The sequence below is a fragment of the Rosa chinensis genome, chromosome 4 (genome assembly GCF_002994745.2).
Source record: "Rosa chinensis cultivar Old Blush chromosome 4, RchiOBHm-V2, whole genome shotgun sequence".
NCBI classification, from domain to species: Eukaryota; Viridiplantae; Streptophyta; class Magnoliopsida; order Rosales; family Rosaceae; genus Rosa; species Rosa chinensis.
In genome coordinates this window covers 9816359-9957716 of record NC_037091.1, presented here as the reverse complement: position 1 = coordinate 9957716, position 141358 = coordinate 9816359, and the positions used below count along the sequence as shown (strand labels likewise).

General features: G+C 38.8%; 14 protein-coding genes, 1 non-coding gene and 1 pseudogene across 19 annotated transcripts; 8 read left to right on the top strand and 8 right to left on the bottom strand.

Annotated features, from left to right (window-relative positions):
* Window positions 1-9043: 9043 nt before the first annotated feature.
* On the top strand, window positions 9044-10777 carry LOC121052775. The gene is made up of 3 exons (XM_040518639.1): window positions 9044-9167; window positions 9777-10016; window positions 10185-10777. The coding sequence occupies exons 1-3, from the start codon at window positions 9044-9046 to the stop codon at window positions 10775-10777; spliced, it is 957 nt and encodes a 318-aa protein (XP_040374573.1).
* A 16091-nt stretch (window positions 10778-26868) lies between these two features.
* LOC112201126 (phosphate transporter PHO1) lies at window positions 26869-35008 on the top strand. The gene is made up of 15 exons (XM_024342141.2): window positions 26869-27172; window positions 28417-28500; window positions 28872-29109; window positions 29705-30053; window positions 30841-30889; window positions 31318-31389; window positions 31617-31746; window positions 32122-32242; window positions 32828-33077; window positions 33230-33334; window positions 33453-33497; window positions 33620-33772; window positions 33931-34209; window positions 34307-34446; window positions 34546-35008. The coding sequence occupies exons 1-15, from the start codon at window positions 26939-26941 to the stop codon at window positions 34634-34636; spliced, it is 2340 nt and encodes a 779-aa protein (XP_024197909.1). The 5' UTR covers window positions 26869-26938; the 3' UTR covers window positions 34637-35008.
* A 1164-nt stretch (window positions 35009-36172) lies between these two features.
* LOC121053034 lies at window positions 36173-50396 on the bottom strand. Of its 2 annotated transcripts, none has more exons than XM_040519347.1 (2): window positions 49067-50396; window positions 36173-36277 (listed from the first exon to the last, which is right to left on the bottom strand). In XM_040519347.1, exon 1 carries the CDS (start codon window positions 50391-50393, stop codon window positions 49218-49220), a length of 1176 nt encoding a protein of 391 aa, XP_040375281.1. In that variant the 5' UTR covers window positions 50394-50396; the 3' UTR covers window positions 36173-36277; window positions 49067-49217. The 2 variants fall into 2 exon arrangements, with proteins under 2 accessions (XP_040375281.1, XP_040375280.1); XM_040519346.1 differs by lacking the exon at window positions 36173-36277 and adding an exon at window positions 48696-48747.
* Window positions 50397-63866: 13470 nt separating this feature from the next.
* Window positions 63867-67145, top strand: LOC112198174 (annotated as a pseudogene).
* A 150-nt stretch (window positions 67146-67295) lies between these two features.
* On the bottom strand, window positions 67296-74429 carry LOC112198173 (long-chain-alcohol oxidase FAO1). The gene is made up of 3 exons (XM_024339243.2): window positions 74011-74429; window positions 71074-71346; window positions 67296-69303 (listed from the first exon to the last, which is right to left on the bottom strand). Exons 1-3 carry the CDS (start codon window positions 74257-74259, stop codon window positions 67546-67548), a joined length of 2280 nt encoding a protein of 759 aa, XP_024195011.1. The 5' UTR covers window positions 74260-74429; the 3' UTR covers window positions 67296-67545.
* LOC112201264 lies at window positions 70157-70273 on the bottom strand. The gene has a single exon (XR_002936707.1). It is a non-coding gene; the product is annotated as a U5 spliceosomal RNA (small nuclear RNA).
* Window positions 74430-77234: 2805 nt separating the features above from the next.
* LOC121052774 lies at window positions 77235-79509 on the bottom strand. The gene is made up of 6 exons (XM_040518638.1): window positions 79365-79509; window positions 79138-79259; window positions 78553-78934; window positions 77665-78461; window positions 77501-77578; window positions 77235-77414 (listed from the first exon to the last, which is right to left on the bottom strand). Exons 1-6 carry the CDS (start codon window positions 79507-79509, stop codon window positions 77235-77237), a joined length of 1704 nt encoding a protein of 567 aa, XP_040374572.1.
* Window positions 79510-83133: 3624 nt separating this feature from the next.
* Window positions 83134-87558, bottom strand: LOC112195943 (KIN14B-interacting protein At4g14310). Its single transcript, XM_024336182.2, has 3 exons — window positions 85833-87558; window positions 84831-85444; window positions 83134-84514 (listed from the first exon to the last, which is right to left on the bottom strand). The coding sequence occupies exons 1-3, from the start codon at window positions 87468-87470 to the stop codon at window positions 83983-83985; spliced, it is 2784 nt and encodes a 927-aa protein (XP_024191950.1). The 5' UTR covers window positions 87471-87558; the 3' UTR covers window positions 83134-83982.
* An 8009-nt stretch (window positions 87559-95567) lies between these two features.
* On the top strand, window positions 95568-99466 carry LOC112197656 (plastid-lipid-associated protein 6, chloroplastic). The gene is made up of 4 exons (XM_024338415.2): window positions 95568-95965; window positions 97522-97758; window positions 98751-98877; window positions 98985-99466. Exons 1-4 carry the CDS (start codon window positions 95696-95698, stop codon window positions 99197-99199), a joined length of 849 nt encoding a protein of 282 aa, XP_024194183.1. The 5' UTR covers window positions 95568-95695; the 3' UTR covers window positions 99200-99466.
* Window positions 99467-100357: 891 nt separating this feature from the next.
* On the bottom strand, window positions 100358-101411 carry LOC112198768 (threonine dehydratase biosynthetic, chloroplastic). Its single transcript, XM_024339879.1, has 2 exons — window positions 100832-101411; window positions 100358-100737 (listed from the first exon to the last, which is right to left on the bottom strand). Exons 1-2 carry the CDS (start codon window positions 101409-101411, stop codon window positions 100358-100360), a joined length of 960 nt encoding a protein of 319 aa, XP_024195647.1.
* Window positions 101412-117570: 16159 nt separating this feature from the next.
* On the top strand, window positions 117571-122510 carry LOC112196003 (kinesin-like protein KIN-10A). The gene is made up of 6 exons (XM_024336254.2): window positions 117571-118574; window positions 119516-119671; window positions 119763-119870; window positions 119969-120079; window positions 120168-121667; window positions 122102-122510. Exons 1-6 carry the CDS (start codon window positions 117945-117947, stop codon window positions 122378-122380), a joined length of 2784 nt encoding a protein of 927 aa, XP_024192022.1. The 5' UTR covers window positions 117571-117944; the 3' UTR covers window positions 122381-122510.
* Window positions 122511-123699: 1189 nt separating this feature from the next.
* LOC112196322 (polyubiquitin 11) lies at window positions 123700-125664 on the top strand. Its single transcript, XM_024336641.2, has 2 exons — window positions 123700-123812; window positions 124656-125664. Exons 1-2 carry the CDS (start codon window positions 123741-123743, stop codon window positions 125520-125522), a joined length of 939 nt encoding a protein of 312 aa, XP_024192409.1. The 5' UTR covers window positions 123700-123740; the 3' UTR covers window positions 125523-125664.
* A 338-nt stretch (window positions 125665-126002) lies between these two features.
* LOC112198767 (polyubiquitin) lies at window positions 126003-126836 on the top strand. The gene has a single exon (XM_024339878.1). It carries the CDS (start codon window positions 126003-126005, stop codon window positions 126834-126836), a length of 834 nt encoding a protein of 277 aa, XP_024195646.1.
* A 2073-nt stretch (window positions 126837-128909) lies between these two features.
* LOC112200035 (polyubiquitin) lies at window positions 128910-130390 on the top strand. 2 transcript variants are annotated; one of them, XM_024341031.2, is made up of 2 exons: window positions 128910-129148; window positions 129313-130390. In XM_024341031.2, the coding sequence occupies exon 2, from the start codon at window positions 129358-129360 to the stop codon at window positions 130240-130242; it is 885 nt and encodes a 294-aa protein (XP_024196799.1). In that variant the 5' UTR covers window positions 128910-129148; window positions 129313-129357; the 3' UTR covers window positions 130243-130390. The 2 variants fall into 2 exon arrangements, with proteins under 2 accessions (XP_024196799.1, XP_024196798.1); XM_024341030.2 differs by having other exon boundaries at window positions 128912-129148; window positions 129337-130390.
* Window positions 130391-130512: 122 nt separating this feature from the next.
* On the bottom strand, window positions 130513-132848 carry LOC112200036 (CRIB domain-containing protein RIC6). 2 transcript variants are annotated; one of them, XM_024341034.2, is made up of 5 exons: window positions 132393-132848; window positions 132020-132172; window positions 131596-131696; window positions 131410-131476; window positions 130513-131183 (listed from the first exon to the last, which is right to left on the bottom strand). In XM_024341034.2, the coding sequence occupies exons 2-5, from the start codon at window positions 132075-132077 to the stop codon at window positions 130744-130746; spliced, it is 666 nt and encodes a 221-aa protein (XP_024196802.1). In that variant the 5' UTR covers window positions 132078-132172; window positions 132393-132848; the 3' UTR covers window positions 130513-130743. The 2 variants fall into 2 exon arrangements, with proteins under 2 accessions (XP_024196802.1, XP_024196801.1); XM_024341033.2 differs by having other exon boundaries at window positions 132020-132167; window positions 132393-132840.
* Window positions 132849-133466: 618 nt separating this feature from the next.
* On the bottom strand, window positions 133467-135993 carry LOC112200038 (glycolipid transfer protein 1). 2 transcript variants are annotated; one of them, XM_024341036.2, is made up of 7 exons: window positions 135724-135993; window positions 135515-135645; window positions 135284-135339; window positions 135060-135190; window positions 134815-134950; window positions 134213-134344; window positions 133467-133766 (listed from the first exon to the last, which is right to left on the bottom strand). In XM_024341036.2, exons 2-7 carry the CDS (start codon window positions 135630-135632, stop codon window positions 133731-133733), a joined length of 609 nt encoding a protein of 202 aa, XP_024196804.1. In that variant the 5' UTR covers window positions 135633-135645; window positions 135724-135993; the 3' UTR covers window positions 133467-133730. The 2 variants fall into 2 exon arrangements, with proteins under 2 accessions (XP_024196804.1, XP_024196803.1); XM_024341035.2 differs by having other exon boundaries at window positions 135728-135992.
* Window positions 135994-141358: the final 5365 nt, after the last annotated feature.

The window sequence follows — 141358 nt, the reverse complement described above, 5'->3', positions numbered from 1 at the left end:
ATACGAAGGGCAAAACTGTCATTAAATGTTAAATTGGGTAAATGGGAGTAAAAAACTCTTAGTGGAGTAAGTGGACAATTTTTAGGCTCAAATTGTGTAAATGGTCATTATCCCTAACAAATTTTGACTGTAATGCCACAAATAGAGTCAAAACTAGCTTTCATCGATATTAGGTTGGTTAATCTATCTAACAAACTTGCTTTTGGTAATTCGTTAATACAATATAATTATATAAATACACAATATATGAATCATATGATCAGTGTTTGGATCAAGAATCGCCGTCCTATTTATTGATAGCATGTAGATCCTTAAGTAACCCGTGACTTGTTAATCATTGCTTAAGAATAATTATAACTAGATGGCCCCACACACTATGTGTGAAAATTGAATTTTTTTTTTTTTAATAGAGAGGGGAAGTTATTTACAAGAGTGGGTAGTTTGATTATCTTTTTCTCATTTTCACCTTTTTTTATATTTTCTGTTTATTTTGTAATTTGACTATATAACCCCTATCTATTTTATGAGATGTATAGTTTTTTAATATTTTAGGGTCATTTTGGAACATTTTTTCTGATTTGGCTAACAAAATCTCTTCTCTTAATAAGAGTATAAATATAGTAATTTTCACCTATACTCATTAAAACACTAAAATTTTCACCTATATTCCTCTCAAGTTACATGGTTTTTTTTTTTTTGAATAAAAAAAAGTTGCATTTTTTTTGTCTTTATTATCATTTTAAACATTTTTGTGAGCTGTGACGGCTCTTCTCTAGGGTGAAGTTTGCAAAAATATTTGGGTAATATTGCAATATGCCTATTAAATATATTCCATGTCACCACTAATTCTTCACCACTAATGGAAGTATGCAATTAGTGTGGTGGTTGTTTGGTGAACTTATAATATAGCAAGACCATTAGTTCAAGCCATGGTATTGCTGTTTTTGCTAATGGATTGGATAATTTTGGCCAAACTTGCACTTATGATTAGTTTGGGATTACTGTGACTTTAAAAAAAAAAACTGCTGCTGCTGTATTGTGAAAATAATCAGCTGTGAATTAAAACAGTTTCATGTTTGACAAATAATATTTTTAAAAGTGCTTTCAGTACATAAAACAACTGCAGAGTGTGTTTTTATCCACAGTAGCTTCTAAAAGCAACTTCTAAACTACTTCTAAAATCTGCTACCAGTGACCTATAACTTTCAATTAAAACTGCTTTTTATTTATTTACCAAACACAATAAAATCTAAAATTTTAAACAAAAACTACTTTTTTTAAAAAGCGAATCAATCCCAAACGGGGCCTTAGCTCTGCCAGTGTGTTTGCTTCTATACCGTTTAAAAAGAGATTAAGAAAAGCGTCAAAATTATTGAATGTACATGTTCTTTTTTTTTTTCTTTTCTTTGGTTGTGGTGGTTGTGTTTGTCATGCTCCACTAATTAGCTTGACAGGTTGTATTTAGGTTGAGCGATTCTTACCACCATACAAATCCAACACGAGACAAACCCGCAGATCTACATGTATGTGATTTAATCTATATTAAAATTATCAAAAATTAAGTGAAATCCATTCAAATTTAGAATCTAGATCTTTGTTTTAATTACAACTTGTCGAAAAGGTCAGAGATCCTTATTCCGTCCCCAAGACTAGGGACTCCTGACTTCATAAAGACTTGCCTTAATCCAGATACTTGTCAAGTACAGTCATGTAAGATTCTCATTTCACTTTATCATACCCTAAAAGTACCTCGACACTATGATATTGAACCCCATAAACCTGTTGACCTCATGTGTCGTCCCATTCCAGCCCAGCCCTAGAATCCACATACATACTGCCCCCCCCCCCCCAAGCACTATCGATTCCCATTGCATTATTGGTATGCATGCCCCCTGGTTATGGGCAACCTTTGGCTTAAGGCTAACCTAACTTTTCAGCAAAGATCTCAAGTGGGGAAACACTCAAAGGATAAAAATGTATATTCTAACGTCATCCAATCACCCAAAGAAAATAATAACAAGTAGCTAGTGTTGGGGCAAAATGGATCTAGCTAGTTGCTTATACCCCCATTAATCAGCAAATTCCACTCAAACCAGTGTCTCTGTCCAATTGTCCCTTCCACTGTAGAAAACAACTCCTCAATAGTCTCAGATCCTGATCCATTTAGAGCTTGCCCCTCAGCACTTCTCTACTTCCTAGTTGGCAAAAGAATCTGTATGCATATACATTGTACACATGCTTGAATGCACCTAAAGAGCCACCACAGCACACTAGACGCTAGTTCCCAACCGCTCTGGTCATCTGCTATATCAGATGCTGATTTGGAGTTTATAATTATTGGTTCACCCTTGTTAGTAATGCTTAATCAGTTGTCAAGATCCCTTATATGATCTTGTTGACGTCAATAGGCAAAGTTTTACTTGATGCAAGTAGAATATGTCATCCCACTTGTTAGAATAGGATGGCCAAACTACATTAATTAACCCATTTTATCCAAAAAAAAAACATTAACCCATAACCAACTTGATCTAGGGTGATTTTTATATATTTAGTGCAAGAATTTATATTATAACTATAATGTTTCCTTTTCATATATTTATTATGTTACATTATCATACCATTAATTTACAAAAAATATTTGGATGTTGACAAGATAAACTAATGACATCTTTAGAGTGAGCAAACCCAACCTAGGGTTTGAGCAGAGCGGCGGCAGACCCTTTTGTTTGGACCCAAAATGAGCATTTTGGCTGACAAGGCACGTCTTGGAGAAATTGAGCCAATGTCAGTGGCTCAAGCTATATATTATCGACAAGTTCGAAATATATATTTAGAGGCTAAATAAAGCCTACTGTGGAAGCATGGAAATTGAAAGTCAACTTTAGCACATTTTCCTACTTCGGCTAGGAGAAACCGAGCTAAACAGAAGGAGCGGCCGTCTGACCAAATGAACTCGAAATGGGCTGAAACTCTGCAGATCCATTATAGACATCCTAAGAAACATTTCTTATGAAGAGTGCAAGATCCAGATAGAAGTGGAAGGCCTTCAAAAGATCAGTCCAATGTTCTGCAGAAGTAAAATTGGAAAACTGGACCTGTAAGGGGTCCAACAGCATTTCCGGCCCAACCACTATACTAAAAGCTCTGAAATTTTACCACCATGATCTACACTCATAGTGGAACATTTTTTATGAAGACGTCACAGCCAAAATATGAATTCCTGATGGAGATATACATGAAGGAATAAAGGAGCCGAAAGTGCTTCCTTATCTCCAAAATTCATCATTTCTATCTCCATTAATGCTCCATCTCCACCTTCCTTATCTCCAAGTAGTGCTCCACTTTCATTTGTTTAATGCCAAAGTAGTTGGCATGGTAGCCTATAAATAGAGGTTACAAATTCATCACAAAACAGACATTCACAACAACAACATCTCTAAGATGATCTAAGTTCTCTCTAGAGCAACTCCTCTCATTCTCTTTCTCTTACCGGTGATCACACTCCTAGTCCTAGTCTTCCCAGAAGCCGACTTTCAGTGCCACCAAACCCTCTGTCAACGTACTTCGGTCCTAGTCTCCTCGGGAGCCCACGGTAGTGCCGCGACCATAACTGTTACAGAACCAGCCATGCAAGGGTAACGCCCTAGCAACCCAGCCAAGCTAAAGTCACGCTTTAGCAAGTTCTCCTCATTTCCCAGTGGTTCTCGCTCTGCTCGATCTACAACATCGAGTATCGATTGTGATTTTCAAGAAGCTCAGCAAAAGTCCTCGCCACGAGGCACAAAGAATCCCATGACGAGGTTGGTGCTCTCCTCGTCCACAATCTCTTGAAAGAAGTCAGGTCAAGGGACACCCCCGACGACCGCACCTGAACGGTGCTGGCACGCCCGAGCAAGAAAAGAGACTGTTGACCAGCTGCAACAAAATTGGAGCCAAACATTTTGGCACGCCCAGTGGGACATACTGTGAGCTATAAATCACACCACTATGAAGAAGTTGAGGTTAGTAAGGGGTTGTGAATCATAACGGAATAGGTGAAGTCTCTTTTGTTAATATTGACCTAAACTCCTTATTGGTGCCTAGTTCAGGTCCCTTAAGGTTAAGGGCGGTTTTTATTAACACTTGTTGAACTGTCTTCACACTTATGATCTTTCTCATCTTAGTAAGTATAGCCTATGTGAAATGGTGTCTAGAAAGGGGACAACGTTCATAACAGGTTATTGAATCCAGAAGTGCGTACAAATGGGCCTAAACCACTATGTGGAAGTAGTTCATGCCAAAATGGATTCTGCCTCTTTTGTTCGCCCTCCCCCATCTGGCCATTTCAGTAAGGTTGCCCAAAGGATTTGAAAGAAAGTTTGTGTCTAGGCGACTATACTTGGGCCGCAAGTCTAAATCTTGATTCACAGTGTCTTATTGAATTCAGCTACTTTCAATTCAGACTTCCAGAAGCCATTGGGAAGTCAAGCGCAAACCCTTATCAAAAGGTTTACGTTAACTGCCCGAAACATAAGACCTCCAGTTACAGACTGCACTCGCGTGCAGATTGTCGTGGTCTTTCCGAAGAACAAGTAACCCAAAGATTTTCTCCCCACCCTCCATCGATAGAGATGTCAACTGAACAAGGAGGAAATCAACAGGGCGAGAAAGTTCCCGCCGCCCAGCCTAATCAGGCTGGCAATACGTCTAGCATCACCCAGGTAGCCGCGAGCGCAGTTACAACTATTGACTTTGTGCCTATTCTCGTCCCAGAAAATGCGACCATAGAAGAGCGGCTTAATATCCTTCAACAGAATTCTGCTGCATACCATGAGAAGATGGAAAAAGCCCTTGCAGAGGACCGTCGACGGCTTGATGAGTTCACGATCTCGGTCAAGAGGCTTGAGCTAGGGGCACAACAAACACAAGGTCAATTGGATGGCATGAACCAAAAAATGCAGAAGAACCACGAAGAGCTGTTGGTCACAAGCAAACACATCGCTTCAGAAGTCGCGACGATTCGCAAAGAAGGATCCAACATCGTGACCCAGGTGGCCATGCAGAAGGCTGACCTTGATCAGGCCAGAGAGGTTCTACATAAAACACTGGGAGATCCTAGTGCCATTCTAGGCTCTCTAGGTCAGTCCCCCATATCTGGCAAGTACATACCACCAAATGCTCGAGAAAAAGCAAGCGGCGGCAGTACAGCCACATCCGTTCCTGCTGTATCAGTCAAAGGTAAAGAGACTACTGTGGCAACAGGTGGGAAGAACAACGCCGCGTCATCAGTCACGCAAGGGACCAGGACTTTGAAAATCAATGAAGGGGCCTCTGTTGGTCATAGCCTGTTTCCCCAATATGACAGCGATGGAGTTGAATACGTGCACCACGATCCAGCAAGTCATTATGTTATCGACCGGGTTGAAAGTCCAGCGAAGGTCACCGCAGCCACAAAGGGTCAGCCAGCAGTGGATTTTATGTCGCAGACGTCAACCCGACACAAAATGACCCATGGAGGCGGCATATCTTTGGTTAATCAGGCTTCACAGGTGCCACCGCTGATCTGGCCAGTTGATGATACAGTGGTTCACCCACCTCCTCCTGATCCGAGATATATAAGGAGAGAGGAGGTAGAAGCAATGATCAGGGCCGCGAACCAGAGGCCTAACCTGGAGGAGGCTTACCAAGGGCCCTTCCCACCGCATATTACACAGACACCTTATCCTAGGGGATATAAGAACATTACGTTCTCTACTTTCTCGGGAGAGGAAGTCGAAAATGCCGCGGCCCATTTGGTTAGGTTTCGAGTACAGTGTGGCCAGTACCAGAACGACGACAATCTAAAGTGTAACATCTTTGCTACTTCTTTATCGGGGTCTGCCTTCACCTGGTTCACGAAGCTGCAACCGGGATCAGTTGCGAGTTGGCCCGCGATGGAGAAGCTGTTCAAGGAAACCTTCGGGACTATCGAGCCGGAAGTAGATTTGGCTTCACTCACCCAGATGGCTCAGCAGCCAACTGAATCCGCTGTCATGTACCTTCAGCGCTTTCAGATCCAGAAAGGAAAGTTGAACGTAATTCTGCCGGAGAAAGAACTGGTGAAATTGGCAATCAAAGGCTTAGAGCCACGCCAACGCAAAAAACAGAATGGAAGCATGTTCAATTCCATGGGGGAAATGATCACAGAAGTAGGAAGTTTCGAGCACTTGCTCAGGGAGATGGACGCTATGAAAAACGCCTCGAAGGGGACATACATCCCAGGGAAACGCCGAATAGTGGCTGCACTCAGCCATCAATCCAGTTCCTTTGATCCTTACTACAAGAGTGAGGAATCTAGTACAGCAGAGGCTGATGAGTCTGAAGAAGATGAGACAGCTGCCCTGGAACTCACCGGGAAAAAGGCTGCAACGCTAAAGCAACTGAAACTGTGCAAAGAGCCGGTGAAGCTCAAGTCGGTGGTTTTCACCAAACCAGAGTTCGCAAGTTATACTTACGACGCGAACAAAGCGCATGAAATCTTGGATGAAATGATCGCCGCGAAGATGGTGAAAACCGACTTCGGCCCATTTCCCAAACCAGAGCAGCTAAGGGGGAAGAAATACTGCAAACTCCATAATATGTGGAATCATAATACAGCCGATTGTGTTAAGCTGAAGGATCAGATCCAAATCTGGTTAAATAACGGTAGTTTGCAAGTAGAGGCACCAAAAACAGCAGCAGCGTTGGTGGACCTAGATCCCTTCCCAGACACCGGCATCAACATGGTGGACGTGGCATGGGGTGAAAAAGATCAGCAGAATCAAAGTCCAGACCACGCGGCTAAGGATTTGAAAAGGGTTGGAGACAAAGTCATGAAGCGGGAATCCAAGACTCGTTTACCCATCGTCCTATGCTCGCGGTGCAAGGAAGAATGTGACACTCAAGCCCTAGATGAGGAAACATACCAGACTGTCCGCTTTGGATCTCTACCGCCAATACGGTTAGTATCATCCTCTAGAAACTTCCAACCATGCAGCCCAAGAGTATACAGTGGTTCAGAAACTCTTTCTCCAAGGGACTCAAACTTATTCAAAAAGTTGAAAACCGCGAGGGAAGAAGAGCAAGTAGATAAGCGGCAAGGGGTTTTAACTAGACCTTACATTCCGCCAGTGTCAACATCCTCCATCAAAGAAGGGAGATGGTATACACAGAAGAAGGGCAAGGCGGTGGAGATGAGCTCTTCAAGGAAGAGAAAACTCCAGCGGAGGTTTGGAGAAGCAAAGCGAACCTTGGAAGCACTAGATCAAGGATTGATCAAACCATCGCAATTACTGAAACCTCCAGAAGAGTATCAGAGACAATTGGAGGCACTGGCCTCCAAGAGATTCGTTTCCCCACAACTTCAGAAACAGCAGCCCAAAGTATGGCACAAAGAGCAAAAGCCACGTGCCCCCAAGAGCAGCGCTCAGGAGAAGTCCTTAGTTCCCGCGAGGCAAGAACCGCCACCAGCTCGTAAAGTCAATGTTTGGCGGAGAGTAACTCGCGAAGGAAGAAATAGCAAGCCTTCCATCTTTGACAGGCTGAGGGGCAAAGACAATCGGTCCGCAATTGTGCCGAAAGTTCAAAGCTTGGTGGTCGCTCTCCCAGAGGAAGTGCCAGCGGCAAAACAAATTTTTGAATCACTGAACCAGGTTTCCATGGTACAGGAGCACGAACAAGCCAAGGTGGTGATCCCCACAGAAGAATCATTGGTTGCTTTCATGGTTAACCGGCTCAACGCCGATATCCCAGCAGACGAACCCAAGCTCAATCTTGATGATGACATGGACGAAACAGAAATGGTGGATACCTCTTGCAATATGGTTTATGTGCTCCCTGCTAAGTATGCCTTACCAGTCGCTGCGCAGGAATGTGTAGAAGCTGACGCGATTGGAGAACAGCAGTTGCAGATCACTTCAGCCGCAACAACACAGATGAAAGAAGCAGTGTTCCTTGAGACTGAAGATGCTAACAACAAGGGTTTCTTCATGAGCTTCACAAGACCTACACCCGCCATGGTGCAACACATGCGACCTTTGTATATCACAGCAGAAATGAATGGGACTAAGGTCAGCAAGATAATGGTTGATACCGGCGAGGCTGTGAATGTCATTACTACCAGAACCATGCATCTACTAGGGATCAAGAAAGAGAAGATCCAATCCACTTCCCTTACGCTAAAGAACTTCGCGGGGACTGTGACCAAAACATTGGGTTTGATTTTCCTACGAGTCAAGGTGGGTCCAGCAGAAGGGGTTTACGCTTTCTTTGTTACAGATTGCTATGCGGCATATAGCGCAATTATGGGCTGCGACTGGATCCACAGGAGTTATTGTGTCCCATCCACCCTTCATCAGGAGCTGATCATATGGGACAGAGTTGCGGACAAGGCAGAAATTGTTAAAGCAGACCCGCGACCTTTTTCGGTGTCCGCCAACTACTTGGACGCAAGGTATTACCTAGAACCAATCTCTCCTTTACAAGTCGTTGGTATTGATGATAAGGGCCGCCCCACAGGGGTGATGGCCTCTGAATTGGCACAATGGGGGCTCGCGGTCGCAAAAAACGACCTCGAAAGGCCCGGATATGCGGTGCCATCTCCAAGTGCTAATTAATGGATCACGAACTCATGGAGGAAGAGGTAGAGGCCTTCCATTCTTTGTATGAGAGGCTATCCTCATACTTGGTGGAAACAGAGGCCTATGATCGAGTCGCGACCTTAGAAATTGTTAATGAAGAGTTCACGGATCAAGAAGAGGAGGAAGAAGAGATTCAGCTTGCTCCAGCGGCATTGGATGACACACCTCCGAAGGTTAGGGACCCTACTGAAAAGGTCAATCTGGGAACAACTGATGAGCCTATAGAAGTGGCTATCAGCACTTACTTAGAGCCTAGCGAGAAACAGAGGCTCGTTGAATTATTGCTGGAATTCAAGGATTGCTTTGCGGAAAAATACGAGGACATGCCAGGCCTATCACCAGACTTGGTATGCCACCAACTACCAACACTACCTGATAAGAGGCCTGTGAAGCAAGAGCCGTGAAGAATGAACTCGGAGACCCAAGTTCTGGTCAAAGAGGAAGTCGAAAAGATGTACAAGTTGGGCATTATCAGGGTAGCCAAGTACAATAAGTGGCTGTCCAATATAGTGCCTGTTCGCAAGAAGAATGGCAAGATGAGGATCTGCGTAGATTACAGAGACCTTAATTTGGCTACACCTAAAGACGTCTACCCCATGCCTGTTGCGGACATGTTGGTAGACGCAGTTGCAGGGCACGAACTGTTGTCTTTCATGGACGGTACAGCGGGATATCACCAGATTCCTGTCACGGAAGAAGATAGACACAAGACTGCATTCCGCTGCCCTGGGTTTGCAGGAGTTTTTGAATATGTGGTCATGCCTTTTGGACTGAAGAATGCGGGAGCAACATATCAGAGAGCCATGAACCTGATCTTCCACGACATACTTGGGAAGATCTTAGAGGTTTACATTGATGACGTCGTCGTGAAGTCTAAGAAGAGTAGAGATCACTTCACGGATCTCAGAAAAGTTTTCGAGCGCATGCAGCTACATAAGCTCAAGATGAATCCCGCCAAGTGCGTTTTTGGAGTTCAGGCAGGAGATTTCCTGGGATTCATTGTCCATGAAAGAGGCATTGAGGTTCCTGAAGATAAAGCAAACGCGGTCATCAATGCATCTCCCCCGCGAACGAAGAAAGAGTTACAGCGACTACTGGGTAGGATCAACTTTTTGCGACGATTCATTTCTAACTCTTCAGGCAAAATCCATCCGTTTTCCCCACTGTTGAAGTTGCAAGGACAGAATGAGTTTGTTTGGGAACCTAAACATCAAGAGGCTTTCGACAAAATCAAGGCCTATCTGGCGAGCCCGCCAGTGCTTGTTCCTCCTAAAGCGGGATTTCCATTAAAGTTGTATGTTTCAGCAGCTGAGGCTTCCATTGGCAGCCTCCTCGCTCAGGATGATGCAAATGGTGTTGAACATGCCATCTTTTACCTCAGTAGGACACTCACAGATTGTGAAACAAGGTACACTCCAATGGAAAAGCTGTGTCTTACATTATACTTCTCAGCATGCAAGTTGCGGCATTACATGTTGTCCTTTACTACTTGCATCATTGCTCAAACCGATCTAGTCAAATATATGCTGTCGCGACCTATCTTGAGAGGCCGTATTGGCAAGTGGGTGCTCGCCTTATCAGAATTCTCGCTACAGTATGTGCCACAGAAAGCAGTAAAGGGGCAAGCTATAGCAGACTTTCTAGCACATCACCCTATGCTGGATGTCCCTGCGGTTAGAGATTTAGAGGTCGCTGCCACAACTTTAGATCGCCCGGATTTAGCGTGCTTGCCAGAGTACGCCGCGCTTTATCAAGCCACAGTCTCACTCCAGCCTTGGGTGCTATATTTTGACGGGTCAAGAACAGATACGCTAGCAGGAGCAGGGGTTGTCTTAGAAAACCCAACCGGCGATCGATTTTCCTACTCTTTCCAGTTGGAGTTCCAGTGTACCAATAACCAAGCAGAGTATGAGGCCCTCATTATAGGCCTAGAAGTACTACTGGAAATGGGAATCGGAGATGTACAAATACTTGGCGATTCTCTCTTGGTTATCAATCAGTTGTGCAACGAGTTCAGATGCAATAGCTTCACGCTAGTTCCTTATTGGAACAGGGCATTAGACCTGTTGGACCAGTTTGATAACATACATCTTGAGCACATTCCTCGCGAGCGAAATTTTGCAGCAAACGAGTTGGCCTAGCTGGCAACAGGGGTAACATTGAGATATGGCGTGCGGGAGAGAATCCTTAAAGTCGAGCGTCGCACGCTTCCTTCATGGATGGCGAGAAGAGATCCTCCAGATGATACCTCAGTCGCGACCCTGGAACCCATTGACGTAGATTGGCGCATCCCTTTGATCGCTTATCTCAAGCAGCCAAATCCCACTGCCGACAGGAAGATTCGTTTTCTTGCACTAAATTACTTTCTTAGAGGTGACGAGCTGCGACGACGTGGCGAAGATGGCATAGACTTCAGATGTATTTATGGCTGCGAAGCGAAACAACTCATGTGCGAAGTTCATTCCGGCATTTGCGGTGCTCACCAAGCAGGTCCAAAGATGCGATGGTTGCTCAGACGACATGGATATTTATGGCCCAGTATCTTGAAGGATTGCATCGCATTCGCTAAAGGTTGTTTGGACTGCCAAGCTCATGGGCCGGTCCAGCATGTCCCTAATGTTCCAATGCAACCCATTATTAAGCCTTGGCCCGCAAGAGGATGAGCGCTAGATTTAATTGGGATGATTCACCCACATTCATCACTTCAGCACAAGTTCATCATCGTCGCGACCGATTTCTTTACAAAATGGGTCGAAGCAGAACCTTTGAAAGAAGCATCTGGTGGTACGTTGCGACAATTCCTATTTAGGAACATCATATGCAGATTTGGTATCCCAGAAGTTTTTGTTTCGGACCGGGGGGCAGCTTTCATGGGTGGTGAAGTTGATAAACTGGCAAAGGAATGGGGAATACAGTTTGTCCATTCCAGTCCTTATTATGCTCAGTCTAACGGTCAAGCGGAGGCCAGCAACAAAATCATCATCACTTTGCTGAAGAAAATGTTGGAAGCTAATCCGCGACAATGGCATGAGACCCTTTATGAGACTCTTTGAGCCTACCGCACATCGAAGCGAAATCCCACCGCGACTACACCTTATGCTTTGATGTTTGGCCATGACGCAGTCCTGCCTTTGGAAGTCAACGTCCAATCATTACGAGTCCAAGAGCAACATCATCTCATTGGAGAAGACTACGTTCAGGCTATGTGGCAGGAACATGAAGACCTTAGCGAAAAGCGCTTGGAGGCTTTAGATAATTTGGTCATGGAAAAGCAACGAGTCGCTCGAGCCTATGACAAGCGAACAAGGGGAAACACCAAATATACAAGTTTGGGATCGTTCTTAACCAAATTACCTCAGCAGGATCTTTATCATGCGAAGACTTTCCCTCAGAAATCTCCTCTGCTATTGCCTTTTGTTTCCCGGCCTGAATAGAGGCTGTCCTGCTCCGGGTAGTTTGCTGCAAAACACACTCAGGAATAAGAGCGGGAAAATCAACACAAGGAAATGGAATGGTGAAGAAAGACAAAAACTTACTATTGCCCTAAGCTCGTGGATTTGTATCCCTGGACGCAATGAGCGAGAAGGTAGAATAGGCTGCGGGGGTTGTTCTGCAGGTTTGGAGAAGCACTCAAGAATCTCGCGGTCCTCCGGACCAGGGCTACTCATGCCACGAAAGATCAGGACGAAGAGTTCGTCATGTGGCAGGTCCCAACAGTTCACTGACACTTCTTTCCACCAATCAACATAGTCGTCATCGACATCATTGAGGGGGTATAGCGCTCTGACCCAAGGGGGAATCACTATCAAAGTAAACTGACTCTGAAAGGGGGCAGACCCAGGCGGGGCTAATCTCCGCCAAGAGGTGTAGTAATTGGCAGAATCAACCAGAGGCCAGGGTACCAACTGGGCCAACCCAAATTGGCGGGCAAAGTGGTTAGGGGCGTAGAGCTCGTAACTTACGCGATCAGTGGTAAGACGAATATCCAAGCAGGAGATGGCGCGACGAAAGGCCAGGAGGGCTCTTTCACTATGATCCCGTCCACTGGGTAGAAATCCATCATCAAGGGGAGGAGGGAATCGCCTAGAAAGGACTATTTTTGGGTCCGGCATCTCTCCCAGCAAGTACAAGTAAATAAAACACTCGGAGTAGGGTGGAGCTCGATACCTTACATTGCGGCAAAGCCAGTTCCCCAAAAGGGAATCAACTGGAGGTTCCTTTGGAATATCATCGCGACGAAAGCGAGGGAAATAAATTTGCAGCCAAAAGGCAAGAATCCAAAAAGGGCCACTAATGTCGGTATCGAAGGGGCGCATTACGGCCCTATAAAGGGAACGATATAACACACCTAATACAGGTTGCCCAAGGCCAACGCAAGTACCATTGTAGAGAGCAGTGGCCAGAGAATTCCAAGGCCTAGTAGGTTTGTTGGAAGAAGTGCAAAAGATAAATTTGCAAAGCCAGAATTCCAGGAATGCGATACCTCCTGTATGGTCACGCTGGGTGCAGTAATAGTTGTGCCAGAATGGGTAGGATTTGCTGTGATACCCTCGACCAGCCATATCCATTCTCAAAGAAAATTGAATGCCATCAAACTGACCATGCACATAGGGGTCAAAGTCAATGGGCAACCCCGTGATGGTAAGAACATCCAGCAGAGTTATGCTCATCTGCCCAAACCGGAAATCGAATGTATTGCTGGAGGTGTTCCAGAAGCAAAGAGCGGCGGCTAACGGTGCAGGGCTAGTATTATGAGGAAGACAGAAGCATAGATCGATGGTTTGGGTGATACCCACCGCATCCCATCGGGCCAAATCTCTCGCTCGGACCTCCTGATACCAAACCTTTTCCTCGGGAGTGACGGTAGGGCCAGAAGCCCACTTTCCTCCTTGGTCCCCAACTGCTAAAATCACCAGGCACCTGCCGAAGAGCCGCTATGGGACGGCGGATGGGAAGCCCATAATAGGCCATAGCATCATCTGGCAAACGATCGCGAGGTGTGGGACCCAGACTCGCTTGACTATCACCGCCACCAAAGCCCATCAGTCAGCTTCTCTCCTCTCCGGTCTGACGTCTACATCGAATACTCATGTTAGTCCGCCAGTTGAATGCGGCTTTCTCAGTGATTTCATCTGCCTGATCGATAACGAATGGTTTCTTGGATGCCATTTCTAGGTCGCAAGGATTACTTCTCCATTACGCCTCGATTTATAGCTCAGATATTTTGGAGAGTAATTTATTAGTTGGGCCAGTGAGTGGCCCTGGTTGATAATTAATGAATCATTATTCCATCTTGAGGATCGCATCTAAGGCGACAGTGAAGATATTCCACCTTTTCTTACCACCGCAGAGCCAGCATAGTGGCCTGATGTTTTTTAATTAAAACATGATTAAAACCGATGCGGTTTTAGATGCTAAAGTTGCAGCAAGTATGGTGGTTTCACTTGGTCACACGTCATGATGTCGATAGCCATGATCCAATCATCCTCTTCGGCATAAGACTCGCGAAGGATTAAATGACAGCAAACAGTTTGCTATTTTGCATCTTATGTCGCCAAGTACTATAGGCCTTGATCAAGTCAGGAAAGCGGCTCCAACCCCTACATTTGAGAAAATCAACAGAGAGCCAGCGAACAAGGCAGAAACTTGTTGCTATACACATGGCGAAGCAACCACCAAGGAAGAGAAGGATCCTCATTCGCGATCAAAAGCAGTCTCCTTCGCATGAGGGGCACGCTAAAATTTCTGATCTCCTACAACCTGTCCAACTTTCATCAATTCACTGCATACCAGACATCAGATCCATGGGGGGGGGGGGGCAATAAAGTTGGCAAAGGAAGCGTCAGTTCATGACAAAGGCAATTCAGTAGTGGCATTCAAGCTTTATGGCCTATTTAGAGGCCTATATGGAAACAGTCAAGCCAGTACAAGTGGCCTTGGAGCAACAACATTATAAGAGTAGTGCTGATTCAAGACCTCTTCAGTCAAGACGAAGACCTTTGACTTCGAGGTCTGGGGGGCAATGTTTGGACCCAAAATGAGCATTTTGGCTGACAAGGCACGTCTTGGAGAAATTGAGCCAATGTCAGTGGCTCAAGCTATATATTATCGACAAGTTCGAAATATATATTTAGAGGCTAAATAAAGCCTACTGTGGAAGCATGGAAATGGAAAGTCAACTTTAGCACATTTTCCTACTTCGGCTAGGAGAAACCGAGCTAAACAGAAGGAGCGGCCGTCTAACCAAATGAACTCTAAATGGGCTGAAACTCTGCAGATCAATTCTAGACATCCTAAGAAACATTTCTTATGAAGAGTGCAAGATCCAGATAGAAGTGGAAGGCCTTCAAAAGATCAGTCCAATGTTCTGCAGAAGTAAAATTGGAAAACTGGACCTGTAAGGGGTCCAACAGCATTTCCGGCCCAACCACTATACTAAAAGCTCTGAAATTTTACTAGCATGATCTACACTCATAGTGGAACATTTTTTATGAAGACGTCACGGCCAAAATATGAATTCCTAATGGAGGTATACATGAAGGAATAAAGGAGCCGAAAGTGCTTCCTTATCTCCAAAATTCATCATTTCTATCTCCATTAATGCTCCATCTCCACCTTCCTTATCTCCAAGTAGTGCTCCACTTTCATTTGTTTAATGCCAAAGTAGTTGGCATGGTAGCCTATAAATAGAGGTTACAAATTCATCACAAAACAGACATTCACAACAACAACATCTCTAAGATGATCTAAGTTCTCTCTAGAGCAACTCCTCTCATTCTCTTTCTCTTACCGGTGATCACACTCCTAGTCCTAGTCTTCCCAGAAGCCGACTTTCAGTGCCACCAAACCCTCTGTCAACGTACTTCGGTCCTAGTCTCCTCGGGAGCCCACGGTAGTGCCGCGACCATAACTGTTACAGAACCAGCCATGCAAGGGTAACGCCCTAGCAACCCAGCCAAGCTAAAGTCACGCTTTAGCAAGTTCTCCTCATTTCCCAGTGGTTCTCGCTCTGCTCGATCTACAACATCGAGTATCGATTGTGATTTTCAAGAAGCTCAGCAAAAGTCCTCGCCACGAGGCACAAAGAATCCCATGACGAGGTTGGTGCTCTCCTCGTCCACAATCTCTTGAAAGAAGTCAGGTCAAGGGACACCCCCGACGACCGCACCTGAACGGTGCTGGCACGCCCGCGCAAGAAAAGAGACTGTTGACCAGCTGCAACAAAATTGGAGCCAAACACCTTTTCGGTGGCCGGTTGAGATCTAACGCCGACGAGACTTCTCGTCAGGGCGAGGCATAGGGCGGCACACATCTTTCGAAGACAGATCGGCGTTGGAGATGGGAGAGTTGAGAATCGCGTCGACTGGTTTGGGTCGACGGTTCCGGCTTTCTTTCTCAGCATCTTAACGAGAGAGAGAGAGAGAGAGAGAGATCGATTTCTGGGCTAGAGGTTTGGCGTCGGTGACATCTCTAGATTGAAGATCGTCGCTCCTCCTCCGGTTTGATCACTTGTTGAAGCAGTTTGCAGGGGTGCTCCAGGTTGAGTTTTGGCCGGTTTTGGTGCTTCAGCCAGCGGTGCCGGTTGGACATGATCTGTGGACAGGGACGACGGTGGTGTAGATGGTAGAGGTGACTCCTCTGTTGGCTTGGGTTTGGGCCTGGGCTCATCTTTGGGCTGATGGGGCAAGGGAGTCTTCCTGCTAGGCAAGTGGTGATTTGGGCTTGGGCCTACAGGATTGGGCTCAGCTCAAGGCAATTTGGGCCCTAATGTATTAGGGTATTGAGCCTGTGTGAGGTTGGATTAACTTTTATGGGTCTTCCATGATGTTTCTAGTGTCTTACATATACCACAATTGCGTGATTGGCAAATGGGGGCTAGTTGGATAATTTCTTTAGGTAGGTTACTCCGGATTTTCTTGCCTGATTTCTTATGTAAGTTTTGGTAGACTTCAGCCTTTTTACTATTGATCTAATGAATTCAACTTCTATTTCAAAAAAAAATCATACCACTAATTTGAATTGACGCATTCCGATAAAAATTCACTAAATCAATAATTGTTGGAATTTGAAGAAAATATCAAACTGTTTAATACAAAAATAAATAATCTCTTGTGACATCATATATAATTCTACTAATTGATTTATCAATCTAACTTTAATAATATTGAAAATGTAAAGTCTTTCAATGATTAAGATGAAATAATTAGTCACTAAGACATGCTTAATTGTGAAATACTTGTCCACTAACATGTAGCATATGTAATGAAAGTAGATCTCAAGATGTTCCAAGGAAGGCCACAGTGTGCATGTATCTTGTGAATCTTGTGATGACTTGCATGAACTTCTAACAAGCAAACCCGTAAATGGACTAGATTTTGATCAGTATCCGTTCTGAAATCTGTGGCTATAAAAATGGGTTTGGATTCAAAATTTGTTTCGTTGTCCGTTAATTGGTTTATTTAACGGATCAAACACGGATTTAGATTGATCAGATCCGTTAATGATCTGGTCCGTTTTAATAATAATTAAATATTATTTTTGTTTCAATAAAATATTATTTTCTAAAAATATTAAATATAGAATATTAAGAATACTTATTATTTTAGATATAATATAATAAATATACATATATTATAACAAAAAAAATTTCAGAATCCTAAGGACGTAGTATTTTTAATTAAGCATCCAATATTGGGAATACGGAATAATTAAGGTACTGTCAATATTGGAAATATGAGAATATGAAGTAAAAGCTTATTGATGCCTATGTTCTTTTTGTTCTCTTATCCAAAAAAAAAAAAATCAATGAAGTATTGTTTTTTTTTTTTTTTTTTTTTTTTTTTTGAAATGCAATGAAGTATTGTTTTGGAAAATTAGTATTTCACCATTTTGGTTACCTTAGTTTATCGTTCTAAGAAATATTTTGGTTAAGTAATTCACTTTTTGGAGATACTTTTCATTTTTTTAATATTTTATTAATGTTTTATGAAGTTTCTGGATAAAAAATTTAATATTATTATTTAAAATTTTAAAAATTCTTTATTATAAACTGATTAGATTAGCAGATCGGGTATCTGTCAACCAAATATGGATTTAGATTGATTTATCAACAATCCGTTGGGTTATTGGATTGATCAGGTTGAAATTTTTATTACTAAACGGATTTGGATTTAGGCCGATTCGCTCCAAATTCGGTCCATTTATAGGTTACTAACAAGGCTAGAACTTATATAAAATTTCAAATTGGTGAAGGGCAGTTTGGCTTGGGAGATCAAGCTAATTTGAATTTTGAACACTAATCTAACTTGGTGAGGAGAATTTTTGAGACATATAGATCTAGCATGTGATCTAATCGGTTATCAAAATTGTTTGAGCCCAAAAGTAGTAATTTTGGCAAGATCCTTAAAGGATTTAGCATTGAGGGCCGATACTTGCAGCCCAAAAATGAGTCTACTTGGATTTGGGTTACAGCTTCACTAATTCCAGAATTCATAAGGAAATCGATCCCTTATAGGATTCAAGTAGCAGAGACCAATTAAGAATCTTCATTCAATAATCTTTCTACAGCAAGGAATTGCCGAAACCCTAGGTATATATACTAGGTTTCAAGGGAAAACAACACACAACCTCTCAATCAACTAATTGCACAGATTATCCAAAGTCTCTCTAGAGCAGCCTACCTTCAACCTAGCTGAAACCAGCGAAGCTAGGGTAACGGCCCAGCAAACCAGCGAAGCTAAAGATTACGCTTTAGCAAAACCTATAATTTCTTCTACTTCCGGTGATTGCTCTGCTCAACGTACAACGTTGAGTATCGATTCGGTGACACAAGAGATCACAACAAAAGTCCTTATCCGTAAAGCAGAGAAAAGAACCTTGTGACTAGGTTGGTACTCTCCTTGTCCACAAAGCTTGAAAAGAAGTCAGGTCAGGGACACCCCATGGTAATTGGCTCGCGCATCATCACCAGCAAAGACTGTTTGCTAACCCAAACTAGGTTGCAGCCGAAAAAAATTGATAATTACAAAAAAAAATCAACTATTAAGAGAACGTACAATTTCCTACATACATATATATTATCTCATCTCGAACACTTTACTAAAAACAATAAGGTGACCATAAGCTATCGATAATATAAACTTTCGGAAAAAAACTACACGTAGGTTAATTAATTTCTATGATTGAACCCAACTCAGCATCATGAATCTGAGAAGATATGCAACCACACTACTAATGAATGCTATGCCTTGTAGGATAAGTCAGCACTTGTTGGCATATCGAGAAGCTAGCTAGCAATAATGGAGAGCATGCATATATGATCCAAATCGTTCCAATTTAAACTGATTTAGGTCAAGTTATAAGTGCTTTCTCCTACCCCAGTTATGCTTCACTAAAACATTTCTTTACATGGGAATATGCTCGGAATATATGCTTTACAATGAAGCATGATAAACCCTTTTGGGTCTCCACTACAAAAGAAACGAAAGGTGAAAATTATTGGTTTTGATTTGGAAATAGAATCCAAGTTCTAAATTGCAATTCGGAAACTTTTGGTGGTCGTCTTGTTTTACTTAATTAATGAGAGTGAGTTTTACAGCGCATGGCATAAATGACTGGCCAATTTTACTATATCTTGGGGTAAAAGGGCCGATAGAACATTAATCATTCAATCACAAAGGGATTTTGAGCTTGGACCCATTCATCTACTCCCTTCATGTTTATCCGTTTTCATATATAAGAGATGAAGGGTTTCTAATCGGCCTTGTGATCATTAATTATTAGACATCGGTTTGCTTGTATGCAACATATTTATGATTGTTCAATCATCTTTTGTTTTGATGATTCTATATTGATGTATGCCAATGCCAACCTTCAAATGAAAGATGAGAATTCATCCGTACGTAGTGGAAATTAGTACCCAGATCTCATAAACTTGAAGGAGTCTTAACTTCATCTTCAAGTTGTTTGAGCCCAAAAGTATTTTTGGCAAGATCCTTTGGTGGATTTGGCCTAGTGGGCCGATACCTGCGGCCCAAAAATAAGCCTACTTGGGTTTGGGGTATAGCTTCGCCCATTCCGTAATCCATAAGGAAAACGAAACCTTATTGGAATCAAGTAGCAGAAATTAAATAGGAAACTTCAATCAATAATCCTTCTATTGTAAGGAACAGTCGAAACCCTAGGTGTATAAGTACCAGGGTTAAAGGACAAAAGAAGGGACCTCTCTCGAATCATTCAATCCCAGCGATTACAAAGCCTCCCCGGAGCAAACCTTCAACCTTGTTGAAACCCGGCGACCGTACTTCCAGTCCTAGTCTCTCCAAGAGCCGACTGCCAGTGCTACTGCCATCGATACTACCAGCGAAGCAAGGGTAACGCCTTCTAGACCCAGTGAAGCTAAAGTCACGCTTTAGCAAAACCCGTGCTTTCTCCGAACTTCCCAGTGATTGCTCTGCTCAGCCTGCAACGTTGAGTATCGATTCGGTAACGCAAAGAGATCACATCCAAAGTCCTTATCCGTAAGGCAGAAAGTCCTTTCTCGGAAGGCTAGAGGAGAACCTTGCGGCGAGGTTGGTGCTCTCCTCATCCATAACGCTTGAAGAAGAAGTCAGGTCAATGGACTCCCCCGACGACTGCACCCCGCGGTGCTGGCACGCGTGCGCACAAGCTCAAAAGAGACAGTTTGCACGCCAACTGGTTTTGGAGCCAAACACAAGTAACCGAGTGTAAACTTATTAAAAAGCAATCGTAACATTCTGAATAATTTTATTCTCGTATCAATGGAAGATCTCCATTGAAGAATAGAACTAAAGAGGCTACGAGTCTAGATAAACAGCTTAAGTTAACGTCAATTAGAAGAGAAGATAATAAAAATTCTTAAAAGGTCTATGTTAATTAGTTGACACGGCCACCTTTTTGGCTGTTAGATTAGATGAAAGATTGTTAGATTAGATGAAAGATTGTGATTTTATGAAATTTACTTAACTTTAGACAATGTAACTTTAGAGGGGCCAGATCCTTATTTTATTTCAAATGAGTACTGCACTGCTGCTTTGTTGAGGCTAGCTAGGGTCATCTTTTTTAGGTCTTGGCTAAATTGAGGTAATTAATTGATGTTGTGTTAAGTCTAATGTGATCCCACTAAGTGATCACTCTTTGTTAATTTTGTGTGACATACTTTGGATCCAGAAATGTCTAGACTCATCGATCTTAACTTACTTCAATCAGGCTGTGTAGCGATCAAGTGTTGCTAGGTCGGCATAAGAAAAGAACTAGAGGGAACTTATAACATCAAGGAGTTCTATTATCAATTTTGTACTTTTTATGTTTTTTTTCATAATGTTAGGAAAACGACAATAATCTTATTTAATGAAATAATCAAGTTCGTAAATTAACGTGCATAACTAACTTGTTACACGTATTACAAATGAGTTTTACACATTTGACATTTCCGACTCGCTTACAAATAATTGTGAGCTCTTCCGAGCTTGCTTCCATTACGGGTGACGTGGCAACTTCACATGCCACCATTGTCATTTTGACATTTGAAAACCATACGAAATTGATGACAAGGAGATTTTTTGAAGACTTGTATTAGGTCGTATCCCACATAATTATATACAAATTAAAGTGTGTTCTATTATCATTGGATCTAGATAGACCGGTAAATAAATCAGATTTTGATCTGGATCCGTGATTATTGGACCGGTTTGAATTCAAAATTTGATCCGTTTATTTAACGCATCAAACATGAATTTAGATTGATTCGATCCGTTTATGATCCCGTTCTGTTTTCATAATAATAAAATATTATTTTTTATTAATACATTATTACTTTTCAAAAATATAAAATATAAAATATTAAGAATACTGTAGAAATTTAGTATTTTGGTTAGCTTACTTTATCGTTTTAGGGAATATTTTGATAATGTAATTCAACTTTTGGCGATACTCTTTATGTTGTTTTAACATTTTATTAATGTTTTATAAGGTATTATGATAAAATTTTAATATTAATATTTAAAATTAAAAAATATACGTAATTATAAACGGATCGGATTAGCGGATCAGGTATCCTGTAATCCAGCAGATATAGATTTGGATTGAGTTATCAACGATCAGCCAGGTTAACGGAGCGGGTCGGGTTGAAATTATTTATGACTAAACGGATTTGAATTTAAATTGATCCGCTCTAAATCTAATTCATTTACAGGTCTAGATCTAAATCTGAGGACTGAGGTGAAAACCTTCTATTCACATTTAAGAATAATTCCGTACGTCCTTGGATCAAGTTTAACTATGATCATCCGAAGTTTTCTTTATCAGCACGAACTCTAAGATTAAGCTGATAAAGAACTGAAACAAAAGCAGGCAAACCAGAACTAACAGATGTCCTCGAGTATTTCATCGAGAATGATTTTGTTACTGTTCTTCCCTGAAACGTGGCACAACCATAGCCAAGATACAACGTCTAAAGCGAGTGGACTAAACACCAGCCCAGATGCAATTAACGACCACAAGCAGCAGGCACAAGCTTAATGAGTTGGCTAGCTTAAGCAAACCAATAGAGATCGAGTTCACAACCCCCGATGAAAAGCAATATGAACCGTAGACAACCCTCTCATTCTCCACCATCGACAAATCATTTGCACACTTTTTCAGTGTGGATTTTGTGCATAGTAATATATAGCATTTACATTGTGTACCTGAAGATTTTTCAAAAAATGAGTGCCTTTAATAGAGTAAAGTAACTTTGGGGGGTGATTAGTGCTAAACATGCACAACGTGCGACTCCTTAAAACAAGTGGATCTTTGTTCTGGCGGTTGGACAACAGTCTAATTAAGATACGCTGCACGTACAACTTCAAAGATAGAGGGAAGATATTTTCCCAGTACTCTGCATGAGAATCATAGAGTTATTTTGGTGTTGTATTATAAGTTTATGAAATATGAAGCTAGCAAATGTGCAGCATGACGCAACCACCCGACCAAGACTTTTCTCCCACGTCAACAAGAGTATAGGTAAAGGGGTTATGCTATAATCAACAATCTTTAATCCACCACTCTATAGGAAGTCTGAGTTGAGACTCCAAAGTAAAAACCATAAAAAATAAATAAAAAATAAGTTTTTAACCAAAAATAATATTGCAAAAAATCATAAAAGATCTATCCTCAATTGAAATTATAATGGCGTTGTTAAACTCACTAAAATAAAATTTTCAAATCTTAAATGTCATGACCATTTGATTTAGTAGCATAAATCTTTCACTTATAAGTAAGACGTCATGAGTACAACGCAGAAATGTAAGGCCAGCTCTGTGGGTAACGACTTGAAGTACGAGCCGATGATAATATATATATTTATTTTTCCAGCAGCGTGTAAGGACTTTATTTTACACATACATTTTTTATTCTATATATATATTGTGTAATTACATAAGATAATTTTTAAGTTCACTGGTTAGCTGCAGGACCAACTCAATCACCCACTTTTGAAATTGATGAATTTCACGTACCTTATACTTTCATAATCCAATCTGTTCAATAATGTGAAGATCATCTATGAAAATATTCAATCTAATTGGAGGGTACGGTTTTAGGTCATCATGCAAATAAATGAATTGTTCCGCTTAAGAATCTTAGTTTCCTACCAAATCGATTTTTTTTTTATTAAAATAAAATATTCATTGATGCAGTTTGGATCAATTGAATGTTTTGATAAATATCGATATATAGGATTCGTGAAGTTGGGTGTTAGGATGAAGAAGAGGTGAGTCGACTATATGAACTGAAATCTCATTGATCGGAACCTCTGAATAAGAGTGAGTCTTTTGGAAGAAACACAGATGTGCAAAATAATTGGGGAATTTTTTTTGTTTAAGGCAACATAGTAATTAAGACATCATTGTGCATTGATGAAAGGCAGTTCTTTTCAAATCTATGAAGAGAAAAAAAGTCGGGAGATAATGACAAAGAATCAGTTAACATGAGAACACAGAAATAAGTACCCAGAATAAGGCAAAGAAGCACTTTCATCAACTAAGACTATAAAGGTATTACCGAATTTATAACACTTGCTTACTAAATTAACGGTTCAAATTAGAGGTGGCAAACTGGCTGACCCGGTCCGACCCAGCTCATTTTTAGCGGGCTTAGTCGTGCTTCGTGCCGTGCTTGGGCCGGCCCATTTATTATCGTGCCGACCCATTTACTTAAACATCAAGCCCGGTCCGGCCATGGCCCGAGCTCATATCGTGCCGGGCCGTACTCGTGCCGGGTCAATAAACCGGCCGTGCTCATGTCGGGTCAATAAACGGGCCGTGCTCGTGCCTATCCCACTATAAAGCACGATTTTAAAATCTTAATCTGAATAAATAAAAATTAATTTTATTTAACTATTTAGAAAATTAAAATAAATTAAGTTCTACAATGTTTTTCTTAATCTTAGCTTTTTAAGATTAGTTTTCTAATAATTTTTTATATTCCTACAAGAAACAAAGAAAGAAAGAAAAAAATAACTCAAAATATATTGCTTTTAGTATATTATTGTGAGATTAATCTTTATTAATATAATGAAGATTTAGTATCATATTATTCTTTCCTTCATTCTATAGTTGTATTATTATGAGATTAGTTTTTATTAATAAACATATATTTAATATTTAGAAAAAATAAATTTATGTCAAAACAAGGATATAATGTTTTAATTCACTATTTTTACAACATAAAAGAAATAGCATTGGTGGAATTGTGATGAAATTTTAAATAAAGAGGTATAATATTCAAATCTCATCATTGTGGTTTTTTAATATTTTTTTAAAAAAAAATGAAATTTTGTGTTTGTAACGGGCCGGCCCACAATATGTCGTATTCGGGCCGTGCCGAGCCCATTACTGGCTCGGGCCGGACCAATATTACTAGGCCCAACCCGACCAGTTATTCTAACGTGCTCGGGTTGTGCCGGGCCTCTTTTAAGCGTGCCGTGCTCTTGCTTAGCGGCCCGTTTGCCACCTCTAGTTCAAATGAAAATAATAAAAGCCCGTATTACCAAATTCACCATATTTGCTTTCCAAATTAATTGCTCAAATTATGTAACCAAAGCATAATCAATCATAACGGAAGAAAATGACATGAACAACTTCCATCATCACCCATGCGAGTGTTTCTAAATAGAGACTAAACTTTGAAGCTGGTTTAATTTTATACCCAATTTGTGCCTAAATAAATTGTTCCTTATACAAATTTAATCAGTCAACTGTAAAATAAAATTGTGGTGAAAATGAAACCTGAATAACAAAGGTTAGAGCATTTCCAACAGTTTTTCTATAAAATCTCGAGTGTTTCTATTGAGACCTCCAAATCTGCTCAATTGACCTCACTCTATTATGAATTATTAAATGACATATATAACCTCTTATAAAATGACTATTAAGGATAATAATTATACCAAAAAAAATTATATTTAATATCTGTAGACTTTCCAATTCAATAATATTATATCGTATTCTTATTATTTTCCTTATCTATTTTCATTTTCCAATTTCACTACATACTCATTAAAGCTTTTATATATATTTAATAAGAATTAAAACTATAATCAAGATCATGTGACATAAAAATTCCTACCATCATATATGTTGAACGCATATTGGTTCGGGATAACAAAAGAAATCATATTATGACCTAAATCCTAGTCTATCCATTATATTTGCAAAAAAAAAAAAAAAAAAAACCTAGCAGTAAAAAAAAACCTAAAAACTATTAAATAATTAATCATGACGTACATAAAATAGAGAAAATAATTAAACATTAAGAAAAACTACTCTTCATTTTGTTTTGCACATCTACAGGAGAAAAAAAAAGTTAAAAAAAAAAAACAATTCTTTTGTATTAGAAATTAATTTTTTAACACCTAGTGGCCAGTTTGTGGTGGATTTTTCCCCATAGACGGTGCAGTGGATTAGTCTAGCTCTGCTAAGATACTCTGCATGGGTGCGTGTGTCGCTAACTTATTAACGCTGACCTCCCCCAATCAAAAAAAAAATTAATTTTTAAAGCCCAATACCCCTGTGTTTGAGTTTCTTTTTTATTGGATAAGAGATTTATGTAATCTGATTAAGGAATGAATATGTAATTAATAGTTTGTTTGCAAATTATATGAGCGAGGTTATTTCAGGACCTTGAGTGAGGTTTAGTGAGTAAATTTAGTATTTGAAAATTTGATAAGAGGTGTAAAAAGCAAGGAGGTCAAGTGAGTAAATTTGGAGGTTCCAATAGAAAAACTCTAAAATTTCTATCATAGGGACTCAAAAGTTAAAATCTCAAAAAATTCTTCCTTGATTGAAACAACTTCTGTATTATATTCTTTATAATTTATTATTCACAATTAAATATGATAATATTTATTAAATTTGGAAAATGATGAAAATTGATATAATGTGAAGAGAGAGGAGATAAAAGAGTAAAAACTTCTAAAATGATGATTCCCTACAATTTTAGAGTTTGCTGTAAATAAAGAGATTTCTGTTTTCTCTCTTCACTCTCTGTAGAATAGAGATAGATACACAGAATCTGTTGGAGCAAATTTTTTTCCCTAAAATAGAGAAAAAATAAGTTTAGAGTAAAAAAAATTCTAAAATGATGATTCCCTACAATTTTAGAGTTTGGTGTAAATAAAGAGATTTTTGTTTTCTCTCTTCACTCTCTATAGAATAGAGATAGATATACAAAATATGTTGGAGCAAAATTTTTTTCCCTAAAAGAGAGAAAAAATAAGTTACATGAAATCTGTTGGAGATGCTCTTAGTGAACGTGCAAAGTTACTTTTAACCCTCGTGTATAAATAATATATTATATGTATATCTCATTTTAATTAAATTTTCTTTAAAATAAATTCTTGCTACTTATTTTGGTCAATTTAGCGCGATTAGCTACTCAATTCGGTCTTTGTCGTTGGATCTATTGACACGTCAGTCTCTCTTTGTTAGAGTGAGGATATGTGGTGTCAGTCCTTGTTTATTTGTCCTTAGTTGTAATCCCTGGTTGGGTGCTGTGATTGTGATGTAATTACAGTTTATTTGAATGAAGTTATTTCCGATCAAAAAAATAAAATAAAATAAAATAAATTCTTGACAAAAATTTTAGTCTCAAAAGCAAAATGTAGCTATCATTTTTCACTACACGTCTCTCTCTCTCTCTCTCTCTCGGCCCCTATATATAAATCTTCCCCAACTCCTCCAATAGCTCTTTCGTAAGCTCTCCTCCCTCTCCTCTCCTTTTCCTTCACTACACCAGCTAACAAAATGGTGAAGTTCTCAAAGGAGCTTGAAGCTCAGCTCATCCCCGAGTGGAAGGACGCTTTCGTCAACTACTGGCAGCTCAAAAAGCAAATCAAGAAGATCAAAGTTTCAAGAGTTCCCAAGCAAGCCCCAGATGCCGACTTCGGTGTCTCCATTTTCGATCCCATTCGCTTCGTCACCAAGAAAATCAGTGACAAGCTATTAAACTTCGATAACAAGTTAACTGAGATAATCCAGGTACTGAATTTTAGCACACACAAATACAAATATGTAAGCTTATTTTGGATTAATCTGATACGTTATTGAAGGTTGATTGGTGGTTGTTAGAATTTGGTTCTGCTCAGTTTAGGTTTTCAGACTATTTTCCGCGACTGTAATAACCGTTTTACTTTTTACATTTTTCAACTAGGACTATTCACGCCCGAAACGAACCCGAAATCCCGGGACTTTGTCTTTTACGGTGGGTAGTGTGTCGACCAATTAGGCCTGTAAATTCAGTACGTTCAGCTGAATGATGATCACGTCATTTTCAGGCGAAACGTTTGGGTGGTTTCCGATACCAATACGGACACCCTCTCTGGTTCTATTGAGGCTCCTTAAACTCTCTCGCTCTCTCTTAACGTCGTTTTGTGTTACGTCAGCCATAACTTCCACTTTAAGTGACACAAGCACCAAAGCTTCTTTATTGGTGGTGCCGTGGATGATTTTGAGTGTGTGAGATTTATGTGTGCATGGCACATTGAACATAACATTGCACTTCAACTAGTGAGGCCAGCTAGCCTTTTTCGAAAGGAGGCTATGGTAATTATGAATACGTTTAGGTTGGTATTGTGTTGATGTCTAAAATAACGTTTTCTGTATTCAATGTCATGTTTTCAATTACATGAATAATCAATAAAACAGAACATTCAAAATGACAAAATATAGACATAGTATTTACGCCAAAAACGTATTGGTGACACTTTCGAAGATCGAAAAGCACTATAAACTTTTTTTCCTTATTGAGAAACTAGATCACATCAAAAGCGTTTCCAGATTACCCATAGGATGACTTTTGGCTTGTTGAAATTCTATTCTTGTTTCGTTCTCTTCTCCTCTTTTTGATACTAATTATGTTTCTGTAACGAACAAAAATGAATGATGGGCATGCAATATAATACACTAAAACTGTTCATAAAGTTACCGGAGACCTGGAGATGTCAGACTGTTTACAGAGTCCAACAAGATTAATGCCCCCTATTGCTGGTTTTTTGTTTCATATCTTTTTATCTTTTGGGGGGTTTCGATCTATACCTCACGAAAGCAAAATATGGAACGGTTGTAGCTGGACGTATAATACCTCATATATCACGAAACCATCGTGACCAACAGCAACAAAAACCTAAACACCCAAACGAAAAGGACACTAAAAACAAAGAAACCAATCCCATAAATATTGGATTAATAATTGATTTTTTTTTCTTTCTTTCTGTTGTGCACAGGTGAAGAGTAAGATCATCGAGAATGGTGAGGAGGAAGAAATCTATGAGACCGAGCTTGCTCAGTTGTTTTCTGAAGAGGATGAGGTAACTAATCCAAAACATGGTTCAACTTGTACTACTAATTACTAAACAATTATCAAATAATCAAGTCCAATTAGTCGTGGCGAATTTAGAGTGGACATCGATATAAAGGAATTTTGCGTGACTCCAATATTCTTCACTATGTCATTTTGATTATCGGAAATGTTTAACTTTACAATTCTACATGAATCATTCTAACAATAAAACGGTATACTGCAATCAAGTTCAAATGAACAGTTTGCATCAATAAATTAAATTGGCCAAAAAGGTTGAGAAAAAGAATAATATGAATTTTCAATTAACGTGATCATCGTTGGTTGAACCCTTAATTAGTTAGGGATATTTAAGGTATTGGCTTGGTGTATATTGTATAGGTGAGGGTGTTCTTTGAGGGATTAGATGAAGAGCTCAACAAGGTGAACCAATTTTACAAGACCAAAGAGACGGAGTTTCTTGAGAGAGGAGAGATTTTGAACAAGCAGCTACAGATTTTGCTGGACCTCAAGCAAATTCTTAACGATAGGCGATGGAAAAATTCTTTGTCAAAACCGAAATTGCCTAGTGTTCCCAGCTCATGGTCCTCGACTCCCCGGAATTCTGACTATAGTTCTGGTAAGCTTTTCCATTTATGGTCTTCTTCTAGTCAACTTCATTCCCTATATCTATATATAATTTGGTAATCTACCTAATTTAAGAGAAAGTTGTTCTTAGCTACTTAATTAATGTGCGGTTATTACCAAAAATAAAACCTACTTAGTAAAAAAAGAAAGAAATGCATTTGCATTTTCCAAGCTAAAACATATTAACTAATTCCATATACGTTTATATAATTGCTTGCACTACTGTTTCAAACTCTTGATCCTCATTCACATTCTTCTCCATTTATAACCGTTAATTGGTCAACAGCTTTAGGTTTATTGGATATACATGTGACAAAGAGGTCATTTTGGTTACTTAAAAGTTTGAGAAAATTTCGTGTTCTATATGACACTTTGTCTTTCAAGTCGCAAAGTAGGATAACATTCTGGAAAAATCCAAATCCTTGACGCAATTGTTCATGAAATTTTCTCCTACCTTTTTTGAGAAAGCGACGGAGAAAATATAGAAAACTGACCCTTATCTTAATTTTGCCTCAAATATTTTTCATGTTCTACGCTTTTTTTATTTCTAGCCTTTGTTATTAATTGTACAAAATTAACTAATGCAGAGAGCTCGGCAGAATTGAGTGCTACACCTACTAGTACAGAACTAACACAAACAGATGAAGCAATTGCAGCGCTAGAAAGAAATGGTGTGAGCTTCACTAACACGGCAACTAGGGGTAAGACAAAGAAAGGCAAGCCTAAGATGGCCATGAGGATTGACATTCCAAACAACACCCCGACACGAACCATCACAGCCGTTACGTCAATGCTTTGGGAAGATTTGGTTAACAATCCGAAAAAGGAAGTCTCCGGAGAATTCATTAACAAAAAAAAGATTCAGTGTGCTGAGAAAATGATTAGAGGGGCTTTTGTGGAGCTCTACAGGGGTCTCGGGCTGCTTAAAACTTACAGGTTCGCTTTTATGAGTTAATTGGCTAATAATTTGGGTGCACAAGTAGGACTTTCATTTTGGTAACATAGACTTTCTATTTGGTACGGCACGTCGTTTTGCAACTATACTGTACCGTCTGAACGGCAACACTCAGCCCTCGGCTATTCTTTAAAACGTACTGTATAAAACGGCTTTCTTTTTTTTTCAAATAGAGAGGGTAAATTCTTACTAGTGTTGATAAAAAAAAAAATAATGAAATAAAGAAACAGAAGTTAATCCTTTCAAAAAAAAGAAACAGAAGTTAATAGATAAAGTTTGTTGATAATATTCTAAGGTTCCCTTCCGACTCCGAAAGGATTTTTTGTGTTATTCACTTATTTGCATTTTTAGGTCTAAAGTTTGGCTCATTCTTGTTCAAGCAGCACAAAGATGATGTAGCGATTAATATCTTGAGTATGCAAAAATATCCTCAAGTAGCACGTAATAGAATATTTTTCCATATCTCTTTTAGTTTGGTGCTGATGCAACCGTATATTGTGTGAGGAACAAGTGATGACACATGGTTTTGTAAGTTTTCATTATGATGTGATCCTTATTGATTTGTTATAGGATCTTTTCAAAAACTACAAAATGAATTACTTGATCGAGTCTCCGCATGCGTATACCTTAGTATAAAAGGTTCTTTAATTACAGAATTTAGGGTTCAAGATTAATTGTACGCAATGACTTTATGCATTAATAGGTTTTAGCTTGGTACTTTAATTTGACCGATGTGATCTAATCGATCAAATTTTCTACTTTTGACAGCTCATTGAATATGGTAGCGTTTACAAAGATCCTCAAGAAATTTGACAAGGTGAGATATGGTACCTTAACCTTTCCTGCAGCCTCATTTTAGCAAATGCCTTCAGAATTCATGTAGAAGAGGGAATTGCGATAGATATTTTTGGGTGTATATATATATATATATATATATATATATATATATATATATATATTTATAGGATACTTGTGATCATGAGCTAATTGCATTAATTTTGTAGATGAATGATGAGCACTGGTTTTGCTTTTAGGTGGTAATATTATAGGTCATGCATGTGTAAGTGACAGATTCAAAATTATAGGTGTATGTATTATTCAACATATGTCACTATTGTGTTACCAGTGCTATTAAGTGTTGGCCAGTTGGCCATGCCATTGATAGCTTATTGTTCTGTAAATACATTTATCATCACATAACTTGTAGTGAAAGTAAACTGAAGCAATTAGTTTTTCCCATTACAGGTATCGAACCAGCAGGCATCAGCAAGTTATCTAAAAGCAGTGAAGAGATCACATTTCATCAGTTCTGATAAGGTAATTGTACAGTTATAAAGTAGGTTTCAAAACTAGATAGCTAGCATGAATGTTAGAGTGAGTCCTTTGTGTACATGTGAATATATATATGATCGGTAACTATTTGTTGGAGTGCTTATTTTTACACTCTAGTCACATAATCATTACCTTTCTAATGGAGAATGTGGGTTTTAAGGGTTTCTGATAGTGATTCTATTCTGCGTGGTTATTATATTTGGTCTGACAAGGTTGTTAGACTAATGGACGAAGTGGAAACCATATTCACGAAGCACTTTGCTAACAATGACAAGAAAAAGGCAATGAAGTTTCTGAGGCCCCAACAGCACAAGGAGTCTCACATGGTTACCTTCTTTGTTGGTACTCTTCATCTCTCTCCCTCAATTTTCCATATTTTCGCTCTCTGCTTAAAAACCTCTGTAGATTAAGGTCGACACTGGAAATGTCTGCTATGATTCTTTGCCTTATTTAAAGCTCCACCGCTTTAATAAAAATTGTAATGTGCAATATGATGGGTGATCATTAGTCTTTGTTTGCCACTAATCATCAAAGTGGGATTTGCTCAAAGGTTTGTTATTCAAATGGTGACAATGCGGTCCCATCAAGTAGTAGACCAGGTTGTTTCAGTTTTTTTGGGTCTGATTGTGATCACTCTTTAATAAAGTTATATTTTTCTTACTTATTTCTGGAAAAGAAAATTAATAAAGGCCTTCTTTTTGGTTTATGTTGGTGCAGGTTTGTTCACAGGTTGCTTTGTATCGTTGTTTAGTGTATACGCACTGTTAGCGCACTTGTCTGGTATATTCTCTCCCAGCACAGAACTGGAATATATGGAAACTGTCTACCCTGTTTTCAGGTAAATGCTCTCTTTCACAATGGCCTTTTCTAAGTGCTGCTATTAGTGCTTGTACAAAATGTTTAAAGGGCAGTGCTTCTTCTGTAAGTGCTAAAACCGAACGTGCCTTTGATATGCTAAAACCGAACGTGCCTTTCATATGGTTGGCGAAAATATCAATTGCTTTTTTAATTTGGAAACACATTATAGGTATCTCCTTAAAGTGCTTCTAAGTGCGTTCCCGAACTGCATTTGTAATTTTCGGAAACCTTAGATGTGCTTCTAACATAAGCACTTCCAGTAGAAGTGCTAATGACCAAAAGCACGTCCTATGGAAGCACTGCCAACGGGCAGTAGGACAAGAAAGCATATATGTTGGAACTGAGATTTTTAGTCCCTAATATGTTGTATTGTACCAAGTTCATAGAACTTGCAGATAACAAAGTTTTTCTAAGCTTAACTAAGTAGATCCAAGATTAATTAATCAGCAACACAAACTAATGCACAAGATCCTGAAATGTGATCCCTGTCAAGTTTTTCAATAATATGATGAGGGTAATTGAAACTGCTGTCGTACTAATTGTAAGGGTGTGAGTTTTTGTGCAGTGTTTTTGCATTACTGAGCTTGCACTTGTTCATGTACGGGTGCAACCTGTTCATGTGGAAAAGTACTAGAATCAATTGCAACTTCATATTTGAATTCCAACTGAGCACTGCCTTAAAGTACCGTGATGCCTTCCTCATATGCACAACTTTTATGACGGCTGTGGTTGGTGCCATGGTTGTACATCTTATATTAAGGGCTAATAACTTCTTACCAAGCCAAGTTGATGCCATTCCTGGAATTTTCCTTCTGGTTAGTTTTTATCACTTTCATCTATATTCTGTTAGTCAAGTAACTTGAGCTTCAGAAAAGACAAAAAATCAGGCTTCAGCAAGAAAACAACTACGAAAATTGAGAGACATAGCATGAAGCACTGTCCTAATCTTGAACAACTGAATTTTCAGTTTTCCATTGCCCTGCTGATATGCCCCTTGGACATCTTCTATCGACCTACTCGTTACTGCTTCATCAGAGTAATTCGTAATATAGTCTGTTCTCCACTTTATAAGGTACATTTCCTTCCCGTTGCAACATCCCATTAAACAAAACATGATTGATTTCAATCAATACAACGAAATTAGCACCGCCATTTAAGTTGTTCTTTCTTGTTGTATTATTTACCCGCAGGTTTTGATGGTAGACTTTTTTATGGCTGATCAGCTAACTAGCCAGGTATAACCACAATCTAATTCCATTAAAATCAAGTTGTGAAATAGATAACATTACTGTAACGTTCCTCTTTCATCAACCTTTTAGTTTCATTAATCAATCATCTATTGTCTCTTTGTTTGAAGATCCCATTGCTGAGACACATGGAATCCACAGCCTGCTACTTCCTTGCTGGAAGTTTCAGAACACACCAATATGAGACTTGCAAAACTGGAAGGCTATTTAAAGAGCTCGCTTATGTCATTTCATTCTTGCCATACTACTGGCGTGCAATGCAGGTTACACTACCAAAAGTCCTATGCAGATTAATGTCTATTAGTACTTTCTTTCTTACTTGAATTCCAAATGTGTAGAGTCAAATATTTCAACCTTGCAATAGCATAGTTTTTTAGTCCACCAACTGACATCTGATCTTTCAATGCAATGACCTACAAAGTGTGCAAGACGATGGTTTGATGAGTCTGACGTCAACCATTTGGCTAACATGGGGAAGTATGTTTCGGCCATGGTAGCAGCCGGAGCCAGGATTACGTATGCTAACCAGCAGAATCATCTATGGTTTTCTATAGTAGTGGTCACTTCTGTGGTGTCTACAGTCTATCAGTTATACTGGGATTTTGTCAAGGATTGGGGGCTTTTCAACCCAAATTCCAAGAACCTATGGCTGAGAGATGAACTGATTCTGAAGAACAAAAGAACCTACTATTTTTCCATAGTAAGTTTTTAATTCTTTAATTTTTTCTCAGAACAACTTTATTGTAGATCTCCTTCATTTAAACCGCATTCTCAAACATATTGTTAAACTGACGCAGGCCTTGAATGCCGTTCTGAGAGTTGCTTGGGTGGAGACAGTTATGGGATTTCACAATATTTCATATGTCGAGTCACGATTGGTGGACTTTCTCTTGGCTTCATTAGAGGTTATCCGGCGGGGGCATTGGAACTTTTACAGGTACTAATTAATGTTAAAAGATAAATGTTTTTGAGCATTATATTTGATCCTTGTGATTGAACTATACATTTTCTAAACTTGTTCTGTTATATCAAACAGGTTGGAGAATGAGCATCTGAATAATGTTGGCAAGTTCAGGGCAGTCAAGACGGTTCCCCTACCATTCCGTGATGCAGATTCTGATGGCTGAAATGTATCAGTCTTGTTTAGTACAGAATCCCCAAAATGCTGATATGGGGCAGTTAAGCCAAGGCAGAAGGAGGGACTCTACATTTTCTCACATCAATGTGTGAGATCCTGCCATTCACTCATCGCATACGCAATTTAGAATATGAATTGCAAGGTGCCAAGTGCAATGAAGAAAAGCGATTTCCAACTGAAATTACCTTTTCTGATGTACCTTTGGCCATTTTAATTTAGAAATGATGATGCAAGTGTACCATGTATTTTCTGAACAGGCAGTTCTTTTTTGGATTGACTTTCAAACTTTTCGCCTCTAAAGATAACCATCTATGTCATCCCTAATACTACAAAAACTGAAAATGGGATAGAGTTTTCTGAATTCAACTGTTTCTCTATCTTATATCTGATCATAACAAGTCGAAAAGGATTTTCTGTTACCTTGTAATTATCACAGAAAGAACAGAACTGTTAAGGACTTACCAATTGATGGCAAATCGATGAAATATTGCTATTTAATAGAAAATACTGCATCTGATATTTTATTTTCAGAATGAGGCTTTTAGACATGTAAAGAATGTATATAGAGCTAGTTTAAACTTAAATTATTTGTATTTTGCACATTAATTCTGTAATTTGCTTTAGTTTAAGGTGGAAGAGTGGAGCATACATTGGGAAAGAAATTAAGCAAACTATCTGTTACTATAAATATCGTTCTTCTTTCATATAGTTTTGATAAACTCTGCACTGAAGACTGAAGACAGCAGAACTTCCATCTGAATAATACTTAATTACTGCACCTGCAAAAATATTAGAATGAACATCACTGTCAAGACTTTAAGAGTTCTGTTGCCAAATGAATCTCCCACCAGGTGTTTTGTGAATTGTGATTTAAGAAAAGGAATCAACCAACATAGGAAAATTGTTGTTTTCTTAGAGATTCTGCTATTCTCTTTGACAGAAAGTAAGCAGCTGATTCGATGGTGAATTGGTGATCATTGGATTGACACCAACAGCACTAGGCAACACACTACCATCACAGACAAATAGGCCTTCGGCTTCCCAGCTCTCCCCATTATGAGGCTCTCTGGCCCCCTTTACTGTTTTCTGGTGAATCTAAGCAACCAGGGGAAGTACTCAAGAAGATGTTCATATTGTACTTCTCAAAACTTTAATTTGGCAAATAACACCACAATTTTCTAATGAAGGGAAGAATTGAAAAAGGAAGCACAATTCTACTCATTCTTGAACAAAGCAACTCTAATCATTCTCGAATAAAGGAACGAACACCAAGGATCAGAATGTTCCCTACAAAGTCGGTTTTGTTTATACAGAGATAACCAATCATTGAACAACTTTTATTAAATCCACACACATCACAGATTTATCAAATGTCTTCAGGCAAGGGTTCAATAGGCAGCCAGGAGTTAAACTGTTGAGGACAAATAGATCCAACACAAACACATCTTATTGCAGCATTGGAATAAAAATGGCCTGAGATTACAAGACAAGACAAGACACTTCATTCTTCCTCAGCATCAGCTCCCTCAATGCTAGTCCTTTCATGTTCAGCGGGATCAATCACAAACTGATCAATCATAAAGATACATGAATCCCTTCGAGCCTCTAACAGCCTAAATATAGTCCACGACTGGTCAAAACAAAATGCCACACAAAAATGAATCCTTTCGAGCCATTTTGGATCTGGCAAACAAAAACAAGAATTAATCCTTTCAAATCTGGAAGCACACAGAATTGGAAAGAGCGTGCTGGATGGAACCGGTATCATTATAAGCAAGTTAATTTCGAGCCATTTTCAATGTTGTGATCCACCAATCTTAATGTTAGGCATCCATCTGATCTAGGAGTACGTTAAGATTTGCAACCAAGACTAAGCCAAGATTTATGTCAAATTTATCTGACAGAATACCCAGCTATTTCAAAATATTCAAGTTGGCAAAGACTACAATAAAGTTCTGATTGACCAATCTACACACGGGATAATAGTGCTTTTTGAAATATCTTAGAAGCAAATGTAGAGAGCATATGAAGATTCACATGCAGATATATGCCACAAAGTTCCACTAGAAATTTCAAAAAAATGATCAAGTTTAAGAAGGGCAGTTTGGCATTTCACAAAGATTAGCACATGAGAAAAAGATATAGAAAATTACATAGTAGCACATGACCAAAGATGTAAACACAGAAAACTCACTTTTAAAAATATTTATACAAATAAAGACATGAGCTAGGCCCAAAAGCTAAATAATACAAGCCTGACTCTCAATTTTAATGAAAAATTACCAAAATACTCTAGTTTCGTCATAATTTACGGGCATTGCCATTGACCAAAATACTCGAGTTTCATTTCCAAGTCCTTCTTCTTCATCCAGATCCTTGTCTTGGCCCTCGCTGCTGCATCCGTCTCTGCTCAGGAGGGTTCTCCAGCACTATATATATGAAGAGTTCTCACTATCACTGTTCGGCTTATGCGGGAGTCCTTTGGAGACTTCTTCTCGTGTTGGATAATGAAGTAGAGGCCTTCTCTTTCTTAATTGGTCTTTCTCTGATGATTCTTTGAAAGCTTCCCATATCTGCCATGGGTTCTTATTCTCCATAGAGATGGCAGAAAGGAACAAGCCCTTGGTGAAAGCCTTCTCCATCAAGTTTGGGACGAAGATATTGAACAAGTAGTTATTCTGCGTCAGCCATTAGTGTTAGAACCATATACATGCTCACAATATATGCACACAATCATAAAAGGGATTAAGGCTTACCTTCAGCAATTACTGGCATGGATTCCATCTTATGCTACAAACACGAACACTGAATATGGCCTTCTGTTACTTACCAACTTGCTTCTCAATGGACAGAACAATATGCAAAACGTCGGTAGTAATCAGGGACCAATTCATCTGTATATATAGGAGACTTAACCCTCAAGAAGCTTCCCATTAAAGCTATCCATATCGGTTTAGGTTTCCTAGTTAGATTCTTAATGTAACACTTCATTGTAATCTTTCTTGCAGACTAAGAATAGGATTACTTACCTTAATGAATAGATACACTGCTTCATTAAGTTACAAGTATTGATTTACTGTTTGTATCCATGTTAAACTAGGATTGATATTAAGCTAATCATCAATTACTTTATGATGATATGTGTTATGTCCATATTTGATCTTACAATCTCCCCCTTGGACTCACACATATCATGCTCGATGATTTGCACCAGAGAACATCAAAACCTACTTAACTTACTGAAGTGCGCGCCAGATAACAAACTTAAATCGAAAATCCATTCCAACATGGTCAGATCACAGTTACTTATGCAGAGCAAGAAACATTATACATTTTAACAAAAATGCAGAGTTTCAAAGCCACAAACACAAGCTCCTGCAATCCACATATGTCAAACCAGAAGTGATACAATATATGTTAATGTGCATCAACAAGTAAACATATATTAGGTCCTACTTTATGTTTCTAAAACCAAAAAATCAAGCAAATTTACTGAACACTGATGGCTTAAAGATATTGCTTGAACCTTAACATCATGCTTCACATTATTTAAGCCATCTGATAGCAAGTATAACTTTAAACACAAAATCGATAATTTTCAGAACATTCAACAAAAACTGCAGTAATAACCAAAATCTGAAAATACCTCAAAATTTATTAATAATAAAATCTGTCATTACAAACAAGTTGTGATAAACAAAATAAAAGATCACAACTAAAACACAAGAACTCAAAAAACCTTAGAATTTTAAATGCTCCAACTGGACTAACTCTCTACTGAACCTAAGCATCTAAATTAGCTAAAATTCCAATGCTTGCTGTATGTTTCTGGAATGCTACTACTGACAATGCCTTGGTGAAAGGATCTGCTAGCTGTGAATTTGTGTCAATACTCAAAACAGCTATTTCACCATGCTTTACTCTTTCTCTAACACTGTAATACTTTAGATCAATATGCTTGGAATTATTTGACCTTTTACTGTTCTTGCTAAAGAAAACTGCAACCTCATTGTCACAATAAATTACAAGTGTTCCAGCCACAATGTGACTCAATACTTTGGTTTGCATGAGAAAATTCCTAATCCAAAGTCCTTCACACACAGTTTCATATACTGCAATAAATTCAGCTTGCATAGTAGAAGTTGAAACAAGTGTTTGTTTCATGGTTTTCCAAGCAATAGCACCTCCTGCAAGCAAGAACACATATCCACAAGTGGACTTCTTGGAGTCTGGATAATTCCCTGCAAAATCCGAGTCTGAGAATCCAATGAGTTTCAGATTCTCCACTTGCCTATAAACTAGCATGTAGTTTTTAGTTCTCTGCAGGTATCTCAACACTTTCTTCCCAGCTACCCAATGTTCATGGCCTGGATTAGATTGGAATCTTGACAAAATCCCTACTGCAAAAGACAAATCCGGCCTAGTGCAGACTTGTGCATACATGAGACTTCCTACAAGTCTGGCATAAGGCTTTGACTCCATATTTTCTTTCTCAACATCACTATTGGGACTTTGCTTCTTGGTTAACTTATCTCCTTTGCACATGGGAACTTTTCCAGCTGCACACTTCTCCATACCAAATCTCTTTAAAATTTTGGTAACATAATTCTGTTGAGACAAACCAAGTAGTCTCTGTGCCCTATCTCTTTTAATCTCAATACCTAGTACATAGGATGCTTCTCCTAAGTCTTTCATGTCAAAATTCCTTGACAGAAAACTCTTGGTATCTTTAAGCAATTTAATGTTACTGCTAGCCAAAAGTATATCATCCACATAGAGTACCAGAAAAATAAAATTGTTCCCAACAGTCTTCAAATAAACACACTCATCAACAAGATTTTCTGTAAATCCAAAAGTAGAAATCACAGAATCAAATTTCTTGTACCACTGTCTAGAAGCTTGTTTTAGGCCATAAATTGATTTTCTTAACTTACACACTAAGTTTTCACTTCCAGCTTGTACAAACCCTTCTGGCTGCCTCATATAAATCACTTTATCTAGTTCACCATTCAAGAAAGCTGTTTTAACATCCATCTGGTGCAGCTCCATATCAAAATGAGCCACCAAAGCCATGATTATCCTAAACGAGTCTTTTGTAGAAACTGGAGAAAAAGTCTCAGTAAAATCAATGCCCTCCTTCTGTGTAAAACCTTTGGCAACTAATCTTGCTTTATGTCTCTCTACGTTGCCATTTGCATCTCTTTTGGTTTTGAAAACCCATTTACAACCTATAGGCTTCTGGTTGGGGTCAGGTTCAATTAATTCCCAAACTGCATTTTGATTCATGGAATTAATTTCTGCTTCCATTGCTTGCTGCCATTGATGAGATTCACTACTTTCAATGGCCTGATTAAATGTAGTTGGATCATTGTCCTCTGCACAATCCATTTCAATTTCTGCTTCTTGTAGATAAACAATGTAGTCACTCTCTTCCCCCCCATAAGTTGGTTTTCTTGCTCTCTGTGATCTTCTAGGCTGAGCCACTGGAGGATGGTGAGGTTCAGTTACTTGACCAGTTACGTGGTCAGTTACTTGACCAGGGACAGTTACTTGGTCAGTTACATGGTCAGTGACATGGGCAGTGACTTGACCAGACACAGTTACTTGGTCAGTGACATGGGCAGTGACTTGACCAGGCACAGTTACTTGGTCAGTTACATGGTCAGTGACTTGGTCAGTGACATGGTCAGTTACTTGGCCAGTTACTCGACCAGGTACAGTTACTTCGTCAGTGACATGGTCAGTTACATCTTGTTCTAAAGGCAATGCTACACTTATATTCTCATCTGACACAATTTCCTCAAAATCTGAGGTTAAATCCTCAAGGTTTGTATTGTGAACTTTTTCACTTAGAAACTTGATGTGTTTCAAAAATTCTAGGTGAATAATGAGCAGAATATAATTTATAGCCTTTAGATTTATCTGGATAACCTATAAAATAGCAACTAACAGTTTTGGGGTCAAGTTTATTCAAGCTTGGATTATAAATCCTAGCTTCTGCATGACATCCCCAAACATGACAGTGATGAAGACTAGGTTTCCTGCCACACCAAAGCTCAAAAGCAGTATTTTCTATGGCTTTGCTAGGTGTCCTATTGCAAATATAATTTGCAGTTTTTAAAGCCTCACCCCACAGAAATTTAGGCAAACCAGTTGTACACATCATACATCTAACCATGTTCAAAAGAGTCCTATTCTTTCTCTCTGCAACACCATTCTGTTGTGGATTATAGGGTGTTGTGTATTGAGCTTTAATTCCATTGTCTTGCAAAAACAAGGCAAATGGACCCTTTTGTTGGCCGGATTCAGTGTACTTTCCATAGAACTCTCCCCCTCTATCTGACCTCATTGTTTTGATTTTCTTTTCTAGTTGATTTTCTACCTCAGACTTAAAGATTTGAAAGGCTTTCAATGCTTGTGCCTTTTCTGAAAGTAGATAAATATAACTGTATCTAGAAAAGTCATCAATGAATGTGATAAAATACACATTCCCACAGATAGTTTGATGCCTAAATGGTCCACATATATCAGTGTGTATGAGTTCTAATAAATTTTGGCTTCTATATGCAGTCTTCTTTCTAGTATTAGTTATTTTTCCCTTAAAGCATTCAACACAGTCTGTTAGATCAGAAAAATCAAGTTCATTTAGGATGTTGTTTTTCACCAAAATTTTCAGTCTCTCTTTTGAAACATGGCCGAGTCTTCTATGCCATAAAAATGCAGACTTTTCATTTAGTTTGGTTCTTTTAACACCTGTTAAAGTGTTAGTATTGTTTGTGTTATTTTCAACAAGTAAAATTTCTTGTTGAGCCATTGAACAATTTAACTGTAAATAATCATTCATAATAACACCAGAACTAATTTGAACAGAATTTTTAGAAATAAGAATTCCATTACTATCCATAACAAGTCTACAACCAGATTTTACTAAAAGAGAAACCGAAACCAAATTCCTTCTCATGGAAGGTACATAAAAAACATTGTCCAAAACTAATAATTTTCCTAATCCTAAATCGAGCTTTAAGGTTCCAATAGCCTTGACTGCCACTCTCATGCCATTGCCTACACACAGGTTCACTTCATCACTTTTTGGGATTCTCCTCCTTATGAATCCCTGCAAAGAATTAGTAATATGAATAGGTGAGCCTGAATCTATCCACCAAGACTGTGGTTCAACATTTATAAGATTAATTTCTAAAGAAAAAACTGTATTAGAAAAAATCTTACCCTTTTTGGCTAACCAATTTTTATAGCCAGTGCAGTCCTTTTTCATGTGTCCTACTCTTTTGTAAAAGTAGCACTTGAACCTAAATGGCCTATTTTCCTTGGCCACTGCAGCTGTTGAACTCTTAGTTATGGTTTTGATAGACTTGAGCTTATTTTGGGGCTTTTTCCTTTTAGGCTTCTCAATGAGGTTAATGGTTGTAGCAGGTTCCTTTTCTTCCTTGATCCTAGATTCTTCATCCACACAGATGGATATAAGTTCATCTAGAGTCCAGTTTCCCTTTTGAGAGTTGTAACTGGTCCTAAGATGACTAAAACTGTTAGGCAAGGAATGTAGTGCATAATGCACTACCTGCTCATCCCTAACCCCAATCAAGAGCTCCCTGAGTCTGCCATTTATATTGATCATCTTCATAATATGCTCTCTAACTCCCCCTGAACCCATGTACTTCAAATCATGAAACTCCTTGGTTAGCCTAGCAGCTTCTGCCTTTTCACTTTCTTTAAACTTAGCACCTATGAGTTCCAAAAAATCTGATGCTAGCTCAGGTTCTTCTATACTTCCTCTGACAGTCTTGGACATAGAGGTACGAATGAGGTTCTTAGCCATTCTATTGGATCTATGCCACTTCTTGTAAAGATCAGTTTCCTTCTTAGTGCTCTTTTCAGTTAACTCTTCAGGTTTGTCCTCAGTGAAGCAATAGTCTATGTTCTCATGCATTCCCATATAGTTCTCTACAGAATCTAGCCAAGCTCTATAGTTGGTTCCAGTTAGCATCAAGACACTGTTCAAGTTCATGTAAGAGTTACCTAAGGAGCAAAACAAAAATTCGTGTGAGTTCTCAATTTGTAAAGAAAATAACTTTAAGTTTTCTGTGTTTTATTTAGCTTTAAGCAACCAGAACAAGAACATACAGAAAACCTAAACAATCCATACTTGCATTCATATCAGTCCATAACCAAAAATAATGTTAAGCAACACTTTTGAGCAGAAGCATAACATCCTGGAGTTCTTTATCAATATACCATGTTCAATGAAAACAAGTTATCCAAAGAAATTTATCCACATCTTTAGACAGAAGAAAAATTTCTAAGTATCCGTATTTATTTTCATCAAGCACGCATATTGCTGTTTTGTATTCTAAAACCATACTTGACCACTTCTTTGGAAGATAAAACTGAAGCATAGTTTTAAAACACAAAACACAATTTCAGTTTTGTTATTCGATCAGTTACATGGTCAGTGACCTGACCAGTTACGTGGTCAGTGACCTGACCAGTTACATGGTCAGTGACCTGATCATTGTTTTCTGCCAACATCAATGAAGAATGCTTTGTGCATCATAATCACTTATGCCAACAGAAAACGACAAAACTCATGAGCTTTTAACTTTATATTCTACCCAGATTCATCCTTGTAAGAAAATTAAGCTCTCGTATCTGTCAATTTTAATTGTGTAAACAAATTCTGGGAGATTTTTGTTCTTCATGCAATTTTACACAATCACAAGTAGGGCTGGGATCGGGCCGAGCCCGGGTAAAATTTGATGGGCCCGGGTTATGGCAACTTTTTTCGGGCCGGGCCCAAATAATGATTTTTTAATTTTAGGACCGAGTCGGGCCCGGACCGATTTTTACGGGCCGGGTTTTCCGGGTTTTCTGGCCCAATAACCTGATTAGGAGGAAGAGAAAAAAAAATAACAGCTAACTGATACATTGAAACAAAATGAAAAAGAACAAGTTCCAAACTTCCAGTTTTCCACATTCCAACAATTCAAAGTCCAACTGAACAAGATCCATACTCCAACATAACAAATTGCAGATTAAAATCTTCCAAGTTTTAAATAAACAACTTCATAATCAAATACTCCCAACTTCCAAATAAAGTAAAAAACAAGTTCCAAATATTGTAGAATGCTAAAGTGTTCCCAAACCCAACTCCTTGAACTTGGCTTCAATGGCTTCACTTTTTTCTTCTCTATCCTCTTTCTCTTGATCTTCTGTGATGTTGGAGGCTGCTTTTCTTCTTTTCGTTCTTCTTCAGAAGCTGGAACAATTTCTTTCGCCATCGTCGAATCATCAGTGGCCATATTCAACACTGAAGCTGAGGAGGGAAAAAAAAAATCAAAACAGAAAACAATATCAACACTGAAAGCTAAAGCATAAATTCAACAACTTGGAAACAACAAAAAATAAAAACAAAACACCAAAATTTTGGGTAAATTATACAAAATTAACCTGCAAATCTGTTCCTTTGAGGAATGAGGCCTGTAATTTTTCACTTGCAATCGTCAACTCCTGCAATTTTACAATCCGAAATTCCTCAGACTTCTCATTTTTTGACCCCCTCAATGGACTATCTGCATTCACTTCCTGCAGCCAAAGCTTCTCCCTCACTTCACGAAGCGCGATTTCCAACAACAAGAAAGATCAGCAGAGACCCACATCACCAAGATCAGTTAAAAACCCTAAAAACATTACACAAAAAAAAAGGAGAAAGATTTATAGAAAGAGGGAGAGATTGGAGCTATGCGTACCACGGTGATGGTGTTGTCCTCCACGTCGGATAACGGTGCCGTAGACCTTCCATGTGATATCAGACGGTGCAGATCTTGACCTTCCCAGAATCCCCGCAACTCAAAAAGCTTCCTCGCAGATCTTGACCTTCAGTTCCTCGCAGACCTTCCTCGAAGATTCTTCACACGGCCATGAAAGATTGAAAGGAAATCGCATCAATTTTGGTTATTGGAAGAGGTGGTTTCGAATTCAATCCCAACAATGAAGTTCAAAGAGAAGGTTTTACTTACAGTGGGTAGGAGAGATCGAACCGGCAAGGGTGGGTCGGCGGTAGAAGCGGCGACGGGGTGGGTCTGCGGATGGTGGCCGAGAGAGAGAGAGAGAGAGTGAGTCGAAAACGAAAAGAGACTGAGAGAGTGAGGCCGCTGACTCGGTTAGGGTTGAGTGATTTAGGTTTTAGTTGGGTTAGGAATCGCCTGTGCACACATATTGTAAGCCTGAATACACCTACCAATAATATGCAAACATGTGTCAATTGCACCAATTTTCGGGCCTTCGGGCTTTTTTATTTTTTTTATTTTTGGGACCGGGCCCGGACCGTATTTTATTTATTTCGGGCCGGGCCTTGAAAAACATGTAAAATAAATATTAAAGCCCGGACCGTTCGGGCCGGTCCCGGGCCGGTTCCGGGTCGGGTTCCGGGCTTCCGGGCTAAAATCCCAGCCCTAATCACAAGTACAATACCATATCATCAATCAATTCATCATGCATATTCAAGCACAATCAAAATTGTTTCGATTCCAAGAAACCACAGAACAATCAAGAAATTGTAAATTTCATCCGGTCACCATCTACTCTAACCTAACGCACGCCGGGAATGCAACTAGTGTTCTTGAGCACAATCAAAATTCAATTATCATGCTATGAATCGAAATCAATTTCCATAGAAAAACCTGTTTTTGGTTTTTCCCCAATTTGCTGCTAAAAATCACAGCGGAAGCGTGAATTTGATAATTAACCAGATGCAGCAATCGACTTAAGTAACTTACTTTGATCAGGTACATGACCAGTGACATGGTCAGTTACCTGATCAGTGACTTGGTCAGTTACCTGACCAGTTACTTGATCCGTAAAGCAAAAACCCTCTTTTTTTTTTTTCTTTTTTTTTTTTTGTGTTTGTTTTGCAAAACCCTAAAACGATCTTGATGCCAAGCAAAAAGTTCATTCATATTTGTGAGCCTATGCTCTGATACCAATTGTTAGAACCATATACATGCTCACAATATATGCACACAATCATAAAAGGGATTAAGGCTTACCTTCAGCAATTACTGGCATGGATTCCATCTTATGCTACAAACACGAACACTGAATATGGCCTTCTGTTACTTACCAACTTGCTTCTCAATGGACAGAACAATATGCAAAACGTCGGTAGTAATCAGGGACCAATTCATCTGTATATATAGGAGACTTAACCCTCAAGAAGCTTCCCATTAAAGCTATCCATATCGGTTTAGGTTTCCTAGTTAGATTCTTAATGTAACACTTCATTGTAATCTTTCTTGCAGACTAAGAATAGGATTACTTACCTTAATGAATAGATACACTGCTTCATTAAGTTACAAGTATTGATTTACTGTTTGTATCCATGTTAAACTAGGATTGATATTAAGCTAATCATCAATTACTTTATGATGATATGTGTTATGTCCATATTTGATCTTACAATTAGGCCTGAACCTGGAGCTCGGAGGAGGATCATAGTGAACTGCTTTGGATTTTTTTGTACGTAAGGATACGACGCGTGTGTGCTTTGTTTCTTGTCTTCTTGAATAGTTTCTAATTTTTACTCTGAAGATTGATAGTGAGAACTCTTCATATATATAGCACCATCGTATCTGCATATGTGAGATTCCAATGGAGCATATCGGTGGATTTGTTTGATTTGTTATTTCATTACTACAATATTGGTCTGGGCGAAATGATGTGCATGTGGCTTTTCTTTGAGGGATTGATTATGTTGGATCTTTGGTTCACCAGATTGTAATAAAGCTATATATGCTGACTATTATTTCCCAGGAGTAACTTGGCTCTCAGAAAGGGGAAAAAAAAAAAGCATGCACGATCTGTTTGGAAACTTGGCCTTGGGGTGGATTATAGGAACCACACGCATGCTCATTAATGTATGTCTTTTCTTGCTCTTTAGCAATTTCTTGGCTATGGAATAAGCAAAATAAGGTGTACATTTTTGGTGGGTAGGAACTCATGCACATTAGGTGTTTGATGAAAGTCTTCAATGAGGTTGTTGTTATACAAAACCCTTTTGTTTTTGCATGTTCATTACTATTACTAATAACTATTGTTTTGACTAATTGCTACTGGTTTGGTAATATTGTTGTGGGAATAATGTGATTTTCTATATTTTCAATTTCATTCATGGATTGACATATCTAATTGCTACTGCTACAGTTCTTGCTTCTGCTACTACTAATGATCCTGCTCTTGCTACTGCTCCTTTTACTGCTACTACTACTACTACTGCTCCTTTTACTGCTACTACTACTACTGCTGCTCTTGAAAAAGAAGCTGCTACTAAACCAAGGACACGTTTAGCAATAAAGAAGAAAAATAAGTTTGACGAAGAGTTTTGAGATTCTTTCTCTTAGCAATGTGTAAAAGGAAGAGTTTTTTTTTTTTTTTTTGTTCTCAAAAGTAACATAAATTGATTATTCTCAGAAAAAAAAATAACATAAAGAGATTATTAAAAAAAAAGTAATATAAAGGGATTAAAAGTCAAAAGAATTAGTTAAGGGTAAAAAAGTAAATTAACTAATGACATGTGGCAAGTAGAGAGCTGCAGTAGCAGGATTAGGCGATGATTAGTACAGTAGCGGAACTGGACGAGTATGAGTGCAGTAGCGGGATTAGACGACTGCAATAGCAGGATTAGGGGATGACAAGTGCAGTAGCAGAACTGGACGAGTATGAGTGCAGCGAGTGCAGTAGCAAGATTGGACAAGTGCAGTAGCAGGATTATGTAATGACGAGTGCAGTAGCAGAACTGGACGAGTATGAGTGCATCGAGTGCAGTAGCAGGATTAGACGGTGAGATGAGAGTAGTAGGAAAGTGAGGTTTTCTGAAGTAATATAAAGGAATTATTCTCAAGGAAAAAAAAAGTAAGATAAATGGATGATTCTCAGGACAAAAAAAAAAAAAGTAACATCAAGGGATTAATGGATTATTCTCAGAAAAAAAAAGAAAAAAAAAAGTAACATTAAGGGATTATTCTTAGAAGAAAAAAAGTAACATAAGGGGACTAGAAGTAAAAAATAAGTAGTTAAGGGTAAAAAAGTAAATTAACTTATAACATGTGGCAAGTGGAGAGCAGATTGTCCTTATTTGTAAGATTTAATCCTTATAAAGGGATTTGAAATCAAAAGAAGTAGTTAAGGGTAAAAAAGTAAATTAACTCATGACATGTGGCAAGTGGAGAGCATATTGTCCTTATTTGTAAGATTTAGCCTTTATATGTTTAATTCAATCTTTAGATTAGGGCTGTCAATGGGTCGTGTCGGGTTGGGTTCGTGTCGGGTCAAGGTATTTGTCGTGTCGCAAGATACAAACCCAAACCCAACCCATTTAATAATCGTGTCAAAAATTTAAACCCAAACCCAACCTATTTATTAAACGGGTTACCCGTTTCCAACCCGCTTAACCCATTTAATAAATAGGTTGTGTCGTGTTTGACAAAATGACAAATATATAGGTTGTGTCGTGTTTAACTAAAAAAATGCATAAATTGATTAAATTCACTAAAAACTCTACAAGACAAAGAATATAAATAATTATATATAATTCATAAATAATTAAATCCAATAATTATAAAGCAAAATATTTCAAATTGTCTAATCCTATGATCAAATACTCTCAACATCTAAAATTTCAGGATGAAGTATAGCATAATCGGGTTATACGGGTTCACTTCGTGTTGGCGGGTTGACCCGTGGCCGACCCATTTATTAAATGGGTCATGGCGGGTTGACCCACGGCTGACCCGCTTTTTAATCGTGCGGGTTCAACCCGCTTTATTTCGTGCGGGTTTCGAGTCGTGTTATCGGGTCGTGTCGGAATTGACAGCCCTACTTTAGATGATATATTTGTTAAATTATCTTTTGTCAATAACTTATATGTAATTTGTTAAAAAAGATATTTTCTTTCAGCTTCCATAAAAACTCTTCATTTTTATTTAGGACTTCACAAACTCAGCATTTAACCTTCAGTACCGCAAAAACACTAGAAATCAGCTGGGAGCTAGGGAATGTTGCTCGGGGGTTTTGTGTTTTAGTGTTCTGTTGCTATGACAAAAGAGAACCAAAAATCAGCTCCAACAGTGGTCTTGAAACAACTATCTGCAGATAGAAGAAACTAATAATCCTTTTTTCTTTAAAGCAAGTAAAATACTCGCTGTATTTTAATGCTAAGAATTTACTAATTACCCAAACAAGACAACTATAAGCAGATAATATTGTTCAAATTTAAATGCTTGAACAAAAAAAAAAAAAACGATTGATAGCCAAATACAAACAATTATTTACTCAGCTATGAATGTAAATTCAAATGCAAAATAAATAACAGAAAATTAATAAACCTATCAAGGGATTCAAAAACACTTACACAGATTTAAAGCACAGTAGCACCAGCTAGATTTGCGCGTGTGGTAAATGTAGAAAATTCGCTCTTAGGATCCCGCTTCCCGGTGTATTCAAGGTGACGAGTAGTGAGCACACGGTACTCTATGTCCAAAGATGCGAAGTTAATTTCATATTCAAATGTTATGAGAATAAGATTCCCCTTGTTTCTGCCACGAAAAGAAATCTCCTCCCACTGAGGCGGAGACACATGTCGATAACCAGGAATAGTCTCCCTTTCCAAAATGTAGGAGAACTTGTGCAAAACAAGGCAGATTTTTTGACCTCCTAGATGGACAAAAATGATAATCAACGGGATTTTCATTCCAAAAGTTAGAAGGCATATCTGGGACCTCTGGAAATTGCAGAGGTTGGTTCAGGGGTTGCAATGTATCACATGGATGAGACATGAGGAAGACTTTTACAGGGTGATCATGTGCTACGGGATCAAAGGTGAACATAATAAAATTGTTATTATTATCATGCTCAAGAACAAAAGGGGACCTGCAATTGAGAAAGGGAATGCAGTTTCCCAACGATGGTGAGGTCGATGACCATCCTTTCTCCGGTTGGGTGACATCAAAACAATAGACTCCAACATTATTTTCGTACCAGAGTAAGACTTTGGTGCCGAAAACTGCAGAGCAGAAGCAGAAGCTGCCTCTGTGTTGGGTACCTGGAGGCGCCTCTAGAGATAACCATTCCTTCGACTTGGTATCCAAAACCTGGAAAACTTGATTGGGGGAGAGACAATAGAGTTTTCGGTCCGCCGGCAGCTCCTCCTCGAGAAATAGCAACTCATCTTCATTTTTCTTCATACGCTTAATCACCGGGAAATTTTTGTTGAGTACTTTGGCCTTGTTTCGTAATGAACAAATCTGGGAAGCATAGGATTGTGAAAATGCGGGGCCTCCTCCTCCTCCTGGGGCAGGGGAAGTGAAAAGGAAGTGGGGAGAGGACCGAGCCCAGCTTCTGATGAAACGACGAGTTTCCCTCAAGTCAGGCAAGACTTCATCACTGATGTTGGGATCATCATCAATATTGGTCTTGGTCGATGACGAAGGTGATAACAAGTAGCTCAGTTTGACGGAGCGGATAGGGAATCTCGTGCGATGTTTACAGTCATGAACACCCTTGTGACTAGTTGTCTCCTCCTTGAAATATAAGTAGACCGACTTTTCCTCCTCTTTCTTCTTCTCCGATGCTGCTGCTGCTGTTGCTGAACAACTAGATTTGTTTCTGGTAAATGATAATGTCTTGTTCATGTGCTGCTTCCGATCCCTAGCAATTCCTAATCCTAACCTCGCTCTCATTCCCATCGCGCCCTCACCTGATCTGTATTATAGAATTAGGGTTTCTCAACAAACAATTCTTTTTTCCTTTCTTTTTGTTTTTTTTTGCCTTCAGAGTTCAGACTGCTGTGCCCTAGTAACTGGGACCCACACAAACCGAACCCTTTCGAGTCCCAAGACACCCAAATATTGGGCCTTTTTAATGGGCCTAAAATTTAGATTTTTAACTTTCCAGATATTACGGGGAATGGGCAGCGGCCCAAGAAAAGAAAAGAAAAAATTCATTTTAAGACTCTACTATGTATTACCTCTAGTCTGCTTTATACCCATTAGTGTAAAACCCACATAGAATATGGTCGCTGACGACTAATGAAAGGATTCATTTCTTTATACTAGCATTGGCCTACACACATTGGTCTTTTTTCAAGAGTGTGTGGGAAGGTAGTTAAAAATAGTGGGAGTTTCCACTTTTCATGTTTCCACTACATTTAATTTTTTTTTGTTTTTATTTTTTATTTTGTTAATTGATTTTATTATCCCTATTGATTTTACCTGATTTAAAGTATTTTAATATATTAAGGATAAATTAGTAAAAAAAATCATTTATGGAGAGCAAGCTCTCTTCTCTTAATAATAGTATAGATATAGTATTCACTCAAGCTCATGAAGCTATTGATGAATTGATATGAAACTTGTTTAGCTTAATTCCTTTAAATTTTCTTTCCTAAGATTTGGTACCAGAGCCTTTGATCCATATGGGTGAGGGGGTTTTTCCAGTAGTGCAAGACTACCTTAGCTTGATGACCGCCTTTCACCAAACTATGAATGATTTTCATAACAATTTCATATATGGAAGTGATTCGTCGGATTGAGGAACACCTTTCAAAGTTTCAACAAACGACAACCCTTATATAAAGTGGTCCTTGGTATGTCCCGGAATATTTGGTATTAAAGTTAGGGTCTTGATATATTTACAGATAATTAAAGATTTGGTAATGAAGTTAGGTTCTTGATTTTACACTTCACGAGTCCTCTCTTTCAATTGGTTCAAAAAACATGAGACTTTTCATGAGGATAGTTTCAACTCTGCCTCCATGAAGCTTCTATATGACTAGATTGTGAGGAAGGTGCCTGACAAAATTGAGAGCCACTCAGTTGAGATGTATGATTTTCTTAAAAATGAAATGGTTGCAAACCATGCCGATTGCTTCTTAAAGCCTTTCCTCCAGAAAAAGGGAGCCAAAGTGTCGACAGTCCTCAGTGTACGCGACATCGACGAGGCTTACAAGTTTAGCGATATGAGCGTTGCCTGGTCACCAACTTTACAAAAATACCATTTTCTGCCTTCCACTAGCCAGAGGAAGACTGGTCAGGTCAAGGGCTGAGTCAGTAAATTGACATAGTCGTGACCTAAAGTAATAAATGTTATTACTCGTAACACCACCATTTTTAACTTCATGCCCCTTTTTTTTATCATTATTTAAACTCATAGCACTATTATATCGAAATTCACAATTAAACATTGTTTTTGTACTTACCTTAGTTAGTAATTTTTCGTATTATACTCAATAAAACACGTACTTAATTACGTTTTTTTTTTAAATATTTCTGTACTTCGTATTTTTGAAAGAGACTCGTTAAATTTTCTGTACTTTTAAAAGTCAATAGTATTATACACGTACTATACACAAATTTTTTTTCCCGTATTTTACACAGATTATTGAACAAAAATAAATCTAAATTAAAAATTTTAATTATTTAATTAAGTAAAAATATTTTACCGAACTTTTCAACGAATTATTTGATAAAATGTCCGAATAATACACGTACTTATTTTTCGCGTACTATACACGTCCTGTTTTTTTACTAACTATGGTACTTACAAACCATTGTATAAGAAATCAGAGACTCGGCAAAGTATTTGATAGACAAAATAATCAACGGCACCCTTTTAAAAGTACAATTTACCAAACATTCAGCTACCTAATTTTACTAACCGATTATTCTCACAGCACAGCACGGCTAAATCAACTTTTAAACTAATCACCAAATTAGCCCTTGGGACGAAGAAACAAACATTGAGAGAAAGAAAACTCTCTCAAAAAAAAAAAAAAACCTTAGCTTCCTCCTAGCCGAGAGCCGCAAGCGTCCAACTCTAGCTTCCTCCTAGCCGTCCGACGAAGACAGCCCGAAGGCGCGTCGCCGGACGGATCGATCTACCTTGCAAGAGGAGCAGCGGGTTTGATGGGCGTGGGACGAGATCATGACTAGCTTGGATGGACGGCAATGACTTCTTACTTTTTCTGATCTGGTTTTGTGCAATGGTGGTGATCGACAGGTCGGAGGACTAGGAGACTGGCGACTGGACTCTTTGTTGATTGGTGAGTGTTGGTGGCAGGTTGGCTGGGCTGGTGGAGACGTCTTTCTGCCAGAATCTGATGCAGTTGCATCGTGCACAAAGGCAGCGGTCTCTGATCTGGGATGGGCACAATGTTGCCTTTTCTAGTTCGTTGGCCTTGTTTTCTGAACTTTATGGTTGTGGAAGGGAGTCGTCGGAGCGGGGCGGCAGTGTTGGATGGTTGCAACGCAAATCTATGGCGGTGGTCTCTTGGTTTGAGGCCTATGGATCTCCTTGATGGGTTGGGTTATCTTTTTGGGCCATGGGCCATGGACCGTTGCTGTGCTTCTTGCAAGTCTTTAGTTTAGTTTTTAGCTTTTTGTTTAGGTAGGCTTTCCCCCGTTTCGACGCACCTGTGTGCATTATTCTGTCTAGTTTTCTTGTCTTAGTTCTTAGCCTATCAATTGGGCTTGGTCTTCATCGGCTTAATTCTTGGTTCTCTAGTTATACACCAGTTGAGGTCTCTAGGCGACTAGTTTTACTATGAGGGGGAGTTTGGTTGTGAAGGTTTGGGTCCTTCTAGTTTTTAGGCTCAAATAAGTGAGCGCATTTGTTAGCAATGAGGGTCACCTGTCATATGCTTAGCGGCTTGTGCCATTTAGAATTTGGTATAAGATAACTTATGATGTACATGTCTTCTGGCCATAGATAAGTAATGAAGTTATCTATTTTCTAAAAAAAAAAAACCAAATTAGCCCTTGGTGTCACCCTCGGTCACTCAGAGCAGAAAACCCAAAGTAAAATTTTTACACCATTTTCAATCTCTCCCATTGTCTCTATGAATCGCTCGTTCCCGTCCGATTCCGGCTCCGATCTGCCATTAGGTATTCTGATCAGCCTTCTCCATCTGATTCTCTTATTGCTTTGCTTCTATTATAATAAAAATCGATACCAAACCTACCTTCCCTTTCTCAATTTCCAGACTTGGTCCCCAGAAAAGTTCAGAGCTTGATTGTTTTGCCCTAATTACAATATCATACGCGTTTCTGTGAACTTGAGAGCTTGAATTTGATAGTTTCTTTGAATTTGATTTCAGTCATTTTGCATGGTGCAAGTTCTAATGAGATGCCAGCTTCGTCACATAATGGTTGAGTTGGAAGCAACCAAGTTTCTGCACAAACTCATTCAGGACTCTACAGATGAGCCGGCCAAACTTGCCACCAAGCTCTATGTGGAAGCTGTGCAGTGGTTGATTGTTCCAGCCGTTTTGAGAGCTATAGTTCTGTAATTTCAAAATTCGCGCATCCTTTTGCGGCAGTTGGATTTTCAGCTTTTGCTAGTTAATGTTCTTACCTCAATTGGAAGTACAAGCAGATGCAAGTGGGGTAATGGATGCCTAGTTGCACAGAGAATTTGGACTTGAGTTATATCGGGGGGTTTGGATGATATTAATGCGTTGAGACTTTGAAGGTGATTCTTAGGTCTCTGCAACGAGTTAATAAACTTGTGGCTCATTGCATTATTAAACATGCTCTCTGACTGCGTAATTTTGAGGGCTGGAGTGAAACTGGACAGTCTTGGATGGTGTCTGCAACTGAATAACAGTTTCATGTAGTTTGCTTTATGGAGTCTGTTTTGTGAGTGTAATGGTTTTACTTGACGTAATGGGGTTGCTTTTGGTTTGAAGATTCTTTTACATGAACTATTTTTCTGGTTTAGTTGTTCGTACTGCTACCTATTTCTTTAATGCGAGTCTGATATGCCCCATTTGTCTCATTTTTTTTTTCTTTTGATATATCAATAGTTTCTGTGCTTTATTTTTCCTTAATTAACTAGTTTATTGGGTCTTCCGCCCATTGTCTTAATTTTTAACCATCTTGTCTAACTGTCTTCTTTGATCTACCAAGGGCCATGGAGACTGTTATTAATCAACATGGCCTTGATATTGAGTCTTTGAAGTCATCACGCATTCCTTTGTCCAGTGGAGCTCAGACAGTTAATCTATGAAGTGTATTTTGAAGTGCATTTTATTTTCTAAGCGGCTAGGCTCTATAATTTCACTTGTGTTGAAGGAATATCGATTTAGTGTGCCTTATCAAACTAGGAGTAGCAATAGGAGAGAAGGTTCTAGATTTCCCAATCCTACACGGATTGGTATTCCTTGTAACATTAGAACTAGCACTTTGTAATCCCTATATATAGGGCTCCTATTCTCAATAATAAGAACACATCTCTCTCATCAATCTCTCTCAAATACATTATACTTAAACACGTTATCAGCACGACTCTAACCACAAAACAGAAAACCAAAACTCATTCACAAATCAGCCCCTAGCCCGAGATAGCCGAGCCTTCGCTGCAGCCCGAGCGCCCGTGCGCTTGCAACCTTGCACAGCAGCCCCTGCTGCCCCCTCCCTGCAGCCCTGCGTTCCAGCCTGCTGCCACCGAAGCATCCCTGCTGCGCAAACAAGCCAACGCACACCCACTGCATCTTTTTCCCGTTCCTGTGCACATCCGTCTTCTTGCAAGCCTCGAAACGTCTAGTTCGGAAGCTCAGATCGAAAAACTTTCTTCATCAAAGTTGTTCGTCTCTGTCTCTTCCATCTAACCTCCGAATTTCAGCCTTATCGGAGTCATATTGAGATCTGTACACCAATCGAGGTACAAGCTGTTCAGAACAGAATCTACTCGGATTGCTTCGCTCCATCACGCCTGCATCGACACGCGCGTGATCCAAATACAAGTAAGTATTCAAAAGAGTAAGTTTTGAAGTTCCTATAATTTCAGAATTTATATTTCTTCTTCTTTTCTCGGGGACTTGAAAACCTCCCTTCTTCTACATCCCACCTTTCTTATAACGTGGGTTCGATTTTTGAGAAAAGTGGAATCGTGGGGATTCACGCAATTAACGAACTAAGAGCGTTCGTAAGACTTCGGACTAAGAGCGTCCGTAAGCATCGATTTAACAAACTAAGAGCGTTCGTAAGCTACGGACTAAGAGCGTTCGTGAGCATAGATTTTGACCATTTAAACATCATTGTTTCGGTCTAATCCAATTATTCTTGGAAATCGATTTCTTGGTAGCATAGCTCGGAAATCTTATTTAGTTTTCATGGAAGCATTGACTCCGAAACTAACTTGTTTTTGTTTCATCTTTCAGGATGTCAAACACAAACAAACTCGATTTTGTTCCATTGGATTATGCAGGCAAAAGGTACTTAATTTGGGTCACTGATGTCGAGATCCACCTCATTGCCCGTGATTTATTGCATACAATCCAAGAGCTTTGTCTTATAGAAACAGCTCCAGACCCTCAAACTGAGAAAGATAATTCCAAGGCACTTGCCTTTATGAAACGTCACATGGATAGTGACCTCCAGTTTGAGTTCATAAATGAGGATAGCGCCATAAAGCTTTGGCATGCGCTTCGCGAACGATATGGCAATGTTCGTGACTCCATTCTTCCGAATACAGAAGCAGAATGGAACGATCTTCGCTTCTATGAATTTGACACTGTCATGCAATTTTATTCGGAAGCTCTCAGCATCAAAGCAATGATGCGTCTCTGTGGAAAAACAATCACAGAAGACCAATTGATTGAGAAAACCCTCAATACCTTCCCCGTCTATGCTATGAGGTCCTCTGACTTATTCCGGACTCATGTAAATGCAAGGCGAATCACAAGTTTTCAACAGCTTATTGAAGCTATGGTCACTACTGAAAGACATGGCAATGAACTTGTGAAAAGAAGATTTGATAGGCTTCAAGATAGCTATCAAGAGCATCGTCCTATGGCTAGAGAAAGTCGCCATCGACGTCATGATCCATACGATCGAAATGCTCAAGAAGGTAATCGCTCAAGGCGACAATCCCACGACAGTAGGAGGCGTGATTTTGAGGGAAATAGGGTTGGAAACCATGGAGCCAACGTTGGCCATGGGCACCACTTTCCAACGCCACCAGTCCTAGGGACTATGCATATTGCGCCAATGCGCCTCAATCAAGGGAGAATCCTCTTTATGGTGTCTATTTCTGATATGGAACGTCTGATCAATGGACCTGAATTTGCAATGTACCTACGAAGGTAGTCGCATCATGGTGATCAAGACTTCGAGTTCACAAAGACTTTAAATCTGGCGATGAAGACAAAATACCGCAGATTTTTATTTATAGTCTTTTATTTTTCCAAGAATTATGTCATGGCAATTATGCCTTATATCAATAAAATGACTTATTGTATTAACTCTTTCCCTCTAAGCGTACTCAAGAGTACTTGTGATGTCTAGGCAAGGTTTGATCTGAGAGAACGGTTTTAAAAGTGAGCAACGCTCCACCAAAATCTCGCCTTACCTTACCTGGTCACAACTAAATTGAAATTGCCGAACGGATAGAGTGACTACGATTTGTCTACGATTTGATTTTTATATTGGATTAGATTATGGTCACGAAACTTTGGTGTCATCATTGGATATTATTAATAAAGTATCGATTTATTTTATCTCATGTCGTAGACATGTTTTTTGAACTTTATTATTTCAAAGATATAAGAGCCAATGGTTTTCATGTGGAAACACATTGTGAGAATGGACAAGAGTTCCTTTGCATCACCTCTAATGACTACGGACATAAACGAGTATTACAGAAACTTATGTGTCGCTCTAGTGGGTTGTATGCAACCACTATTCGAGTAATTGAATCCAACCATGTCATGAGAGATGATTTATGGGATTCCGACACGTATAGGCTTTGGCACGACCGTTTGGGACACCCAGGTCGTGACATGATGATCCGTATATTAAAGACTTCACACGGACATCCTTTTTTCAGAACGAAAGGAAGTAAAACTCGAAATTTGGATCAAGGAGGAGCACCTGCGCCTCACGGCGCCTTCCCCCCCTCAAGTCCGGCCATCCCCGGTCGGCGCCGCCATCCCCCTGCGGCCCAAGGGTGGCTTTGACGCCACCCCTGCTTCCTTGACTCCCATTTTTACTTCTAAGGTCCATTGTGACTTCATGGCTCAACCAAAATCCTCATTGGTTGTTTCCAAAGCCCATCATTCGTTCTGCAAAGCCTGCTCTTTAGCAAAGTTAGGATCGAGACCATCCTATGCAAAGGACACCAAAGAAAATATACCATTCTTGCAAAGAATCCAAGGTGATATTTGTGGACCCATTCAACCACCATGCGGACCATTTAGATATTTTATGGTGTTGGTTGATGCATCGACACGCTGGTCACATGTCATGCTATTGTCCACAAGGAACGCTGCATTTGCTAAACTCCTAGCACAAATAATTAAGTTACGGGCTCACCACCCTGATCATCCCATTAAGTCTATAAGATTAGACAATGCTGGGGAGTTTACATCAAAGACTTTTGATGATTATTGCATGTCCATTGGGATTGATGTTGAACATCCTGTTCCTCATGTTCATACCCAAAATGGTCTCGCAGAAGCCACCATTAAACGACTACAAATGGTTGCTCGAGCATTGGTGATGCGCACCAATCTCCCTATTTCTGCTTGGGGCTATGCAATATTGCATGCAGCTGTGCTTATTCGTCTGAGGCCCACTGCCACTCAACCCTTCTCTGCGTCCCAGATGGTTACTGGGTATGAGCCTGATGTCTCACACTTACGCATATTTGGGTGTGCAGTCTATGTGCCTATTGCGCCGCCACAGCGCACCAAAATGGGTCCTCAAAGACGATTAGGCCTTTATGTTGGATATGATTCTCCAACGATTATCCGCTACATAGAACCCTTGACAGGCGATCTCTTTACCGCTAGATTTGCGGATTGTCACTTCGATGAGACAGTCTTCCCGTCGTTAGGGGGAGATAAGAACATCAATGTTCAACAGGAACGACAGGAATTGTCGTGGTCTGTCCCCACTCTGTCTCATCTTGATCCCCGAACCGCACAGTCAGAAATTGAAGTGCGGAGAATTCTCGATCTTCAGAACGTAGCAGATTCGATGCCTGATGCGTTTTCTGATATCGCTAAAGTGACGAGATCACACATACCTGCTGCAAACGTGCCTGCAAGGATTGATGTCCCTAAAAGTAGAGGACATGACGCCAACTCAAGAATGCATGAGCATGGCGCCAACGTCCCATCTCTCAATGATGGTGACGTTGTGGCTAGGCCCACGGCTCCCGCCAAGAAGCGCGGGAGGCCCATAGGTTCGATGGATTCTCGCCCAAGAAAGAAAGCGAGTTCGGCACAAAATAATCCATTAATCATCGATGTAAATAATCCATCTCATGAGAATATTCCGGATTATATTTATGTCCAAGAGACATCATTGGGGGACGCTCCAATGTCAGAACCAACTCCAGAGAATAGAGAGATCTCCATAAATTACACTAGTGTACATGAGATGATGGATAGAAATTCTATGGCGATTGATGATGCATTTGCATATCATATTGCAAAAGGAATTATAGAATATGATGATATCGAACCTCGCTCTGTTGAAGAATGTCAAACAAAGAGCGGATTGGCCTAAATGGAAAGATGCAATCCAGGTTGAATTGGATTCACTAACAAAGAGACAGGTATTTGGGCCTGTAACGCAGACACCCCCAAGTGTAAAGCCTGTTGGCCATAAATGGGTCTTTGTTAGAAAGCGTAATGAGAAAAACGAGGTTGTTAGATACAAAGCCCGCCTTGTGGCGCAAGGTTTCTCACAACGCCCTGGAATTGACTACGAGGAGACATATTCTCCCGTAATGGACGTTATAACGTTCCGCTACCTTGTCAGTTTGGTAGTTTCCGAAAAACTTGACATGTAGCTTATGGATGTGGTTACAGCATATCTCTATGGGGATCTAGATTCAGAGATATATATTAAGGTTCCAGATGGACTTCAATTACCCAAATCAAGTGGCTCTAAACCACGGAGCGCGTTTTCAATAAGATTAAAACGCTCACTATATGGATTAAAACAATCCGGACGGATGTGGTATAACCGTCTAAGTGACTACTTGATTGGGAAGGGATATATTAACAATGAAATATGCCCATGCGTGTTCATTAAAAGAACAAGTTCCGGATTTGCAATCGTAGCAGTTTATGTCGATGACATGAACCTAATTGGAACTCTAGATGAGTTGAAGGTAACTGCTAAATACTTGAAATCCGAATTTGAGATGAAAGATCTTAGGAAAACACGGTTTTGTCTCGGTTGAGAACTCGAGCACCGTAGTGATGGAATCTTGATCCATCAGTCTGCATATACTCAGAAAATCCTAAGGCGCTTTAATGAAGATAAAGCAAAGCCTACGAGTACTCCCATGATCGGCCATAGTCTTGAGCCCGGAAAAGATCCGTTTCGTCCAAGGGATGAGGACGAAGAACCATTAGAGGCCGAGGTGCCCTATTTGAGTGCAATAGGCGCATTATTGTACTTAGCTCAATGCACAAGACCGGATATCTCATTCGCAGTGAACTTGTTAGCTCGACATAGCTCTGCGCCAACACGCCGCCATTGGATTGGTATAAAGACAATCTTTCGATACCTAAGAGGTACGATTGATATGGGCCTATTCTATCCCTACAGAGAGAAAAGGAATGACGGAAAATTGGGATTGGACCCCAAGAGGCAAAACGCCCCCGTCCATGTTGCCGCCGCCGGCGCCGCCACCGCTCATGGTGGCCGGCATTCTCCTATCTCCCTCCATCAAAACGACAATGATGTCTTGATGGGTTTTGCTGATGCAGGGTACCTCTCTGACCCTCACAAAGGTCGCTCCCAAACTGGTTATGTCTTTACCATGGGAAGCACTGCGATATCTTGGAGGTCTACAAAACAGACCCTTGTTGCTACTTCCTCAAATCATGCAGAGATTATTGCTCTACATGAAGCTGTACGTGAATGTATATGGCTAAGGTCCGTAATTCGACACATTCAAGGAAGTTGTGGTTTGAAGTCTACCACAAATGAACCTACATGCATTTATGAGGATAATGCAGCTTGTATTGAACAAATGAAGTTAGGTTTCATCAAGGGCGACAACACCAAGCATATATCGCCTAAGTTCTTTTATAATCAGCAACAACAATCACTCCTAAAGATTGAAGTGAATCAAATCCGATCAGAGGATAATGTAGCGGACTTATTCACTAAGTCGTTACCTAAATCCACCTTCGAGAAACATGTGAAGAGCATCGGATTGAGAAAGTTATCCGAACTCCCACGATTATAGCAATCAGGGGGAGATATCGACATCAGGGGGAGTTATGATGTCTACATGTTCGATCTCGAAGAGTGAAGGACGTGTTGTGCTCTTTTTGTCCTTCGACCAGGGTTATTTTTATCCCACAGGGTTTTTGTTACCTGGCAAGGTTTTTAACGAGGCAACGGATGAAGCGTCACCACCAAGTTTGAAGCGGCACAAGGGGGAGTGTTGAAGGAATATCGATTTAGTGTGCCTTATCAAACTAGGAGTAGCAATAGGAGAGAAGGTTCTAGATTTCCCAATCCTACACGGATTGGTATTCCTTGTAACATTAGAACTAGCACTTTGTAATCCCTATATATAGGGCTCCTATTCTCAATAATAAGAACACATCTCTCTCATCAATCTCTCTCAAATACATTATACTTAAACAACTTGGTCATTTTTGAGGTGATTGGGCCAATATATTTCTGCAGGGTCTTCTTAGGCTGCTGGAGTTGCAAAAGATTCCAATTCGGGCTTGGCCGAAACTGAGGTGTCTAAGATGGACCCATTTGCTTCAAGTAGACCACCTGCTGGACCTATCCGTACAGGGCATGACCATTATCAAGGATCTGCAACTCATCGAAGTAGTCAGTCTTTTGATCATGAAACTCCATCTAGTTTAGACTCTAGGTCTGCCAATTCACAGTCCCAAGAAAGGTGTGATACAGAAAACCGGGACAAGAAGAGGAAGAGGAAGAGGAAGAGAGTTCTGTACCCACAGGATCACAACTTGACAACCCGCCAAAATCTTGATACTATAGACAGTGTGGTTAGTACGAGGAAGGGAAAGATGAGCAGAGATTTTTCAATTGAAGGTGGTGAAAATGCTAATTTTAAAGTTGTTCCCAGTAGTGATCAAATTGAGCACTTTACTTCACTATCTGGAAGCATGAGACCAATGGTTAGAGTCAAGCAAGAAGTTCAACATGTGATAGAAAGGCAGATGGCAATTTGGTGTCTCGGGCTGCAAGTTCAAAACACCGTTAAGAACTTGAAGTTTTCACTCAGCAGCATGCTGGTTCCCTACCTCCTACAAAGGACATTATGGGTGTGTGGAGTCAAACTAAACCTGGGTTTCCCTATGAAAAGTCTCAAGTGCCCAGGTTTTCTTCCAATGTTATCCCAGGTAATGTGATGGCAGAAACCTCTAGAGGAGGTGGAATGTGAGGTTAAAGTTGGTAATACTTCTCAAGTTAATGGGTCATTTCCGGCAAATGTGTCTGAAAACCTTGATTTCCGTCCCTCTTCTGAAGCTAAAGTTGGTAATACTTCTCAAGTCTATGAGTCATTGCCGGCAAATGCGTCTGAAAACCTGGATTTCCAGCTCTCTTCTGAAAGCTAAAGCTGGTGATGTCTCTGACGTTTGTGAGACATTGACAGAAGTTGTACCTGAAAAGATGGATTTGCTGCCATCTTCAACAGGGCAGAAATCGGAATCAGAAGCTATATTTGGTGTTGCTTCTCAGGTGCGTGAGACAGTGTCAAAAATTGTATCTGAAAACATGGAGTTGCAGCCATCTTCAACAGTGCAGGAGTTGGAATCTGAAGAAGTTGATGGGTCTCAGGTTTGTGAGACACTGTTGGAATTTGTACCTGAGAACATGAAAAATGGATTTGCAGCCATCTTCAACAGTGCAGGAGTCGGAATCTGAAACTAGAGGTGGTGAGGCTTCTCAGCCTCTCAGGTTAGCAAAACATTGCCGGAGTCTGAAAACATGGATTTGCAGACATTGGCAACAGCATATGACTCAGTATCTGCAGCTAAAGCTGGTGAGGTGTCTCAGTTTAGTGAAGCATTGCTAAAGTCTGGAAACATGGATTTGCAAACATCTTCAACAGCACAGGAATCAGAATCTGAAGCTAAAGTAAGTGATGCTTCTGGGGTTTGTGAGACATTGCTGGAGTCCAAAATCATGGATTTGCAACCATCTTCAACAGTCCAGGATACACAATCTTTAACTAAAGTTGGTGACGATTCTCAGGTTTGTGAGACATTGCTGGAGTCTGAAAACATGGATTTGCAGCCATCTTCAGGAGCACAGGTGTCTAAAGCTGATGCTAAAGTGGGTGATGTTTCTCAGGATTGTGAGACATTGCCAAAGTCTGAAAACATGGATTTGCAGCCATCTTCAACTGTACAGGAGTCTGAAGCTGAAGCTAACATTTCTGAGTCTTTTGGGAGAGAAGGTAGTGTTTCCCTCCGGTGTACCTGTATCACTAAGACTCCGGTGAACATGGCCGAAAACCAAAATTTGGAGGATAAAGCATGTTCTCGTGTGGAATTGAAGGTTTCTGAAACTGAGATGGGTGATATTTTGAATGCGTCAAAGGTTAGCTGTATTTACCGGGAATGATTTTATACAGTATGAAATTAATCTGCTTTGGTTGTTCCAAACATTATACTTTACTTTCATTGCCGAATTACGGGATTGATATAATATCTAGATATTTGAATTAACTTTAAAAACATAGACTGGTGAGCTAGATTGTTGACATTACCTTTGTAATCGATCAAGTTTTCTACTTTTGACAGCTCATTGAATACGCTAGCCTTTACAAAGATCCTCAAGAAATTTGACAAGGTGATATGGTACGTACCTTAACCATTCCTGCAGCCTCATTTTAGCAAATGCCATCGAAATTCATGTAGAAGAGGGAATTGCAAAAGATATTTTTCGGTATATAGGATTCTTGTGATCATGAGCTATTTGCATTAATTTTGTAGATGAATGATGAGCACAGGTTTTGCTTTTAGGTGGTAAAATTATAGGTCATGCATGTGTTAGTGACAGATTCAAAATTATAGGTGTGCCTGTATTATGCAATATATGTCACTATTGTGTTACCAGTACTATTAAGTGTTGGCCAGTTGGCCATGCCATTGAGGCATTGATAGCTTATTGTTCTCTATATACATTTATCATCACATAAATTGTAGTGCAGTGCAAGTAAACTGAAGCAATTAGTTTCTCCCATTACAGGTATCGAACCAGCAGGCATCAGCAAGTTATCTAAAAGCAGTGAAGAGATCATATTTCATCAGTTCTAATAAGGTAATTGAACTGTTATAAAAATAGCTTTCAAAACTAGCAAGATAGCTAGCTAGTACAGTATGATTTTTGGGTGTTGGTTTATTGAGAATATATGATCGGTAACTATTTGTTGGAATATTTTTTACAAGACGATATAATATTTACACTGTCACTTCAACATTACCCTTCTAATAGAGAATGTGGATTGTAAGGGTTTCTGATAGTGATTCTATTCTGTGTGGAAACCATATTCACGAAGCACTTTGCTAACAATGACAAGAAAAAGGCAACGAAGCTTCTGAGGCCCCAACAGCACAAGGAGTCTCACATGGTCACCTTCTTTGTTGGTACTCTTCATCTTTGTCCCTCAATTTTCCATAATTTTCTCTCTCGATCTGCATAAAAACATCTGTAGATTAAGGTTGACACGGGAAACTTCTGCTTTAACTCTTTGCCTTATTGAAAGCTCCACCATTAGTCTGCAAAAAAAAAAATGTAATGTGCAATATGATGGGTGATCATTAGTCTTTGTTTGCCACTAATCATCAAAGTGGGATTTACTCAAAGGTTTATTATTCAATGGTGACAATGGGGTCCCATCAAGTAGTAGACCACATTGTTTCAATTTGTTTGGGTCTGATTGTGATCACTCCTTAATAAAGTAATTATTTTATTTACTTATTTTTGGAAAATAAAATTAATAAAGGTCTTCTTTTTGGTTTATGTTGGTGCAGGTTTGTTCACAGGTTGCTTTGTATCGTTGTTTAGTGTATATGCACTGTTATTAGTCCCTATTATGTTGGAACTGAGATTTTTAGTCCCTATTATGTTGTGTTGTACCAAGTTCATAGAACTTGCAGATAACAAAGTTTTTCTAAGCTTAACTAAGTAGATCCAAGATTAATTAATCAGCAACACAAACTAATGCACAAGATCCTGAAATGTGATCCCTGTCAAGTTTTTCAATAATATGATGAGGGTAATTGAAACTACTGTCGTACTAATTGTAAGGGTGTGAGTTTTTGTGCAGTGTTTTTGCATTACTGAGATTGCAACTTGTTCATGTACGGGTGCAACCTGTGCATGTGGAAAAGTACTAGAATCAATTGCAACTTCATATTTGAATTCCAACTGAGCACTGCCTTAAAGTACCGTGATGCCTTCCTCATATGCACAACTTTTATGACGGCTGTGGTTGGTGCCATGGTTGTACATCTTATATTAAGGGCTAATAACTTCTTACCAAGCCAAGTTGATGCCATTCCTGAATTTATCCTTCTGGTTAGTTTTTATCACTTTCATCTATATTCTGTTAGTCAAGTAACTTGAGCTTCAGAAAAGACAGAAAATCAGGCCGGCAAGAAAGCAACTAAGAAAATTGAGAAACATAGCATGAAGCATTATCCTAATCTTGAACAACTGAATTTTCAGTTTTCCATTGCCCTGCTGATATGCCCCTTGGACATCTTCTATCGACCTACTTGTTACTGCTTCATCAGAGTAATTCGAAACATAGTCTGTTCTCCACTTTATAAGGTATATTTCCGTCCAGTTGCAATATCCCATTAAACAAAATGTGATTGAATTTGATCAATACTACGAAATTATGACTGCCATAGTTTAGCTTTGTTCATTCTTGTTATATTATTTGCCCGCGTTTTGATGGTAGACCTTTTCATGGCTGATCAGCTAACTAGCCAGGTATAACCACTAAGGTTACACTATCTAATGCCATTATAACCAAGTTGTAAAAAATAAAATTACTGTAACATTCCTCTTTCATCAACCTTTTGGTTTCATTAACCAATCACCTATTGTCTCTTTGTTTGTAGATTCCATTGCTGAGACACATGGAATCCACAGCCTGCTACTTCATTGCTGGAAGTTTCAGAACACACCAATATAAGACTTGCAAAAGTAGAAGGCTATTTAAAGAGCTCGCTTATGTCATTTCATTCTTGCCGTACTACGGGCGTGCAATGCAGGTAACACTACCAAAGTTCCTATGCAGATTAATGTCTATTAGTACTTTCCTTCTTGCTTGAATTCCAAATGTGTATAGTCAAATATTTCAACCATGCAATAGCGTAGTTTTTTAGTCCACCAACTGACATCTGATCTTTCAATGCAATAAACTACAAAGTGTGCAAGAATATGGTTTGATGAGTCTGATGTCAACCATTTGGCTAACAAGGGGAAGTATGTTTCAGCCATGGTGGCAGCCGGACCAGGATTACATATGCTAACCAGCAGAATCATCTGTGGTTTTCTATAGTAGTGGTCCCTTCTGTGGTGGCTACAGTTTATCAGTTATACTGGGATTTTGTCAAGGATTGGGGGCTTTTCAACCCAAATTCCAAGAACCTATGGCTGAGAGATGAACTCATTCTGAAGAACAAAAGAACCTACTATTTTTCCTTGGTAAGTTTTTAATTCTTTAAATTTTTCTCTGAACAACATTATTGTAGATCTCCTTCATTTAAACCGCATTCTCAAACATATTTTTAAACTGACGCAGGCCTTGAATGCCGTTCTGAGAGTTGCTTGGGTGGAGACAGTTATGGGATTTCACAATATTTCATATGTCGAGTCATGATTGGTGGACTTTCTCTTGGCTTCATTAGAGGTTATCCGGCGGGGGCATTGGAACTTTTACAGGTACTAATGTTAAAAGATAAATGTTTTTGAGCATTATATTTGATCCTTGTGATTGAACTATACAGTATCTAAACTTGTTCTGTTATATCAAACAGGTTAGAGAATGAGCATCTGAATAATGTTGGCAAGTTCAGGGCAGTCAAGACGGTTCCCCTACCATTCCGTGATGCGGATTCTGATGGCTGAGATGAATCAGTCTTGTATAGTACAGAATCCCCAAAATGCTGACATGGGGCAGTTAAGCCAAGGCAAAAGGAGGGAGTACATTTTCTTACATCAATGTGTGAGATCCAGCCATTCACTCATTGCATATGCAATTTGGAATATGAATTGCAAGGCACCAAGTGCAATGAAGAAAAGCGATTTCCAACTGAAATTACCTTTTCTGATGTACCTTTGGCCATTTTAATTTAGAAATGATGATGCAAGTGTACCATGTATTTTCTGAACTGGCAGTTCTTTTTTGGATTGACTTTCAAACTTTTCGCCTCTAAAGATAACCTTCTATGTCATCCCAACTACTAAAAAAAATGAAATGGGAGAGAGTTATCTGAATCCATTTGTTTCTCTATCATATATCAGATCATAAAAATCTGAAAAAGATTTTTTGTTACCTTGTTATTATCACAGTAAGAACAGAACAGTTAAGGACTTTAGACTGATCAATTGATAACAAATTGATCAAATATATATTGCTATTTAATAGAAAATACCGGATCTGTTATTTTATTTTCAGAATGAGCGAGTACATTTTGGTAAACTTTGTACTGAAGACTGAAGACAGCAGAACCTCCATCTGAATAATACTTGATTACTGCACCTGCTAAAATATTAGAATGAACATCACTATCAAGAGTTCAGTTGCCAAATGAATCTCCCACCTGGTGTTTTGTGAATTGTGATTTAAGTAAACGAATCAACCATCATTGGAAAACTGTTGTTTTCTTAGAGACTCTGCTAGTCTCTTTGAGAGACAGTAAGCAGTTGATTCGATGGTGATCATCGGATTGACACCAACAGCACTAGGCAACACACTACCATCACAGACGAATAGGCCTTCGGCTTCCCAGCTCTCCCCATTCTGATCAACGGCACCTTCTTTTTCATTGATTCCCATTCTACAGCTTCCCATTTGATGAGCTGAGGAATAGGTTGTCCATTTCTCTACCAGTGATTGTGGCCCTTCATCTGCAGAAATTTCGTCCAAAAACTCCTCTAGTTCCTTCTTATCAGTCCCTTTACATTTGAGTCTCAGCCCATCACTGCGGTGAGTGCCAACTTCAACTGCTCCTGCTGCTATCAGAATCCTAAGTGCCTGCCTCAAACCAGCCTTCATGTCCTCTTTGTCTGATGCATCAAGCTCAAAGCTTGCTCTTCCCTCTGTCCTAACAACCCCTGAACCCTTATCCCGGATTATTACAATCATATGTGCAGTTCTTGAAAATCTCAGCATCCTTTTCTTTATGTCTAGTCCAGACACCCAGGGGCACAAAGCAGCAAATGTTCCAGGCCCTAATGCAGGAGTTTCAATGATGACTCTTGGCCTAGAGTCTGCTGAGACGACCTCATGGACCGATGTGATTATTCCACCCTCATAGCTTTTACCCTTGAATTCTGAACTAATCGAGTCAGGGAAGTATCCCCAGGCCATTAGGACTGGGTGGAGATGAAGATTTCGACCAATGTGCCGGTTCTTTAGTCCACTAGAGATCATTAAGGGAGGTGTCAAAAGAGCTCCACATGCTGAAATTGTTACTTTTGCCTCAATTTGCAGTCTCTTTGTTATGTTGTTACATAAACTTTTTGCCATTACTCCCAAGCATTTCTTCTTCCTTATACTTCCACTCTTGTAGCTCTTTTCCAATACAAATCTCTCGGCTTTGCAACCGGATAAGATCACTGCACCATGATCCACTGCATCCACCAGCCATGTAGAATCTGTCCCCTTTTTCTCTCCTTTCTTACATCCATAACCGCACGATCCACAATAATGCTTCTCCGAAGAATTGCGAGGGGCAAAGTGAACTGCAAGGCCTAAATTCTCACACCCTTTTCGCAGCACTTGATTTTGGAACCCCTCCTCTACACAACTCTCTGTAACCCCGATTCTCTCACACACAGCATCCATTGCAGAAACGTATTCGGATCCCCCGAAGAAGGCAATCTTTTGATCCTTGGCCCATTCCTGAAGCAAATAGTCTGGTGTTCTAATGCAGGCTGACCAGTTAACAGCAGAGCCACCACCAACTGTTGACCCAGCCTGAATCAATACTTTCCCATCAACAGTTGCAAGAATGCCTCCTGATTCATACAGTTGATCCAGGGATGGACCTTCCAGAGACGAGTAATCGGACGCAGTGAAGTAGTTCCCTTTCTCAAGAACAATCACTTTCTGGCCTGAACTTGCTAGAACAGCTGCTGCAACACCTCCTCCACAGCCAGAGCCAACAATTACCACATCACATTTGATCTTGTAGAGGTTGTTTTTGGAGTCAAGTGTGACTTTGAGGCCTTTGTCAGCAAGAGAATCCAGAAGGCTAGTGTCAGTTTGGTACATGGTTTCTATGATTCCCTTGTGAAGAGGCCTCTCTTCCAGGACTCTTTTCGGGTTCTCAGTTGGTTCTACTTGATATCCAATGGCTTCCCATGCTGGGTTTTCAGCATTTTCATCAACCTGCGAAAGGGGAAATGATTGAATGCTTTACGCTCTTGACTGCTTGCAGCCTACGTACTATTTATTTAAACGAGCGTGCATGGGATTGAACGCTCATGAAATTAAGAAAGGACTGAATGCTCAACATTGTTAGGAAAGGTCCACATCAAGACGAAATAGGAAAATTTTATCATGTTGTTCAACTGGATGTATGCATGTTACATGTAGAATCACTGTAAATGTATATGTAAATAGGATTCTTATTTAATTAGGATACAAGATATATAATTATGGAAAGATTGTTTCTTATTAGAGTTAGATAACTTCTTTTGTACTTGTATATATACCTCCATTGTGAGATGAATAGAATCATCAAATTAATCCTAAATTGAGATATTCTTTTCTACTTTACAAACTGGAAGCATGTTAATTGCAGTTGAACAACATGATCGAAAATTTTATCATGTTGTGTTTGATCTAAATTCTATAATTCTTGACCTTTTTTGTCCATGTTTTAGTGAATTTTTTTTTGTAGTAATTTCCACTTTGGTCCATTCCAATTTGTGTCCATGTTTTCGTTAAAATTTGACACTTTAATGTACTTTCTCAAAGTCAGTCAATCTCCAAAATGGCACCTATAGTATTATGAATTGGTAAAACGGTACGTAAAGGAACTTCATCCAACCAAAAAATGATAACTTAGAAAGGGGACATTAATATTGACGGGAGTATTATTTTAGTGCAAACCTTTTTAGAGCTTCACTAATTAAAGAATAATATGAGAAGAGAGTGTTGACCGTGAAATTTATTCGACTTTATGGAGATGGTTGCTTTAGCTTTTATTTTTTTTTTTTTTTTTTTTTTTTTTATGAGCGGCACCCACATAGATGCACCCTTTTAAAAATAGGCGTATGCCACTTAAAACGCTGAGCACACGATATTCTTCAGTAAAAGGCGAAAAAATAGTTCGCTTTGTGCTCGATGCATGGCTCCGTATGGTTGCCTTAGCTTTAATTAGTAAAGGAATTGATGAAATTTATCTCCATATTTAATTAGAAGAGTTTTAATCAAATATCTAAAATGTGCTTCTAATAATGCATAATGACCTAATCGGCTAATCATCTTCTGAGCTTCAACATCATAAAAACACATTTTCAGATAGTCAATTAAGTCTTAATCAAATATCTGAAAATGTGTTTTTAATTAGTGGGGATGATGATGATGATGTTTCAACCACTCTTTAATTTCAAATCTTTGATTTGATGGCTCCATTGACTATCAAGTATCAAGCAGTGATCAACTAATCACAAATCCTCTATTTTTCTTATACGAGGAATTGAGTCCAATCGTATTAAAGAGGCAAGGGGTTAAACGTCCATTAATTTCTATTAAATATGAGAGGTCTCTATGTTGAACTTAAGAGGAATATGTGTTATTTCTGAATCCCAAAGTTTTCCACCTAATTGTTTTAGTCGTAGTCGATTTGTAACCTACAGAGTCTAATTCCCTCATCGTTCACTTTTCCGTCGGCTATCCCTCGATATGCTCATCAAATTAACTAAATTGTACTCATGAATTTAAATTGGTCTTTAAATAAAATCAAGTGTAATGCATTTTGTCAAGAAGTTTACGAGATAAAACTACAATTAAAAAACTTAATAATGGGTGACACAACAACTATCAAAACAAGTAGGGTTTACAATTAGGTACCATCTTGATAATGTCGGTTGTGGTATCAATTTTGTTGTTAAGATATGGAAATACAAAAAGTAAAGAGATACGAATAGGTACCCGGGTGAAGAAAATGAGGAGGCAGAGGATCTTGATGTAAAGAAAAGCAAGCCTAATAGGGGTGAGAAACCTATGCCTGAACCACCTCTGCAGAACCCTCTCTCTCTTCTCCAATGGCAGACATGAGAACTTGTAAACGAAGGGCCACGTGTCGCCCAAGCAAAGAGAACCACAGAGCAGTAGAGTCCCCAACCTACTGCTTAGGATCCATAAAACCACTCTAACGAGAACCACGGCTTCCATAAAACCCCTGTTCACCAATAGCTCTGCAACCTGTTCTTGAAATAATCCAAAAACCAAATACATGAATAAAAAAAGTTAAATCTCTGGTAATTATATCCGAAAACTCTAGCTTCTTTTTCATTTTGTGCCAGCATCTTTACTGGAATTTGGGAATATTTAAACGGTCAGCATCGACCACAGCATATCGGTTATAAAATTTTTGCAACTTTTTAACTCCTAAATTTTGTAGGCTCACTTTTATATTGGTATGAGAACTTGAATAAAGCGAACATGAATGAAAATCATATAGGTTTTTTTTATTATTATTAAATCTTTAGTCCACCTCATCTTACGTATGTCAGTGAGAATCAAACTCATGATTTTTACAATGTTAAAATTATAACTTACAAATAGGTAAGGAAAATATTGCCTTGCATGAAATTAAATCCAAGCGCCTACCAGTAAAAATGTTTCTCTAATAATTTTGTACTTCGTAGATGTATATGATAATATAAAACAGAACTTCTAATATTCATTCGTATATGGAGTTTACACACCAATGAATTATCCGTATATGTCATACATGTATAATAAAAGTTTCAAATATATACATAATGCATGCCACTCTTATTTCAAATGAAAAATAATAATAATAATGCACGTCACTCTTCTAGAACCTTAGAGCATCTCCAACCATTTAGTCAAAAGTCAAAACCATATGCAAAATATGACCCTTAGGGTGTGTTTGGATGAGAAAATTAAAAAATCCGTAGAAATTTATAAATGATGGAATCTTTAATTCCATCAATCTAAAATTCCATTAATTGCAAATTCTATTGTTTGGTTGCATCTATTTAGGATTTGAAATGTGTAATAAATTAGGAAAGGTTAAAACAAATAAAAAGATAAAATAGAAAAAAGTCTTGTTTTGGAAATAAAAATTGAATACAGCAAAGGAATTCATAAATGACACCTATTTTGGTGGAAATTGAAGTGAGGAATTTAAATAACGAATTCCTTCGTTTTTTTCCACAAAGAAATTTAATATTTCCAATCTGATAATGCCAAACGAGAGAATTGGCTTTTAGGAATTATGAAATCCTTACTTTCAATTAAATTCCATCATTTTTCTCTCATCCAAACACACTCTTAATGTCATCACTATTCATTCAATTTATGCATCTCCAACCATCTTTAATCAAAAGTCAAAGTCATTTAATAAATTAATCATTTTCGAAAATTAATTAACTATAATTGCAGCACATGCAGCGAGGCCCCCACTTATTCAGCCAAATTTTCAGCCAAAGAAATTTGGCTTTCGTTCTACAAACTTGAGTCAAAATGACTTGATTTATGGCTCAAGAGTCAAAATAGCTAAAGTAAGAACATGGTTGGAGATCCTTCTACCAAAAAGCCAAAGTCAAAATGACTTATAGCTAAATGGTTAGAGATGCTCTTACTTGAATTCCTTGGAGAAAACAAAGAGATGAGTGCATAAGAAATGTCAACAATATACACCTGATCCGAATATTATTTTCTCATCAATTGCAAGGATCGGAATCCTCTCCTTGGCTAGTCTTTAGCCTTGGCTGCCCTTCACTTCTAATCTGGTCCATTCACTCAAAATTTAAAGGCTATTATTATTAGTCTACATCAGCACCTAATTGTAAAACTCTTAACAAATTAGCTATTCGATGCTAACGTCGTTAGTTTTCTCTTCTTTTCCTCAGTCTCCTTGTTTCACTCGAGAGGAGTCTCTGCTTATTTTTCTTTTCATCATCTTCTCCCCTCCAGAAATTTTACCCTCCCCATGTCAGCTCACTCTTCTTCATACGGGTCTGATGATTAAATGACTTTAAATGATTTTGTCAATCAAGCATGAATCAAATAATTGCATCAATGACTTTAGTTTGGACTTTCGGGTAGGATTAGCTGAAATACTTCTGTCAATGAAGGCCTCTGTATTTTTGTCATATGGGATGGTTTCTTAAAGAGGTAAAAAATAATGGGTCGGAAGAGACAGAGTAATGGGATGAAAGCCATATGGCAGAAAAAGGAGAATAAAATATAGCTGGGTTTCATTTTTGTTTCAATTCCAGATTCTAGCTTCAATTTTATCAATTCCTATACTGCAACAGTAACACCAAGAAGCATGTTCTTCAATGACAGCTTCAATTGTACAGTAAATCTTCTTCACAATTGAAGCTATATATGGTTTTTGTCACAATTGATCCCCCGAAGACCAATTGAAGAAGCTGAAATATGCTTTTTGAATCCCAGAAAATACCAAAACTAACCGCAACCAACAATTCGGAAAAAGAAATAACCTGATTGCAAATCCATAATCCCAAAATTAAAGAACGAAATGTGTTGATGATGAGGATTGAGAGCATAGACTAGACTCATATACGCATGGGAATAAATGAACTGATTGTACACCAAAACAAACGCCGTTTATGGGTGCTATTCTATTAAATGAGGTTTTAAAGTTATTCTGCTGAGGTGTCATTGTATGAGCTAAGGTCCATAATTAAAGTCAAGGACAGCGATGAACTAGCCACAGCCAAGAAGAGGATCCGGATCCCAGTTGGAATTTGCAAATAAAACAACTTTTCCAGTAGAGAAGAATTTGATGGTTAGTTGAGATAACTTTACTTGCACTCAAAATCCGAGTTCAAATCCTGAAATACGAGAGAGGACAGAAGGTTCTCTTACCTCATCTGGGATTCCAGTTTGAGCCCCAGAAGCCTGGTAGAAGGACTGCACAGCCTTATTTCCAGATAGCTCCTCCTTCTTCCCTTCAAAACTAGGATCCGCCAATGGCAAAGGAGGAAATATAGCCTCGCAGACGCTTGCCAAAGACTCCATCTCAGCTGATGGTAACCCATGTTTGTATGACCTTCCATCTTCACCTGCTGATCCTCTGCTAGCTCCACTCAACAATGGATGACACTCCTTTCTCATCTCTCTCTACTCTGTCTCTCTCTATCTCTCTGAAATTGTGGCAAGCCAGATAGTCACTTTGACTTGTGATATGCTTTTCGATCATAGACTTATATATAGAAGTCTAGAGAGAGCCACTGATGGGAGCGATAGAAACTAAAAAAGTGTTATAGGCACATGCATACAAACGTGCCACATCTGAAAACCATAATCAGATTACCCCCACCTAAATGAGATAATTTGTTCCTTTCAAAAAAAAAAAAAGAGAGATAATTTGCCTTTATGAATATAATCTGCTCCCTCTAATAAAAAACAAGGGAGAAACTTGGATGACTTGTCATATTTATGGATGAACAAGAGACTCACTATGTTACATCTCGAACCTAAATTTATCGGTTTACTAGTTATTTGAATGGTAAACGACAATTACTTTCACCTTTTACTTTGTTCGACACTTTTAGTGGCCCTAAAAGTTAACTTTTTTTTTTATCAGTTTTTGAGAAAATTTCCTTAATGAAAGTCGTAGAGGACGTTAAACCAAGTTCGTACATATGTGGTACTCTCTCTCTCTCTCTCTCTCTCTCTCTCTCTCTCTCTCTCTCTCTCTCTCTCTCTCTCTCTCTCTCTCTCTCTCTCTCTCTCTCTCTCTCTCTCTCTCCCATGCCTTTTCTCTCTCTCTTCGGGTAGTTTGGTTTTTCCGACATAACTCCGGCGTTCGACCACCTGACGGCAAGCCACTGGTGTTGATAGGACCTTCTCGTCCTCCCGCTCAAGTCTATAGGGATGGTTCATGGAGATTTGGCCAGAGAAGAAAGATCGAAGCCAAAAACATCCACTGTAGCAGTTTGACATTTTCGGTGATTTCTCCCGATTCCGGTCATTTTGGAAAGCTCATCCTCCACTGATTAATCCCTCCAAGTTTCATAACCCAATTTGAGGTGTAGAAGGAGAATCGACGATTTGAAGATTTCACTGTTCATATTGGTGTTCTTGCGGTTTTTCTTCAATTCCGGCTAACCAAGGTATTTTTTGGCATTGCCGTAGTTGAGAAAGATCTTAGGAATGTTGAGAAGATATTGTTGATGAAATTTGGTGACCCGGTTTGTGGTTGGCCGGCGACGAGCGGAGCCCACGCGCTGCCACTGTTGGTGGAGCTTGGTGGTGTCTAGGGCAGATTCTGATTTGCTGTTTTTGGCTAGATAAATTATTTGGGAGTTGTAGAAATTGTAGATAAAATTTTAGAGGAAATTGGAGAAGTTTGATATCGATTGTGAGTTTATGAAATTTGGAGTTCCGGTTGTCGATTTATAGGAATCCGACCATTGGATCTCCCTCATTTCCTCTATGGAACACTTTAATCAACGAACCGATATTAGTGGTGGAGTTTGGAAGGAATCCGAGGAAGGTTGGAGGTTTTGGTGCTTAGATGCGATATTTAGAATTAGGTTTTTATTTAACGTAAATTTAATTTCCGGTCCGTGCTTAGTTATTTATGAGTGCTGCATTGTACAGGACGTGAGGAGGATTCTCGATCAAGAGGAGAGTTCAGATAGACAGCAGGTTTAGCCATATACTGTGAGTGGACTTTTATTTCGAAAGAAAATATGCATGCAACCGCTTTTAAATGTGAACACTTTTATTTATGTTGTTTGAAGCATATGTGAGAATTATTTTGGAAGTTTAAATTATTATTTTCGATTGTGATTTTCCGGAAGTTGATTTACTTTGTGATTGGATTTGAGATCGAGATTTCTGAGGAAATTCCAGAATTTATGGTTAATGATTTTTGTCATGAGATATTTCTCTTTTTGAGTGTGCCTTTGCATGTAGGACATGCCGGTGGTTTATTTGCCTTTTTTTTTTGTGAATTTCAGAGCACGGTTGAGAATTGTACTCGTATTCTTCTTTGTGAGATTTTGGGGAAGCTTTACTGGTTTTCGGTTTTTGTGTGATTTTACACCACCATACTTGGGTCGTCTTATTTTATTGCTAGCTAGTCTATTAGTACTCCTCTCCCTGCTTACTATGTGTTTGTGGGTGAATTGAGTGAAGAGCTTGGGAGGCTCCAACCCAAGCCTGGGAGGCTCCCTTACTTGTATGGTAATAACTTCTTCCCCATACTCTATTGCTACTTGACTAGCGGGGCTAGTCCGATGTCTCTTAACCAAAGGGGCTGACTTGTTTTTCTTGAGTATTCAAATTTAGAGAGTTATTCTTTGTAAATGTTACATGCATGGGACTTTTAAAGAAATAAATGATGGAAAGTATTAAGCTCTTCTTATTTTCGATTTCTTGTGAAACAATTATTTCTGTCCACTCACGCTAACATGTTTCTCACTTGCTTTCCCCTGGGCCCTTTGGTTTCAAATACCCAATTTGTAGTATAGCTGTTCGGCTTAGGAGTTGAGACTTAGCACGATCACTACCATCTATCATCTGTAGGTTACTGGCTAACCTACTTTGTGTATCATATTTGTTTGTCCTTAGACTGCCCTGATAACCATTAGACTTTTGTATTAATATTATAAGGACTAAATTCAGTTTAGTCCCTCAAACATTAGGCCAATCTTCACTTTGGTCCCTCATCTTTTTTTTTAATCACGGTCGTCCCTGTTCTCCCAAATGTCATCAGCCTTGTCCAAATTTTAAATCTCCCTCCATTTGTGACATCAGCTGCCGAGCTGGAGCCGACACTTGAGCCCACATGTCAGATTTTGAACAGTTCCAGGAGGGCAGAATCGACATTTTTACATATTTTGCCTCCAAATTTGAAATTAATCCTCATCTAATATGGTAATCAACTACATTAAGTACCAAAACTAATAAAAAAAACACCAGAGTTGTTGCCAACAGAACCAAACATAAAGGGTTTTAATCTTGCAAACATACCATAAAGGGTTGCGAAATGAGACAATCACTATAAAATGACCAAACCCAAATAATTTGCACAAATTCTATCTCCTAACCTTGATTCCTAATCAGATTATCCCTTTGCTCTATTTTCCACGACTCTTTGCATTTTCTCTGATCCTTACAGATGACCTGGATGAAACTTGTGAAGTTTGTGCAAAAGCATCTTTACCCTTGCTTGAGGGAGCTCTTGGTGGTCTACCTTTGGTTGCAGTAGGTCTAGCTGTTGAAGCTCTTGCTGCTGCCTTTTTTTCGTTATATTTTTTCTATAGGGGCAAAACCAAAAACCACATTTTTAAACAAATCACATTTCAATACAATCACCATCACAAGAAGTTTATATTGAAACTACTTTTTGTTCCACAGCTTTCTGCTTTGCCTTTGATCTAAGCTCATTCTTTGACTTTAGGGGCCTTTTGCTACGCTTTGGCTGCAATAAGTAAGGTGGTCAGTATAATAACAAGAAGGCACAACTCTAAAGTCAAAAACCAATAACAATTCATGAGCAGAAGCAACCTGAGGTTGAGTAGTTGATGCATCTCCATTGTTGAGCTTTCTCTTCTTGGTACCTTTAGTTGCTGTTGTCTTAGGTGGTAGGTGCCTATGGCAAGTCTTCATATTGTGGACCAAAATGCCACAGTTGCTACACTTCAGTGATTTTTGAACCCTTCCAAGCTTAGGACCATCAGTCTCCTTCTCTGATGCATCTTTTATCCTTTTGGTCCTTGGCCTACCAGGCTGCCTATTGTATTGTGGTGGGAGGATGGCAGGTTCATCAGAAGGGAGCCATAAGTCCATACCATTAACAGGTTTCACAGTGTTAGAGTAAATGGCCATGTAGGTGCTTGTCTGGTAGGATGCATCGACATAGTCTTCAGGTTTTTGCCTCATGAAATTGATTGCAGATATGGCATGCTTGCATGGTATGCCAGTGAGATCCCATCTCCTACAAGCACATGTTCTTCTACTCAAATCAACCACATATTTGGATCCTCCAATGCTTTCTACCTCAATTTGTTGGCTGCTAGTACCATAAGGGATGCAATCTGTTGTAGACTTTACTTTGTTCTTATCTAGAATTTCTCTAGGCTTGAGGCAGATGGGGTCTACAATTCTGCTCATCTTCTGTTTCCTCATGGCAATCCTCTTCATCATCTTCACTCTAATATCCTCAAAGCATGATATGACTGGCTTGGACCTTGCAGGTAGGATGAAGGCATTGAAGCTTTCACAAAGGTTGTTTAGAAGCACATCACATTTTAGAACAGTGTCAAAGTGTGCTTTACACCAGTGCTTAGGTGGTCTTCTAGGATCTGCACATCATAATAGACTACTTGTTAAACCCTAGTACTCTTCTCATATCATGTAGGACTAATCAAACAAAATTGGGTGAATGAAACTTACTTGTTAACCAATCATATGCTCCTGGGTCCATCTGCTTCATGAGGACCATCTCCTTCCAATAATAAGCCATTGTAGTGGATTTTGCAATTGCCCAAAGCTGGTCTTTCATGACTTTTCCTGGGAACAACTTGTTGAAATTTGTCCACAACTGCCTGACACAGAACCTGTGTTCTGCTAATGGGAGAACAGCTTCACAAGCTAGAAGCAACCCTTTTTGCTTGTCAGAAATTATGGTATACCCATTTCCTTCTCCCCTAATGTCTAGGTCATTCACCAAAATCCTCATAAACCAATCCCATGAATCTTTACTTTCCATCTCCACCGTAGCATATGCAACAATATATGTGGTGTTGTTAGGATCCAAACCCACAGCTGCCAACAACTGACACCAAATGCACTCTTAAGGTGGCACCCATCTAATCCAAAAATGGGTATGCAACCAGCCCTAAAACCCCTCTTCAGAGCTCCGAAGCACACATACATCCTCTGAAAAACAGGGAGCTTCTCAGTGTTGTTGAAGTCACAAATGATCTCAACTGTTGTGTCAGGATCCACTCTCTTCAACTCCTTTGCATAGTCTTATACCCTAGCATATTGCTCTTTCATTGACCTCTCAACCCTCTTCAGTGCTGCCTTCTTGGTCCTATAAGCTTGTTGAAAAGAAACTCTTGCTTTCACTCCAGCTGCCATGGTCTGTGCAAGTGTTTCTGAAACATAAAACACCCAAATTTCACTATTAGTAATCAATGCATACATCACTTAACATATAGCCCTCAATGCACAAGTCTCAGATCAATAAAAAACACATATACCTGTTGAAATGTTAGGATTCAACTTTATCTGGTCTACAAACTTGTTAGTGAGGTAGGGGGTCTTCACAGTACTGTTCTCATATACTCTTGCACAGCTATGCTCTCCATGGTATGTCTTAATCATGAGGGTATCTTCATGCTGCATTTTTTATGCAAATAACTCGAATGGACAGTCTTCAGCCTTGCATATAGCCCTCAATTTGACCTTGTCATTCTTTAGAAATAGAGGCTCCCAACCATTTTGAATTCCCCTCTCTCTGATAGCAGCCCTAAGTATCTTGGGGGAAGCAAACTCCATACCCTTACAGAAATGAGGGTCTCTCATATCCACTTTAGGGTTAAGCTCTGGAAATCTATCTCCCTCTCCTTCATCATCAGAATTATACTTATGGCCAATTCCTTCCTCATCTGAATCTACAGCTCCATACATACCCTCATTGTCTTCAAAATCACCCACTCCTATCCCTCCCTCCTCCTCATTACTCCCCCTAACAGCCTCACCATCCATATAGCATCCTTCTTCTTGAGACCTGGTACCTACCTCATCTTCTGTTAACCAATCAAACAAAAAATTATCATCTACTCCATATGATGCATACTCATCATCATCTGAAGTAGAATTATAATCATCATCCTCAGAATTATCTTTTCCAGAAAACTCATCATTTTCCTCATATTCCTCTTCTTCAACCCATCCATCATCTTGTCCACCCATTCCATCAGAACTATCATCAAAGTCATCAACTTCTTCAGTCTCCAATTTCTTCTTTCCCGTATCACTGGGATCAATGGTTGGAGCTCTGCTCTGTTGAGTAGGAACATCATCTTGAGGCTCCCTAATAATCACAGGAGGCAGCTTCTTCCTTTCTACACACCTTTTAAATCTTCTGCCCTTTTGTTCATTGCCCACCTTAGGTTGCTTCTTACGAGAAGGAGGGAGCTCTTCAATATTCACAGATGTTCTTGGCTTCCTTGGTGAATCAGGAAGTTCCTCAATGACAACCCCACTGGTTCTAGCTTGACTGAACCCCCACTCTGGTACTTGGTCCTCATACATAAATAAGTCATCGAGTTCTTCTTCTTGTTGATCATCGTACAAATCCTTGTGGTCAAGAGATAGTATCACCACCCTTATCTCTGGCACACAACAACACATTGTGATCGTATCCTTGTCAGTGTTCAACTTCGTTATTGCATCATCCTCAGATCCTATTGAGTACCAATAGTAAATCCTTTTCCCAATATAAGCAGGATTAATACCCCTCACCGTCCCATCTACCTCAGTCAAGCTCATCTTGTCCTTGTCCATATGATCATTATAAGATATGCTTCCACCAATATACTTATTTTCTATGTAATCTACATATCCACCATGATATACCTTCATGGTAAAATAATCTGGATGTACTGCATTGCAAAACAAAGGACCATAAACAAACTCATTTACCAACATGACTTAGCAAAACTACAAGTACAACAATCCAAAAACTAGTATAGAATAGCACAAGCACAAATGCCCTAAACCTAAAGTCATAAATCATCACCAACCCAGTTTACAAAGTTTTCCAACCACTTAGACCCTAAAAAATGAATTCTTAAGTAGGACCACAACAACACTTATGAGGACCACTATAAAAACCTTCTATTTCAGCTACCTAACGAGCTTCACATGCATATTCTATTACGGACCTTCTATTATTCAAATCTTCCAATTCCTATGAAAGAGAAATAGACAACCCTCTGTACTACTCTAAAATCACATTTCAGAAGCTTCCTATACCATAGCCTACAAAACCCTAAATTTAGAAACCCAGAAATCAAAACCCAAAACCTCACACAGTAAACCATCGTAATGGGTAGAAAAAACCCTAAATTTCACCGTAATAAAACCCTAAATTTCACTGTAACAAAAACCTAACTTACTGTAATTGGGAATATCCTTGCCTCCGTTTTCCAATCGGGGAATCCAGTCGTCATCAGCCCCGGCCATGTCGTTCACCGTCGCGTTCGATTTCTAATCCACTTATCTATTGATCTGGGTACTTTAATCTTGGTTCTTTTATCTGGGTTTCCAGAAGTTGAAGATGAGAGATAGATAGAGAGTGTGTTTTCGAGATTAGGGATTAGGTTTTGAGTTTCTGGTCGCCTAATCGAGGCCATAAGGGAGGAAAACGGTAACCAGGGCCAATTTGGACATTTTGTCCAAACTGTGGTTCAAAATCTGACATGTGGGCTCAAGTGTCGGCTCCAGCTCGACAGCTGACGTCACAAATGGAGGGAAATTTAAAATTTGGACGAGACTGATGACATTTGGGAGAACAGGGACGACCATGATTAAAAAAAAGATGAGGGACCAAAGTGAAGATTGTCCTAAAGTTTGAGGGACTAAACTGAATTTAGTCCATATTATAAACTATGAGTTGGTTGTAAATTTGGGATATTTGGATTATTTTGATAATCTAAATTGTGGAGTTGTTCGGTTTTGGGGGCAGGGTTGCTCCAGGAGTTTAAGGATGTTTGTTTAGAAGTGTAAATTTGTTTTAACAGGTTTTGGGTTGTTCACTTTTAGGGAAAGTTCTGCCAATTTTTGGTAGGATTTTCTTGAAAAGTGAGTTCTGCAAGGCCACCTCGGATTTCAAGGTGAGATTTCGGGGCGGATCCTGTCACACTAGCAACTTTGTGATATTCATATTTATGGATCACGAATAGACTTGCTAATAAGACCTGCGGACCTGAGTCTAATCGATCGATGACTGAAGCAATATTTCATTGCACCGATAGTGACGAAGCTTTTAATTTAGGGAATATGTTTGATTTGGAAAATTTATAAAGCATTTTTCTAATAAATAAATCATAGATTTAATATAAAAAAATTGCTTAGATCAGGTTCAAATCGGTCTGTCCAAACTCTCTCATTTCACTAAGAGTTTTATAGTACATTTTTGAAAATAAACAATTTCTATTTCCCAAAAACATGATCAAATTACAAGAAGAAGAGACTATTACTAAATTCTTTATTATCTTAGTTACAATGGAGGTTGGTAATATTAGTTTCTCAATAGATTACGAGAAAGGGTATTTAAAAACACACATGGCCCCTTGTAACTTCAAGAAATGGGCTCTTAGCATGACCCCTTGAACAATATATGAAGATCCTTCCTAGCAACTTTTTCCTTGTTATTGATAAATTTGACATGCTATTGCTTACAAAAATAAAAAAAAATTAATTAATTAATTAAAAATAAAATAAAATAAAAAAGGTGACAGGTTACAGTATAAGCATACTTTCCGGCTCGATAACTAACACAGTAACACCACAGTATTCTACAATAATTGAAGAACAGATCATTCCGTCTTTTTCCTTATATAGAAAATGAGACTTGGTGTTGGCAAATTTGGGGTAGGCCCAATGATAGATATCCACGGTTTTGTATCTTCGGTTATAGAAAGGCCCACGTTTGCATTTTCTCTTCTACATATATACAAGTCACACATTCAACTATTCAAGATTGAACCTAACATTCAGAGAAGACACAAAAAATAAAAATAAAGATTGAACCTAACATCTCATATCATGTCGAATGTCACGTAATTTAGAGATCAAATATGATACAGTATTGAAATTTAATATTTTTTTGTTATCTTTTTTGTGGTCGAAACAAACAGAAAACTCTAGTTAAATCCCTCAAATTTATTGAAAATTATTTTATGTCAAATCATCTGTTCCAAACCATAAATGTGAAGCTCCATAATTTGGAAAGCAATTGATTCTTAGCTGAGTTGTGAATATCCTCGACTTAGAAGTGCATTTCAAGAAGGGCCTGTCACCCAACCCCCAACAAGATTATTGATTATCCATAACTGTACTAACCCAAGCTGCCTCATCCAATGGTCCAATAAGACCCAAAGCTTTGAATGTCAATGGGGCATGTGTTCGACTCTCATTCAGATTTCAAGCTACGTTACATCAGAAATCATATAGGATGAGTTCGTCCATCTTTTACAGCATACAAGTTCTTCTCCAACTCTTTTAACAGTTCGAGTAATGACCGAAGCTGAGATGTGGTGGCTGGCTTGGAAATGAACCCTTTTCAGCCAGATCAACAACTTCAATGTACTCCTAACTGGGGTGGTTGCATGTTGAAGCATCTCAACGCTCTTGACAATCTCAACTGCACTGAATCAGCAGGGATTTCCTCCACACGACACAACTCCCTCCAACTATCATGAGCATCTTTCTTTATTTCCTTACAACTGTTTTAGGCTCAAGGGCCAGAGAATTAATTTCCCTTGAGCTCAGGCTACCCCTCGCAAAGAGTATTCTTCTCTTATCACCTAATCATATAGATAACCAAGTATCTTCCTGAACTCCTCAAGTGTAAGTGATCGGAAGGTAACTTCATCAGAACACCAAGAAATAGTTTGAGTAATAAAACTGACAAAATGATTGAAAACTGGCAAAATGTACATTACACAGCATGCAATATATTATACATAACACAACACATTACAGAAGCATCTTAGCACAACTACAAAATACATTACACAGAACAGTCTTCTGGTGATACTCTTTTTTTTTTTCTTTCTAAAAAGAAATATGCTAGGAAAGTGTGCAAACCTACGATAAGTGCCTCCATAATGCTGGGCGATCTCTTGATATGATAAGAGCACGAGAGTCCATGTAATCAAAAGAAGGTGCATACAAGTCATCTGGGCCAATGACTTCACAATCTTTTTGAGTGCTTCCACTATCATTGGTGAAAGATGGCACACCGTCATCCTTCAAGGCATCAAACACAAACAGCCCCAATCCACAAACACCCATGACTAGGTTTGAGTTCCCCCAAACTTGAGTAATAGCTGTGTGATGGCTGTGAGCATTTGATTCTGGCAAGGCGTAAGTGCTTATTAGCCTTTGTTTTCGAATTGAAAACTGTTGCACTTGTGAAGAGGACTGTTTTTTCCATCCAGACCTTCCATTGGGGCAGCCAAGGAAGATGGAATCTCCACGAGAGAAAACTGACTGTGCTGTTACACCAAGCTTTGGTATTTTCAGACCTATACCAGACGGATTGCGAAAATCTAGAATGTTTATTGAATCCTGGGTACAGAACACTCCATCATTTCCTTCTGCTTCTGCTGAACTTACTCTGCAATCATGAGTAAATATTAATAAAGCTTCTTTGCAAGTGTCTCATATATGAGAATAAACAGATGACAGCTTCAGTTAGTGCATTCTCATCCTAGTACTACCTTTATATAATTATTTGAATAAGCTAGGGAACAAAACACTAATGAGATTACAATATCAATCACATTGAAAAATAGTAAAACAGTCACATGTTCAAGCTCATGGATGCTAGAAGATCCATGTTGAGAGCAAATTCACCAAGCAATGCTAGAAAACTTGAATGAGCTGCATCCAGCAAATGCATAAATATAAAAGGTAAAAGGCTTAACATCTACCTTTGGCGAACTCCGCCACCAAGTTCAGAGTCAGTGTTATTCACATGAAGAGCAGAGATTTTCCGACCAGCAGAAGAAACAGATAATAAAGGTTGAGGGTTGAGAGAGTTCACATCCCAGATGGAAATTGTTTCAATGTCAGCTACAACAACTTTTCCTCTGTTTCTCCACTGCAAGGGGCTTGAGTTATCCATTGTTAACACAGGCTTCGGTACATCCCATTTCATAACTTGCTCACCGTCACGAATGTCATAGATTCTCACAACTCTCTGACAGGTGGCAGATGAGACAATAAGAGGTCCACAAGGTCTATACCACCATTGTTGAGTTTCTGGATCCAAAAGATTAGACAAAGTGTTTCTTCTGTATGAGATGTTGTCGGGCAAGGGGCCAAGTACTGTCCTTGACGGGGCTAAACCATCGTCAATATGGAAAGCACACACATCTTTGGCATAAAAATCCCACGAGCAAAAACCTGAATCCATTGTGTTTCCAGCAGATGCAGCCACAACATACCTTCCTGAGCAACCATCTGCACTAGGAGCTCGGATGATCCAGCAATCTCTCCACATATTAGGTGAAACTCCTGCAGGAGGCTTGTACAAAGCCTTTTCCTGAAGAGACAATGAACCATCAGTCAACAACATAAAAAAAGATTCAGATGCATTGCTTATAACTTTATGTCCCTCAATTGCCAATCTGCTCATACATCATTTTTTTATCCTGCATTGTTCTGTACCAAAAATTCTAATAAAACTGATAATGAATCAAGAGATATTTGCAATTGTAACATGAACTCAATTGTTCAAACCAAAATCAATGTACCTAACAGACTGCTAGAGGAAAAAATGCAAATCGCGGATTATAGTATGCAGAATATCTGAATGTTTTAATTTCTTAATTAGTATTGGGCAAAGAGCAACTGAAGGGGAGCATTTGACTATGATTATAATACATAAGTAAACAATGAAGCTAAACGAACAAAAATGAGAAGTTAAATACCTCAGAGTTTACAATATCATAGAAGGTGCACGAACCATCATCATGAGCAAGAAGAACTGACTCACCCTCAGACATAAACCACCCACCAGTTGAGGTCTTCTGGCCTATTCCATTGAGCTGGTAAATGCTAGTATCCTCAGTTTCCTCATCAATGATCACTTGTCTATTCTCCTGATCACCGGACTCATCAAGTGTTTCATCAGTTGTAAGAATGAGCTCGTCATCCTGCTTACCAGTGACCATTTTTGAAGATTTTTCAACTCCTGCAGTGGTGGCACCATCCACAGCTTGAACCTCACAATTTTCCAAATCCTCGTGTCCATCCCTTGTAGAAACTTGAGTTTGCTCATTATCCAAGGAAGCCAAGAAATCTATAGCAATTGGGTTCTCATCTATAAGGCACACTGTCTTTTCATCCACTTTTGATTCACAACTGGTTTCAACTACTTGACATTGAGAACTTTCTGATGATGCTTTCAAGGCTGTGCGGTTTCTAATCAACTTATGATGAGGAAAGAGTCTAGCTTCCAAGTCCTCACGATTCAAACCCTTTACCGAACTCTTCACCTTACACACCTGCTCAATGTGACCGTTCTCAACCACTTTGGCGTCCTGGTGATCCTGCTCATTACCTTTCAACACCTTACCACCAGAGCCATTGGAAACATGTACCATGGCCTTCTCAATCCCTGTAATCTTCTCCTGAATATCAGAAAGTATCACCTTCGATGCATCTGGGTTATTCATATCCAATATCTCCTTAGTCTTCTTTATATCAGACGCAATCCTCTTCACCTTCCCTTCCAAGAAAGCAAGCTTCTCATGAAGCTTACTAGGATGTTTTATACCAACTCGACCGCCATTACTTCCCTCTTCCTTCAACCCCTTCTCCTTCAAACCCTCCAAAACCTTCCCATTGCTCACACATTTCTCACTCGACTCCTTCAATCCCAAACCAGCTCGATTCCCAATATCACTACTTCTACTCTTTCCACTATTGGATCTCTCCAAAACCCTACCATCAACCCCATCTGGGTTTTTCAAATTAGCTACTCCATCACAACTGCCCAAAACCCTAGACCTAATCCCACTAAAATTCTTCTCAATCTCCACCGATTTCACTTCCAGTCCTCCACAAGTTCCATTCTTTTTCACCCCAATTTTACCATCATCTTTCAAATCCCTGAAAACCCTAACCCCCAATTGACCAACTTTGACTTCCAAATCCCTAACCCCTGATCCTCTTCCCCTACTCAAACTCCTCCCTGCACTCCCTGACCTTTCCCTCTCGCCCAAACCCGAACCCGGACTCGGACCCCTCTCGACCCGATCCGCAGAACCCCTCCGATTCTTCGGCCCAACATTTCCCGATGCGGCAACCCTAAAAAACTCAGAAGGGCTAGAGCTCCTACCTTTCGCCACAGAAGGCATGGACCACCGCGCGCGCGCATCGCCGCAGGTATTCGCGGCCGCCTTGTCGACACGTGGAACGGGCCGCATGGCGGGCTTCTGGGCCGAAGTCCGGAAAGTGGGCCCGGGCGGGTTTTCCTTGCCGACGCTGGAGGATCTCTTGTCGGGTTTGGTGGGTGCGGCGACGCCGCCGCGGTCTTTGAGGCGGCGAGCGGATAAGGCGGACATGAGTGGATTAATTTAAGATTAATGGAAGAGGAGAAGTTGTGAAGAAGAGAGAGAGACGAAATGAGGTGGGGACGTTTTTGAGATTTGAGATTTGGTTTGGGTTTGAGTTTGAGTTTGGGCGGGAAAGGAATTAGGTTTGAGTTTTGAAAACTTTAGGTTTTCTTGAAGGCGGGGTCACAGGATTGTCCCCACCTGGTGGGAGCCGGAAGGGAACAAATTTAAGTAATAAATTAATCATTATAATACAAAAAAGTTTTTTTTTTTTCAAGAATGACTTTACATTCTTAGATTAGACAGAAACATTCTCTAAAAAAAAAAAAATTAGACAGAAACATACGTTAATGGCTTTAATAGTCTATTATTAAGAGAAGCTGTTAAGACTTTTTTTTTTTTTACCTTTACAAAATATTAAAATATTATGAATTGCATTCATAATTGGAAACAAAAACATAAAAAGCAAAATAAAACAATTAAACAACACATAATAAAAGAAAATATCTCACAATTACAACTATGGCCCAATTTGGCCTAGAGGTTTAGGCAATTTAAGGTGCTTATTTATTAATTTAAGTCAGATTGGGTGTTTGGTAAAACAATAGATTGCTGATTATAATTCAATCTCCCACTACCAATGTATAATTCACAAGCTGTTATATTGCTACTTCTAGATTAAGAGATTTCAGAAGTTAAGATCACTTATTGGCTTTACCTATATTGCCCTCATTCAATTCCATCAACTTCACAATTCAACTGGGTCTCTTCTCTGGGAAAAATGATGATGGTTACATTGGCTTTCCAAACGATTAGGGACAGCCACACTTTAACAAGAGCAACGCTTTCCTTAAATCTAATTAAGGGAGTAGTCCTAAAGAATACAAAATCTTCTCTTCATATGAAGCAAGAACACCGCATAAATTAAGGTACTGCACTCATATATCTGATGGGTGAGTTTGTCCTATTTGGTTATCAGCTCTCTATTTGGTCTTTTGTATTGGTGAACATGAACATATTTGGTCATTGTATGTTTTTCGCTCTTGTAATCAGTGAGGTATTACTTGGATCAAATAGGTTCATTCATACGGAAGTGTTGCAAGTTGTATGAATGGTACAAATCAGGAGCCACTAATGACCTACTCATAACATCAGACCAACAGGCCCGAACATAACTGCCTAATGGAGCAACTAAATCTCTAATACACCATGAGACTGAAACAATGGTCACACAAACCAAGGAGACTCCTAATTTGACAAAGTGCAAACAACGTCAAGATGATGAAACAAACCATCAAGACCGCACCGCAATTATTTTCTTTTATTCAAAATGAATTTCTTAATTCCCAAACGTCTGAAATTCATAATAAATAGCTTTGACAAGATTTCACGGAAATTACCACGGATTGGTCATGACGCGTACTTCTCAAGTCATTAAATTGAAGATTCACTTCAATAGAATTTTCTAAAAAAATCTCAAATGTCGTTACTACTTATCGAGAAATAAAATTAATCTCAATTAATCTCGTCTTAATTCTTTAATTTCTTCATGTCCTTTTTGGTCATTGACTAAACTCACAACAGTTTTATACCAAAGTTCACCAAACACTTAAACGCTACTTTTGTACTCACAGCACTATTAAAAGCATAATTTACTAAACACTCGGCTACTTAATTTTACAGCTAATTATTCTCACTGCATAACTAAACCTGCTTTTAAATTAATCATCTCGGGGCCAAAGATGAGCGTTGCGCTCTCTCTCAACGCTAGCTGTCTTGGGCTAGGTTTTCGGCATCGTCATTCTGCGACAGCTCCCTCTAAGGGTCGATACTGTCGACAAATTCAAGCCTAGGCTTCGACATCACCTCTCTGGGGTGAGTGTTGTGCAACGGGAATCAAGATGAAAGCTTTCGTCGACTGAATATAGCAAGTCAGGATGACAGATCTCTTTTGGTTGTCGGCAGTGATCTGGTTCCGACCAGATTTGATCGGGTTGTGCAAGCTGAAGATGATTGAATAGGACTCTGGGTGATGGTCCTCGGTGAAGCTTCAACGATTGCTTTGTCCGAGCAGCTCCTCACGTCATTGACTCCCTATGGGCATGATGGTTACGGCGGCGCTGGACGACATAGTGCAAGGGTGGTGACGCGGAGCGGTGGCACCAGTGATCAGAATGAGCTCCTTGGGCCACTGGTTGGGCTTGGAGCATGGAAAATTAATTCTGGGCCAATTCCGCTTAGGTCCAAAATAACTATTGGGTCTTTGTACCCATTTTTTGGTTAGTTTTTCTGTTTAGACTAGCCTATTACTATGCTTTGCTCAGTCATAGATGAATAGGCTTACTTTGAATAAGTGAGCAGGACTTGTTGAATGAATGGTCATATCCTATGTATCACCATGGTGTGTTCATCACAACTTCTTGTCTATCTATAGATGGTAGCTGAAATATATGTACTGGTCATTCTGGCCTTACCTCTATTATTAATGCAAGGTCCTTGAGACGCTTTAGTTCAAAAATCATCTCGGGGCCAAACTAGGCCTATAACTCCCCACTACTCTCATACACATCGAGTGTGTAGACATTTTTGTAGTTTTAAAAGTGATAAGTATTAGTTACTTTTAAAAGTATGGTACCTTTCTGTCCAATTAATTTCAAGAAAATGAAGGTTCTTTTAGCTAAAAATCTTCTCAATTTTTTGATCATGCACATATCACGTGGTCCAAACCTAGTTTAACAAAGTTGGTTCATGCTTGTTCCCAGACCCTTCTATATGATTGATGGAGAATGTTCATTACTATTTGAAATCAATTATGAATCTCTAGGATCTCATGCCTGCACTTTGGCCTTTGTCCATATTCTAAGGAATCGAACTTCTTCTTTTACTCCTCCATCATCATCAAAATGTTCACGCTTATCGAACAAAAGCTTCAAAGGCTCAAACACCTTAAACATCACCATTTTCCCAAAAACTGACATATTTCAGGTGTCGTTGAACATATCTATGTTAGTTAACGATGAATATTGGGAGTCCCAAGATCAATGGTAATGTTGTAGGCATAAGCGTCTCCTCCATCTCAAGAAAGAAGAAGTCAACGGTCAAGATCAATCCATCAACACGTACTAGCACATCTTCAATATTACTCTTATATGATGAACTAATTTAGGTGTCGTTGAACATATCTATGTTGGTTTGAGTTGTGGTCATGAATGGGCACCCCGAGATCAATGGTGATAATGTAGGCTCAGGCGTCTCCTCCATCTCAAGAACGAATAAGTTGGTGGGAAAATCAGTTCATCAACACGTACTACCACATCTTCATTACTCCCATAAGATGGACTAATCAGCGATTCTCAAGTTCAATAATCACCAACGTCTCTCCTTTAGCTCACCTAGTTTAAGAGACTCCTTGACTTAGAAGAAAAACCAACTTCTTAATCCTCTTATTGATTTAGGATTCTCCATGTCATTCATCCAATAAAAGCACGCCATGTCATTAAGTTACCAAACGATCTTTATCTTCACATGCGACGAGTAAGTGTTCTAAAAATCGGCCTCCAAGGCATTGGGGGATGGCTCTCCAACTCGACTAATGTCAAATCGGTGAGGTAGGTAGGTTGGGTTTTGGGCGGGCGACTAAGCTTCTGGGAGGGTTGGACGGACTGGGCTAGGCGGGTTTTGGACAAGTTGTTGCGGCTGAGTTTTACTGGGTGTCAGTGATTGTGACTCATCTTCCTCCATTGTCGATGACGGTGATGATTGTGTCTTCACATCATCGTTTAGGAGATCCTGCCCTTCTATCTAGATATGCCGCTACCGATGAATGCTTTTGATTTCTCCAGCGACAACGTGGATGATGATGATCTTCGAGCCACCGCCTCTACTTTACATGGATGAGAAGAATTTGAGTTTATGGGTATTTGTGGTTTATTCTTTTGAATTTGCGGTTGGCTTTGGTCGACAAGTCTGATTGTGAACCAAGCTCATAACCGAAACTAAACGTAGAAGACTGCTTATATGGCTTTAGAAGAGAAATAGCAGTTTTGGTTGCTCTTTGTCACCACTGCAGACTATGGACGTTTGTGGTTGAAGGGTGTATGGTATGCATAATTGCATATTGATTGAATAATTATTGAAAATTATGATGGTAGGATCATAAAAAAGTGATTCTTAATACACCATTGAATAAGATCATCAAATTATTCACTGTCAATATTTCTCATTATTTTTAAGTAAGGGGAAATATCATCAATGGTCACTGAGTTATGACTTATTCGACACTTAACTCACTGTATTTTCAACAATATCACTTAACTCACTCAGTTTTACATCCGTCTTTCACTTAACTCACTGCCGTTAATTCTACCGTTAGAAGCCGTTAAAATTGATGGTATATTTGTCAAAACACTTTAAAATCATTTTTAACTTAAAAAAAACTACATTTATTAGACTTTTTTTTTCAATTTTTTTAAATTTCCGAAATTTCTAATATTTTTTTTAAAACTTAAATATAAATTAGAAATGCATTTTTTTAGTGTTTAGACAAATATACCCTCAATTTACATTTATTAGACTTTTTTCAATTTTTTAAATTTATGAGATTTCTAATAAAAAATGATTTTTTTAACTTAAATATAATTTGAAAAAAAAATTGTCTTTTTTTTTTATAAAAAAAAAGAAGTTAGAAATGCATTTTTTTAGTGTTTAGACAAATATACCCTCAATTTTAATAGTTTTTAATGGCAGAATTAACGACAGTGAGTTAAGTGAAAGACGGATATAAAACTGAGTGAGTTAAGTGATGTTGAAAATACAGTGAGTTAAGTGTCGAATAAGTCATAACTCAATGACCATTAGTGATGTTGAAAATACAGTGAGTTAAGTGTTGAATAAGTCATAACTCAATGACCATTAGTGATGTTTTCCCTTTTAAGTAAAGTAGCCAGCACTATCGTGTATCTTGTAACTTCTAGATCCCAAGTTTTTTCAAAATTTGACTTGTACTCTTCTCGGTTGATGTTAGGTTTGTAATATTTTTTTTTTAACATCGACAGATAAATGTGCTAACATGGCATACTCTCTAAGATTTTTACAACTGATAAGGCTTCCTCAATGTTGATAAAGAGCTGTATTGCATATTTCATGCCTAAGCTATCTCGAGAAGTTATATTCCCCATTACCCATCATCAAGGATTGAAGCTGGGCAATGGTATCCCTAAGGCTATCTAGTAGCTTCATGCTATATATGTGCGGTGCACTCAATGTATTCGATGAAATGTTACTGAGAATTTAGTTTGTATATGGGTTTGTTCGACTATACGTCTATAGTCTATAGTTTATACCATACCTAACCTACCCATGATAACTTGAGAAGTTGGGTAAAACACTTGGCTTTCAGGTGACGATTAAAAAAAAATGTAGTAGGTATGACTTTCAAATTCTAAAACTTTAATGCCTATTGATTTATTTTTTATGCTATGAGTTTCATTGGTTACCGATTCCAAATGTATGATATTTAGCGATGTTCATGGCTATGAGGTAAGTTGTTTTATGCCATGAGTTTTTTTCAATACCTTGTCAAAATGTATAAAATTTTAGATGCCTCATACCTATGTCATTTATTGGTTATCTGTTCTAGAGGTATGTTATCTAATGTCATGGTTATGAGGTAAGTTGTTTTATGCTATGATTTTTTTTTTTCAATACCTTGTCAAAAAGTATATAGTTTTAGATGCCTCATACCTATGTCATATATTGATTACCTGTTCTAGAGGTATTTTATCTAATGTCATGGCAGTTAGGTAAGTTGTTTTATGATATTGAAACCTTGTCAAATGGTATTTAGTTTTAGATACCTCATTTCTATGTTATTTATTAGTTACATGTTCAAAGAGTAAATGCTAAAATTAATGATTAGTTATCATTTCATATTATTTTTTACTACCCCAAGGGTAAATCAGGCATATTGATGGTCTTATTTAGAAAATCAGGCATATTGATGTAATTTGTTATAAATATTAATTATACATCAACACTCTACAAGGAAAGTTTTACCTACGTGGAACTACCCTAAGGGTAACCTCAAGGGAAATCAAGCATATAGGACAACATAAAAAAATATTAATTATACATCAACACTTTACAAGGAATTGCTTACATGAATTGGGTGTAGATTGATAAATTTTCCCAATACCTCTTTAGAATACTGAGTTTATATCTAATTTTCTCAATTTTAAAATATAAAAAAACGCTATGGTTTTAACGAGGGCCCGAGGCTGTCAAAAAACTAGTCTATTTACTTAAATAAAGATAAATATATCATAAAAATTAATGATTACACATTTATTTTAAACATTCTAAACATATCAAATATTGTGCTCATATTGAAGATCTCAACAAGATCTTTACAATGATATAATCTTAATATTTAATAACATTATAATAACACATGTATATAAGAAAATTGGTTTTCGTTAAATGTATAATACCTCTTCATAAAGAAAAAAAAAATTGTATGGCCCATTATTTGGCTTACCAAAACCCAGCCTAAATTGCCTACAAATTTTAACAGGGCCAAATTTTTTTCTTGGAGTACCGTGGGAGAACTTTTTAGGTTAAAAATGACTTTATAACCTACCGTAGGAGATGCTTTTACAAGTATTCATGTGTTTATCGTTATATAGATTTTGACATAGGTATCGGCCCCTTATTTGGGGTTGGAATGGAGCTGCGTGGGGGCCCATGATGCCACCTCACCCACTAACATTACTATTGTTTCACTAACATTCAAAGTATATATGTAAAATGTTGATTGCCCAAGTAATGTAGTTACTTAAATACTTTTTTAACGAGCTCAAATTTTGGTCAAACTGATATTTTTTTCTTTTCTTTCTAACATGACTAACATCAATTTGATTTTAGACTTTTCAGTTGAAATAAGGAACCGTCTTTAGCCAAATTTAAACAAAAAGTTCAATCTCAATTTAAAAATTAGTTTAAAACTTGACGTGTCTCGAACCTACAACGTTGCACTAGCAGTTTAGCACCACACTACAAGTCTATAACTAAAATTGAGCTATAAAAGTCAACATATATATATATATATATATATATCTTGGGGGCGGATCCGTGACATCATAAATTATAGTTAAAATTATACTTCAATTACCAACCATTAGATTAAAAAACTATCAATGGATGAGATTAGTCATATAGAATAATATATCATTACCTATTATTTTAATTTCTTTTTAATTAATTAATCAAATCTATTTATTATGATTTAATAAAAATCAATAATTGCTATTCTTATATGGAATACAATTAAGGAATCAAATCTTTCAATTGTTTTCCTATTAAAACTCATCAAAAAAGAAAAAGAAATCGATCAGATGAGGCCTTTGATGAACTAAATGAAAACTTTAACAAACTAAATGAACATGAAAGAATTTTACACAACGTCAACTAGATATCATGAGACCTGATGTTTATCATCAACAAATGGCATGAACTGTACAATATTTAGAGCAAACAGAAAAAAAAAATAAAAAAAATTAAGGGTAACCTATTGGAAATATGCAATGAAAATATGATGACTCTTGATTTTGCTCTGTCATCTTGATGAAGAAAAGGTGAGAAAGAGCTAGAGAATTCAATCAGTTTTCATCATGCTTCGTCAAACGCCTCATCAGTTCTTTTTTGAGCAGTAGATGAGTTTCAATAGGAAAACAATTGAAAGATTTGATTCCTTAATTGTATTCCAAATCAAAATAGCAATTATTGATTTTTATTAAGTCATAATAAATAGATTTGATTAATTAATTAAAAAGAAAAGAAAAGAAAACAAAAATAATAGGTAATGATATATTCTTTATGACTAATCTCATCCATTGATAATCTTTTAATCTAATGATTGGTAATTGAAGTATAATTTTAACTATAATTTGTGATGCCACGGATCCGCCCCCATATATCTTATCTTATCTTAAAAGAAAAGAAGAAAATCAGTTAACAAGATTCTCTGAACCGTTGTAGATGTCGGCCAAAACGTCTCATCGATCTTTTCATTACGTTCCACACAGCAAACCGCCCCAAGTGTTGGAAAATTTACTAGAAGACTATAGAAACGCGCGAACGCACACATACCACCAATTCAATCACCCCGTGACAACATAAAACTCCCAACCCCCCCACACGACAAGACACACAGAAAAACCAGACCTTCAACCTCTGCCATGGCTTCTCTAACCTGTCTTCCTTATACTCTACCCACTGTCTCCCCCTCTTCTTCTTCTTCTTCTTGCACCACGTGTCTTGTTGCGGGCAACCCAAAACGAAGTCGTCTCGGTTTGAAGAACAGCCACCGCAGACAAAGCTTTGCTCTGACTACTAGAGCTGCTGTTGACGGCGTCTCTTCTGCTGTGGACGATGTTTCTAGTGCGGCTAAAGGCGCCGTGGATGACGTCACGTCTCTGGGAAGATCGCCGTTAAAGCTCAAGTTATTGGTGAGTTGTTGAAGTTTCAACTTGCCCGTTTTGTAATTTAGCTTTGTTTCGATCGCGTTGTATTGAATATGTTGTAAAGGTATTTACTTTTGCGTTTTGGGTAATGGGTTACTTTTAAAGCACTGTTCTTGGTTGAATTGCGTTTGCAAGTTGTGAATTTGATTGAGTGGTACTGTTGCTTGATGAATTTGATGCTTTTTGATTGTTTAGTTTGGTGTTAAAACTGAGATGAGTGAATTGTGCTCTTTTGATATTGAGTTGGGTAAACCAATTTAGTTTCTTTCAGATTGAAATTAAGGAGGTGAAACTTATTCTACATTTGTATAGTAGCTATCTCATTAGGTTCAAGTTTCTGCTGCATATGGTTGAATGTAGGACTGATCGAGGTTGATTAATTATTTTGTAAATGGATCTCATGTGAAATTACTTCTACGAATTCAGATTATCTGCAACTTGGATATGCCATAGATATACACAAGTATGCTGCATTTGTAAGTGGCCGTAACTTACAAGCAATCTCAGACCCACTCGGAGTATGGGATAAGCTAACTCTGTGCTTCCAGTTAATCATTGGTCTTTAACAAGTTGTTACTATGAGTCTCACTTGCTAGCAAAACAAATTATACGTAGGTTCATGAACCGAGTACATTACAGTTGGTACTTTGTTGATGGAATCAGATCCATGGAAAGTACAACAGTATGGTAAGTCAGACTTGATTACCGTGAACAGTCAATAAGCGAGGCTTCTCTATTTGGTATTGTTAGGTTCCCTATCTACCTCCCCCTCAAATTAGTAAGAATTGGGTGTTGGTCATTTCATAGCATAGATTGAGACAAAGACAACCCTGGAAGTTATCTATGATCTGGCCTTTTAAAATCTGTGTGAATTACCTAAGTGTATTCCGTGCGGGTGCTAAACCGATTTATTTTTGTGGTTTCTACTTCTGTTCTCTTCATTCTATAGATTGTGGTCGAAGATTGATTTATGATTGGAGGGCACCAATCTTAATGTTTGTGATTTAAAAATTGTTAATTGAATATGCTGAAGGAGGAATTGAAGGCTGCTGGTAGTGTTGTAGGATTCAGTAAGAGCTCTTGAAAGTAAAATGCTTCAACACACAACATGTTTCTACCTCTCTAAAAGTGAGACTTGGAAAGTATGGCCTAAAAGAACTCAATGGTCATGGGCTTGATTGATACGGTTTTTAGTTTTCTCTTATATAATGATCATTTTTTTTATCTTCTTTCTTGCGGTGGCATAGTTCAGTTTTTTGAACTCTTCCTGTAAAGTTGATCACAAGAATGATATTGATTTGCAAATTTACTATTATGTGTTCTATCTGCAAAGCTTAATCAAATCAGGTTTCACCTCTATAATGGCAAATATCCATCTTTAAACTTGTTGAAGAGAGTTTATGGTAGTCATGTATAATGTGAAGGTGCACGTGTGGGCTTGTGGTGGTTATGGTCTTTGTTTATACATACTTAATTGTTCCTCTTAATTTGCAGCAATAATAATTCTAATAACTCCTAACTTTTGGGTCAATTTGGTGCAGAGTGCTGTTGCCGGGCTAAATAATGGTCTTGCAGCGAGTGAAGATGATCTACGAAAGGCAGATGCTGCTGCCAAGGAGCTTGAAGCTGCTGGAGGCCCAGTGGATCTCTCAACTGATCTTGATAAACTGCAAGGGAGATGGAAACTGGTATATAGCAGTGCATTTTCTTCTCGTACTCTTGGTGGGAGCCGCCCTGGGCCTCCCATTGGAAGGCTCCTCCCAATTACTCTCGGCCAGGTATGGTCTCAAACCTATAATATCTTGAAACCATGATAAAAAAAGCACCATTTGAAAGGTTATTTATACCCTTAGCCTTTTGAGTTTTAAAAGTTCACAAGACTACAAACCAGGATACAGGACACTCAGTTTAAGTATAATTCCAAGCGAAATATGGGTTTCCAGCATCCCAGATGTCAGTATATCTATATGATGATTAATCTTCATTAGTGAACAAAATGCAATGAGATGCATCAGAAACAAAAGAACAAAGTTTATACTTACAACTTGATGAGAACCGCTGCAGAATACTATGTAGAAAAGCTGATGCCCCACTATCTCTTTTAGACCTTTTCCAATTTGTAGCATTAGTTCAAACTTCCTCTAGCAATTCTTTAAAAATTGATGGTTTCCATTGTTAACTAGTATAGAGATTCATTTTTCCCCTTCCGTATATGATAGAGCAAGATTGGTTCATAGTACCAAGAGAGTAGTAAATCTTTTCTTTACTAACAGAGAAAGGCTCCAAAGCTCAGCTGCAAAAAGCAGTTACTACGCCAGAAATCTTGCAAGATAAAAAGTCATAAACTTCTAGAGTAACCGGATTAGAAATATACAGAGGTCCTGCACTCATTGATTATATTGCAGAAGCAGAAGATTTCCAGGGAAATGAATATCAGCCTGCCTTTGTTTTCTAGTTTTAGCAACTATCCTTTATCGATACCCTAGTAAGGGAGGACTAGTCTGGAATAGCTCCTCTGAAACAAATAAAGTTTGTTCCATACCCCCTTGGCCAAGTAGATCAAATAGTACCATATAGGTATATATATAATTGAACAGTTGGATGTGGGGCATTTAAAAATCCACTTTTGAAAACTTGGATATCTATGGGAACTAAAATTGATATTCTTGTGATGGTGGTTAACTTAGTTAAGCAATCTAAGCAATCATACTTATAGAATACTGATTTATCATTTTCTGTCATCTGAATGTGTTATATGTTCTGTGAGTAGGTATTTCAACGGATTGACATCGTAAGCAAAGACTTTGATAACATAGTGGAGGTTCAACTAGGTGCTCCATGGCCCCTGCCGCCTATTGATGTAACTGCCACTTTAGCCCACAAATTTGAACTCATAGGTACTTGTGAACTCATGTCTCATTGTCTTTTTGATTCATATAACAACTCATGCACGTCGTACACAAATGAAGTTCACTGATACAGTTTCCCCTCGTAATGATAACAGGCACCGCAAGGGTTAAGATCAAATTCGACAAAACCACTGTAAAGACAACTGGAAGCTTATCACAACTTCCTCCATTAGAGATTCCTAGGATACCTGATGGACTAAGGCCATCATCTAACCCTGGCAGTGGTGAATTTGAAGTAACCTATGTTGATACTGATACCCGAATCACTAGAGGAGATAGAGATGAGCTAAGGGTTTTTGTGATTGCTTGAGTCCTGGTAGTTTCTCTTTCAAGGCCACTGTATCACCAACTATTTATCTCGCATGTTCTTTGGGGTTCCTTACCGTTTTGATTGTATATGCATGAACACAGCTGGAGAGAAATTCCATGAGCAGTGTATACTTGTAAATTTGTCATCCATACGGTGAATCTTATTTGTCACTCTTATTTGCATTTCCGTGCTAATGTATATGTATAAGATTCTATATATAGAGACGAGAACAATATAGGATTCAGTAGCAACAATTGTTCATATCAATAGTTTCTGCTTGTTATCTAGCGCCAAAATCCATCAAGAATTTTTATGGGCTGTGTAAGCCTGCATTATCTTTGAAGGACTAAACACTGGTTACTTCTTATATTTATAGAGTCTTGATGTTTCAGTCCCTCACTTTTTAATTTCACCTAAATACTCTCTAAACTTTTCACCCAGTTCTGCCACTCGTCTCCAAACCCTTTCCCAAACTTGGTCTCCAAAATCTGTGACATTTTGAGTGACCCTAAATGGGAAAAAAGCTCAGAGCTTTTGGGTCTGATCCACAATCTCAGAACCTATCACACGTTGAAGATTATTCAAGACTCACAGGAACACAGACTCGGCTTTGAGATTCTTCTTCTGGGTTTCAAGGAGGAAACCCTATAAGCATGACATGAGCTGCTTCGTTTCAATGCTGGTGAGGGAGAAGCTTTTCGGGCCGGCAGAGATGACCACGTAAGGCTTTTGCTTATTAAAGCTTGTAGGAATGAGGAAGAGCTTAAATGGGTGATTGGGTATTTGAATGAAAACAAAAGAATTGGTTTTGGGTTTACATTGTATAGGTTTCAATACGCTTTTGATTCAGTTGGGCAAGTTTGAGATGGTTTTTTTTTCTTTCTTAGAAATAAAACTAGGGTATTTAGATTACACTGATCGGAGAAATGTGAAACGCCACCACTTTTGCATTCAAACAACATAGTACACTGATATTACAATTCAATACAGATGATGAACAAAGAAGAAAATTTCATATATTCCCCTGACTACAAATTTCTCTTTTAAGTTCCAAAAGAGAAAAAAGCATTGAAGTTGGGGAAGTAGATATGATATTTTCCAAAGAAAAAAAAAATACAGAAGATCAAGTCTCACTCAGGAATCTGTAACAGCTGGTCCTTATGAATGCATCAAAAGCTCGAAGTCTGTATCATTGGTCACTACTACATAGTCATACCCAAGTGAATTGGCACGAGAATGGAACTCATCAATCTCGCTCTTGGAAACTTGGATTCCAACCAAGACATTTGCTCCAGTTTCACCCTGTCCGCGGTAGTGGAACAAACTAATATTCCAACGTGGACTAAAGGTGTCCAAGAACTTCATCAAAGCACCAGGCCTTTCTGGGAAGACAAAGCGACAAAGAACCTCATTTTCAACATTTATTCTGCCCCCCATCAAGCAACGCAAGTGATCTTTAACCACGTCACTTTTCGTGAGATTGATCGTTTTGAGTTGAGAAGACTCCATGCGCTCTTGCATTGCTTCAAGTTCAGAAGCTGTGTGCACACCAACACTGTACAGTACGACAGCCTTTTTATCAGAGATATCTGTATTTGAATTCACTAATAGTCATTGGGCCGACCAGCTCACAGTAATGTTTAAAGCTCCCAGGCACCTCTGGCATAACTGTTGCGAGTACAGCCTCTTGTTGCCGACCAACATTTGCAAGTTCAGTCACCACTCTCAGTTTATCAAAGTTCATATTTGCACCACTGGTAATTGCAACAACATTTTCTCCTTTAAGACCATAATACTTGCAGTATGCTTCAGCTCCAGCAAGAGCAAGAGCACCTGCTGGTTCTAAAATGCTTCTAGTCTCCTCAAACATATCCTTTATTGAACCACAGATGGCGTCACGACTCACCAGAACTACACCATCTATCAATTCTTTGCATATCCGAAAGGTTTCTTCACCCACCTCTTTCACTGCTACACCATCTGCAAAACCTCCAACTTGGTCCAACATTATTCTCTCTCCGTGATGCAAGGATAATGCCATTGCATTCGCATCCGAGGGCTCCACACCAATAATCTTTACCTCTGGAGACAGCCTCTTAACGTTTGCAGCAATACCAGCTATTAGGCCACCACCCCCCACCGGCACAAAAATTGCATGCAATGGCTCTTTTGTTTGACGCATAACCTCCATTCCAACTGTTCCCTGACCCATAATAATATCTGGGTGATCAAAAGAGTCAAATAAGACACGATTGAGAAAATAATTTTCTGATATGATATTACACCCATTCTGTGGTGTATATAAACAGATTATAATCGTACTACACCTATTGTGTACTACTGTACTACAATACATACAAGGTAAGTATTTACAACAATATATTCCTTTGTAGCCTATTCCTAATAGGTAACGATGACTCACACTAACACTCCCCCTCAAGTTGGCGCATATACATCAACCATGCCCAACTTGCTTAGTGAGTCATAAAACGCCTTTCTGGAAACTCCTTTGGTAAGTACATCTGCAAGTTGCTCTTTAGTTGGAACAAAAGGAAAGCTAATGATTTTGGCATCTAGTTTCTCCTTTATAAAGTGACGATCAACCTCCACATGCTTAGTACGATCATGCTGTACTGGATTCTGTGATATGTCAATAGCTGCCTTGTTGTCACAATACAACTGCATGGAATTTTTGAGTATGAAACCTAGATCACGTAACAGATTTCTCAGCCACAACAATTCACACACTCCGTGAGCCATACCTCTATACTCCGCCTCAGCACTAGAACGTGCCACAACTTTCTGTTTCTTACTCTTCCATGTAACCAAATTACCTCCCACAAAGGTAAAGTAACCTGATGTCGACCTCCTGTCTGTGATATTTCCAGCCCAATCTGCATCTGTGAAGCCACAAACCTTAAGAATGTTGTTGTGTTTAGAAAATAGTACTCCCCTACCTGGAGCTGACTTCAAGTACTTCAGAATTCGCATAACAGCATCCATGTGACTCTCACTCGGATTATGCATGAACTGACTCACCACGCTCACTGCATACGCAACGTCAGGTCTGGTATGAGCCAAATAAATCAAGCGCCCAACTAACCTCTGATAGCGAGCTCGGTCAGTTGGTACCTGATCTGGATACTCAGCTAAACCATGGTTCTGCTCAATAGGAGTATCAATAGGTCTGCAATCTAATAAACCTGTCTCTGTCAACAAGTCAAGAACATACTTCCTCTGGCACAGATAGATTCCTTCTCTCCCCCTGGCTACCTCAATTCCTAAGAAGTACTTAAGCTCACCCAAGTCCTTCATCTCAAACTCAGAAGCTAGCTGTCTCTGCAGTCTATCCATCTCAACAGTGTCATTACCAGTGATTACCATATCATCCACATAGATAATTAGAGCTGTTACCTTCTCCTGTTGATGCTTGAGGAACAAGGTATGGTCTGAGTTGCTCTGCCTGTAACCAACCTTCCGCATGAACTGTGAAAATCTTCCAAACCAAGCACGAGGTGACTGTTTGAGACCATACAGAGACTTTCTCAATTTGCATACAAACTCACCAGGAGAAGCAACTACATACCCTGGTGGGAGGCTCATGTATACTTCCTCAGCTAACTCTCCATGAAGAAATGCATTCTTGACATCAAATTGTCGGAGTGGCCAGTTTAAACTAGCAGCGAACGAGAGCAGAACCCGAATAGTATTCATCTTGGCAACAGGAGCAAAAGTTTCATCATAGTCTATACCATATGTCTGAGTAAATCCCTTTGCTACAAGACGTGCTTTGTATCGATTCACTGATCCATCTGCATTATGCTTCACGGTAAACACCCAACGACAGCCTACAGCCTTCTTGCCTTGTGGTGGAGGCACAAGTTGCCAAGTACTGTTCTTCTGCAACGCCTCCATCTCTTCATCCATAGCCTTCCTCCACTTTGGATCCCCCAATGCATCCTGCACTTTGTTAGGTACTGATACAGCAGATATTTGATTCACAAATGATGCATATGACTTAGACAACCTCCTAGTGGACATATAGTTGGCTACTGGATATGTTGATTTGGCAGTAAGAGTAGGTTCATATCTTTTGGCTGATTGACCTCGAGTGGTCCTATGTGGTAACACATATTTCTCACCATTAGACTCACTACTACTAGTATCAGTGGATGGACATACCTCAAATGGATGATCTTCAGTACCAGGAAGCTGTGGGTCAGGGGTAGAAGCGATGGCAGGAGGGGCAGTTGTGTCTTCAACCTCATTCTGAGTGATGGGAACTGGTGCTTCTGCTGCTGGAGGAGGCAAGCTAATAGTTTCAACCGGATTCGTCAAAATACCTCCTGGCTGTGTGCCTTCTCCTTCTCCCTCTGATTCCTCCCCTCTCCATGATATAGCTCTTCAAAATATGAATTCTCCCCCTGAAGAGCTGTATCTGAAGAGGAGAAATAACTCATGTCTTCAAAGAAAGTAACATCCATAGTGACATAATACTTTCTGGTGGGTGGATGATAACACTTGTACCCCTTCTGATGACCTCCGTAGCCAACAAACACACACTTAAGGGCCCGGGCATCCAACTTAGACCTCTGATTTTTTGGTACATGGACAAAGGCAACACAACCAAAAACACGAGCTGGAAGATTGTGAAAAGATGGTAAGGAGACATGAGAGGCGAGAACCTCAAATGGAATTTTGCCCTGAAGGACACTAGATGGAAGACGATTGATAAGATGAGAGGAAGCATGTATAGCATCGCCCCAAAGATACTTAGGCATATGAGCACTAAAAAGAAGGGCACGAGCCATATCAAGTAAATGTCGGTTTTTCCGTTCGGACACTCCATTCTGTTCTGGTGTTTGTGGACACGTGGTTTGGTGAACAATCCCATGGTTTTGAAAAAACTCTTGGAACACATGATTAACATACTCCCCCCATTGTCAGAACGAAGGACTTTAATGGTGCTATGATATTGTGTCTGAACAAGATTACGAAAGGTTTGAAAAGCAGGGAAGACTTCATCTTTGGTTTTAAGAAGAGCAACCCATGACAGTCTTGTACAATCATCAATAAACAACACAAAATATCGCATACCCGAGACAGTAGGTTCTCGAGAAGGTCCCCAAACATCAGAATGAATCAACTCAAAAGGAATAACACTTTTATTAGAAATACTAGGAGAATAAGTAGCACGATGACTCTTGGCCAAGACACACGTTTCACAATGTAAAACTGACTCATCCACACCAATAAACAGAGTAGGCATGGTTTTCTTCATAAGACTAAAAGATGGATGCCCTAAACGGCGATGCCACAACCAAATCTCACTTAGCTTATCAGAAGTCGAAGTCAAAGCGGCTCGGGACGGGGCTCCTGGTTTCTCTCCTGCGTATGTCTGATCCAGATGGAACAACCGGCCCCTCAGATACCCCCAACCGACTATCTCCCTGGTGAGAAGATCCTGAAAAATCACATACATAGGATAAAAGGTTACAGAGCATTTAGACTCAGTGTTCAATTGTGGGACAGATATCAAGTGATGAGATAAGTCAGGCACATATAACACATTATGAAGTTCTAAGGTAGGAGTAAGACGCACTGACCCTGACCCTAACACAGGAAAAGCCTCACCATTGGCATTGGTTACATAGGACACTGATGGGGAAGACAATTCAGTAAAATATGATTTATCATAAGTCATATGATCGGAGGCACCCGAATCAATAATCCATGTATCAGAACCAACAAAGTTAGAAATCTGTAAAGCCATACCAATTTTACCTCGACCAGCTATAGAGGCTGTAGGGGTAGCTCCACCTGCTGTATGATGATCTTGGCCAGCCACTCCGTAGAAATCTGGTTCTTGGACCAAGTGAACCGCAGCTGCTTTCCCCTTAAGGCGATAACCTTGTTTTTTAGGTTTAAGATGTGGGTTCAACTTCCAACAAGTCTCCCGAACATGCCCAAGATCGTTGCAATAAGAGCATTGAGGACGAGGACGGTTGGAGAAGCCTTGCGGGAAACCTTGCTGATGAAGTGGAGCTGAACTCTGTTGCTGAAGGAAAGGTGCAGGTGACTTGGCCTGAATGGCTAGGCTAGATACTTCAACCTGTGCATGTTTGACACTTTCCTGCTGAGACTCATCCTTGCGGATGTATGTAAAAGCTGTGTTCAAACTAGGAGGGTCTGTCATTCTGAGCAATTCTCCCTTGGCACTGCTATGCTTCTCATCAAGCCCTCTCAGGAAGACATGAACCCTTTCTAGCTCCTTCTCCTTCTGGTACCACACAAGATCTTCCTAATTCTTGATCTTGCATGGACGCTTCTGATCAATTTCAGCCCATACATTCTTTAGCTTGGTGAAAAACACTGACACTGGTTGCCCATTCTGTTGCATTCCTGTAGCTTTGCACATGAGTTCATGAACCTGTATAAAATCAGACTCATTTGTATAGAGATCTCCTAACGTCTTCCATATTGCCTCAGCAGTTGCACATTCCTCTACCATCTGTAGCACATCATCAGTCATGGCTCTAAATAAAATAGACATTACTAACCCATCATCATCTTCCCACTTAGCATAGGCTTCTATGTCATCTTCACTAGGAACCTTGATTGTCCCTGTCACATGTCCCATCTTGTGTATCCCGCGAAGATAAACGGACATGATCTTCTTCCATGTTCGGAAATTGGTACCAGTGAGTTTGGTACCACCAAAAGAACCACCTTCTGAGCTCTTAACAGAGACCTCAACTTTCTGAACCTCAGTGGTCTTAGAACCCTGACCTTCACTTTGATCACCACCCATCACAACAATTCAGTAGTAACAATCACAAAGTATGCAGCGGAAAAAGAGGATATTCCAACAATTGCAGCGATATATATATATATATATATATATATATATATTTGTCTTTTTTTTTTTTTTTTTTTTTTTTTTTTTGAAAACTGTTGGAGTTGACCGAGTTGGTCGAGTTGACCGAGTTACCGAGTTGAATGGGTTACCGAGTGGACCGGGTTACTGAGTTGACCCGGTTACCGAGTTCAGCAGGTTCTGACAGAGGGAGAGGGACAACCGGAAGAGGGACGCCGGACTGATGGGTTTCGGCGATCTGAGGTAAACACCAGAGGACGAAGGCCGATCTGATGTCGGAGACAGACGAAGACGAGGCCGGAAGTCTGGGCGGTCTGGACTGATGTCGGAGACAGACGAAGACGAGGCCGGAAGCGGGGCGACGCCGGACTGATGGGATTCGGAAGCGGGGCGATCTGTTGCCGGACACAAGACGAGCCGGTCTGGACTGAAGGTCTGGGCGATCTGTTGCTGAAGACGCAGTCGAGCGAGCGAAGGCTCTTGCTGAAGACGGCGTCGAGCGAACAAACAAGATGAAGAGGACGTCTAAACGACGTCGTTTCAAAGCCTGACCAAAGAATTGGCTTTTAACCCAATAGTTTTTCCTTGGATTGAGAAAAAACTGAAAGAAGAGATAAAGTCCTCTCCGGATCTTTGCTCTGATACCAAGTCAAATAAGACACGATTGAGAAAATAATTTTCTGATATGATATTACACCCATTCTGTGGTGTATATAAACAGATTACAATCGTACTACACTTATTGTGTACTACTGTACTACAATACATACAAGGTAAGTATTTACAACAATATATTCCTTTGTAGCCTATTCCTAATAGGTAACGATGACTCACACTAACAAAAAGGAGGTATGAAGCTCCGTCCAGTAGAAAAGAATACTTCAATTCAAGGTTAATTCGATAATTCTATTCATCCCACAATGAGGGTATATATACAAGTACAAAGGAGTAGTCTAACTGTAATAGGAAACAATCTTTCCATAATTACAGGATATCCTAATTAAATAAAATCCTAATTACATACAGATTTACAGCGATTCTACACTCCCCCTCAAGTTGGTGCATAGATATCTATCATGCCCAACTTGTCAACTGAGCTGTCAAATACCTTCCTAGACACTCCTTTAGTAAGAACATCAGCTAATTGCTCCTCTGAGTTTACAAATGGAAAGCGAATAACCTTTCTGTCAAGATTTTCTTTAATAAAATGACGGTCAACCTCCACATGCTTTGTTCTATCATGCTGAACTGGATTATGTGCAATCTCAATGGCAGCTATATTATCACAATGCAAATCCATAGGCTTTTTAAGCTTGTATCCCAGGTCTTTCAAGATATTACGAATCCACAACATTTCACAGACTCCGTGTGCCATACCTCGGAACTCAGCTTCTGCACTTGATCTGGCAACAACTTTCTGCTTTTTGCTACGCCAAGTGACAAGGTTCCCTCCAACAAAAGTGAAGTATCCAGATGTAGAACGTCTGTCAGTTTTATCACCAGCCCAATCTGCATCTGTGTACCCAACAACTTCCAATTCATCTTTTTTCTGAAACAGTAACCCTTTACCTGGCGCCATCTTTAAGTACTTCAAAATACGAAAGACTGCATCCATATGCTCTTCACTAGGACAATGCATAAATTGACTAACAACACTTACAGCATAAGCAATATCAGGTCTAGTATGTGAAAGATAAATCAACCTTCCTACAAGACGTTGATACCTCCCTTTATCAGTTGGAACTTGATCAGGATAGATAGCAAGTCCGTGATTCATCTCAATGGGTGTCTCGATGGGTCTGCAGTCCAGCATCCCCGTTTCAGCAAGTAAATCAAGAACATATTTCCTCTGTGAAAGTGAAATCCCCTTCTTAGACCTTGCAACTTCAATACCCAAAAAATATTTCAGTTGTCCCAGATCCTTCATTTCAAACTCCTTTGATAAATACTTTTGTAATTCATTTATTTCTTTCGGATCATCGCCTGTAACAATCATGTCATCAACATACACAATAAGAGCTGTAATCTTACCACTCTTGCGCTTGATGAACAAGGTATGGTCAGAATTGCTTTGTCTGTATCCAAAGGCTTTCATGGACTTTGAAAATCTTCCAAACCAAGCTCTTGGAGACTGCTTCAGGCCATACAAAGACTTCTTCAATTTACACACCTTGCCAACGTCACTTAGGTAATTCTTAACACCTGGGGGCACATCCATGTACACTTCTTCTTCCAAATTCCCATTAAGAAACGCATTCTTCACATCAAACTGGTGCAAGGGCCAATCTTTGTTTGCTGCAAGTGAGATTAGAATCCGGACAGTATTAATCTTTGCCACAGGTGCAAAAGTCTCCTCATAATCAATCCCATAGCGTTGTGTATATCCTTTGGCAACCAACCTTGCCTTGTATCTATTAATAGTTCCATCTGCATTAAGCTTCACAGTAAATACCCAACGACATCCTACAGTCTTCTTTCCGACCGGCATAGGTACTAGCTCCCATGTTGCATTCTTTTGAAGAGCTTCCAATTCTTCATTCATCGCCTTTGTCCATTTTGGATCCGCCAATGCCTCCTGCACGTTACTAGGAATAGATACAGTAGATAATTGATTAACAACAAGTGCATGTGACCCAGAAATCCTATGGTTAGACATAAAATTAGCTATAGGGTATTTAGCTTTGGCTTTGATATCTGGTTCATATTGTTTCTTAGGAATTCCCTTGGTAACCCTTTGTGATTTCCTAGGTTCGACACTTTCTAACCCAAAAGACTCATTACAATTTAGGGGTACCTGAGGTGGATCATTCTGACCGGGATCTTCAGTTGGTGATGCAGAAGGGGAAATATCTTGTGTGTGAGCTTCAGATATGTCTTGATTTTGATTCAAACTATCCAAAAAAGTTGTCTCTTCCGTCTCGGAATTCACAACACTCTGTTCGGCAGTTACAATTTCTATTTCAGAATTTGCGACACTTCGTTCGGCAGTCGCATTCTGTTCGGCAGTCACATTTTCTGTTTCGGAATTCGCAACACTTCGTTCAGCAGTCGCATTGTCTATTTCGGAATTTACAATGCTCTGTTCGGCAGTCACATTGTCTGTTTCCGAATTTCTACCTTCAAATCTATCCTCCAAATTTTCCAAGTCTTCAAAGACATCAAAATCAATAATAGAACGAGAACGAGGATTCCCTTCACAACCTCTCTCCCCCTGAAGAGAAGACTGAGAAGCTCCCCCTGAGTAGTAAGGCTCGGATTCACGAAAAGCAACATCAAGAGAGACATGTATAGTGCCAGTAAGAGGATCATAACATCGATAACCCTTCTGGAAGTCAGCATAACCAACAAAGATACACTTACGGGCACGGGGATCAAGCTTGCTGCGTTGAGGCTTGGGAATATGAACATAGGCTGTGCACCCAAACACCCGGGGCTCCAAATTAGGCATAGAAGGGATGGTCAAAAGTGTATGAAGCTTCTGATGAGGATTCTGAAACTCAATCACCCGTGAAGGAGTACGGTTGATAAGATATGCTGCTGATTTTACTGCTTCTCCCCAATAGGATCGAGGTACATTCATACCAAACAAGGAAGCACGAACAACTTCCATCAACTGCCTGTTCTTCCGTTCTGCTAAACCATTCTGTTGAGGAGTATAAGAATTGGAGGTTTGATGACGAATTCCATGTGACCGGCAAAACTCAATCATAGGGCCATTCACAAACTCTCCACCATTGTCAGACTGAAACACTCTGATGGATTGTTGATACTGAGTTGCCACCATTTTGTGAAATTCTGTAAACATTCCAAATACATCACTCTTATTCTTCAGTATTGACACCCATGTCATGCGAGTGCAATCATCAATAAACGTTACAAAATACCGAGCTCCAGAAAGAGAAGGAATTTTCGCAGGACCCCAGACATCGGAGTGAATCTTCATAAAAGGAACAGGACTTTTATTAAGACTTGGTGAATATGAAATACGGTGACTCTTGGCCAGTTCGCAGATGTCACAGTGGAAATCCAAATCGCTAACAACTGAAAACAATTGAGGTTGCAGCTTCTTAAGATAACGAAAGGATAGATGACCTAAACGGCGATGCCATAACCATACAGCTTCCTTCGCATTCTCTACCCCGTTGATATGATTAGCTTGTCCCAAAAGATGCTTCTGTTTCTTTCCAGTCTCTGTCAAATCCAGATAGTATAATTTCCCCCTTCTAACACCATAACCAAGAATCCGCCGAGTCAGAATGTCTTGAAACACACAGAAAGACGGATAGAAGGTCACAATACATGCAAGAGCTAAAATAACTTGACCAACAGACAAGAGATTATAAGCTAGTGATGGAACAACTAAGACAGATTCAAGGGTTAAAGTATCAGATAAAGCAATAGAACCTTCTCCGGTGACCGGAGTTGGAGTACCATCAGCAGTAGAGACAATGTCTTGAGGGGAACATCTAAGGTTTTTCACAAGACTTGGGTCATTGGTCATATGGTCAGATGCACCTGTATCAATTATCCATGTATTATTCAAAGTAGCCTTACCCTTCATACCTGACTGCGCTACATTAGCGGAGGCATTGTCGAGATGCTTTTCCTCTGTAGTAGCAATAGCCGCCTTGCCCGGATTCTTTCGCGGTTTCCTGGTGAAATCCCACCAATCAGGGTAGCCAATCACTTCATAGCACCGCTCCTTGGTATGACCTACTTCCCCACAGACAACACATTTTTTGTTTGCGTATGGGTTTGGTTTGTCATGAGGACGGCGTGGAGAAGGACCTGAGAAGCCTGGAGGAGGACCTGGTCGGCGTTGAACGGCCATTGAGGAATTTGGGATTTGTTTGTTTTTTTTTTTTAGGTTTGGTTTTTCTAGGGTTTCAAAAATTCAGGGATGGCTTGATTTTAATGGTGGTGGTACGCAGCGGTTTGTGGTGTGCTTTGGGATTCAGGATTCAGGATTCAGGATTCAAGATTCAGGATTCAGGATTCAGGATTCAAAGGATGCAGGCAAGTTCAAAGGATTGAACCTGCTCTGATACCAAGTAGAAAAGAATACTTCAATTCAAGGTTAATTCGATAATTCTATTCATCCCACAATGAGGGTATATATACAAGTACAAAGGAGTAGTCTAACTGTAATAGGAAACAATCTTTCCATAATTACAGGATATCCTAATTAAATAAAATCCTAATTACATACAGATTTACAGCGATTCTACACGTCCCTCCTCCTTAGCTCGCTTCTTAGCAATTAGCATAAGCTTGAGCCTCATCGTAGGTATCACCGATAAGTACAACTGTGGCTCCCAATCTCTCAACAGATTGCCACTTAATTTCTGGTGTAGTTACAGGCATTGCAATGACTGCATTGCGACCCAATTTCTTGGCGGACAATGCAACTCCTTGCGCATGGTTCCCAGCCGACGAGCATATAACCCCTCTGTCCAATTGTTCCCTTGGAATCTTAGCCATCATATTATAAGCTCCACGAAGCTTGAACGAAAACACCGGCTGCAAATCTTCCCTTTTGAGCCAAACGTTCACTCCGAACCGCTCGGATAGCTTGGTTGCCAGCTCCAAGGTTGATTCAATTGCCACGTCATACACTTTTGACTTCAATATGTTTGTCAAAGATCCTAGAGCGTCAACGATGTAGTTGTTTCCATTTGCAACTGTACGGTCAGGTACTGCCCCAAGGAAACCTTGTTCATACTGTAACGAACTAGTAGAGACCCGATTGGGAGGCGATGACGGAGTCAGGAGGTGAGGCAGGCTTGATGCAGCGGAAATCTCAGTTGCTGGTCGGGACAATGTGGCAGTGATGAACAATGGATTGTTGGGACGGCGTGTGCTAATCTTTTGGGTCCCGGGAGGGAATGATTTAAATCATTTTGGTGGGAGAATAGGGGACTGACTGAGCTAAGGTGAAGGGCCTCCATGGTGCAACCAGGAATCAAAACCAGGCACATTTTCTTTTCCTAGTCCCAAAATGGAATGAAATTCTCACGTTATTATTTTACATATAAATCTAACAAAGACTCGAGGTTTTATATCAAAAACATGGATTTCATATCAATACAAACACTGTTTGTATTTGGAGTCCATATCCAACAAAGAAAGAAACAGCAGTGCATCAAGTTACCCACAAATATTAGGAGAAGATCACCGAAGCTACTAACAAGACTAAGATATTTAGCTTAAGGTCAATGAAAACCTGGCTGGGCTAACTCTCAAAGGAAAACAATAGCAAAACAGACTTAACAGAGCATTTTGAACCCAATTCAACCGCACTAACAGAACTCAATCAAATCAACACCAAAACTAAAGAAGGACAGCAATGGAACTCTGCTAAATGGCAACAGCTGATCTAAACAAACATTAGTAAAATAAATAAAAAAACGAGAATATGAATATGAGTGAATCAACCCAACGAATTGCAACCCCAAGGGGAAATCAAAACGAAAACACAATTGGACCCAGCTAAAGCTCTGAAATTGAAGCAATCCACGAAAAAAAGAAGCGAAATTGAACACATGCAAGTTTAAGATGGTTAGTGACTTAGTGAAGCTCAAAATGTGTATAATGAGATACTTAGTGAGGTTAAGCCAAGTTTGTTGACATTTAATACTATGATCAATATATTGTGCAAGAAGAAGAAGATGGAGATAAACAGAGCTGGAAGAACAAGAAGAAGAAGAGGTAAAAAGAAGAGAGAGAGAGAGAGAGAGAGTTATAAAAAAAAGTCAGTAAGGGTAAAATAGACATTTTAGCATGAAAGAGATGTCACGTCAGCAAGATAACAGCGTTTTTGACAAAGCGTTGACGACAAGGACTTATTGTGTGAAATTAGAGAGTTTAGGGAGTATCTGGATGAGATTGAAAAGTGAGAGACTGAAACGTCGAGACCTTGTAAACAGTATTTAGTCCATCTTTAAAACTTGGCTTCTATGCAAAAATAGGAATCTATTCTTTTGTTTTATTTTTTAGAAAAACTCATGTGCCTACACTGTAGTTAATACGATACACCTAATTCAGACCTAGTCTAATCTGTCTTCAAATTAAAATAGAAAAAAAATGATTCAGGCGTATTTCTAAAGTGGCGGCTAAAATAATTTTTTAGTTACTTTGGCTAAAATAATTTTTTAGTTGATTTGGCTAAAATTTGACTAAAAAATGGCTAGCATTGCTAAAGATGCTCTAACCTATCTCCTATTTTCTTTTCCCTTTATCCATATGGAAATTTATGAGTTGATAAAACATTTGAAATAACAAGTATTGCTAGAGAAAAATTGTTAAACCTATAGCTATATTTCAATTTTTTAGTAATTTTTTAAGTTAATATAGTTTACATTGTTGAAGATGCTCAAAATATGCTATATACCAAAAGTTAAATTAATAAAGCTGGAATTGTCGACAAAAATGAGATTGTATTGTTACATATAGTGTGTGTGTATTTTTCTAAATACAATAAATCTTTTACTCCTGGTGATTGGGGTTACACACACACACACACACTATATATATATGTGTGTGTGTGTGTGTGTTCTGTTCATGTTCCTCACATTCACCTACTTCACTCTTTATGGCATGGCGGCTGTTGGTATCACTCCTTCTCAAATTTGATTTTTCTTGTGCTACCCATCCTTATTGGGTGGCTGACCCTTCAAACCCAAGGGTGTTGGGTGCTTAGTCAGATTTCACCAAAGTGAACAACCAAGACCACCATCTGATAAAGTAATTTAGGTTTCACATCTAAAACCAATTGGCAATAGATGAAGTGGCTCAAACTTTTATAAACCCATAAGCAAGGTCCCCATTTTTCCATGTGGGATCTATATTCTCAACACGCCCCCGCACGTGCGGCTAACTTCTAAGCTAAACACGCGAACAACTTATATTGGGTGACATGGAGCTCGTGTGGCAAATAAAAGATTAACCGGTAGTATTGAATTAAGGGACATACGTGAGTCGAGCAATGCCAGCAAATGTGCAAAAACCAAAGTAGATATATAATAAGAAGAAGAAGATCTAAGTAATCTGGTATGCTAAAATTTCTAAAGAATTGAAAATGCAAACCTACTAGCTAGGACAAGAAATCTGAGACAACTTTACCAAATAAGAGAGGAAACAACATGGAGACATCAATGTCATCCCAGACCTGCAAGAAGATTAGATGAAAATGTATATATTATACTATACCTTTTTATAGTTTTACCAAACACCAAGTCTATCTAATATGTTAAAAACAAGTGCTTTTATAGCAAAAAAGCACTACCAAACACAGTCTCAATAATTTTACCTTAAAATATAGTTTACTTTGTTGAAGATGCTCAAAATATGCTCTATACCAAAAATTAAATTAATAAAGCTGAAATTGTCAAGAAAAAAGAGAGATTTACCTTTCTTTGATCTTGGGATAATAATATTATGACACACACACACACAGACATACATATATATATATATATTATCACATATGGTACCTGAACTTATTCTTTATTTTATCGATGGTACCTGAACTTCAATTTTGATCACAACCAGTACCTGAACTTTTCGATTTCATTTTAAATGGTACCTAAGGCCACCTTCGATCACTATTCCAGCCAAAAAAGCCAAATCTAAAAAAACAAAAAACAAAAAAAAAGTTCAAGTCAAGTCTATTACTAAAAAATCATTACTATATATGTTCGTAACCCTCGAAATCATCAAAATCATCACTATGATAGCCTCCTATGCCGTTTTTAGTCGGAATAGTGATCGGAGGTGGCTCTAGGTACCATTTAAAATGAAATTGAAAAGTTCGGGTACTGGTTGTGATCAAAATTGAAGTTCAGGTACCATTTGTGATAATAACCCTATATATATAAAACATACTAAGAAGGTGTTAATTAAGAGTTTACATGTAGCCATGAAGTCTTACAAATTCCAAAATATTGTCACTGTTGCTTTAAAATTGACGCACAGTTAGATAACCAATGCTCCACTGGCAGACAATGCACAAATAATCAGAATATAGGAGAAAAAGAGAATAAACAATTGTGTTGAATTAACAGACATACATGGGTTGAGCAATGCCAACAAATGTGCAAAAACCAAAGTAGATATGTAGTAAAAAGAAGAAGATCTAAGTAATCTAGTATGCTAAAATTTCTAAAGGACAAAAATTGCAAAACTACTAGGACAAGAAATCTAAGATAACTTTACTAGATAAGAGAGGAAACACCATGGAGACATCAATGTCATCACAGACATTCAAGAAGATTAGATGAAAGTGTTGGAAAAATTTAGCCCTTGAAACAAAATTGAACATCCCAACACCATTTTGACTATTCAGCCAACTCACAGATTTTCTAATCCCCAAAGAGTACGAATTCAACATCCTATAATGCTAGCAGCAAAGAATTGAAGCTAAACTGGGCAAAATAGAAAGTATACCTGAAAGCACCATAAGGTGGATGGAACCACAAAAGATGAGATCCATAAACCTTGATAACGAGGTATAGAACACTAATAAACCAGCTTTCCACCCCTTAACCTTTTAATAACCACACAATTGTAACAACGAACAAATTCCACAGAATCCTAGCAATACTTGTTGCATTTTATCACTTATTATCAACAATTCCAAATAATACTAAAATATTAAGGTCGAAAATGTTCCAAACAAAAATTTAAAAGATATAGATAAAGATGTTCCAAATTAGAACTATAAAAAATAAGCTAAGAACATCTCCAACAGAGTAGCTAAAGCAAAGTTAAATATAACTCTTGGTAAAATGGGTAGCTATATAGTTAGGAATTTTGAATAGTTTCTATCTCATGTTTTATTTTCCCTGTAACATTTGAAATAACTAGTATGGTTAGAGAAAAATTGTTAGACCTCTTGCTACGTTTCACTTTCTAAGTTATTTTAACTTGCGAGGATAGAGGTGGAGGTGGTGGGCTGGGGGATGTGTTCTGTCGAGGCTTGGCCGGTGATGCTTGGCCGATGATGCTTGGTTGACAGTAGTCGGGGTCTGAAGGTGGTGGCGGTCTGGGCCTTAAGCCGAGTGTGGGCCAGGCCTGGGCCTGGTTGTATTTGGGACTGGGGTACTTTTCTAGGTCCATTTGGTGCTGCTATTTGTTTTTTTTTTTTAAAGCTTTTAGTTTTTGTTTGGCAGGTAGTGTGTTGTTGGTAATAAGACGCTACTAAGTGTGTGCCAGAGACAATCTTTTCTTTCGCCGTCTAGAGGGTCGTTCCTATTCTGAAGTTGGGTCAGCAGCGGTGGCAAAAATGTCTGGTAATTGCATAGACAATCATCCTTGGCCTTCTAGTGGGACGTTCCTGTCTGGGTTGGGTTGGAGGTGATGGCGATTTGGAGCAATGGTGGATTGATGGTGTTGACAATAGGGTGGTGATGGTGTTGGGTTTTCTTTAGTCCTAGGTTTGAATGTCCGGCAATCCTTTTGGTCCAGGTTAGGTCACAACGAGTGTTGGCTTGGTCAATCAAAAACTGGTCAGGTAGACTCTGGTTGGTGAGTTAGTGTCGACACAAGTGAGTTGTCTAGTCTTAGAGTTCTTACTGGCTGGATGAGAGGTGAGATGTCAGGGATTCACTGCTCCTACGCTTATTGTCTTCGCCATACAGTTGTAGTGCAAGTTTAGAGTCAGTCATTATAGAGTTCCAGTGTGAAGTCTAGTAGCCATTTCTGAGTAAGAGATGTCGCCTAAAACTCGTTGTAAGCAGTTCATTATTAATGAAGTTCTTATTTGATAAAAAAAAAGGTTATTTTAACTTAAAATAGTTTTCATTGTTGAACATGCTCAAAAGATGTTCTATTCCAAAAGTTAAATTAATAAATCTAGAATGGTCGACAAAAAAGAGAAATTTATTTATTTATTTATTTTGAACTGGTGGTAATTATATTGTTGCGTTGCATATAATGTACATATACTTTTCATTATATTATAAAAATAATAAATTTTTTTTGTCGATAATACCTTCAACAAACCAATTAACACAAAATATCACTTGTCATCAAAGCCATACACAATTATGGTAAGTAGGTCACCCAAGGCGGAGCCAACACCTTTATCCAAGTGGAATACCACACTTGTAAACCTAAATTGGAAAGTGCTACTTTAGGCCAAGTGCCCCAACAACCCTCACGAAACCAGAGCCAAACTGATCCAGTGTAAAACCAACCTATCACCACCAAACGAGACGCCGACTCCAACTACCATCTATGTACGATCCATACTAGATCTGACCAACTGTGTGTCCTACTTCCTCTACGTTCTTGACAACCCATCTTTGCCTCACTAAAGTCTCTCACTGACATGTTTCTGTTCTCTTTCCCATTACTTGAAAAAAGTGCGCCACTGGTTTAGGTACAAGATACTATCAATACTGCCTGGACAATTAGACATCCAACCCATAACCGCAACGACCCAATTAAGAGAGAAAATTCTATCAACCGAGCTATATCCCCCTCGAGCCAAGTAGAGCATGCATGAAGGAGTCCAATGCTTCTTCTATTCTTTCCCGTGGTACATCACCAAAATCTCTACCGACTTCAAATAGCAAGACACTCTTAGATATGATGGTTTTTGAAAGGCTAGTGACCGAGTTGACCCAAACTGGGACCGAGTTGACCCACGATCCCAACACAGATCCCACATAGAAACTAGTCGTTATAAATCGTAACGGCTATATTTTTGTTTCAAAGACGCTTCAGAAATCCCCAAATCCCCTCATTTTCAAATTCCATTCCTTTCCAAGAAACCCTTCCCAAATTCCACACCCCTCTCTCTCTCTCTTCAAAATCCCCAATTTCACTTCTCACTCTGCAAATCAAACCCTAAAGCTTCAATCTTTAATGGCTCCGACCCCTTCTTCCTCCAAATCCAATCACACCCACCACCAAACCCTAACCAAAACCCCACAATCCCGCCACCGCCTCCAGTTCTTGAAACCCCACCCTTCCCCCAACCCCACCTCAACCCTAAGAGAATCTCCGGCCGAGCACCCCGTCGAAGTCCTCGCCCGGATCCGAGACTACCCAGAATCCAAAGACCCACAACCACCCGCCCAGGTCCTCCAAATCAACCCACAAAAACAGAGCATTCGGGTCCGGGCCGATTTCGGGTACCGGGATTTCACCCTAGATGGGGTTTCGGAGTCCGAAAGCGACGATCTTGGAGCCTTCTACAGCAAATTCGTGCAGTCGAGGATTGATAGTGTGAAAATGGGGGAGAAATGTACTATTATGATGTATGGCCCAACTGGGTCTGGGAAGAGTCACACCATGTTTGGGTGCTGTAAGCAACCAGGGATTGTGTATAGGTCGTTGAAGGATATTTTGGGTGATGGAGAAGATTGTGTGGGGACGTTTGTGCAGGTCACGGTTTTGGAGATTTATAATGAGGAGATTTATGATCTGTTGTCTAGTAATGGTGGTGGTGGGTTTGGGTTTGGATGGCCTAGAGGGAATGGCTCCAATTCTAAGGTAATTTTGTGTTCTGGGTCTATCTAAAGGTTTGATTTTTTTATGGGTTTTTGGTTAAGGGTGTAAGTTTGGGTTTGGAGGTGTTGGTTGTGTAATGTGGTTTGGGGGTTTAGAACTGTTCTGGGTCTCTGTTTGTTTTGGATGGTTTTGTGTTCTGGGGTTTAGGATGGTTTCATGTTCTGGGTCGCTGTTTGTGTCTTGAATTGTTGATTGTTTATGGGTTTTCTGTGAAATGGTGTTTGTGTTGGAACAGTGTGTATGGATTTGGAGATGGGTTTTCTGTGTAAGTAGGTATTGGTTGTGTACTTGTGTTAGCTCAGCTTAACAGTGGATATATATGCATTATTCTTAACATGGTTAGCATTATTTATGTGAGATTGAGCTCCACCTTGAGCAAACAATGGGTTTCCATACATCAAATTTTGAGAGTTTCGCGTATTTTAAATTTTTAGGATACATCTCTTTTGATGATAAAGGTTACTAATTTTGCTGTGGTAATAGTATGACTATACAGTTTAGGTGGTATGACTGCAGTCTTTACCAGAGTTTCACGTATTTTAAATTTTTAGGATTAGGGTTTAGTATGATGATAAAGGTTTTAGCATCACCTTGAGCAAACAATGGGTTTCTATACATCAAATTTTGAGAGTTTCGCGTATTTTAAATTTTTAGGATACATCTCTTTTGATGATAAAGGTTACTAATTTTGCTGTGGTAATAGTACGACTATACAGTTTAGGTGGTATGACTGCAGTCTTTAGCAGAGTTTCACGTATTTTAAATTTTTAGGATTAGGGTTTAGTATGATGATAAAGGTTACTAATTTTGCTCTGGTAATAGTATGACTATACAGTTTAGGAGGTATGACTACAGTCTTTACCACATTGTATGTGGAGAACCCTAATTTTGTTGCAACTTTCTGGATTACTTTGTATATGCAGGTTAGACTTGAAGTAATGGGAAAGAAGGCAAAGAACGCAACCTACATTTCTGGAAATGAAGCTGGAAAAATTTCGAAAGAGATTCAGAAAGTGGAGAAGCGAAGGATTGTTAAGAGTACCCTTTGCAATGAAAGAAGTTCTCGGAGCCATTGCATGGTATAATTTTTTTAGACTTTTCATGTATATGATAGTTCTCTGCTAAGTCTTGTCACCAGTTGGATGTGTAATCTGCTTAAAATTTCTACAGATAATTCTTGATGTCCCAACAGTGGGTGGGCGCTTGATGCTTGTTGACATGGCTGGTTCTGAAAATATTGAGCAAGCTGGACAAATTGGCGTTGAGGCAAAAATGCAGGTAATCTCTTGATGGATTTACTTTATACTGCCAATTTTATGAAAAGTTATACTGGGATTGTAACTTATGTTGATGTGTGCTTTTCATTGGATCCACAGACTGGAAAGATCAACCAAGGAAACATAGCACTAAAAAGAGTGGTTGAATCCATTGCAAATGGTGATTCACATGTGCCCTTCAGAGACAGCAAGCTTACCATGCTTCTACAGGTAAAGCTTCGTTCCTGCCATAGTCAGCTGATGATTAAAAATGGTTGTTCCAATTTTTATTTAGGTGTTTTTTGTTCTTCCTGTACAGGACTCTTTTGAGGATGACAAGACAAAAATTTTAATGGTTCTGTGTGCAAGCCCAGATCCCAAGGAGATACACAAGACAATCTCCACCCTTGAATATGGTGCAAAAGCAAAATGTATAGTCCGTGGTCCTCATACGCCAATTAAGGATAAAGCTGGGACTGAAGATTCATCTGCAGTCATTTTAGGATCGAGGATTGCCGCCATGGATGAATTTATCCTGAAACTACAAAAGGAGAACAAGCTGAAAGAAAAGGAGCGAAGTGAAGCTCATAAGCAGCTACTAAAGAAAGAAGAAGAGGTTGCTGCATTGAGAGCTAAACTTCAGTCAATGGAAGGGAAGGGATCTGGAGCAAAAGAGGAAGAAATCAACTTGAAGGTGAATGAAGTAGCCCAGACTCTGAAACAGGAATTGGAAAAGAAGTTGGAGGAGTGCCAGAGAATGGCCAATGAGTTTGTTGAATTGGAGAGGAGGAGAATGGAAGAAAGGATATTGCAACAGCAACAAGAAGTTGAAATGTTGAGGAAGCGGTTGGAGGAAATTGAGTTTGAGCTATGCCGCTCAAGTGATGGAAATGGCGTGGAGAGTGGGAGAAAGGACAATGATGGAATCCAGTTTGCCAAAAGGTTGATGGGGATCTATTCCAGTGATGGGGCTGGGATGATGAAGTCAATGGATATGGTGAAGTCCATGGATTTGGACATGGATGATCAAGAACCTTTTGCTAGTGTGGTGAAATATGTAGGTGTGAACTGCGGGGTAACTGGGGCTTATCAATCTGACAGCAATAGTGTCCAAGGATTTGTGAATCAGCCTCAATTAAATGCCATTGCTACAGAGAATAATGATTCCTTTGCAGCAAAATATGCTGACAGGGTATGCCTCAGCACTGTTTTTGAGGAAGAAGAAATGGAAGAGGAAGAACGTAAGGAGAATGTGGATGTTGAAGAAGTGGAGAAAGAAGTTATAGAGGAAAAGAGAGTGTGTATGGTTGATAGGTCTAACCTCAAAAGTAATTATAGTCTGGGCTCCTTGGTATCTTTACCTCATGATTATCAGCACACACCAACATTGAATCAGCCAAGCAGAAATGTAGGGGAAGAAGATGGCAAGGGAGGACCAGACGATAGGCTTGTTAGAATCCGGAACATATTTACACTCTGTGGAAACTACAGAGAGCTCTCTCAACACATCACAAGTCCAGCACCTACTCTGAAGCCACTTGCATCATTCGAATCAGAAAATGAAAAGAAACTGACAGAACTAGATGTACACAAAAACAATGAGACGCCATTGGCTTCTAAGGAGAACTACAACCCGTCAAATGATGGCACTGATGCAGATTGTGAAGTGTATGTGAAATGGGAGTCCTCTAAAGAAAATCCAGGGAAGTTCATTACAACTCTTAGGGTTGTAAAAGATGCAAGCCTTGCTGACCTGCGAAAGCTTATTGAAATCTATCTTGGTGCAGATAATCAAGCTTTCAACTTTCTCGTGCTTGGGGTATGTCAGCTTCTAAGTTTAAATGAGTTTTAGTCCCATTTTGAACTATACACACTGCATGCAGCATGCTAGGTCACAACTCATCAGTTATCTATTTGCTAAGTGATTTAAATTCTGATATAAGTTCTATTTCCATTCAACCAATGCTCATACATGAAGTTTTTGCTATAATGAACTGGGAGAAAATCTTATCTGTTGCACATCAATGGTAACACAAACATTCCTGATACATTCAATATGTTCCATGGAATACTTGAGCATCATTGTCATTTTATGAAACTATGAAACTATGAAACATGAGACATGAACTAGCTATGATCATCTCTGTACTTGCTATTTAGAATACCATCATTGTCTTTGTCTTAACAGGGTCACTTTAAAGTTCAAATACAGTATATGGAGTGCATATTCATATTTGTATGTATTATATGCAGGATCCCACTGGAGCTGCAGTACCAAGGGAGAAGGAAGCAACAATACAGACGACTAAGCTTCCCCTTTGCAATGGTGAAACCAATGGATACTTGGCTTGCTTGAGACCATTGAAGGGAACACAGGGAATGCAATGTAGCCCAATTCAGCAGCTCCCATTGACTCCTCTCCCCTTGAGCTCACTGGAGAACAGACTACCAGTCACCCCAACAACTTGCTTAACACCAAAAGTAGCACCAAACTTAGGTTCTACTCCTTTTATTACAGTCAGAAGATGCTAGGGGGTAGCTCTGATTGTAGTGATGGTTGTAAACTTGTAAGAAGTGCACTCTTTTTGTGACTACTTTTGTACTGAAAACACAATATATAAGTATGTGTTTCTATTGGTTGTGGCTCATGTTTGTACCTCAATTAAATTCTTCTTTGTAGATTTTATTCATTGGGATTGTAGCAGTTGTATGTATCAGCCTTACAGAGCAGAGCACTGCCTCATCTTTCTCTTAATGCCTTTATCATTCCTCTTGTGCCATCCATCACACAATATACTTCCACTTTGTTATCTTTTCGGTATAGTTCTTTTGGAAAAATGCATGAACAGGTGAAGAAACATTTGAGTGATATATTATCAGAGTCTATTCAGCTTCTTAACTTAGAGCTCATTCAAAGTCTTTCTTTTCGTACAAATCCCACTAGCTTTTCGTACAAATCCCACTATTATTCCATGTTGTGTTTCTCTTCACTTTCTTCTACTCTTCCTTCCTTGGGAAGGCATTTCGTTACCTTCCTTGGGAAGGTTTACCCTTTCTGTCTTTAAACATGGAATATTTGCCTTTACCCATAGGGCCAAGGTTTTCTAGCCTTTTCCAATTAGCAAATACGGTATATATTCATCTTCATATTAATTCTTTCTTGGTTTAAAAGTGGGAGCTCAAACTGTAGCTCCTTATGCTCATCATTGATCAATAAAAAAGGAAACGAAATACGATGAATGATGAAATGTCTATATCCCGAGAATAAGAAGTTGTTCAAAAATGTTGACCAATATTCTTTATTAAGAGCCAATTAGGGTCTTCAAACAAAATGAAGGACTCGTATTTCTAAAGTGCAAATTTCATTATATATAAAAAGCGCTAATACAAATTGGTAGAGTACATGTCGGTGAGCCGTGACCTGTTGGTTAGCTAACCTAATTAACATTGTGGAGGTCATGGATTCAAATCTCACTGAAATCAGGAGTGAGGAGTTTCACTCTCGTCCAAAATATATATATATATATATATATATATATATATATATACATTAGTACGATGTGGATATGCGACCGAAAAGTGACCCTAAACCCTAACCTCGCTCTGAAATTTCAAAGCGATGCCTCGCTCTGGATAGGATCTGTATATATTATATATATATATATATGTCCTTCTTGGGTAAAGATATCGTTACGTAAAAGCAATATATCAAAATATTATGAATTTGTGGTTGATAAAATACAAGTAGATATATAGACAAGAGGGCCCGCAGAGCCATTTTAAATTCTACCCGGATTACAAATCTATATATATTTATAGTTCTCAGTTCTCACCTGGTTTAACTATTAGCCAGGGAAAAAAAAAAAATTGAGGGGGTTAGGGTTTAACAGCTATGAAGGGCAGCAGCACTAGCGGTAGTCGGATTGCTCGAAAATTCCAGTCGAGTTCCACCCAAGATGAAGAGGTACATATTTCTGATCTTTTTTTTTTTTGGGTGTTTGGTCGTATTCTATTTTATCATATTTGATTTTCTGTTTGTTTTAGTATTTCATATCAGTGATTGGTGAGCAAAACACATTCAGGGTAGAAATTGACCAAGATCTGCATACTGTAAATTGTAATCGTTTGACGATCCATTACTTTCCTACAGAAGTATATATATTCATAATTAATTTTTTCTTGAGTGTATATTCATATTTTTCCCTTTCATCTTCTGTCGACACCCCATCCAAGCCTATTGGTATTTCTTCATATATGGAGCCGTGCAGATATAGCGAATAGTTCACAAGATACAGGTTTTGTAAAACATGGTCAATGTCAAATGGTATTATTATGTGTATTTATGTTGTATGTCAAGTTGGAAATGACTCTACTGAGTAATTTAGAAAACTTTCTGGTTTGTGCTTCAAAATGAAACCAGAATGCTAACGAATCATTTTCAAACAACCTGGACCTCCATCATCTTCAACACCTGATGTCCCAGTTTACACATTTCTTTTTGTATCATCTGACCTTTACACCGCCTAGGCCTCTGCATCCATCCAACAATCTTCACCACACCATTGCTTCACTTCGTCACCTATCCCAAAGACACCTTTCTCAATCAATCATGGGTGTAGAGAGAAGAGGAGAGGGCAAAACAGAAATACATATAGTAAATAATCAATTATGGGGTGTAGTGATCCAAGTGGAGTGTGAATACCCAAACCCTATTTGTGTGTTTTTTCTATTAACAAATTACTTCCATGAGTATAATTGGTTGAATTAACATGGTTTTCAGTTTACACAAGGTTTTCTCGTGTTGCAGATGTCCTTGAACATTATAGGAACAGTCTTTAAGCTCAAGAGCTCTGCAACCATAAAAGATCTCAAGACAATGTTATGTAACAAGTATGGATTTCCTGAGAATCATCTGGAGTTCTTCTTGGCTGGTCAGCCTCTCTTGGACTTCCAAAGGGTAGTTGACTGTGGATTTCTTGAGTGCGCTGTTGATCTTGTTTTCAAGAATATTGTGGGAATGAAATTATTTGTCAAACTACCATCTAGTACCATTGAGATTGAGGGAAAAGCAGAAGATACCATCCAAAAAGTGAAAGCAATGATTCAGGCTAAGGAGAAGATTCAACCCGACCAATACACACTCGTCTATGATGGAAAGTTCCTTGAGGAGGACATGACACTGGCCTCACTTCGTATGAAGAATGAGTCAACTCTTCATATTATTTTTAATCCAAGAGATGTGATGTCAGTTTTTGTGAAAACACCAGGTGGGAAGATTGTGGAATTTGAAGTTAAGGTCTTGTACACTGTCAGCGATGTCAAGCAGATTGTTGAGAGCTTTATAGGATGTTCTGTTGTTCATTATAGTTTGTTTTATGAAGGAAATGAGCTGCAAGATTTCAAGACCTTGGCTTTCTACAACATTAAAGAAAATTCCACTCTAGAGGTGAAGCCTTCTGGGATTCAGATATTTGTCAAGACATGGAGTGGAAAAACCATTACACTTGATGTGACACGATCAAATACTGTAAGAGAGGTGAAGGAGAAGATATTTTGTAAGGTTAGAGTGCCAGTTATTCGTCAGCGTATTGTATTTTCTGGAAAACGCCTTGAAGATAAATGCTCTCTTGCAAGTTACAACATTCAGAAACAGTCGACTCTCTACATGGTATAAGGCTTGGTGAAACAAATTATGATGAATTCCTGCTCTTTTGGGTTTGATAAAGATGTAGCACTTGTAAATTTCTGTATAGAACAAAGTCTGTGTGCAAAACACAATAGATTTACTTTTGCAATTGAGTTCCTCTATTTTAAGATCTGATTTATGTGTTGGACCAGACTAGAATCTTTTGGCTAGAGAAGAGGTGATATGTAGGATTGGAACAGGTTTTGGCTTGTAAACTGATGGTATAACAAAGATTCTTTGAGTGAGTGACAGAGTGATCCAAAACAAGGCTGTTGTAAATTACAATTGCAACTCATCATTTTCTTTTCTAATGTACCAACTGGATAACAATTAATCAAATCTCATTTGAAGCTTTGCAAATCACAGCTATCAATGTGAAAAGGATATCTCTTGTTGCGGATATCCTTGAACATTATAGGAACAGTCTTTAAGCTCAAGAGCTCTGCAACCATAAAAGATATCAAGACAATGTTACGTAACAAATACGGATTTCCTGAGAATCATCTGGAGTTCTTCTTGGCTGGTCAGCCTCTCATGGACTTCCAAAGGGTAGTCGACTGTGGATTTCTTGAATGCGCTGTTGATCTTGTTTTCAAGAACATTGTGGGAATGAAATTATTTGTCAAACTACCATCTAGTACCATTGAGATTGAGGGAAAAGCAGAAGATACCATCCAAAAAGTAAAAGCAATGATTCAGGCTAAGGAGAAGATTCAACCCGACCAATTCACACTCGTCTATGATGGAAAGTTCCTTGAGGAGGACATGACACTGGCCTCACTACGTATGAAGAATGAGTCGACTCTTTACATGGTTTCTGCTCCTAAATATATTCTTTCAATATCAGTGAAAGCACCTTCAGGAGAGACTTCTAAGTTCAAGGTTAAACCCTTGTTTACTGTTAGAGATGTCAAAACTATAGTTGAGAGCTATACAGGTTGCTCAGTTAGTGATCACAATCTGATCTATTCCGGAAATGAGCTTGAGGATCTGAAGACATTGGCTTTTTATGACATCGAGGATGAATCAGTATTAGAGGTCTCACCTCGCTCATTGCAGATATTTGTTAAAGTTTGTGATGGCAAAATTATTGCTGTTGATGTGAAGCAGAGTGATAGTATCAAAGAACTGAAGAGCAAGATTTTTCGTAAGCTTTATGTGTCAATGATGCCTTTTGATTTCTATAAGCTTGTGTTTCGCTGGGAACAGTTTGATGAAGTTCGGGATCTGGCAAGCTACAACATCCAAAGAGGCAGCAAATTTCGTTTGGTTCTCTCATCATCTGTTATTGTAAGGGATTAAAATTTTCTTCAATGTGTTGTCATCTGTTTTGAACTATGGAAACTCTTTGCAATATTGGTAAGCTTTGCAATATGCCATGTTACATCTGGACCTTTCTCTAAGACAATTTACGTTCTCATAGCTCCAATAGTATTCCATAGAATGCTAATTTTATTGTCTTTTTTTGGAGGTGCTATGCAATATTAGCACTTGTTTCTTCTCCAAATGTTCATATGAATCAAATAAGAGCATACAAAATAGAATGGTGCTCATTATTGATAGAGTAAAACTAAAGCATTCCTTCAAGAACTCTGGAGATCGTAGTTACTTGCATTTGACGTAATTGTGGAACAAAAATTCATGTTCTATACTTCTAGCACGGTCATAGCACTTTCAATCTACTAAATTTTATACATGTTCATGTTGGTTTTACATATACAACCTGAAATTTCCTCCATTTCCAGAGGCTCAGAAAACTAACATTACCCAGAACCTACCTGCATGCAAAGATGTAGCCAACCAATTAGCAACATGTTACATGAAATTTTGAACTCAAATATCAACTTCAGCCACAGGCAGGGCTGGCCCCGGGTGGTGCTGGTGCCCAGGCCTCCCAAATATCAGAGGCTTCTGAATATTAGTAGAGCATTATTCATATTTTGAACCAGGCCTCTCAGGATTTGCGGCCATAGCTCCTAAAATTGTAATACAATGTTCAGCATGGGAGAACATTGTTAAGGTTTCTGGTGGGAAATCTGTAACTACTAATGTAAAGCAGTGTGATACTGTTGAAGAAGTGAAGGTCAAGGTTTTCCACAAGCTTAAGGTGTCCACAAAGCCTATTGAGTTTTCTTCACTTTTGTTTGCTGTGAAACGGCTTAATAAAGGCCGGGATCTGGCAAGCTATAACATACAGAAAGACTCCACCCTTTTCTTGGTTCTCTACCCGTCAACTTCTATATATGTCCAGCGAAACTACTAAAGCTTGCGAAACCCTTACCAAAGGATACTATGTTCTGAAGACTAACTCAAAGGGCAGTACTTCTAAAGAATCTTGTGGTGAACTATCTTTTGCAGATTTGCAGCCTCAACCATATTTTGGCATCTACATTTTCAGGTAATGGAATAGAAATGATGAATCACAAGTAGGATTATTTCAGATGATGAAAAGAAAAATAGCTGCTTCAGAACTTGAATGAACAATGTTGTTCGGTAGAGTACGTTGCTCTATTATGCAAATTAACATTCTCTTAATTATGTTCTCATTAGTTTTGAGCTATGAAAAGCATTTTCTGCATTCCATGTTACATCTGATCCATTGTAACATGGAGGCCTAAAATCACATATCTTTTGAAACTGAAATCCCCTACTGTGGACTATCAAGTAAAGTTCTAGCTAGTACAGGACATATATAAGCAGTATCCTCTGCTAAAGATTTCCACCCAGCAGGCCAGCACTCTATCATTGCAATTACAATAAAAACGTATGAATCCGTGAGTCAAATTTAGAACCTTCCACTTATAAAGAAGCACTAAATTCCACTACCAAATGGTATAGGGCATTAACCACTCTATTCCTGTGATTAATACGTGCTGATTTAAATTTATGATTGTTTGTCAATCTTGTCTAACTACCAAAAAATATACTAGCTGTTAAATCTTGCAGTTTCAAATGCAATGATTATTTTTTTAATTTTTTTTTTTAAAGACAATTATGAGTTCCAAATGCGAGATTCTTGCTTCTTCTCTTGTTCAATTGAACCTCATGTTATATTATTTGCAATCAGTCATAGAGTTGACATTATTATACAGGACCAATTATTCAAGGGATAAGTACTTATCCAATAAAATGTCTATAAACAATACTATACTATATATAATAGTCACCTAAAATTATCAGAATCCCATTAACTGAAAATTTAATACTAAATTAAAGAATCAAGAGTGAGTTGCTAACTAACATTTCATTCTTCCAACCAATGCTGTGGTATGAGTAATAGCAAAGTCAACAAAGATATAGGAACATAATGGAGGTCAAAGCAAGAAGAATATTGAATATTGATAATGAGTTTTGTATAATTTTATTCTTCCATGGTTGTTGTGTTCTTCTTGTTGAGTTTTCTATAGCATATTTTGGTCGTCTAAAGAGAGCAATTTCTTATACAGTTTCAATCTTTTGAGTTTCATAAGAAACTTAATCTTTGCAGGACCTGGCAATCTAAGCCATCATTAAGGTGTTGAAAATTTATAATGGAAACACTGAGACACCGTAGACCCTCAAAGCGAAGATACCGAATACTCCCATCAAGTTTCTCTGGTTCATCTCAAGAACAGGTTAGTTCCTTTTATATATATCAGATATTTTGACTCCTGGCTTTGAAAATCAGTCATTCTATGATCCATTCAAACTCATTCCATGATCATTTTCTGGTTTCTTACATTTTCTTTAATCATTTTCATGTTCTTTAATGACATGACTTTCTGTACTCATCATGTAGAGGATTGTTTTTTGTTTGTGGTAGAGAAATTTACTGTGGAAGATCATGAAAAAGGTATCTTTAAAGTTCAAGAAATTTGTCACAGTTGAAAAATTAAAAGCCATAGTATTCCACAGCAAGAAAAGCAATTCAGGAAAGTTCCAGGAGCCTCTTATGGATAGTTTTAATCATAATGGACTTGAAGAAGACCAAATACCAGTCAGTCAAGGCATTCAGCAGGAACCCAGTTGCCAAAAACTTCACCAGAATTCAGTGAGAATGAAAATATATGTCAAAATCCCATCAAACCAGAAGAGCAGTGTATTTGAAGCAAAAGAGTACAATATCATCAATGACATCAAATCCATGATTCATTTGAAGGAGGGAATCAAATCAAATCAGTACACTTTGGTTTACGGTGGCAAAATACTACAAGATTATAGGACATTGGCATCGCTTAACATTCGAACAGAGTCAACCCTTCATATGATTTTTAATCCAAGGGATGTGATGTCAGTTTTTGTGAAAACACCAAGTGGAAAGATTGTGGAATTTGAAGTTAAGGTTTTGTACACTGTCCGTGATGTCAAGCAGATTGTTGAGAGCTTTATAGGATGTCCTGTTGTTGATTGTAGTATGGTTTATGAAGGAAATGAGCTGCAAGATTTCAAGACCTTGGCTTTCTACAACATTGAAGAAAATTCCACTCTAGAGGTGAAGCCTTCTTGGATTCAGATATTTGTCAAGACATGGAGTGGAAAAACCATTACACTTGATGTGACACGATCAAATACTGTAAGAGAGGTGAAGGAGAAGATATTTTGTAAGGTTAGAGTGCCAACAATTCGTCAGAGTATCGTATTTTCTGGAAAACGCCTTGAAGATAAATGCTCTCTTGCAAGTTACAACATTCAGAAACAGTCGACTCTCCACATGGTTATGGCTTGGTGAAACAAATTCCACTACAAATTATGATGAATTCCTGCTCTTTTGAGTTTGATAAAGATGTAGCACTGATTTAAATTTCTGTATAGAACAAAGTCTGTGCGCAAAACACAATAGATTTACTTTTGCAATTGAGTTCCTCTATTTTAAGATTTGATTTATGTTTTGGACCAGACTAGAATCTTTTGGCTAGAGAAGAGGTGATATATAAGATTGGAACAGGTTTTGGCTTGTAAACTGATGGTATAACAAAGATACTTTGATTGAGTGACAGAGTGATCCAAAACAAGGCTGTTGTCAATTACAATTGCAACTCATCATTTTCTTTTCTAATGTACAAACTGGATAACAATTAATCAAATCTCATTTGGAGCTTTGCAAATCACAGCTATCAATGTGAAAAGGAAAAATTGAAAAATAACAGAATGAAGGAAACCAGTACAAGTCAAGTCAGACCTTCATCAGTTAAGAGGGATGTGATGTTAAGACCTCCATTTCTTCATTTGGTTAAATATGAATTCCTGCTGGGATTACCTCAGAACCCTTCTCTCGTGCAAAAGCCGCGTGCATTGGACTACCATTCTCAGAACCTTCAAGAGACATGTCAGTTAATGAAGTCTGGCCTTTAGATCGTGGCTTTCTTGATGATTTTGTTGATCCTCCATCAGTGGAACCCTTTTTCTTCCTGAGTTTTGGGAGCCCAGGTGGGTCATGTGAGGGGGACTCGGAGCCAAGACTATTATTAGAGTTGCGGCTTCTTCTTGAATTCCGGCTACTACCTTCTCGTGCTGGGGACTCCACTCCACTGGCTTCCGCTGAGCGATGGCGCCTAGAACTCTTTTTGCTTTTTCCATCAGAGCTCTTCTTGGATGGGGAACATGTAGACTTTGGAATTTCGTTCAGGTGTGCCATTGATTGGGCAATAGAAAGTCCTGTTTTATTTATATCTGCAAAAGGATCCGTAAACTTAATGTACATTGTTGGCTTGTTCTCTAACTGCTTAAGCTCTTGGGGTCTATGATTGTCTAATCGAAGCAACATTACAACATCAGGTGATGCATCAAGTACTATATTAAGATTATGACAACAGAAAAAGGGTACAAGCAGTCCAACATCTTAGTAAATATGAAAGCAATGTTATTATATGTTAGAGAAGAACTAGTTAACGCAAACCTTTTGCGGACAATTCTTTAACAGCAAGTTGCCCTGCGGATTCTTGAGGAGATTTGAACTCGCTCATCTGCATTTAAATGTCATCAATATAAGTAAGGTGCTTGAAAATAAGGATAATCTATACTGTTCTTGGTGTAAGGAAGTGCATGAATTCGTAACAAGATAGAGAAAAGGGTTGGTGTGTACCCAGGTGGGAGTACTATTTGCAGATGGACCATCCCACCCAATATGTGCAACATGCTTTACATCTGTGGGAAAGCCAATTTGTATTTCTTGATCCTTTTCCTCTGCAAAAGTTCAAACTTGGTCAATTGCTTTGCTTTTTTCTAAAGGAATTACTAATATATCATTGAAGAGGTTAACTGAAATGAAATCCCTGCAATATTTTCCATCCCTTTCCTGCCAACAATTGGAAGTGTAAGCTAAAATGACCCAGAAGAAAACCAAACATGCATGAAAGATCAGCTGGATACCCGTGTTTATATCAAATCATGAAATATATGAAGAAGAGTAACCAAACTTGAATTAATGCCCAACAGAAGACCTTGAAAACTTGCAAAAGTAATTATTTCCAATGTAAAGTTGCAAAAATCAATGGAAATTGACGTACCGAATATCTGTGTAATGTACCTCAGGCCTTTCAAGAGACCCTTCACCTTTGTGGCCATTTTGGCTCAAGTGCTTGACTTAGTACATGCAGAGAAACCTACTTCAGCTGGGAAAATTTTCTGGTGCGCGAGAGCGTTGAGATGATGCCTCTGAACTTCAAATGCAAAGAAGTTAAGCACGATAGCACATTATAAAAATTTAAAAAAAGAACCTGATCATGAAAACCAAGGAAATGAGAAAAGAATAGATACTGGCATAACAATTTGGACACTCCTTTGCCCAAAGAATATGCAGTTGCTATATGCACCACCATATTATATATAACCAGCTCCTTTTTCTCTATGCAAGTTTCCCCTAATTTGACAAATTCATACCTTCAGAAGGAAAGGTTGATCAGATAAAGGCGCATCAGCATGATATAATCCTCACTCCGAATTCCAACGTCAAACACACACCATGATATGTGACCCCAAGCTGACCCATATTATCCAACTGCGATCGACTCATCCCATGTCATACGATGTAAGCAATTAGGAATGCAGATCTGCAGTTGTTGTGGGTTGGTGTTTTGGGAAATCCTAAAAAATCATATGAATTTAGGAAATGAGAGCATAGGTTTTGTTGGGTGGCCGGGCTGTGGAGACGAAGTGCTCGTTTCCGGTGGCCACTCAATCAAAACCTGTAGCTCACCAGATTTTCGGGTGGGAAAGTAGAGAGAGAGATCTAGAAATGGCCAAGACATCAGGCTAAATTTGGGTTAACGGTTTTTCAGTGATTGCGCGCCAAAAACGGTTGGGGAAAACAATTGTATGGCAGTTGTCACATGAGTCATGACCACATCCGCCTCCTTTATCCTAATTATCTAAATTCAGATAAAAAGATTGTTACAGTGTAATGGGTTGTATAGTTATTTATTTTAAGAGGTTTAAACACGGGAATTTATTCGTCATTGTGGAGAGAAATATTATTAAACTATTTGGGCCTTCATAAAAAATTCCATACAGAAATATTATTGAACCATTTAGGCCTCGATAAAAAATTCCATACATTACGGCTGCAAGCTTCTTTTAATTTCCAATCAAGTTGATGAGTACATAGGAAGTTATGGATGGCTTTCTAACCAAAGAGGTTCCACGATAATGGCTGTAAAACCTCACTGTCTCACTGCAATTGTTTTTTCTATTTTTGAAAGCCTGTGCAATTAACCTGACTTTGAGAAGGAGCAATTTGAACCTGAACCTCATCCGGCGTATTAAGCTAACAAAAAGCAACTGACCATGTAAATAGAACTAACATACACAACCATGGCAAAATTTCTCCAACTTTTACATTGATTTCACATTTCTATTCTTAATCCTGTGAAGTATTAAAGAAATCAGAAGGGTCATCGGCAAATAAGAGTGTGCTCTTGAAAACCAATCATCATCACAAAAGGGACACACAAGACAGCATACAAAACCAAATAACAATTGAAGGCTCCGTGATTACAAAGTATAAAATGTTCAAAAAAGAGATATAGCCAATTATAAAGAGGACATTTAATATTAAACATTAACCAAATACACGTATTAAGTGTAGGAAAAAGTCGCACATTATTTTTCATGTTTGAAGTTGGGACAGTTTTGGCTAGGCCACAAGGTCATGATCCAAGCAGGAACCGAAGGCAAGGGAACTGAATGCATGAGCCTCTTCTCATCAGTAAACCTTTGAAATTATGAAGCCTTCAAATCATCCAGGCCAACACTAGCCTGTGTGTCAAAAGAGTAATGCTTGTGAGCATATATCAAGAATCAACAATTTACAATAGCCAATCACTTGATATAGTTTTTCATAACAAAAGAACCACAAATATGCAAGTTATGAAACTGGCTTTTTAGCTGAAGGATGCTATGTCCCCACCCTTTTGATTTTCATTACTCTTACAATCCTTGCTGTAGATTTTAACAAAATAAAGTGTCAAGCGCAATAGCTAAGGGGAAACTGCAAAACTGAGCATCAAGGCTTCCAAACCCTATCTCATGTAGTTATTTAATGGCCTAGAAATTATTTAATTTTTTTTCTGTGTTTTTTTTTTTTTCCAACAAATATCAGTCATCAAACCTAAATAAATGGTCTGCCAACTTACAACATATGACAACCATCAGTCACATAAATATTAAATCACCAAGTTTTGTAGCAGAATCAAACATCTTACCAAAAACTTGTGATTCTCTTGAAGCAGGGGCGAAAAGGTAGTGCAAAATTTCTCTATATCAGCCATGATATCACCATTGCCTCCTATCACATCCATGAACTTCTTCCTGTCAGGAGCAAGCTTCATGGCAATCTATCAATCATTAAGGAAAAGGTGAGAACTACTGAATTTACACCACAGAATATAAGTAACGATGAGTCAGAAATAAGAGAAGTGAAAGATAACTTGCTTGTAGTATTTCCGCTATAGCTCATCAGTAAAACTACTTAAAGGGAAGTTATTTTTATCTAACAAGGGGACACAGTTTTTGTAAAATATTAGGAGCTTCAGCTTTCAGATGAATGCTGTACTTTCTACATGCCTAAATTCTTGAAAAGAAGAAATAAGCATACAGATAATTTGAATAGTTGAAGTAAGAGCAAGAACACATAAGAATGCGTAATAATTGACAGCATTCATACATTAGGCAGTTCAGAATTTAAAGAGGAAGCATGCAACTTAGAATTTAGGCTTTATTGCATTGAAGTCCAGCCCATGACATTCAGAGGCCGGTATGAAAAATTGCTGCGCATCATATAATTGAAGGGGAATCAAAGCTGTACACTGAAACTTGAACTAGCAAGCCATCCATGCCATTGTTTCAGGGTCTTGCCATAGGAATCTGAACAAGCCTGAGACATTGTCCAATCTTGATGTTCCAGTAAGTTCCGAAACAACTCCAACAAGAAGTCCATTGCTCTGGAAATAAAGTAAGAAAGTAAATACACCACATATTTACGACGCATAAGATTTCAAGAAAATGGGTATAAAAGTGGAAACAGGACAAGCTAATGGTTATATCATTCACCTTGTCAACCATAGCAGACCATTGGTGCAGCTGGATGATGCTTTTGCTGTCTTGGCTTCAACCTCAACCCGTACCAAACTGTACAACAGGTCGAATTCCGAAGGATTGGAAGAATATTTAGTCTCCAATCTCTACAACCAAAGCCAAAATCTCAAAGAGTTAGAACACTTGGATCATTCAAATATCCACATTACACAACAAACAAACAAAAAAACAGATCTTACCGTTATATTACCACCAACATCCGATTTAACAAGAGTCATAGCAGCTCCAAACTTCTCTGCCATCAGAAACAAACTAAAACTTAACTAACCAACCAAATGGATCAAAACCCATTACCAAACAAATCCCCTAGATCACAAATTCCTATGAGTACTCAGCATTATGCTTACAAATCATGTATATATATATCCACATAGATTGCAGGCAACAGGAAAGAGGCAGTAAAAAAGAACCTATAACAGGCAAAATATGCTTGCAGACTTCCAAGAAAGGCTTGGTCTGCATTTCGCCTTCTGCTGATTTCACACTCTTCATTCCTTCCAGAGCAGGAGCAAACACAGTCCCATCCATCTTTTCAGATTCACTGTGCCCACAAATCACTTCAATCAAATTCTAATCAAAAATCAAGATGAATATGTTACAGAGAGGGATCGGAGCATACATACATGCAGTTGTTGGATCTGAGTATAGAAAGCAGGAAACTGTAAATATGAATCAAAGTCAATAAGATTAGAGATTTGGAAGAACAAAAATGTGGGTTCGATTCGATATTCGGGAAATGAGAGACCCTTTTGCGAAATTGGGGTGGGCGCGTTTTCCGAGAATCGGATTCTCAAAAGTTTGAAGATGGTGGTGGTGAGGAGGAGAAGGGAATTTTGACTGTTTACGACTGTGTCGTTGAAGATCGGTAACCGCAGATTGTGGGATTTACGACGTGTTTTTCGCTGTCGTTTTGATTGGATAAGTGGGCGTAATCAACCCCGCCAATGCGGTTCGTGGCGGTTAAGATTTTTTTTATTCTCTCTTTTTTACGGTCATTTTGGTCAATCGAGTCGTTGTGTTGTTCGTTTTTTACTGTGAAGGTCTCCAAAGTTTAGCAGTGGAGCTGAGCTAGTCCATGTATTTTACCTCTTCAACTACTTTTGAAATATGGAATAAGAGTAAAGCAAACGAAAGAGAGAATCTCATGCAGGAGCCCGAGCTAATTATATTGAAATTAAAAGAAATTCGGACCTCATAGAGATAGACCGGTGATTTAATATTCGATTTGAATTTAGGAGATGATTGAGTTCAGTTGAGTTATTAGTATTGAGTCACGTTTTTTTTTTCTTTTGAAAACACGTTTTGACCAAAGTAGGTTGCGTTGCCTTAGGTTCATCAATGCGCTTCAATAGCTGTTGGTGGTTTGAAGTTGCTATTGAGTTTTTTTTTTAATATCATTTTACCCTCACCCATGTGTTACTTAGAGAAAAAGAGAAAATGGAAGAGAGAGAAACCATATAAGACTTCTCTGAAACCCCGTCATCGGTCGTCGGATTACGGTTACCAGTCACCGGATTCCAGTTACCGATTGCTGAATTCCGGCCAACTTTGCCTGATTCCCTTTATCGGTCGACGACGGAATCCGGTCACATGCAGTCGCCGCCGACCGGACTTTCCTAAAAACCTCGCCGGAGGTTCCCAAAGAGGTTGTTGGAGATCTCATAGGTCACCGGAAATTTTTATTGTCCCCAATAGACGTCTATTGCCCCCCCCCCCCCCCCCCCCAATAAATGTTTCGATCACCGAAATAGGAACTAATATTCCTAAAATTAGATAAATAAAACTTTGATTGAAAAAAGAAGAATAGGACATTACATCAATTTAAAAAGTGTATTGTCCCTCAATAGACGTCTATTGCTCCCTAATAGGACATTAAGTCTATTGCCTCCCAATAGACGTCTATTGCTCCATAATAAAACTTTTTCTTTCTTTCTTTCTGCCCCATTTTAACAAATATATATATATATATATATATATATTCTGCACTAGTTTTACCAGAAAAAGAAAAAGAAAAAAAAACTGAGAGAGAGAGAGAGAGGCATGATGTAATATATTAATTAAATTGAAGGCAGAATTGTCATTTCAATTTAAATTGGGTTAGTGGGAATAAAAATCTGTTGCTGGAGTAGGTGGGATAAGTTTGGCCAAGTTTGGTGCTTTGAGTCAAGGACCCTTTTCTTTTTTTTGCTAATAGTTTGGATTTCATTCCTGAAGCTGTAAAAATGATGTTGTCGGATCTAGATCTGAATGCATTGCCATTCGTCTCTATTACCTTGTAGAACCGTTGCACGAAGTCATAAGTTTTTATTTTTTTATTTTTAATATAGGATGAAGTCATAAGTTATGTGCTCATTAGTTTCAGAATTGGAAAAAAAATACAAACAGTACACAACCTAATGCCCACTCCGAATTTCTATACCCAACTTTTCAAAACTATTATATTGGTACCCAGATTATCAGCATCCATACACACCGTCTGTAACAGTGTTAATTGTTATGCTAGGTGACATAATTTCAGGGATAATTTGGTCCTTCCGTGCCTTAACCTTAGTTTTTATTTTTTATTAGTGTTTTTCTTTATTATTAGTTAAGTATTTACTTATAAAGGAATATAAGCCCTTCATTTCCACTCACTCTAAAATCCTACGGCCAGAAAAATAAAGTCATTGTTTTTGGCTTTCTAATCCATTTTCTCTTTCTTAGCCAAAAGAAATCCATTTCTCTTCATCTCCCTTCTGAAACCAAAAGCCTTCCTCTCAGTCATAACCACAGCCACCGCCCACCCTCATCATCAAAATCTCTTTACAACCTCAAAAGAAAAAGAGAGGTATCCCCACAGGTCCATTCATAATTCTATTGAAAATTTTATCTTGATTAATTGATCAACTAGGCATAAGAAGAAAGGAACAAATTTTGGTGGTCAAAGACCAGATTAATTAAAACTTATGAGCCTGAATAGGGATTCATTGAATTTGGCTTTTTTTTGTTGGGATTCATTGAAGCTACAAAAACTACCAATCCATGTGATCCAAATTCCAAATTCCACAAACATCTAATCCAAATTCCAAAAGATTAATCCAAATTCCAAAAGATTAATCCAAATTCTTTGCACCAACTAAGAAGAAACAAGGAGAAGAATTGGGAAAACCTGATATTGAGCCAAAAAAAAAAACCCCCTGCACAACTGCCTTCTTCTTTTCTGATGACATCGCTACTGTCTCCGGCCTCTTTCAGCCTACCTTTTTACACCGTTCTCTTCCTCTTTTCAAGAGGAACACACTCATATAAGTTTTCTTATCCATCACCCACTATATACAACAAATGAGATGAAAGGGGGGTGGGGGAAGCAAAGACAGAGAGACAGGCAGAGACAGGGAGACAGAGAGAGAAAGAGAGAAAAGGGACTCAAAATTCAGGGCTAGGTAAGTAAATGACACAAATACCCATCAAAATACTCCATGTGGCATACGAGTTAACGCCGTCATGGACGACAGGTACATATGTTGGGTCGGACGAGGTATTTGGGGTACCATTGTGATAGTTTAGGAAACTTAGGTATAGAAATTCGGAATGGGCCTTAGGTTGGGTACCGTTTGTATTTTTTTCCCTTTAGAATTTTTGCTTTATGTTTTTCAGTTTTAAATTTGGAATATATGATTAGCAGTCGAACATGAGGTTATTTTAGTAACTCGTCTTGTCATGTGTGTTAGGAAACAATCATATATATGATCTTTAAACATAACAAAGATCTCAATAAGAATTGTAAGAAACATATCAATCCTCAATTAATAAATGTTATTCGTAGCAACTCCAATAACTTCCCTATAATTTTTGTATTATAGGGAAGCAAAAGTTAAAACTTTAGTCTCTTTTTCTTCTCCAACTCCAACAAATTTCCTATTTTACAGCAATCTCTAAAATCTCTATAATTCTTCCTTAAAATTTTAGAGATTGCTGTAAATTTAGGGAATTTGGTTTTCTCTTTTCTCACTATCCCTAAAATGAGGATAGTTATAAGGAATCTGTTGGAACAAAAAAGATTTATTTTTCCCTAAAATAGAGAAAAATCAAAATATGGGAAAGTTGTTGGAGTTGCTAAACAACTATATATGTGTACCACTAAGATTGCAAGTAAGGTATTAATCCTAGTATACAAGTGCAGTAGTGTTTGAAATCTAATGCATGAGTGAAATCAAATTTACTGATATACCCATGAAATAAGTAATAAAGCAAAATAGAAAAGGAGAAACTGACTTGATTTTCCGATTGAGGCATGCAAAATGCACTGGAGTAAAGACAGATTTCCCCTGCCCTTGTGCTTGCAGTTAGGTGGGCGTCCATCTTGTAGAATACAACAATCGATGATCCAAAATTAAAGCATTGTAATTTTGAACTCTGGCAAACCATAAATTATATTTTAGACTCTCTCGACATAAAGAAGACTTGTAGAAGAAACGTGAAAGAACTCAATGATTCAATGACTTGCTTCTTGATCTATCTTGTTCTCTCTTTAATATGATCTATATATTTTTTTAAGGAGATATGACTATGAGTTTACCTATGTGAACCAATATGTCTGTTCACTTATCTCCTTGAGAAACACAGTAATTCTTAAAGACACCAATTGAAAATAAAGACATGTACCATTTCAATTTAATTGGATACTATGATATAATTTCCAACAGTGTGTATACGAAATGGGTCATTATTTGTAAATTTGCTTAATACAAAAAAAATAATTGATGTAATTTATTAAAATAAGGGTCATTGACCCAAAACACCAAAATGAGCAAAAATTATCACACTTACCCCATCAACAGATTTTTGTTCCCACTTACACAATTTAACAGCAAATGACCATTTTTCTCTCAACCCAATTAATAAATTACAGCCACAGTTACTCTGTCTCCTCTCTCTCTCTCTCTCTCTCTCTCTCTCTCTCTCTCTCTCTCTCACACACACACACACACACACACATTTGCAAGAGTCTTGGTGCAAGCATTGAGGCGCCGGCGAGCCGATTTACACTTCATCGGTGACGACGAATTGGACCTCAACTTCCGCTTCTGAGGAGCCAAATCACCGCTGGATCTGACTACCTCGTCAAAGCTCCTCTCCGATTCAACCTTAACGCTGTGTAATTTCGCAATGGAAGCAATTGCGACACACTTGCATTTCATCGGACTCATCTTCATCAGAGACGAATTGGATCTCAGCCTCCGTTTTGGAGGAGTAGAATCTCCGACGGATCCGAAGGCGGTAGATTCGAGTTCGACATTGCGGTTGGCGATGGAAGGCATTGTGAAACGGTGAGTGTAAATGTGGCTGAGATCGAGCACGTCTTCACAGCTTCATAGAAGGGAGAACATATGTGGGTGCCCAAATCATTTTTATTTTTTTGGCAAAATGGGGGCAGAAGCTCAAAAGGAAAGAAAAAAGAAAAAAAAAAGTTATATTGGAGGCCAATAAAGGTCTATTGAGGGGCAATAGGGATCTATTATGGGGCAATAAATGTTTTTGAATTGATGTAGTCACCTCTTTTTTTCCTTTTCCTTAATTGAAGTTTTATTTGTCTAATTTTAGTGAAATTAGCTCCTATTCAGGCAACCGAAATGTCTATTGGGGGTAATAAAGGTTTATTGGGGGGGGGGGGGGGGGGGAGCAATAAACCTCTCCGTCCCCATATGAGATCTCCGACAATCTTTTTGAAGACTTCCAGCGAGGTTTCATAAACTTTTATTACTCTCCAATAGACCTCTATTGAAGGGCAATAGAAGTTTATTGCCCCTCTATTGGGGGGGAAATAGAGGTTTATTGGAGGACAATAAAGGTCTATTTAGGGGCAATAAATATTTCCGGCGATCTATGAGATCTGCTACGACCTCTTTGGGGACCTCTGAGGAGGTTTTCAGAGAGGTCCAGTGGGCGGCGGTGGGTGACCGGAATCCGGCGATCTTGGCTGAATTCCGGTGGCCGGTGACTGAAGTCCCGCGATCGTTAGCCGGACTCTGGCGAAATCTCCTATGGCTTCTCTCTCTTCCATTTTCTCTATCTCTATATAACAAATGAGTGATGGTAAAATAATCTCAAAAAAAAAAAAAAAAAAAAACTTAATTGGGTATTAGGAAAGACCTTATTAGTCTTTATGGGTAAGGGAGAATTAAAAAAACTTAATGGGATAAGTGGGATAAATGACCCTAAAATTAAAATAAATGGACAAAAATGTGAAAAAAAAATTGCATCCATTTTGTCCA

Coding starts and splice junctions, on each gene's coding strand:
- LOC121052775 (XM_040518639.1), top strand. CDS start 9,044: ATGAACTCGGAGACCCAAGTTCTGGTCAAAGAGGAAGTCGAAAAGATG. Junction 9,168..9,776: donor GCCTGTTCGCAAGAAGAATG/GCAAGATGAGGA, acceptor CTAACTCTTCAG/GCAAAATCCATCCGTTTTCC. Junction 10,017..10,184: donor ACATGCCATCTTTTACCTCA/GTAGGACACTCA, acceptor CTATCTTGAGAG/GCCGTATTGGCAAGTGGGTG.
- LOC112201126 (XM_024342141.2), top strand. CDS start 26,939: ATGGTGAAGTTCTCAAAGGAGCTTGAAGCTCAGCTCATCCCCGAGTGG. Junction 33,498..33,619: donor CTGATCAGCTAACTAGCCAG/GTATAACCACAA, acceptor CTTTGTTTGAAG/ATCCCATTGCTGAGACACAT. Junction 33,773..33,930: donor ACTACTGGCGTGCAATGCAG/GTTACACTACCA, acceptor TGACCTACAAAG/TGTGCAAGACGATGGTTTGA.
- LOC121053034 (XM_040519347.1), bottom strand. CDS start 50,393: ATGAGAGCGAGGTTAGGATTAGGAATTGCTAGGGATCGGAAGCAGCAC.
- LOC112198173 (XM_024339243.2), bottom strand. CDS start 74,259: ATGAGAAAGGAGTGTCATCCATTGTTGAGTGGAGCTAGCAGAGGATCA. Junction 71,347..74,010: donor AAACTGGAATCCCAGATGAG/GTAAGAGAACCT, acceptor TTTCAAGAACAG/GTTGCAGAGCTATTGGTGAA. Junction 69,304..71,073: donor TCCTCATTTTCTTCACCCGG/GTACCTATTCGT, acceptor CCCCTTTCGCAG/GTTGATGAAAATGCTGAAAA.
- LOC121052774 (XM_040518638.1), bottom strand. CDS start 79,509: ATGCAGCATGAAGATACCCTCATGATTAAGACATACCATGGAGAGCAT. Junction 79,260..79,364: donor GAATCCTAACATTTCAACAG/GTATATGTGTTT, acceptor TTTATGTTTCAG/AAACACTTGCACAGACCATG. Junction 77,579..77,664: donor CATCAACTACTCAACCTCAG/GTTGCTTCTGCT, acceptor TACTTATTGCAG/CCAAAGCGTAGCAAAAGGCC.
- LOC112195943 (XM_024336182.2), bottom strand. CDS start 87,470: ATGTCCGCCTTATCCGCTCGCCGCCTCAAAGACCGCGGCGGCGTCGCC. Junction 85,445..85,832: donor ATGATATTGTAAACTCTGAG/GTATTTAACTTC, acceptor TTGTCTCTTCAG/GAAAAGGCTTTGTACAAGCC. Junction 84,515..84,830: donor GGTGGCGGAGTTCGCCAAAG/GTAGATGTTAAG, acceptor TCATGATTGCAG/AGTAAGTTCAGCAGAAGCAG.
- LOC112197656 (XM_024338415.2), top strand. CDS start 95,696: ATGGCTTCTCTAACCTGTCTTCCTTATACTCTACCCACTGTCTCCCCC. Junction 95,966..97,521: donor CGTTAAAGCTCAAGTTATTG/GTGAGTTGTTGA, acceptor AATTTGGTGCAG/AGTGCTGTTGCCGGGCTAAA. Junction 98,878..98,984: donor CCACAAATTTGAACTCATAG/GTACTTGTGAAC, acceptor TAATGATAACAG/GCACCGCAAGGGTTAAGATC.
- LOC112198768 (XM_024339879.1), bottom strand. CDS start 101,411: ATGGGTCAGGGAACAGTTGGAATGGAGGTTATGCGTCAAACAAAAGAG. Junction 100,738..100,831: donor TGGGAGCTTTAAACATTACT/GTGAGCTGGTCG, acceptor GTGTGCACACAG/CTTCTGAACTTGAAGCAATG.
- LOC112196003 (XM_024336254.2), top strand. CDS start 117,945: ATGGCTCCGACCCCTTCTTCCTCCAAATCCAATCACACCCACCACCAA. Junction 118,575..119,515: donor GGAATGGCTCCAATTCTAAG/GTAATTTTGTGT, acceptor TTGTATATGCAG/GTTAGACTTGAAGTAATGGG. Junction 119,871..119,968: donor GCGTTGAGGCAAAAATGCAG/GTAATCTCTTGA, acceptor TTGGATCCACAG/ACTGGAAAGATCAACCAAGG.
- LOC112196322 (XM_024336641.2), top strand. CDS start 123,741: ATGAAGGGCAGCAGCACTAGCGGTAGTCGGATTGCTCGAAAATTCCAG. Junction 123,813..124,655: donor GTTCCACCCAAGATGAAGAG/GTACATATTTCT, acceptor CTCGTGTTGCAG/ATGTCCTTGAACATTATAGG.
- LOC112198767 (XM_024339878.1), top strand. CDS start 126,003: ATGTTACGTAACAAATACGGATTTCCTGAGAATCATCTGGAGTTCTTC.
- LOC112200035 (XM_024341030.2), top strand. CDS start 129,065: ATGGAAACACTGAGACACCGTAGACCCTCAAAGCGAAGATACCGAATA. Junction 129,149..129,336: donor CTGGTTCATCTCAAGAACAG/GTTAGTTCCTTT, acceptor TGTTTGTGGTAG/AGAAATTTACTGTGGAAGAT.
- LOC112200036 (XM_024341034.2), bottom strand. CDS start 132,077: ATGGCCACAAAGGTGAAGGGTCTCTTGAAAGGCCTGAGGTACATTACA. Junction 131,477..131,595: donor CAAATAGTACTCCCACCTGG/GTACACACCAAC, acceptor ATTTAAATGCAG/ATGAGCGAGTTCAAATCTCC. Junction 131,184..131,409: donor TAAAGAATTGTCCGCAAAAG/GTTTGCGTTAAC, acceptor ATCCTTTTGCAG/ATATAAATAAAACAGGACTT.
- LOC112200038 (XM_024341036.2), bottom strand. CDS start 135,632: ATGGATGGGACTGTGTTTGCTCCTGCTCTGGAAGGAATGAAGAGTGTG. Junction 135,340..135,514: donor GCATATTTTGCCTGTTATAG/GTTCTTTTTTAC, acceptor TTCTGATGGCAG/AGAAGTTTGGAGCTGCTATG. Junction 134,345..134,814: donor TTGCTAGTTCAAGTTTCAGT/GTACAGCTTTGA, acceptor AATGATTGATAG/ATTGCCATGAAGCTTGCTCC.